General features: G+C 50.9%; 2 protein-coding genes and 1 pseudogene across 2 annotated transcripts; 2 read left to right on the forward strand and 1 right to left on the reverse strand.

The window, feature by feature from the left end:
• Positions 1-3,014: 3,014 nt before the first annotated feature.
• Positions 3,015-4,250, reverse strand: LOC139018435 (ATP synthase F(0) complex subunit B1, mitochondrial-like; annotated as a pseudogene).
• Positions 4,251-10,185: 5,935 nt separating this feature from the next.
• Positions 10,186-67,049, forward strand: SLCO2B1 (solute carrier organic anion transporter family member 2B1). Its single transcript, XM_070425628.1, has 14 exons — positions 10,186-10,621; positions 23,544-23,674; positions 24,829-24,966; positions 27,528-27,690; positions 30,779-31,015; positions 31,256-31,354; positions 34,297-34,475; positions 49,993-50,092; positions 54,012-54,369; positions 57,188-57,353; positions 61,998-62,161; positions 63,534-63,598; positions 63,929-64,049; positions 65,571-67,049. The coding sequence occupies exons 1-14, from the start codon at positions 10,606-10,608 to the stop codon at positions 65,746-65,748; spliced, it is 2,115 nt and encodes a 704-aa protein (XP_070281729.1). The 5' UTR covers positions 10,186-10,605; the 3' UTR covers positions 65,749-67,049.
• Positions 67,050-97,523: 30,474 nt separating this feature from the next.
• TPBGL (trophoblast glycoprotein like) lies at positions 97,524-100,460 on the forward strand. The gene has a single exon (XM_070426861.1). It carries the CDS (start codon positions 97,779-97,781, stop codon positions 98,934-98,936), a length of 1,158 nt encoding a protein of 385 aa, XP_070282962.1. The 5' UTR covers positions 97,524-97,778; the 3' UTR covers positions 98,937-100,460.
• The last annotated feature ends 7,049 nt before the right edge of the window (positions 100,461-107,509 follow it).

Raw genomic sequence — 107,509 nt, forward strand, 5'->3', positions numbered from 1 at the left:
GTCGTCGGTGACGCTCTGTCTCTCTCCACCTCACCAGCATCGCTCCTCACCCTCAGCAGCATGAGGCTCCCACAGTTGCGAGAAGCTGGAAAGGAAAGTGCCAAGGAGGAAAGGGAAGTTATAGAAACGTCCAGGGAGGGCCACACTGCCTTCCTGGCTGTGGGCAGGAGGCCCACGGAGCTCTGCGGAGAGGAGTCTAGAATCAGGGACCACTGTTGGGGCCTCCCACATGCTCATCACTGGCATCATCCTTCCTGCCACTAGGAGGCAGAGTGGCATCAGCTTTGGGGACCAAACACAGGGGTTCAAATCACAGCTCCTCCATTTACCACTGGTAACTTCACTTCGACGGGTAACTTCACTTGTCTCGGCTGCTGTCTCCCTTTGTGAATAGGGTGACAGTACCAGCAATATGGGCTGGAGTGAAGGTTACGATACTCTGGGTGAGAGTACTTTGCAAACTGTGAAGTGCTGGGAAGATTTCCGTTGCCATCACCACCATAGCCACCCCCTGGATGTCTTGCTTCCCCTCTGTGGTTTTTTACCCTCAAGGCTGCCTTTTGGCTGGAGGCAGAGGAACTGGCTGATGAAAAGTTCCCTGAGAGTCTGGCCAACCTGTATAATGCTCGCTGACCAGGGCCATGTAGAAATCTAGGATATGATCCTGACCTTGTCTGTTTTCTTTCTGGAGGAGTCAGGATACACTCGAGGGGAGGGGGAACTGGTAGAGACTTGGAGGTGGTCCTTGAAGGGTAATGCTAATTCTCTGACAAAGGGAGGAAGGGCATCTGACCAGGGGAACTGCACATACAGCACCAAGACAGGAGTGGACATCAGCAGAGTGTCAGCTAGAGCAGAATCTAGGAGTCAGCAGCTGGGGTTCAGGCTCTTCCTGATTTGCAAACTGGGGATTATAAGGGTAGTTGGGAATTGTTAACTGAGATAATGCAAGTAAAATACATAGAACAGTGCTTGACATATATGAATGTTGGTCCTAATTATTGTATCCATTTTATAGTTGAGGGAACTGAGGCTTAGAAAAGTGAACTAACTGCCCAGTGCTACACAGCTAGTTGTTAGCACAGCATAGGCCTGCGTGACTCCAAAGACTGCATTGCTTTGCTTATGCTGAAGTGCATTCTCTTGTGGTCATTTCTGGAAGATGGTTGGTGCTTTTAACTCAAGAGACAGGAGTACCCAACTTAAAGACTCTTAGAGGAGATTCCCTGGCCCTCTAGGCTCCCTGTCTGGGCCCAGCTCTGATTCTGACAGTGAGGCAGGATAGTAAGAAGCTAGGAAAATTCTTTCGAAAGTGGAGTAAGGGAAATTGAGACAAAAAAAATCCAATAAAGCCCATCAATTTAAGTAATTTACAGTCAGCTAGTGAATCACAAGGGCTGCCTTTCCTAGCCAAGGACACTTAGTAGCAATGATTTTCACATTCCAGACCACACAGGGGCAGGCCCATCTCCTCCCATCCCTCTTCAATGACATTCTTTAAAGATAAAACTAACCAGAAAAACAATAAAATAAAAGATAAAACTAACCAGAGAATGACCCTGATTCCTTTCTACAAACATTTTGATGAATCAACATATTGAAGGACACACCTGAAAAACGAATATATATTCTGTTATCACCCTCCCTGGAGACCTTCCCTAGGATGCCCTTCAGAAGAGAGATAAAGCCTCAAGACAAAGGACTCAGCGCAGGCTCTCTCTGGAGCACACCCAAGCCTTTTCTTGGGCATGAATTTTTTACTTTCTTTTCCTAAACACTAAAGATCCCAAGACTTTCAACCAGGGGAGCAATGGGCAGCAGCAGCTCATCCTGGGCGTACCCTCTGAACCTGTCTCCAAAGCCCCTTTTTCTCTGACTTTCCAGTGAGCTAAAAGCAGCCCCACCTTGGCTCACTCCTGCACTGTGACTTTTACTTTTCAATGAATCCACGCAGCCCAGTGTGGCTCACTTTTTCCCTCTAACATCTCTAGAGCCAAAGCAGCCCACCTGGACTCTCTCCTGTTGCTTCTATCCTGAGCCCTTTTTGTTGCACTGCCCCCAGCTTTACTAAACATACTCTCAAAATCACCTGGACTCGTGTTGTGAAATTTTTCCTGCACAAAGTGAAGAACCCACACACTACAGGCCAGCCAAGGCAGACCCACTCCAGGCCCAGTCCCCGTCTGGTAACACCACCACCATGAAGTCTATGTGCTAGAGAGATCCACTCCTGCTCTTGCCAGAGACCAGGCCTGCTCCGTGTGGGACATCTCAGGCCTGGGCTCTCCCCTCCCCTAGATAGACAGATCTATGCTCCATCCAGAAGACAAAAAAAAAAGAAAGCAGGCATTTAAACAAAGACAGAACCACTCGGATGGTGAGAGGGTTCTAGACATGAGTGCCAGGAACAGTTGGAGTGAACAAATCTAGGAATAGTGTGTGTGGAGTGGAGGGCGTAGTGTTTGGGGTGGAACACGAGAAGGAGAGACTTAAGCAAAATGCAAGCTGACAATGTTCCAAATAACAACACTGATGAAAACAAGTTTAGCTTGTTCCAGCCGCTCCAGAAAGAGAACAGAGGCAAGCTGGGGGGTCTTGCAGCAGCCCAGCCTAGGCCCGGTGCCAGGTAGAATGCTCCTGCCCGTGCACTTCTCCCTGGAGCATCGGTGGAGGGCCAGCCTGGCTGAGAAGCAGCTGCCTACACGCACTCCGCTTCCTACCTTCCCGTCTCAGGCTCCTAGCCCCACCAGGAGAGGAAGTGACTCATCTTGCTGGGACGAAGCATGCGTCAGGCTGCCCCAGCAGCTGTCCCAAACCCTCCAGTCACAGAAATGAATCGGCCTATGGATTTCTTTCTGTTGCTGTTGTTCACTGGTCAATAGATTAGATTGTTTTAATTCTCTCACTAGATGAAACTACAGCTTTTCATTTTCAGGTGGGGTAAACTAACTCCAGGAGGACGGCGATACAGAGAGATTTTGTCACACGGCCCAGTTTCCATTCAGTCACTGTTCCTAGCTGTCCCCATCGGGATAGATGTGTTTACAGAACTGGCTGGCCTGAGCCTCCTTTGCAAGCAGCTGCAGAACTGCAGTGCTCTTGGCAACTGCCCCCTTTCCTGCTGTGCGGAGGCGCTCTGCACCGCGTGCTTCTCCACCCATCGTGCCATGTGCTCTTGTTCCTTTCGACGCATCGTGTTCTGCACGGAGATATGATAATCCAGGCGATTCTTTACCTCCGTGTGAACTCTATGCAGCCGTTTCCAGTAAGTAACCCTTCCAGGCCATAGCAATGTTAGGCCTCTGGACATGAAAAAGGTCATGGTGCTTTTGAACACTGCCTGCTGTGACTTCTCCAGCTCAATTGCGTCCTGGATGCTTTTGACGGAAGCCTGTTTCGCCTCTTCTATAGCAGTTGGGCATTTCTTGCTCATTGAGTTTATCAGTAAATTCCCCAATCGAGGTGCCATCTTTTTAAATTACATAGACAATCAACCCTATTGTTGATACGGCAGAGATGGTGTCTAGAGTAATCACATCTATTTCTTTGAACAGAAAATATAGGCTCAGCCCAGTTCTGAGCACATAGGGTCCTGTTACACTGGTTTTAGGAGGAAGGAACTGGAAGAATTCCTCAGGATCAGCCCCTGACAAACCTTTCCTCCATATTTAGGAAGAGGTGGCACAGGGGCAAGCCTTGGTGTCCAGTTGGAAGATCCCTGTTGCCTGCAATACCCTGGGCTGAGGACGGCCGTGTTCTTCAGAGAGGGGCTGCTGTGGGGGCCGCAGGATGTACCAGCCAAGACAGCAAGTTCAACGAGGGTCTGCTTGGTGGTCTTGGTGGCCCAGTGATGGGCGGGACTGGCCTTTGGATTTTGTTAGATAACCCACGCGTGCTGCTTCACTTCCTTTCCAGGGCAGTTTCCTGGGTGAAAAGGGTGAAGGGATTAAGCAAAAAACAAACAAAAACGCATAGACACAGACCACAGTATGGTGATGACCAGAGGGAAAGGGAGGTAAAAGACAGTATAAAGGGATAAATGGTGATGGAAGGAGACTTGACTTGGGGTGGTAAACATACAATACAATATACAGATAATGCATGATAGAATTGTACACCTGAGACCTATATAATTCTATATAAATTCAATAAAAAAGTCTATTTTGTCTGTCAAAGATAAAGAAATAGAAAAAATTAGAGTACTAATTGTTGAGCACCTACCTATCAGGCACTGTGCCAAGCATGTCCATTTTTTAGCCCCATCCTACAGGTGAGAAAACAGAGGCACAAAGAATGAAGTAACACATGGATATGGAGTTTCAGTCTGGGGAGATGAAGAACTTCTGGAGAGGGATGGTGGTGATGGTTGCACAACAATGTGGATGTACTTAATGCCACTGAACTGTATACTTAAAATGATTAAAATGGTAAATTTGGTGTTATGGGCATTTACCACAACAAAAATACCTACAGAGAATGAAGTAGCATAGCTCCCACGTGGAGAAGCCAGGAGTTGCACCCTCAGGGTCCAGTCCCAAAGCCTGGTTCTTGACCACCCACTATTTCATTTCACTTGCATGTGATGACACTGAACTTGCAGAAGACAGTGACAGAGGAACAAGGGCTCTCTAGATCAGGCTTAGAAAGATGGGGGTATCCTGAGGGCCGGGGTCGGTGGCAGGGACAGGGTTTTAAGCAGGGAGGAGGGGTATGACTAGATTTAATGCTTGGAAAGTTTCTTCTGGTTCCCAAGAAGATGGATGGGCTGGAAGGTAAGACCAGAGGCGGAGAGGAGGCTGGGGCATGGGCCCGCCAGAGCTGCTGGTGGTGGGAGGAAGTGGGCCAGTTTGAGAGACATGTGAAGAGGAACAGACTGTGTGGAGGGGAGGGAGAGTGAGGAACAGGCAGTGATTGCTCTTCCGGGGCTGCTTCTGGCCTATCCATTTCAGCCTCTTCGGACAGGAGTCCTTCCAGTCCCCTTTCCGTGGTTGTCATCTTGCAGAAAAAGCCCGAGCACAAATCTCTTCTCTGGCCCCCAGGGGGCAGTGTTGCAAAGTCTTCAGGAAGTTGGGGCTCTTGCTCCAAACTACCCGCAGCCAGGGGCATATGCTTGCTCCCTGTCTTCTCTCCTAGCCTTCCCAGCATCCCCGTCCCCATGCCCTCTCTCCCAGGAGCTTAATTACTAATTACTGTAATCCCTCACGCCCCGAACGTGACACTTTACAAACGCCAACCTCCCACAGTCCCTCCCAAAGGCAGGATGGAACACATGAGACCTTTCCTCTTACTCCCCGACACATTTCATAATAAGGAAACTGAGGACCAGGCAGGAAGTGGAACCTGACCAATGCCAATGTGTTGGTGGCAGAGCCGGGGCTGTGTCTGGACCTTGTGAGAGGGGCCGCCCTGTGGCACCCACAGAACAATAGCTGCTAACAATGGCCTGCTACTACCCAACCTGCCTGCTGGACCCAAACTTGCCCTTCAGCTCCCTCCCACCTCAGGGCGCCTTTTCCTATGACTTATTTTCATGGGATTGTCAGTTAGGTCAGACCCACCTGGCACGCACCCGATTTACTTCTCTCTTTCCTCTGCTTCCGGAATTACAAGTCATTGCCATTGCCATCATCCCCATATGAACAATGGCGCGTGTTTGCTCAGCTCTCCAGAACTTAGCCAGGACTAACCCATCCATCAGCTCATCTGAGCCTCATGGCAGCCATGGGAAGGTATTTCACAGACACGGGCACTGAGGATCAGAAAGGGTAAATAACCAGCCTCGGGGTACCCAGCGAGGCCTCGGGGGAGTTTACACTCTCCTGGGAGAGAGAAGCTATGCACATACCAAGTAGAACAGCGGTAACCTGCGGGGGTCGAACGACCCTTTCATAGGAGTCGCCTAAGACCATCGGAAAACACACATATAATTACATATTGTTTTTGTGATTAATCACTATGCTTTAACTATGTTCAATTTGTAACAATGAAATTGGGGGTCACCACAACATGCGGAACTGTATTAAAGGGTCACGGCATTAGGAAGGTTGAGAACCACTGAAGTAGAAGCTAGGGCGAGATGACGGAATTTAGTGCAGTTCTGCCAGGAGGTTTCCTGTCACCTCCATTTTACAGATGGGGAAACTGAGTCTCAGATCTTCTTACAGGGTTAGGATTGAACTATCTGACGGAAAAGCTCATGCTATTTCTGGGGCTTAGGGCTGCCACTTTCAGGGAGGGGTGCAGAGCTTCTAGCATGGTATGCATTCTCCCTAGGCTGGAGGGAGAGGCTGGTGGGAAGTGGAGGCAGTTGGGCAAAAGGGCTTCCTGAGGAGGAACCTCCCAGAGGGGTTTAAGATGTGCAGGGCTGGCTGTGCTGAGCCAAGGTGGTGGGGCTGCGGAGCCAGGCCAGATACCCATCTGTCTGCCAACCTGAGCTTCTCCTCACAGGGTTGGGAACTTTCCTGGGTTCTGACCCAAGAGGTGTGCCAACGAAGAGGGGGAAGTCCTGAACTTTTGGCAGGATGTGGTCTGCTTCTCATCCACCACAGAGAGAAATTGAAACCTAAGGACAGACAGTCACGACACGTACAGCAGAGCCTGCCTCTCCTCAGCCCTCAGTCTCCCAATCTCAAAAAGGGAAGGGTTGAATTAAATGAACTTGAAGTTCCTTCCAGCTCTGACCTCCTGAGTGTCATGCATCCATCTTTGCTGTCCTTGCCTCAGATCCCAACCTCTGCTGAACGTATACCTGACATGTAGCCCTGGGCAAGTCACATGGCGTCTCTGAGTGTCAGAGTCCTCATGAGTGAAATAACTATGACGTTGCCTTCCTTGGACGGATTTAAAGAGCCATGCGTGGGGGCGCGTCTACACAGTTTGGGTTCTGACCCCACAGGCAGCACCTGGGGGTGGGGGAGGCTGAGGCTCTGGCTGAGGCTCTCACTTGTCTGCTCAGACAAGGGCTCATTTATAGATATCCGCTCCCTGGCTGCCAGGCCAGGGGGAAGTGGGAGCGAAGGTGCTGAGCAGGCAGTTTGGAACCTTTTTGGGAAGGAGCCTCTGGCCACTCTTCCTCCTGCCCCCACCCCCATCTTTTGGGCATCCTCGCACTGATTCTCATAACAGTTCAGAAGGTCGGCATCTTGACTTCACAATCTCCATTAAACAGAGGCGAATACCGAGACTTAGAGAGGAGAAAGGACTTGCTCAAAGTGCTACTGCAAGGCAGTGACAGAGCTGGGACCAGACTTGAGGTCTTGAGCCTGGAGCTCAGGATTCTTCCCTTGTACCCAAGCATAGCGAGTTCTAGAAAATGAAGTCTCCTATTATGCCTGGTTTGCAAAAAAAAAAAAACACCAAAAAAAACAACACATTTTCCTTCATGGGTTGATGCAAAGAGGGGAAGGGCTTGGGTTCTGCAAACACACTGAGGTTTTATAAACAGCGGCAGGCTCGGCACGAGGACACGGGACTGTGCGAATGTCATGGGGCCCTGGAGGCTGCAAACTGGGCCAGGCTTTGCCAACAGCACAGGACTCAAAAAGGCAGCAAGTTTGCAAACCGGGGAATTCGCAGGTGGTGTTGCAATCCGCACATGTCGTGGGGCTCTGTGAAGTTGCACAGGGCTCAGCAAACACCACATTGGCAAATGGCAAAACTGGAGTGCAAACACTTTGGTCAGACCTCAGCCTGGGCCTCCCACAGTGGGGCCTCAATGCAGGATTAGCCCAAAGCTATTTGAGGGCTTGTCAGCATAACTCCCAGAGGCCCCGGGTACCTGACCCTTGCTCCAAGTCCACAAGTGAGTTCAGGATTACTCTTGGACCAGGCTGTGTCAGCATGGGGAGGCTGAGGTGATAAATGAAGACTGTTCCTGTGTCTTCCACGCCCCATGGGATGCAGTGCATTGAGGTGAACTCTATCAGGCAAGTTAGTCCCGTTGTAGGAGGGAATGGCACCATGTATCTGACTGGTGGGGCTCAGACCAAACCTGGGTTCAGCAACCTCATTACTTGGGTTCGGGCTAGGAAAGAATTCAAAGTCCGGACACAAACTGTAAGAGAACATTTACTGGGTAAATCACAGAGATAGAGAAAGTCATTCCTAGAAGAAATGAGCTTAGCAAACAAGTTCTGAAGGTAAAAGAAGGGCCCTTGGAGCTTGGGATTGAGGACGCTAATGGTAACTTGCCTGGGGAGGGGGCGGGGAAAGGGAAAGGTAAAGGGAAGGAAAAGGCTCAAGCGTGCTCCCTGGAGGGAGAGCGCACTGGGTCCTCCTTCCTAAGGAGGGGGGTCTAAACCTCATGACCAGAGATATGCTGGGGGAGGAAAAGTCACCCTAGGGTGTAGGGGGGTGAGGTCTCCCCCTACAATTGATCGTCCATTGTTAGGCATCTGGGGCTTCCCGTCCTGGTGACCTTCTTTCTGTACCTGGCCCAATGTCCTTGCTCTGCTCATGTCTGTCTAACTGCCTACAGCATCCCCAGCACATACCCAGACCAATCCATGTGCATAATTTCTTCATCCCCCAGAGCCAAGCAACTGGGCTTCCAGAAAGTCTAAAGCAGTGGTTCTCAACCTTGTCTGCACATTAGAATCACCTGTTTCTTTGTTACTAATGTTGTGGCCCCACCCCATAACAAAGAAACAGAATTTCTGGAGGATGAGGCCCAGAAATCAGGATTTTAAAAAGATTCCCAGGTGATTCAAATGTGCAGCCAAGGTTGAGAACCACTGGAAAGGAACCTTCCTTCTCTCAACCATGCACCTCCCATTTGGAATCAGGAAAGTTGCACCTCCACCAATCTCAGTGAGGACTCACAGTTCCAACTATGGGCTAGGCCAATCTGTGATTATTTCCAACTAGAGGCCTGGTGCACAAAATTCGTGCACTTTGGGGGGGGGGGGGAATGTCCCTCAACCTGGCCTGCGCCCTCTCACAGTCTGGGAGCCCTCAGGGGATGTCTGACTGATGGTTTAGGCCAGCTCCCCCCCCCACCCCCCCGGGGAGCGGGTCTAAGCCAGCAGTCGGACATCCTTAGCACTGAGCCTGGCTCCTGCTTTGAGCATCTGCCCCCTGGTGGTCAGTGTGCGCCATAGCAACCGGTCATTCTGCCGTTTGATTGATTTGCATATTAGCCTTTTATTATATAGGATACTCCTCACTTCCTCCTAACATCCTCATACAGCCACTAGCCAAGTGGCACTGATGATATTTCTCAATCATTACACCCCGAAAGTTAGACTCTCCAAAGCCACATTCCTGTTTCATGCAAAGACTTTATTCCTGGAACTGAGTCAGGTTCACTTATTAGTTCAGTGACCTCTGGGCAGATCCAGAGACTCAATGCCTCATCTGTATCCTGAGGGAATAAATTCCTGGCCTACAAGTCAATAGGAGGGCCGGAGGGGGCTGCATGTGTGAAAATGCTGAGGTGGATTAGCTTTCTCTCATGCTGCCTGGTTCTGAGCCACCTCTGCTGCTCCCTTCTCTGAGCTCCAGGACTTCAGACTTGGAAGTCCTGAACTTTCTTGCTCACTAAACTTTCACAGCAGCCCTGCAAGTGAGGAATATTGTCCCTTCTTTATAGATGAAAGAACATGCTCAGAGAGGTGCAGAGTTGCCTGAGGCCACTTGACCAATGATTGACAGGGCTGAGATGAGACTCAGGTCCGTCTAGCTCCAAGTCCTCCATCCTCAGCCTCAGTTCAGGAAACTCTGGAAATTTCATAGTTGTCCTGCTCTTCCTCTCCGCCTCCCCCCCCCCCCCCCCGCCCCCCGCCCATTGAGAGGGCCATGCTTTATGGAGCTGCTACTGTGAGTCCCTACCAGGTGGGCTGGCCATTGCAATTCCCAATGGACAGAGTCCCTCCTTGCTCTAAATCCATGGAACTCGGAGAGGAGACAGGGGTTCAGTGAGAGGGAACCAGAGCTTGAGGAGGACAGGGGTTCGGTGAAGGAGGACAGTGGGGAAACAGGCTCTCTATGGGGCTCATGAACAGTAACAGAAGTTTAGTGAGGGGGACAAGAGCTTAGTGGATCAGGAAGCACAGTGAGAAGAATCAGGACTGAATGACCACAGGGCCTGGGGACACTCCCATTGGCCCCACCTCTCCACTGCTAACAGAGGAAGAAAAAATATCCAAGGGAAATGCTGAGGCAAGAGGCTAGGAAGAAGCAGGCTGACAGCAGCCTCCTCCCATCAGTGGGGCTGGATCTAAACAAACCCAGCCTCCTACACCACTGGCCCTGGGCTGCCCCAGGCAGAGATCAGAGGAATTCAGAGAGAGAGACAGAGAGATTGTGAGTTTGTAAGCCAGGGGCTGGAGCAGAGAGAGACAGAAGAAACAAGTGATCAAGGCAGACAGGCACTTGGAGAGTGGGGTCAAGTTTGAGCAGGACTTCCTTAGCCCTACCTGGAAAAGGTAGCTGCCTTGTGATCGAAGAAGCATCGGCCGGTACCTGGAGACCCCACGTTAGCACGCGCCTGCTGTGGCTTGAGACTTTTCTCTGGGAGTCCCTGATAAGAGCTCACTCCCTCCTTCCTGCTAAACTCCAGTCGTGGGGTTGAAATAGGGGCTGGAACTGACTGCACCCCACACAGTCATGGGACCCAGGATAGGTAAGTCCGGACAAAGTAAGAAAGGGGTATCGGGAGGGCATATGGGGGCCACATTCTCAATGTGGAGGGTGCAGCTGTTGAGCCAAAGGGGTGTATTGGGGGCTCGGGTTCCTTACTCAGAGCCCAGCACATGTGAGAGTGTGTGGCATGAATGAGGGAATTGCGGGAGGGACAGGAAGGGACGCTGTTTACTCAGCTGGAGGCAGGGGGCCTTATGCGATATAGCGACTGTTAACGTAAAAACATTCAAAGCTGTAAAGAATTTTTGTGAGTTTATTTGAGCCAAACTGTCAACAATTGCCGGGAAGAGTATCTCAACAGATTGGGATAGTGCTCCAGAGAGCACCATCTATTTTTATAAATTACAATCAAAGGAGGGGACATAGGTAGGTTACATGAAATCCATTGGTGATAGAGAGAGGTGGGAGAAAGCAAAGTGGGGAAACCTCTGGGATTGGATAAAAAGTAAAATGATGGACACATACTTAGGTGGGTACAGGGTAGTTAACAGTCAACAATTAACATGATAACAATAACAATGAAGAAATTTGTGGTATCTGTCCTGGTGCCCAGGCACATTAGGTTGTGCCCCAAGGGGTCCAGAAAAAGGGAAGTTACAAGTTACCCAAACATTTCAAGGATTTGTTATTATAGATGCAAAAAGACAGATAGGCTCAGTGAAGGTAAAGGTTGACCTTGTCAGGGAAGATACCGGCCTAGGACGTAACTACCCACCATAACTGCTTTTAGTTAAAGTTTAATTTCAGACCATCCTTTGTGGTGACTTTAGGTCTCTGAGTTTGCAAGACCGCCATGAAGGCCTCCCCTGAGCCTGTCAGGTCAGCATGTGGCCCCTTTCGTCCACACAACCAACAGGGCAATAGAAAGGTCCCCCCGCGCCCCCGATTCCTTCACCAAGCCCTGTTTCCCCTCTCTGAAGCAGCCAAAGAGAGAGAGAAACACAACAGAAAAAAAGAGAGGTAGAGAGAAGTGTAGTCAGAGATAGAGCAAGTCCAGAGATATGCAGAGTCAGACAAAGGCCAGGACAGGACAGACACAGAGGGAGAAGACAAAGATTAGCAGGTGTCTGGAGAGCGGGCAGAGGGACCCAGAAGCATGCAGAGACCAGCCCCAGAGAGAGGGCTGCAGAAGGGATTAGGAGAAGAGATAGTGAGAGAGAGAGAACCAGAAGGACACAGATACAGGACAGACCTACAGACAGAACAACAGAAAGATCAGCACAGAAGAGACTGCAGAGACCTGTGTGCCTTGGCTGCCAGGTGGGGAGGAGGCCAGAGGGGAAATGCCTGGAAGCCTTGAGAAGCCAAGCCTGGGGAGTGACTGAAGCACCATGTGGAGAGGGCGGTGGTTCTGAACCCCGCGTTGAACTTTTCTTAGGCCTGGGGAAGAAAGTGAAAGAAACAATCTTTGATCTTCGGACAGGGTGGCTCTTGGTGCTAGACCTTGCAGCAATCACCTCTGGCATCCCTCCAGCTATCTGTCCTCTCCTAACCGTGTTAGCCTCACACCCATTCAGGCAAGGCCGGGCTTGCTCCCTGCAGTGCGGCCGTGAGGACTTTGTGGGCTGGTGAGGGCTTAGTGGCCCAGCGGGCAGACTGGGCTATGTCACAGCCATGGCTTGGGGACTGTGGCAGGCAGGAAGGGTGGGGATGGATACTTCCTCTGGGGGCCTCACAGGAGAGATGGCAATGAGGTTTGGAGATGGGCCACTGACAAACCAGTTTCCCAATCGGCCTTGGTGAGCTATGGGATGGGAGAGTTGGCAATCCTATGGGTATGGGAAGAAACTAAACTAGAGACTTCGGCCATTACCGCACCAGCCCCCAGCCCTGCCCTACCTCGACTGTTATTCTGACCCCTGCTTGACTCCATTCTGGAATATTTTCTAGCTGCCCCCTAATTCACACATGCACCACCACCACCTACGCCCATAAAGCAGGAAGCTGGCCCCAGCATCTGCCCACTCTGCCACCAGAAGGCACACCTGGCCTATCTTCCTAAGTCCCAACCTGAGCCATGGCCGGCTTCCCCCAGGATCTCTTTCTGGTCTGAGAGCGCTCTGAGAGATGTGGGGATGCAGGCAGGGCTGGGACAGAGCCTGCAGCCTGAAAAGAGACCCCGTCCCAGCTCGCTGGAGGGGGAGGGACCAGCTATCCCAGCCAGAGGCAGAGAGCAGTGGTGGTCAGATGAGGCTGTCAGCAGAGACCCATCACCAGCTCACCACGTGCCCTTAGGCAACAGGTAGAGCTTCCTTGTCTGTGGGGAAGGGCTGGAGGACATGAGCTAAGGCAGGCGTGGGGAACCTTTTTTCTACAAGGACCATTTGGATAATTATAACATCAGTCGTGGGCCATACAAAATGATCAAGTTAAAAATTAGCCTGCTATGTATTTGGTCAAATATTTAATTGACTCACCCCTAATACCTTGGCAGGGCCAGACCAAACGATTTTGCGGGCCTTCTAGGGCCCCAAGGGCAGGACGTTCCTCACCCCTGATCTAGAGCCAGGCCCATTCTGTGATTCAGAAAAGCCACTGTGCCACCTCTACACCTCTGCTCAGCTTTACCTTCACCTGGAAGCCCCGCCCTCCACCCACATCCCATTCTGGTGGAATTTGCCACTTTCCAATTCCTCCAAACACCAACTCCCCCAGGAAGCCTTTCAGACCGATTCTCCGCTAGGCCGTAGCCTCTCTCCCATACGCTGTTTGACCCTCTCTTTGTGGTTCATCCTTCTTTGTTCCTGGTGTTGTTTCTGTTGCTTTCGCCAGATGGTGGGGCAAGAAAACACACCCGCAGCCCTAGGTTCACATGTCAGCTCTGCAGCACTGGCGTCATGAGAATGCAGTGACATGCGCTCGCCCCTTTTAACAGGCGAGGAAACAGATGCTCAGGGAGGGCACGTGACTCGCCCAAGGTCGCCCTGCAAGCAAGCAGCAGAGTCGGGGCCAGAATCCAGCCTCCACCTGCGTTGGGCACTTCCCCGCTGACTCCAGACAAAGCTAGCTGTTCCCTGGGTGCTAGTGCAGTATGTATGTGGGGAGGAGCTATTTCCTCCCAGGCTGGGCCTTGCCTGCTGAGCCAGATGTCAGGCAGCTGTCCACCAAATGGAGAGCTTGCTTGTACCCCACAATCGGGTCCCAAGCACCCAATGTCCAGTCTGCTTCTGTCCCTTTCTGGGACTCACTTTCTCCCTCTGTACAGTGTTGGCCAAGGTTCTCACATGCTCCCTTCCTATTCTGAGAAGCTCAGTCTTCTGTCTTCGGAGGGAGCAGTGGAGCAGAGGCCTCTGCTGAGGGCAGGGTCCAGTCTTCCCTCAGTGTTAGGGGCCTTGGCTACCTGTAGGAGGCCTGCCTGGGCCTCAGCCACACCCTAGTGGTAGAGAGGAAGTAAACCTGGCCCCTCCGCCCCCTACCACCCCTCATGGCCTGCAGGCCAGAGCCCGAAGCATCAGTGCTTGAAATTACAAAGAACAACACCCAACTCACCAGACTGGGAGCTCCCGGGGGCTGGGGCCTGATTTGATTCACTCATAAGGCCCCAGAACTCAGCACAGGCTGGGCAGAGGCAGTACTGGGGAAGGCTCAGTACTAAGCTGTCCTCCATCCTCTTCATGCTTCCCCTCCCCTCGTGGCATTCCTCTCCTCCCTCCAACCTGTTTTGAAAGCCTCCTGAAGACTGGAGATTCGTGATATGGAGTGAGGTGGAGTACAACGGGGATCACTGGGAGGAAAGCACAGAGAGTGAGGAGCTGGAAGTAGTGGTTGGAAGCCACAGGGCCTGGGCCAATGGCACTTATCTCTGAGCCTCAGGCTCTGAGTTTTAGGCCTAAGGAGACTGGGCTCAGGGCCCACCCTCCCCGTAAGCCCTCATCACTATGTTTAGGGTCATCTTGGGTCTAGATGGGTAGCTGGGGCCAGAACCGGGAACAGAAAGTCCCAGCACAGGGTCCCTGACCTGGCTTGGAAACCACCAGAAAGTGCTTAGCCCCTTCCCCCACCCTGCATGGATCTCCTTCAAGAAGCAACAGCTGGGAGGTCTGCAACAGCTGGACCTCAAGTAGGCTATTGTCCTCCCAGCAGATCACCCAAGGGTCCTGTTAGGAGGAGGAATTTCCCAAAGATGACAGCCAAGACCTAAGCCTTTAAGTCTTCCCCCTCCCTGCTGAGCCCTGCCACTGGGGGGGGGGGGGGGGGGGGACCTGGAGCACTCAGGGCCCCCACAGAGCCCCCACCCTACCCTGGGAACTCCCCAAAGCCCCCCACCCCCACTCTGTTTTCTCCCTCATTCAGTTTACCTCAATTCAACAATCATGATTTTAAGGTGGGCCAGGTCTTAAAAGATGAGAAGCGGTTTGCCCAGGAGGAAGAGCATGTGCAAATGCTGAGGGGTGGAAAAAACCACAAGGGATTTGGGGATTGGCAAGCACCTAGTGGGGCCAGAGAATAATGTTTACTGGGGGTGAGGAGATGAGACAGAGTGGCGCCCATTGGCCTTGACCTCCTTGAGGCCGAGGCTTCTGTACTCAGGCTTCCGCAGATGGCGTGGGAGGGAGGAGGGGCTGACCATGGTTGAAGACTACAGTGTAACCCGCAGGTCGCTTTCATGTGAGACGCTTCTCTCACTTCCAGAGAAGGAAACTGAGGCTTAGAGAGGCTGAAGGGCACACAGCCACAGTGTGGCAGCACAAATATTTTAATCCAAAGTCTTTGACCGAGAGGGTTTCAGCAGGGACCTCACGTGGTCCTCCGGGACACAGGGCAGGGCAGCCTCTGCTCTGTTGGGTTGATCATTGCCTAACCAGATAAGAGGGGCCAGAAATAATGCAAGGGGGTGATCAGCTCTGCAGCCCAGAGGAAGGGCTGAGGGACCTGTCCCACAAAGCGGGGCTTATGAAGGGAGAGAGAGCTGGCCTGGGCCGCAGGAGCGAGGCAGGAAGGCCAGCAGGCCGAGGGAACCCAGGCAATCTAGGCGGTAGGGAGGGCTCAAGGCAGGCCCTGGCTATGGTGAGGCTCCCTCCTTCCACCCCAGCACCTCCAGAGAGGTATGTGCCATCGTTATGAGGAATGGATTGACCAATATCTGCTGCTGGGAACATTTCCCTTTGCAGGCTTGGGCTGTGGGTGTGTTCGTGCTGGAAGCTGGTGGATTTTACAAAAACATCCTGGCTCCTTAGTGACAATACACCCCCGCCCCCCTCCACCATTGGCACCTGAACAGCATTCCAATATGGTTCCTCCTTTTGCTGTGTTCTCCTCAGTTGAGGCACATGATGGGACTCCTCAGGCTCCCTGGGCAGGTTTACTCACCTGTGGCTTCTGCTACCTTTTTTTCCACACATGCCTCCCAGACTTCCAGAGGTCTGGTTCAAGGTACATCCTCTCATGGGCCCGCCTGAAGCCCATGCTCTTGGATCTCCCCCTGGGTGCCCTGGTGCCACCCCAAACTCACCTTGTCTATGGCTGGACTCACCACCACCCTACAAGTCTGGCCCTCAGTGGTGGCACACCCAGACAGAAAGCTGTGCCTCTTCCCTGCCGCCGGGACAACTCGGCCTCTTGCACTCCCCATCGCTGCTTTCCCACCAAGCCCTGTCCATCCCACCTCCCCGCGGTGCATCCACGGATAACTCTCCATGTGCCGCTACCTGGCCCAGATCCATTACCACTCCCTGCCCTGGACCCCACTCCTGCCTTCTCCTTGGTTCTTGTTTGCAGCCTGATTTCTCCACTCTCCCCCCTCAGACATGGAGGTCTTCCTAGGAAGCCCAATCGGACCTCATCACTGGGCTCAGAACAAATCCCAGCCCTCCCGCCTGGCCCCTCCAACTGCTCCAGCCTCCCCTCCCCACCTTGACCCCAGCATTCCAGCCTTGCCGGACTCCTTGTTCCCTAAGCAGTCTTTGCACTTTCATACTTCTGCCCTTCTCTCTGATGTTTCTTCCTGTAGGAAGCCTTCCAGAACCTTCCAATCTAGGCTAGGGCCTCTACACTGTGTTTCCATAGTCCCAAAACTCCTAGTGTCACATCAGTGAGCACATGTCATTGTGATTCTGTGTTAGGTGTCTGCCCACTCCCATATCCCTCCTCTGAACCCCCCACCACCCGCCCCATCACACACACACACACACACACACACACACACACACACACACACACTGGAAGCTCCCCAGGGCCAGGGACTGGGTCTGCTTGTCTCTGGGTCCCCTGTGGCCTGATTCGGGAAGCTGTCAGTGTGTGTGGAATGAATTTTCTTTCTCACTCTTAAACCAACAGAGACCAGCTCTGTCCCTGCCATGGTGACTCTGGGCAAGTCATGGCCCTAGCTGGCTCTGTTTCCTCACTCTGCAAAGGGTTAAGCAGGCCCTGGCTTCCTCTCTAGTGGACTCCCCAGGCCCAGTGCTATTGTGGGGTCACAGACAGGGAATCCTCCAGGCAGGTGAAGAGGGTCCAGGAAGCAGACCAGGCAGGCACCCCCAAGAGGCTCCAACAGGACAAATCGCCACGTGCGGGCCCAGCAGCTTGGACTAGCGGAGTGCTGCCATATGGGAATGTGGGCCCATTGTTGCCAGATCTGCTAATCCTCCAAGAAAAGAAAACAAAAATCTGGAGTTTTATGTGAAATTTTCTGATTTTTAAATGCTGGAAACTGACTTGTTTAAAAACACTCAACAAGCCAAGCATTGTGCAAGCCCTCCAAAAATGTCCAGGCGTCAGATGCACCCCGGGCAGGGCTACGCATGGCACAACTCCGTGGGGCGTCATTAACCTCAGGATCCACAGCTCACACAAAGGCCGGGCCCTCCCAGTTGTAACCTCTGCCTTATATTTTGTCTCTGCCAGGTCCTTTGATGGTTCTGGCAAAGTATGAGTGGTGGGTGGCGAGTGTGGGGGAGGGACCTTTCCTTCTCTTGCACAGGGAAATGATTAGAAAAAAAAAGAAAAGCTCTTAGAATGCAGCTGGTGGGGATGGGGTGGGGAGGGAGGAAAAGAGACAGCAGAGGGAGGAACCCAGAGGGATTGGTGTCGCTCAGGGATCAGAAGGAGGTGAGAGAGTAATGCCGGGGCTGAGTCCCCCACAGGAAGGAAACTAAGTTATTCTGAGGCCTGGAGGCCAGACCTGGAAATAGACTCCCTGGTGAGTTGGAGGCAAAGGCTGACAACACTGGTGTTTATGAGGCATCTTGGAGTGGATCAAGGACGTTATCCTGTGTGACGGTCACACAGGCTTGAGAAGCAAGGCTATGACTCTAGTTTAGAGGCTCAGAGAGGTTGAATTGCTGGCCCAAGGCCATACCAGGTCTAAGTGACTCTAGGTCTTGCTCTCTCTGCTGAGGGGCAGGCTGGAACATTCTAGAGAGAAAGTATCATCCCCTTGTTCCTGCTTCATCCAAGACCTCTCCTTCATCCTCAGGCATTTCTCAGCAGATCCCTCCTGAAAGCTCGAATCTGGGCTTTGATTATGAGTCTTAAGCTCCAACCATCCTCAAGCCCCTGGACTGGGGGCCACGTGTCCCTCCTACCACGTCTCCCTCCAGCCCTGCCCTGAGGCCATCAGACAAGGGTATTGGCTGACCAGTGAACTGACTGACTGACTCGCTGATTAGGTGAAGAATCAGCTGGTAAATTCTAGCCAGTTTGGATCAGTAGATAGAGCGTCAGCCTGTGGACTAAAGAGTCCCAGGTTTTATTTCGGTCAAGGGCACATGCCCAGGTGGTGAGCTCAATCCCCAGTAGGGGATGTGCAGGAGGCAGCCCATCAGTGATACTCTCTCATCATTGATGTTTCTATCTCTCTCTCCCTGTCCCTTCCTCTCTGAAATCAATATATATATATATATATATGTATATATATATATATATTTAAAAAGAAGAAGAAGAATCAGCTGGTAGAATGACAGACTGTCCCTGTACAACCACCTTTGACAATTTGGGAAGCCAGGCCAGAAGAAGAAATGGCTCCATGGGGATTATTTTTGCGTTTGTTCTAAGGCCATTGTTATAGCCACCATCTTGTGGTTGCTGGCGTCAGACAGATCTGGGTTCCAGTCCAGGCTTTTCCATGACCAGCCCAGGAACCCTGGATAAGTCACCTCCCCTCTCTGTGCCTCAGTTTCCTCATCTGTATTATGGAGCCACAGCAGCCACCTGAGAGGATTGCTAGGAGGACGGGTGAGTGTGCCCAGCTCAGTCTGCCGCACAGCGTTGCTCGACTATGGTAGCTCTTAGGACGAGCTCCCCCATCCAAGCCACTTGCTGTAGAGGGTGAGGGATCCTGACTGGGACTGGGTAAGAATCATGACCCCACAGTGCAGGGTTTGTGGGTGGAAACAGCAAGGCAAGAATCTTGGGGATAGAGATTCAAAGAATTTGTGGGTACACACTCTGTTGATGGTTTCCCTTGAAAAGCGGATCGGTTTTTCAGGAAGTTCCTATAATAAGCAATCAAGCCATTTGCTTGGTCTGGTCGGTCAGGGAAGAATAAGAAGGAAAAATGTTAATAAAAACAGTGGAATATCAAAATCCAGTTAACGTGGACGTTGAGGTATGGTGTCGGGCTCTTAGTCCCAGCTGAATGTGGGGTGGAAGTGTCCTGGTGGACACTGTCCGCACTGGGAAGTGGGGGGAATCATCCCTGCGTTGGGGGTGAAGAGGCCAATGGGCGCCTTGTCCAAGGCCATACGGCAGGATTGCAGCTGGAGGAGTCAAACCTGGGCAGTTGCCTCCCAAGACGGTGAGTGTGCATGGAGGGAAGGGGTCAGGCCCTCGGGTCTTACGGTTGACTGGGGCGAGGATGAGAAGGAGAGACAATCCAGAGGTGGAGTTAACTTGGAGGAGTCAGGTGTGCATGGAAGGGAATGGGATCAGTTGGGCCTTGTGGTCTCGTAGGGCTTGAAGTTGACCGGGAGAGGGGAGGACAGTGGTGCTCAGTGGGGCCTGTGATGTGCCAGGCCCGGGCCAGGCGCCCTAGATGCCTTATCCCCTTAGAGTAGATGTTGTGTCTTCACTCTACAGATGAAGAAATAGGCTCAGAAAAATGGAGGGTCTCACTCAGGCTCACGCAGCAGGTCAGTGGTGGTGGGGAGGGCTGGGGTTCAGACCCGGGTCTTAGGACTTGGAAACCGGCCATCTGCCTGGGAGTTGCTCTTGGCAGCTGGAAGGTGATGGAGAAAGCAGGCCCCTGAGTCTTTCCAGCAAAGAGCAGGTGGGGAAGGCGGCCCTCCCTCTCAGACAGCTCTCTGAAACCTTGGCCCTCACTACCCCGGAACAGCCGGTGAGAGGAAAGATAATTCCTGCACCTGGATGGGGTAGCTAGAGGCAGACCCTCTGCCTTGTGGATCTACCTCCGGAATCTGACTGAACTGGTAAACAAGGTCTCAGGGCGACTGTCTGACCAGCTTGCTGAGCAGCTGCAGGCAGGTGGCCAAGCGACACCCCAAGTGGACAAGTCTCCTGAAAGGCTAGCCAGACCAGTGACTTGCCAGCAGATGGACACGAGTGGGCCTGTGTGAATGACCAGCCACACAACCCACTGACAGGCTCGCAGACCCCTTGCCTGCTAGCTCTGGAGCTGAGGGCTCCGGCTCTTGGAACCACCGGACCTTCCTGGGGCCCCAAAACTTGTTTGCCTACCTGGAGAGAAAGGGGCTGGGAGTTTTTACTGGGGTCTAGCTCCCTGCTTTTCCCTTCATTCCTACAGGGCACCCTGCCCAGCCCAGGTTCACTCCCCCAACTACCCCTCTCCTATCAAGCCTGGCCCCTGACAGTCTTCAGGGGATGGGAAGGGCCCCAAGGATGTCACAGGAGAAGGACACACAGCCCTGGACTCAGGACCCTCCTCCTGAGGGGAGCTCTGATCTCCATCAGGGAGTTGGACTGTTTGCTGCCGGTCCCTCCGGAGAGGCCTCAGCCCACAGGAAGGGCTCAGAGGACACTGACAACCTGCCGGACCAGCCCCATTTAGTGGCCAACTGACCACTCAATACACTGACTCATGGTCTCAGAATCCAGGGGGTCGGGCCAGTGGTTTCCTCTTCTGCTCAGAGGCTCAGGCTGTGGAACGGACCACAGGGAGGTAGATGGTTCTGAGCTGGTCCACTGACCTTCTGTCTCTCTCCCTCATCTATCCCTTGGGTTTCTTTCAGAGCTGGGCCCCCAGGTCAGTGACTTCTGCCTGCCCAGCCTCAGCTCCGGCCCATCACCTGGCTGGCCTGGCCCCTTGGCACTTGCTGTCTTCCAGGTGCCTGGCTAGGTTTGCTTGGGCTGGTGCACTGTGCTTCTTCCCCTCATCAAACCTGTACAAGGATCTTCGAGCGGTGGTGAGATTAACACCTGAGCTTGAGTCCCTGCACCAGTGTCACCCAGCAGAGCTAGTTACCGCTGAGCGTCGGTGCCCTCCTCAGAAGCAGAGACAATGAAAGCACCAAAGGCACTGGTTGTGGAGAGCCTGCACCAGCAGGGAGAGCATGTGGCGCAGCCCCTGCACTAGTGGCTCACCGGTCTCGCTGGTGAGAGCCCTGGGGCTTGGAAATGGCCCCGCGATATCCTCTGGGAGAGTTTGTTAGGAGCCCTTCAGGGAGCTTTGCAGTTTCCCTCGCTGCCCTTCACTAAGCCAACCCCTCATCTCCTCCCTGTCAGGTGTCACTTTTGTTTCAGTATCTCCTGTTTCCTCTGAGTGTTGATGCCCCAAGAAGGCACTCCTCCCCAGCCACACACACTTGCATTTCCTCCGTCAAGCGCCTCTAGCTATTTGAATGGACAATTCTCCAGAGAAGATGTACAGACAGACAGCAAGCACATGAAAAGTTGCTCAACATCAGTAGCCCTTGGGGAAATGCAAATCAAAACCACATGAGATATCACTTCACACCCACAAGGATGGCTATCATCAAAAAGACAGCTAATAATAAGTACTGACAAGAATGGGAGAAATTGAAGTCGTCATACACTGTTGGCAGGATAAAATGGTGCAGCCACTCGGGAAAACAGTTCCTCAGAAAGTTAAACATAGAGCTACCATATGACCCAGGAATTCCACTCCTGGCTATATAACCCAGGAGAACTGAAAACATATGTCTAAGTAAAAATCTGTACATGAATGTTCAGAGTACCTGAAACAGCTCAGATGTCCATCAACAGACGACCGGATAAACAAAATGTGATCTGGGCATACAATGGAATATTACTCAGCCATCAAAAGGAATGAAGTACTGATGTATGCTATAACATGCAAGAACCTCGAAAGCTGTGCTAAGTGAAAAAAGCCAGTCACAAAAGACCACGTAGTGTATGAATGTATATGAAACACCTGGAATAGGCAAACCCAGAGAGCCAGAAATTAGATTAGTGGTTGCCAGGAGCTGGAGGATGGAGAAATGGGGAGTGACTGCTAGTGGGTATGGGATTTCTTAGTGGGGTGATGGAAACCCCACTGGAATTAGTGGTGATGGTATCTAACTTTCTGACTATACTAAAGACCACTGAATTGCGTACTTTAAAGGGCTGTATTTTATGGCATGTGAATTATATCTCAATTTTAAAAAATTTCCTCAGGCTCCCAGGTTCCTAGCTGGGGCAGTTCCCAGCCCCTGGAGCCCCCTCCCCGAGTTTGCCTTCTGGCCTGGCGGAGGTGTCCTCAGATCAGTTTCCAGGCTCCAGAAGGAGCCTATTGAATGAGAGGAAACTCCTGCAGGTTGAGAAGCGTATAAAACAATGGAGGAGGCTCCGGCAGGAAGTGGAGCCCCAGGGGGGAGGAAGGCCAAGGAGGCCTGGGCTGCCAGAAGGTACAGGGGGTTTCCATCTAAGTCAGGGGTGGAGTGTCCCAAGGCTGGACTTCTGGCTCCTCGTTGCGATTAAACCTCAGGAGACCCTAGGACAGTGGTTCTCAACCTTGGCTGCACATTAGAATCACCTGGGAATCCTTTTAAAATCCTGATTTCTGGGCCTCATCCTCCGGAAATTCTGTTTCTTTGTTATGGGGTGGGGCCACAACATTAGTAACAAAGAAACAGAATTTCTGGAGGATGAGGCCCAGAAATCAGGATTTTAAAAAGATTCCCAGGTGATTCTAATGCGCAGCCAAGGTTGAGAACCACTGGGCTAGGAGATGCCTCTGAAGGGGCTCCGCTTCCTCTCAAGACAGTGAGTGGGATACTGACGTGATTGCCGTGGCTGCTGTGGGCGAAAACGGACATGTGTGATGGGGCCTGTGTCCCGTTCTACCGCCTCTCTGCCTCCTGGGCCATCACACCACTTGGGGCCTCAGTTTGGGGGCAGGTGGGGGGAGTATGTTAATTAGGATGACCTCTGAGGGCCCTCTCTGCATCAATCACAACATGGGTTGATATATGATTTGGGGATTGGGCTGGTTAGCTCTGTGATGCCATGCAGGGTGCTCTCCTATGGAGGTGTTGGTATTTATTCCAAACTGCCCCCCAGGAGAAGTCTTTATGCCCTGACTATGCATCAAGCCAGGCCCCTGCACCTGGCCCCAGACGTCTGATCCTAGGGCCTAGGCTAAGCCAGACAGACCCAGACACAGACTCTGTCTCCCCGAGCACCAGTACGTCACTGCTTAGGCCCAAGGCGGGCTGAGACTGTGCGTCCCCACCACTGGGGCCACTGCTCGAAGGTTGTGTTGTGGTGAGCAGCGTCTCCCTAGAAGGCAAGTTTATGCTAGGAATGGAACGAAGGTGTGAAATAGGTGGGCCCAGTCAGAATCTGGCCAAAGTGGGCACAGGGAGTACACATCCTCTAGTACCTGGGACTCAGGAGTCTGAAGGCGCTAAGGTGCTTTAACTCTCAGATCCTAACCAACCCCTGAAATACCGCGGACTACCTGGGGCAGGGCCATTCTCTGGGATCCCATCTTCACTCTGACCCTCTGGCTGCCTGTCCCACAGGGCCAGTGGGTATGGAGCCCCAGATGCCAGACAAGGACACCAAGGCCATGATGGGCACAGAAGACACACCTGGAGACAAAGCCAGCCCAGACTCTCAGGACTTGCGGCCAAGTGTGTTCCACAGCATCAAGGTACTTCTCGGGGCCTGGCGGCGGCAGGGCCAGCCAAACCTGGCAGAGAAAGCTCTGCCACTCACCGGCTGTGAACCCCAAGCAAGTTGCTGCCTTCCTGAGCCTTGGTTTCCTCATCCGTAGAATGGGTGGCCGTGACAATCAAAGGGATGATCTATGAAAGCGCTTAGCTTGGTTTGGGGCACAGGGAAGATGCCCAGCACAAGTTCTCCCCTTCCAGAAACGAAAAGGGGGCTGCTCTGTGATGATAGGAGACCAGTGTCTCTACCCTTCATTTCCCTAGAGGGGAAGAGAAGGGCCCCAGGGATCCGGAACCTGTGTGGCACAGGCAGCCTCAATATTCAAGCACCCACTGGTACCTACAGGGTGCCAGGCCCTGTGCCAAGTGCTGTCTCCACATGATCTCATTTAGTTCTCACAGTAACACTGGGGGCTGGGGGGAGGCGGGGAGAAACATTGCCCTTGTTGTACACAGGGACACCAGACTCAAAAGAACAGAGTGAATGTTATTAAGCTTTGGCATAAAAACTCTATTTTTTAATTCTCTGAGGCTAGGGTTTTTTTCCTCTTAGGAATCCTGCCATTTTTTTAGGAAGCAGGAGGGGATGTTTGAGGTGGGGCTGGGTAGAGCGGGATGAGCAGCTTGGGGATTTGGTGAGTACAGGCTGTCTCCCAGGGGAGCTCTGGGGGAAGGTGGGGGGTAGGGGGGTTGGAGAAGGACCTGGGATAGCTTCCAGGAGGAAGGGGAGGGGGGTGGTCCGGTCCAGCTTGAGGAGCTCTGAGGATCAGAGGGGCCTCTCACGAGTCTAGGCCCATGAAGACCCTACTCTGCTAGGAATGGAACGGGTTACTTGAGACCCCAGGCCCCTGAGGTACCCTGACAGCTTTTCATTTGTGTGAGAAGCTATGGCTACTCCAATAACTCTCTCTCTCTCTCTCTCCCTCTCCCCATCTCTCCTGTTCTTGACTCTCCCTTACTCTCTCCTCCTGTGTGTATGTCTCCCTGACTGTTTCCCCATCTCCATTCCTTGGTCCTCTCATGGCCTTACTCTCCCTCTTTCCCCAACTCCATCTCTGTATACCCATGCCTCTATCTCCCCACTGTCTCCCTAACCCTCTGCCCACTGCATCGCTGCGGCCCCTCCCTCCGGCAGTTCTTCGTCCTGTGCCACAGTCTGCTGCAGCTGGCACAACTCATGATCTCCGGCTACCTCAAGAGCTCCATCTCAACAGTGGAGAAACGCTTTGGCCTCTCCAGCCAGACCTCGGGGCTGCTGGCTGCCTTCAATGAGGTACTGGCCCTGCCCCAGGCACAGGGGTGGATGGGAGGTAGACTCACACTCCCACCAACCCCCATCCTCCTCTCTCACTGGTCCAACATACATCCTTTCCCTCCCAGTACCTGCAGGCTACCCCATCACAGCTGCCTCCCAAATCCTCCTTAGAGATTCCTGTGTTGTCTTGGCCAACAAAGGGACAAGCCACGTGTTAGGACAAGGCCTAATGAGAAGACCTCCACCGCCCTGTACAGTCACAGTATTGGCAATCCTGCCCTTGGGGGCCCTTTCGGGGGGGTATTTTAGAGCTAAGCCACTGTCCCCATATCCACCCCCTCTCCCTTTCACTCTCTTTCCCTTTCAGGCACCTGGCTATTGCCTGTCCCACGAAGGGATCAGAGGAAGTCATTTCAACCATAGTGAGAGAGGGTTACGTTAGGTCAGAGGCAGAACTTTGGAACCTCGGGTGGTTGGGGTGAGGTTGATACCAGAGCAGGATGTATTGTCCTCAGAGTTATCCAGGGATCCAGGGCCTCTGCCTCTGGGGCCAACAGTCAGGGAGGAAGAGATAAACTGCTTTGTGTGGATTTGGAGATCAGAGTCCAGCTGTGCCAGCTGCTCCCCCACCAGATGTCTGGAGAAGGCCACTGTCCAGAAGTCACTCTCTTTCCTCCCCAGCCCGGCAGATTACTGCGAAATCCTCTCCCCGCTGGGTGATGTGTCACATTCCTCCCAAACCAAATTTTGCCAGCTCCACAGCATTCCCAGATGTCCCTTACACCCCACCTCCAGACCTCAGGGGAGGGGAAGAGAAAGTCATTGTCTAGCTCTGGGACCTTGGTCAAGCCACTGTCTCTGGGCCTCCAGTGTCCCATCTAAACAATGGAGAGTGGCTGTCCTTCTGCTGAAGGTGGTGGGGACGGCACCTGGTGCTAGACGGTTGGGGACAGACCAGACCTGGGTTCAGCTCGGTGCTTGGGTTCTGGCTAGGAAAGAATTCAGAGCCAAGACTCCAACTACAAGAGAACATTTATTGGGTAAATCACAGAGGTAGAAAAGGTAATTCCTAGAAGAAATGGGCTTAGGAAACAAGTTATAAAGGAAGGGGCCTTGGAGCTTGGGAGTGAGGAAGCTAATGGTAACTCGCCTGTGGGGGAGAGGGAGAGGGGGAGGGGGAGGGAGAGGGGGAGGGGGAGGGGGAGGGGGAGGGAGAGGGGGAGGGAGAGGGGGAGGGAGAGGGAGAGGGAGAGGGGGAGGGAGAGGGGGAGGGGGAGGGAGAGGGAGAGGGGGAGGGGGAGGGGGAGGGAGAGGGGGAGGGGGAGGGAGAGGGAGAGGGGGAGGGGGAGGGGGAGGGAGAGGGAGAGGGAGAGGGAGAGGGAGAGGGAGAGGGAGAGGGAAACGGAAGGGAAAGAGTAAGGGAGTGCTCCTGGGAGGGAGACTGGGCTGGGTCCTCCAGCCTAAGTTTTTAAGGGTGGAGATTTTAGGGGAGGTCTGGGGGGAAATCTCAATAGAATACTCAGCAGCTTTCCAGGTGTCCTTCCAGGATCTAGTCTCCACTAATTGGTTGGCACCGTGCCGGGGAATAGGGAGAAGCGGGGGGTGGTGGTGGTGGTCATTATCCAATGCAGCTGGTCCTGAGGGCAGCCATGGGGTCGATGGCCGGGTTTTGCTACTTTTCTGGTCCTGGAGCTGAAATACAACTGAGGCCTTGATGTTATCTCTAGTGAGGAAAGGTGAGGGGGTCCAAACCATATGACCTTCTCCAAACAACTGGTGGGGGAGCAGCTGGCACAGCTGGACTCTCTGATCTCCAAATCCACACAAAGCAGTTTATCCAAATCCACCCTGCAATTGTCCTTTGCTAGGCTTTCCACCTGGTGACCTTCTGTACCTGGCCCATTGTCCTTGCTCTGCTCATGTCCGTCTGACTTCCTCCCGCACCTCTCAGGGTCAGTCCTCCTCCCAGGGCTCTACTGATACTGCCCCACGCCACCAGCAAGGAGCCTGGGGCTCGGGGTAAGGCCCTCACCCACGGTCAGCAGCCAGGAAGCAGTGGAGTGGGATACACACCTCAGAGGCTGACAGAGGAGCCCGCTTTTCACTCTCAAGCTCTCATCCCCTCCAGTGCCCATATCCCAGGATTTTGATTCCAAGCCTTGGTCATCTGGGTTCAGACTTTCGTTATTTGTTTCTCTCATTCATGACATCTCAGAAATCAAAACCCCTTTCCTTGACTGCCCCCTTCATACTCTAATACGGCAGTGATTTCCAACCTTTTCATTTCATGGCACTCAGAGTAAAATTCTGGGGCACACCTGTTGGACATCGCTGTAATATGGGATCCAACCCATGTTCCAGAATGGAATTGAACTTCTAACCTTGTCCACTCTGCCCTCATTTCTCTCCCCTAATGGGGTAGTGGGGCATTTCCTAGGAGGATCCAGAATCTGATTCTTATGTAGTCTACTAGTCCATTATACAGATGGGAACACTGAGATTGGCAATAGAGGCATGGATGGTGTAGACCTCAGCTCTGGGTTCTACTCCACACTAATGGGTCCCTTCATCTTCTGCAGGTGGGGAACACAACCCTGATTGTGTTTGTGAGCTATTTTGGCAGCAGGGTACACCGACCCCGACTGATCGGCTGTGGGGCTATCCTTGTGGCCCTGGCGGGCCTGCTCATGACCCTCCCACACTTCATCTCGGAGCCATACCACTACGACCGCACCAGCCCAGGTAAGAGCGGGAGGGGCTGGGCAGGAGGTGGACATGAGGAGCAGCGTCACAATGCACCAGGGCCCATCCCCAGGCCTTCATTCGGGCCTTGCTCCCCAGGACACTTCCCCACCCCCACCCCCACTGCCTCCCTCATCCCAGCTTGGTCCTGGGGAGTGGGGTAGGGTGCAGTCCTGGGGCAAGGCTCTCTGGGCCAGTCTTGGTGAGGGCCTGTTTGTATGTCACTGCTTCTTTTGAGGCAAATTTACACCACAGTCTACTTTGGGGCCTGGCAGTAGTAGGTCCTCAGCAATGTCTGTGGAATAATAACAGTATCACACACCACTCACTATGCACTAGACACTGTTCTCAGCACTTCTCATGTATTCATGCATTTAATCTTCACAAGAAGCCAAGATGCTGATGACAGAAAGAATGAATGAGTGAAGAAACAAACTGAAAGATGAAAGAATTTCAGACAGGAAGAGGGAAGCCCCTGTTCAGCCCACTGGGATTTTTGTCAAAGGCCTACTGGGCAGATTGATGCCTGTCCCTTAGAGAACAACCCAAGCAGCCTTAGCATTTGCTCATTCCTTCTTTCTCCCATCCACCCGTTTACCCATCCACCCGTTTACCCATCCACCCACCACCCACCACTCACCACTCACCGCTCCGCACTTTACAATGCTCCGAGCAGGTGCTATCATCCTATTTTACAAGCAAGGGAACAGAAGCTCAGGGAGGGAGGGACTTCCCCAAGGTGCACAGCTACCAGAGCTATGACACACCCAGGTAACCTGGCCCTAGAACCCTTGCTCTGAATTACTGAATTATTCTGGTTCTAAATTCTGCATTTCTGTAGAACTTCCATAGTAGGAGACCTTTGAAAAATGAGGAAATGGAGGCTCAGAGGGCTGAAAGGGTCACAGTCTTCAGCCTGGGCAATATATATATATATATATATATATACACACACACTAGAGGCCCAGTGCACAGATTCGTGCACTGGTGGGGTCTCTTGGCCTGGCCTGTGAGATTTGGGTGAAATTGGCTCTCCGACATCCCCTGAGGGGTCCCAGATTGCGAGAGGGTGCAGGCCAGGCCGAGGGAGCCCACCGGCACATGCATCCGGGCCTCTAGTATGCCTATAAGATCTTTGATTACTCTCTTCCCGCCCTCCCCCCACCCCCCTTCCCTCTGAGATTAATCAGTCTGTTCCATGCCTCCATGTCTGTGCATTGAGCATCTGCCCCCTGGTGGTCAGTGCGTGTCATAGTTACCGATCAAAAGGTCAAATGGTCGGACAGTCGCTTAGGCTTTTATATATATAGATATTTCATTGATTTCAGAGAGGAAGGGAGAGATAGAAATATCAATGATGAGAGAATCATGGATTGGCTGCCTCCTGCATGGCCTCACACTGGGGATCGAGCCTGCAACCCGGGCATTTGCCTGACTGGGAATCAAACCAGGACCTCCTGGTTGATAGGTTGATGCTCAGCCACTGCCATACCAGCTGGACTACAGTCTTTTCTATCAGGCCCTTTCCAAAAAAGTGTTTGATGACTTAAAATTGAGGCTTGCCCTTGCTCTTGAAGGGGCCACAGTCAGGTCAGGAAAATGGGAAGCAGTAGGTGGTTGGTCAGCAGTAGGTTGGTCAAGACAGGCTAGAGCCAGCAAAGCCCCACTGGAGAGCAGAGTATTAGTTTCAGGAGTTTGGGGAGTGGATTACCTCGCTGAGGCTGCCCTGACAAACTACCCTAGCTGGGTGGCTCAAACAGAGGTTCTCTCCCATATACGAAGTCTGAGTCTGGAAGTCAAAGAGAAAGGTGTCAGCAGGGCTGGTTTCTCCTGAGGCCTCTCCTTGGCTCCTCCCTGTGTCCTCCGGTGGCTGACCCTGCCTGGGTGTCTGTGTCCTAATCTTCTCTTATCAGGACACTAATTCCCAGGGTAAGATCTTAATAGAACATCAGCAGCTTTCCAGGTGTGTCCTTTCAGGGTCCCATCTCCACTGACTGATTGGTCAGCACCAAGGCTGCTAGGGGTCATTATCCAATGCAGCTGGTCCTGAGGGCAGCCATGGAGTCGCTGGTCTGGTTTTGTTTCTTTTCTGGGTCCGGAGCTGAAATACAACTGAGGCCGAGATGTTAACTCTAGGGAGGAAAGGTGAGGGGGTCCAAACCTCATGACCAGTGATATGCTAGGGGAGGAAAGGTCACCCTGGGAGCGAGGTCCCACCCTGCAGTTGTCCTTTGCTAGGCCCTGGGCTTTCTGTCTGGTGACCTTCGGTAGCTGGCTCACTGTCCTCGCTCTGCTCATGTCTGTCTGTCTGCCCACCACAAATGGAAGGTCTGGATTGTTAACCTTGGTTCATGCAGCTTTTCCTCAGCCCCAGTTCCTGGAAAGGGCTGGACAGGCCGCAGAGGGAAGGCCACTTCTGCACCCATATTTGGGATAATAATAGCATGAGGGTCTTACGTTTGCTCACCAAATATTGGTTAGTTCCAGGGAACAAATGTCTGGTACTAAATTAAGAAATGCCCTTTAACTGCACTTTACATCTGTGTCCTGAGCTGACACTGAGCCCTCCTCAGAATGAAGGCTAAGGGTCCTAGACCCCTCCACAATCCAGCCCCAGCATCCCTCCCCTGCCAGCCCTCCCTTCAGCCCCGGCCTTGCCCCTCACACTCTGGGGCCAGCAGTGCTGAACTTCCGAAGCCCCGGGGTTTGCAATGTACACTGACCTGGAATAGCCCTCCCCAAGTTCTATTTCTGGAAACTCTTGTTTGTTCATCTCAACCCAGTTCAAACTCGACCTCCTTTGACAGCCCCACCCCACCTGAGAGCACATACCTCTGCTCAGAAAGGTAGCACAGGGTGGTTTAAGAGCAAGGACTCAGAGCTGGGCTGCCTGGGTTCGGATCCTGACCCCACCCTTGCTAGTTGCTGCCTGAGCATCAGTCTCCTCACCTGTGAACTAAAGGTAATGAGAGCAATCATCCCTGGGGTTTGTTGTGATTGAAATACACAAGCGCTGAGATCAGTACCTTGCACCCAGGAAGTGCTGTATACAAGTCTTAGCTATTCTCATATTTTTCTCACCTCTCAGGGGACACGCCACAGGATTTCGAGGCTTCCCTGTGCCTGACCACAACCTCGGCCCCTGCCTCGACCCCCTCCAATGGCAGTAGCTGTTCCGGCTACACGGAGGCCCAGCACCTGGCCGCAGTGGGAATAATGTTCATGGCACAGACCCTGCTCGGTGTAGGCAGCGTGCCCATCCAGCCCTTCGGCATCTCCTATATCGATGACTTTGCCCATGGCAACAACTCTCCCCTTTACCTCGGTGAGGAGCGGTACCACCCTTCGGGCTCTGAGGGCGGGCCAGGCTCAGGTAGGAGGACCAGAGGCCTGGGGTGAGTGGGGTCAGGAGGGGCAGCCTCTGTCCCATGTGGCCAGTGGAAGTTCAGAGTAGCCCTGGACATTTCCCAGGCTCAACCCGGGGAGACAGGCTGCTTTGCCCAGTGGGCACTGCCCTGCAGGGAAGCCAGGGTCAGGATGGCCTAACCGAGGTTTTGTGTTGCAGGGATCCTGTTTGCAGTGACGATGATGGGGCCAGGCATGGCCTATGGGCTGGGTGGCCTCATGCTGCGCCTTTATGTGGACATTGACCGAATGCCAGAAGGTGAGCCCCAAGGGCACACAGCTGTCCCCAGGGACACAGGGATGCTAGCTAACTGACCGTTGGTCTCCCAGGAGACACTGAGCCAGGCAGTCCAGGTGCAGATCCCAGCAATTCCACTGACCTTGGACATGCTTCTTAACCTCTCTCTTTTCTCATCTTTGAGATAGACTCTGTCCTGTCTACCTCCCAAAGGTGCAATCAGAATCCAGTGAGATGATGGAGATAAGCTGTAAAGTGCCATCAGATAAGGGACTATGATTGTTGTCACTGTTATTATCAAGTCTTCACCTTGTTCCATCCCTGAGTCCCCCAGGTCCCCAGCCCTGTGGGCAGACAGGGGTGCATACTCTCTTAGCCTGTGGGGAGCGCCCATCTTTAGGGGAAGAAGACCCAGGTGAAGCAGAGAGGACACTGGCACATCAGAGAAAATGTCTGGAGCAGGACTCCGTCCCCTTGGGCCTCTCTCCGATGAATTTACTGGGTGGTCTCTAAGGACCCTTCTAGTGTTGTGGAGTGCGAGAGACAGAATGACCAGAACTCCAGACTGATTAAGATTTAGAGAGCCTTTATTGACTGGCCAGTGTCCGCTCCTCCACTCGGGAAGCCCAAGAGAGAAGCGGCCCCGACCATCTGCAGAGTCCAATATTTAAAGGGGACAACTGCATCCGTGCTCAGGTTCCCATAGCAAGCAAAGCCAAGTTACAAAAGCTAATTGCGTAGTTTTAGCCAAGCTATTCATCATCCTCCTGTTATTCATTTCTGGGTAACTTAAAGGTCAGGACTATTCTTAATTTTGATCTGTCTGTTCTTTGAGGGCCTGTTGCTCAGGAGTGTAGATCTGTTTGTTCTTTGTAGGCCGTTGCTCAGGTGTGTGAGCTCAGTTCCTAGAAACGTTGCACAGGCTGTCAAGCGGCTGAGGTGGCTAGGTAATTAAGTAGACCTAAAAGTTTTCCTACTCTGCAACACTAGTTCTGACCCCCTCAGAGTTTGGGAACCTGTGTTGAGGGCACCAGGTAGTAGTCAGAGGGGGCCAAGGGGTGGAACCGGAACTCGGTATGAAGGCAACCGGGAGGGAGGAGTTTTGGGGGTCCTGACACTCTGGTGCCCTGTGGGGAGTGGGAAAACATTCCTTTTAGAACAGGCCACTGTGGCATCTCAGCTGCCTGCTTGTCACACCAAGGAGTTCTGAGCCCCAGCTATGCCTTTTGCCTTCTGCTGCTCAGAAGGCCTGTCCCTTACCTGGAGAGTTTCCAGGAAGCCTTAGAAGCCTCAGGTGATAGAGGTAGGATTAGGTGGACATGCAGATTCTGCTCTTGCTCTCTGGTTCTGCTCAATGATGCCTCCAGCCAGGACAGGTCTGGGCAGCTCTGAACAAGAGTCACTAGGACAGCCTCACCCTACCCCACCACGCTTCCCTTTCTGCTAGAAAACTGGGCCTGGGAGCCAAGTGGGACCTCTGGTTGCACTCAGCTCTCTCTCTCTCTCTTGAAGTATAACTCGTGGGAGTCAGGCCTCCCTAGGTTCCTAAGACACACTCCAGCTCTTTTGGCATCATCCTGCAGATGTGGCACCTCCACAGACAGATGTGAATTCCTAGTCCTTCTTTCTCTCCGGGGAATTTCATGGGGTGGGTGGATCATGTCCACTGCAGGCACAGACTGGTATGTGAGAAGAGGAGGAGTTGGGGAGATACATGTGTGAACTCTTACCAGCCTGGCACAGGAACAGGGGGAATAATAAGTGGAGGAGGGCATCAGTGCTAAAGCCAACTCCATTCCCAGCTTTACAGATACATTTGCTGAGTGCCAACTGTGTACCCTGGCCTCTGCCCAGGATCAGCTACCTGGGAACCAGTCTGACTCATGGGGCTGCATCCATCTGTAATAATAAAAGGGTAATATGCTAATTAGAATGGACGTCCTTCTGGATGACCTTCCGGACGAAGCCGGGGCTGCTAGGGAAGCCCAGGTCCTGGGTGCCAGAGGGAAGCTGGTGCCGGCAGCTGGGGGAAGGAAGGCCTACCCTTGCACGAATTTCGTGCATCGGGCCTCTACTGTTATTATAAAGTGTTTGAAGATACTGTGGCAATTGAAAGAGGAGGGACTTAACTCAGCCTTGAGGTCAAGAGGTTTGATGGGAGGATGTGGGCACTGCAGACAAGAGATATATTTGGGATAATCTAGTCCTAATTACATCTAGTGGAAGATCAAAATCACCTGGGGAACTTGTTAAAGGTACAGATTCCTTGGTCACCTTCTCACCCCACCCCATGATATTTCTAAGTTAGTTTTAGGTAAGACTAGGTATTTTTGATAAGCACCTCTGGTGATTTTAATCATCTTGCATGTCTGAGAACCACAAGAATAATCCTAACCATCAATCTCTCTCTATATATATAAAAACCTAATATGCAAAGTGTCCCCTGGGGAGTTTGATCACTCGCTATGACGAACACTGACCACCAGGGGGCGGCATGGAACGAAGGAAGGCCTGGGCCAGCAGCCAGCAGCTGCTAGGGACCCTACCCATGCACTGGGCCTCTAGTTTAATAATAATAATGATAGTAACAGTAAAATGGAGAAGTGCAAACACCTATATAGAACATACTGTGTGCCAGTACTATTCTAAGTGCTTTTTACATGTATTTATTTAAGTAACTTGCCCAAAGTTGTGTTAGTAATGGAATTCAGACCCAGCAGTCCATTTCCCAAGTCCATGACCTTGACCATTACACACGTTGCTTTAGTAGTTGAAAACCCCAAGGCCCACAAATGGTCAGGGACTTGCCCAACGTCATGCAGGACATAAATGGCAGTGCCAGGATCATAATCCAGGTCTCCTGACTCCTAGGCAACCTTATGTCTCAGAGGTCGGTCCAAGGGTGGTGGCCAAGAATCGAAGGTCCATCTTGAACCTAATATCACCACGGTCTTCTCTTCCAGGTGGTATCAACTTGACTTCGAAGGACCCCCGATGGGTGGGTGCCTGGTGGCTGGGCTTCCTCATCTCTGCTGTCGCCGTGGCCCTGGCTGCCATACCCTACTTCTTCTTCCCCAGGGAGATGGTCAAGGAGAAAGATGGGCTTCACTTCCGGCGAAGGGTCTTGGCAATTGTCAGCAAAGTAAGCTCCCTCTATGTCTCCACCTTGGTCCAGGCTCAAGCCCCCACTGATGTGTCCTACGTAACATTAAACTTCCTCCCTCCTGGGCACTACACAGCTTACAAAGCCACTCCTGTTGTGCTCCGCTGCCTCCCCGCAATAGCCCTGAGCAGTGAGCATTTCCTGCCCCTCCCACAGCTGAGGAGATCAAGGGCCAGAGATGGAAGTGACCTGCCCAAGATCACAAATTTTATTATACTCTGAAATTTTGTGCATTCATTGTTTTCTTTCCCCAAGTATGGGAGTGTAAAGGAATAGCACTCCTGTGTTTCTCCTTTACTCACACATGTACTTCTGTGACCAGATTCCCTGCGGCATCCGCCGGGTGTCCTAAAACTTAACTTCATTCTGACTCTATCTACCAGGAGATAGCATCAGATCCCATAGCTTAAGGCAGCGGTTCTCAACCTGTGGGCTGCAACTCCTTTGGGGGTCAAACAACCCTTTCACAGGGGTTGCCTAAGACCATCGGAAAACACATATATAATTACATATTGTTTTTGTGATTAATCACTATGCTTTAATTATGTTCAATTTGTAACAATGAAAATACATCCTGCATATCAGATATTTACATTATGATTCATAACAGTAGCAAAATTACAGTTATGAAGTAGCAATGAAAATAATTTTATGGTTGGGGGTCACCACAACATGAGGAACTGTATTAAAGGGTTGCGACATTAGGAAAGTTGAGAACCACTGTCCTAGGAGCTCTGTGTCCAGAACCAGGGCCAAAGACTGAACATTAGAACAAACAGTTCTCCTAGCACGCCTGTTTACAAGCGTTTTAGGAGCTCTGCATCAGGAACCGGGGACAGAGACCTGCACATGTATAACATATACAATATAATATACATTCATAATTATTTCACTGGGAAGTCATAGATGATAAATCACAAGCATAAATTAAGTCAGTTGTTGATAAGCAGTTGTAATTTTAAAGGGACATTTATAAAAAAAAACATGTTGACTATTTTGCAGCAAGAATAATTCTACTTAATGTGGCGGGTTGGCGCATTTAAATATGCTTTTGCTGTAATGTATGATATCTCCTCGTTCTCAGAGCAGGAAAGTTTGGGCCTAGGAGCAAGGACTGAAAACGCCTCTGCCTAGAAAAGCTGGGATTTGAGCCCAAGTCTCTCTGAGCCCAGACCAGGCTTCTTTAGGAACCTTCCCACCTCATCCTGCTGCTGGAGCACAGAGTGTATGTGTGGGGCCCCAAGAAAAAGGCTGCTGGAGGGGCCAGCAGTGTTGGCATCGGCCCAGGGAGCAACCAGTGCGCTGGCTGTGAGGTGGGGCATGGGAACGAGTCCGGGAGACACCCAGGGGTGCTGCTCTGTTGTGGGAGGTACCAGGACAGTGAAGGGCTGTGCTGATGCTGGATCAGAGTCAGGAGAGGCACGCACTGGAGAGGGAGCAGTTTCGGGGAAAAGGAAAGCTTGGAACCACAGATGGCCCTTCCCGGTTCTGCCTAGCTCAGGTCAAAATTTGAATGAGCTAGAATTCCTAGAATCTGGGGAAGAGTTCTTAGAAGTGAGGGTGATCATAAAGGAAAGGGAGAGCCTGGTCACTGGTGATGAATAATCTCCAAGTTGAGTCTTAATATAGAACAGAAAGAATGGCCACTGGGCCTTAGGGTGGATTCGGTAGGAGAGATTTGTCTATGCGGGGCTCAGTCACATGTCAGTCAGGTGACCTTGAGAAAGTCACTGGCTTATGGTATTCTGTTGTGGAAGATGCTGAGGCTGGATCCCTGGAGCCTAGTGTGTGCTCCTGGCTCCCGAGCATGCGTGATGCCTTGAGTTGAAGCTGCTGAGATGCAGAGATTTAGGTTTTAAGAGGTCTGTGTCTGTGATGCCTCGAAACCCTGGTCCCCAGGCTGTGAACTTGCCTGGCTGTCTGCATTCATTCTGTCAGTACCTTGGGGATGGAGAGCAGGGAGGGAAGGGGGTGAGAGGTTCTTAAAAAAGAACCAAAGGCTGAGAACATGATGATCTGCTTCCAGCAGCTCTCAGGCAATAAATATTGATGTGGGAGGAATTGTTCCCCTGCCTCCTGAGGCTGCCTTGACTGTGTCTGCGTAGTTACTGGGACTGGCCCAGCTCACGCAGGCCAATGATGGGGAGGTAGATGGGCCAGGAGGAAGGGCCCAATTAGGTGGAATCGGCCGCAAGAAAATCCAGGCCCCCAGACATGGGATGTGTTACCTTCTGCAGGGTGTGGGGACAGACAGGGGGAGAAAGTGGAGAAAAGATTACTTCGGAAATCCCTTCGAGCATCCCCTCCCAGGTTCAGGGGTCCCCTAAAAACCCTCCTACAAGTAAATGCAGCTTCTAATGATACCCAGGAGACGGTGGGATGTAATACAAGGACTGTATGACCCAGAGAAGGTCTCTGAACTCAGTCTCACTTCAGTTGGACAGTTCTACTTTTATGTCCGTCTTTTGAGTGAGATTTTAATTAGGAAAAGGGTTCAGTTGCTGAAAACCAGTTTTAAAAACACTTACCTAGTCCAGTGCCCCCATTTGACAGAGGAAAAGACTGAGGCTAAGGAAGAGAGGTGATTGGCAGCTGATGTGGCCCAAAAGGCACCAACAGGGGCAGAAGTTAGACACATGGCTTGTGCACCATAGTGACCCGGGTATGAATCCTGGCTCTGACACTTACTGATTCTGAAATCTAGAAAATGGGTATAACCAGCTCTAGCCGGTTCGGCTCAGTGGGTAGAGCGTCAGCCTGTGGACTGAAGGGTCCCGGGTTCGATTCCGGTCAAGGGCACTTACCTCGGTTGCAGGATCCTCCCTGGTCCAGGCTCTGGTCCAGGCCCAGGACTCATGTAGGAGGCAACCAATCGATGTGATTCTCTCACATCGATATTTCTGTCTTTCCCTCTCTCTTCCACTCTCTCTAAAAAAAATCAATGGAAAAAATATCCTTGGGTGAGGATTAAATAAATAAATTAATTAAATAAAATGGGCATACTAATAAAATCTACATCTTGAGTTTTTTGTAAGAATGAAATAAGGCAAAGTGGTGAGGTAGGCAGTTTAATGCCTGACACGCGGATTCAATAACCAGGAGCACTTGTTCTTAGTATCTCTCTCTGATCAGGCCAACTCTTCAGAGGGAAAATAGTGGAAAATTACCTTTTTTTCTAATTTTCTTTTTATAGGCTTTTCTATATTCTACTTTCACTATATTCCATAGAAGGTTTAAGACAGCTTACACCAAACACATGTGCAGTACTAGTAAAAAAGTAGAAAGTAGGCTAAGGTGTATTGCTTACTTTGTACCATGGGCTGCTCTAAGCCCTTGATGTAGTCTCCCATTTAATCTTCATTACCCACCTATGAAAAAGGGTTAGTTACTACCCCCATTTTACGCCAGAGGGACTGAGTCACAGAGGGATTAAATAGCTTGATCAGATAACTAGTGAATGTTGAAGCTACGGCCCAGACCCAGGAAGAGCATTGCCAGAGCTCAATCAAGGCCAAGAACAGGAAAAGAGAAATAACAGAAAAAGGTTATCAGACTTAGAGAAAGAAACATCGAAGTGTGACCAGCCAGCATGGCTCAGTGGTTGAGCACCGGCCTGTGAACTAGGAGGTCATGGTTTGATTCCTGGTCAGGGCACATGCCCGGGTTGCAGGCTTGATCCCCAGTGTGGGGCATGCAGGAGGCAGCTGATCAATGATTCTCTCTCACTAGTGATGTTTTTATCTCTCTCTCTTCCTCTCCTTTCCTCTCTGAAATAAATAAAAATATATTTTAAAAAAAGAAACATCGAAGTGTGGAATATAAAGTCAGTTCATATCATTGAGCCTCTAATTTGTTTCTGAGCTTTCTGGCAGCCAAAGGGAAAGAGACATGTGGCTAATTGTAGGAATCTCATGATAAGAAAGCCAGAAGCATGTTGGGCTCCTCGCAGAAGTTCAGATCCCGGCGCTCTGCTACAAACCACGGCCTCCCTCCTGTCGAGGAAAGCAAGTTTAGTGGATCCTCCATCCCTGTGGCTACTTTCTGTGGCCACATGTGATGGAAGCTGAGGGCTGACAGAGGTTCCGTATCACTTGCCAGGGGGCTGGGGACACAGCTCCAGGCCAGAACCTCCTAGGATTCCAGCTTCCCCTGAGGGCAGCTCCTGGATCTCTGATGGCCTGGCAGACTGCGGGGCCTTCCACACAGCAGACCACACAGTGTCCCGTGCCCTGCAGGCTTGCAGCCGTCAGCACCACGCAGCCCCAAGAGGGGAAATTCTAACCAGCCCTCGGGCCAGCCTGCTGACCTGGGCAAACCACAGCCAGATGGGTCGGACTCCAAGCCCTGCTCTGAGCAGAGGCGTGTTTCCTGTTTCTGGAGACGACTATTAGTCAGGAGTCCTCAGCGCAGATCTGGGAAGAGGGGGTGGACATTTGTGGAGCGCACAGCGACGGGAACCAGGGACCGAGGGTGTTCCTGGTACCCGAGGGCTGTAAACTGCGTGGCCATTTATTTGTCTCGGTTTCCCTATTCCACGTGTCCTGGCCTCCTCGCCTGTGTCACTGTGCCCTTGCTTCAAATGACTCCTCCCTTCCTGTCTACCCAAACGCAAACCTCACTTCTCCCTGGATGCCTTCCCTGAACCCCCAGCCCCTGAAAGTCTGTCCCTCCCCTCCTATCTCCAGCCCCCGTGTTCTCTTTCACAGCGAGAGACAGGCGTGAGGTGGGGCTACCAGAGAAACTGAGTTCAAGTGCCTGTTCTGCCAAATTCTCCCCAGGAGACACTTCCCCTTTGGGGGGCCCGAGTTTCTTCTGGGGAATAGGTGCAGTAATAACCCTTGCACCAGCCTGTAGTGGGAATTAATGACATGGTGGAAGTGAAAGTGCAGTATAGACCATACAGGGTTGTACACGTGGCCACAGATGACATTGTGGTTGTTTTTAACTGTTCACTTGAGGACGAGGAGTCCCAGGCAAGGAACTCGCAAGATTCTGCCTGTCAAAAGGAAAAGCCTGCTCCTGCGTGATAAGAAAAGCTGTGGAGTCGTCAGTCTATCCCTGCTCTTCCTACTCCATTCTCGGGGCAGTACCGCACTCCTAGCACCCCTCCCCCTCAGGTACCAGGACCCTCCCACACTGCTCCCCCAGAGCCTGGCTAGGACTGAGGCAGGACAAGGAGATTCCCGTTCTCTTTAGGCAGCAGGTCCAAAATAAATATTATATGAGCCACATGTTAATTTTAAATGCTCTAGTAGCTACATTCAAAAATAAAAGACATTAATTTTAATAATATATATTTTTTATTTATTGGGGTGACATTGGTTAATAGGATCATATAGGTTTCAAGTGTACATTTCTATGACATGTGATTTGTATATTGGATTGTACACCCACCACCTACAGTCATCATATATTTGGCCGCCTTTACCATTTATTACTACCCCCATCCTTCCCTCTGGTAACCACCATACTGTGGTTTCTGTTTTATATCCCACATATGAGTTAAATTATATGGTTCTTAGCTTTTCCTGACTGACTTGTTTCTCTTAGTATAATTTTCTCAATGTCCATCCATGTTGTCGTAAATGGAAATGTTTCATCTTTTCTTATGGCTGAGTAGTACTTCATAGTAGTATGTACCTCCTCTTCTTTATCCAATCTTCTATTGAAGGACGCTTTGGTTGGCCACCATAGATAATGCTGCAGTGAACGTTGGGATGCATATATCTTTGTGAATAAATGTTTTCAAATTTTGGGGTAGATACCCAGAAGAGGGGTTGCTGGGTCATAGAGTAACTCTATTCTTAATTTTTTTGAGGAACCACCATACTGTTTTCCATAGTGGCTGTACCAGTTGACATTCCCACCAGCAGTGAGGGAGGGTTCCTTTTTCTCCACACCCTCTCCAACACTTGTTACTACGTGTCTTGTTGATAATAGCTATTCTAATCATTGTAGTTTTGAATTGCATTTCCCCAGTAGGGAGTGAAGTTAAGCCTCTTTTCATATATCTGTTGGCCATTTGTATGTCTTCTTGGGAGGGGTGCTATTCATGTCCTCTGCCCCCTTTTTAAGTGGATTGTTTGTTTGGTGTTGAGTTGAATGAGTTCTTTATATATTTTGGATATTAACTCCTTGTTGGAGCTCTTGTTTGCAAATATCATCTCTCATTCAGGTGGTTGCCTTTCTGTTTTGTTGGCAGTTTCTTTTGCTGTGCAGAAGCTTTTGAGTTTGATATAATCTTATTCATTTATTTTTGCCTTTACTTCCCTTGCTTTTGGGATCAAATTCATAAAATGTTCTCTAAGGCCAAGATCCATAAGTTTAATACCTATGTATAATTTATTGTTTCAGATTTTTGTATTTAGGTCTTTGATCCATTTTGAATTAATTTTTGTACATGGAGACAAACTGTAATCTAATTTCATTCTTTTGCATGTGGCTTTCCAATTTCCCAGCACTATTTATTGACAAGGCCTTCTTTTCTCCATTGTGTGTTTTTGGCTTCTCTGTCAAAAATTATTTGCTCATATATGTGTGGTTTTGTTTCTAGGCTCTCAGTTCTGTTCCATTGGTCTGTGTATCTGTTTTTCTGCCAATACTATGCTGTTTTGGCTATCAGAGCTTGGTAGTACAATTTGAAGTCAGGTAGTGTGATACCTCCAGCTTTGTTCTTTTTTCTCAGCATGGTTTTGGCTCTTCGGGTCTTCTGTGGCTCCATACACATCTGATGATTGCTTTTTTGTTCTATTTCTTTAAAAAATGACATTGGGATTTTGATGGGGATTGCATTAAATCCATATATTGCTTTCGGTAAAATGGCCATTTTAACTATGTTGATTCTTCCAGTCCATGAACACAGAATATCTTTCCATTTCATTATGCCTTTTTCAATTTCTCTCTCTCTCTCTCTCTCTCTCTTTATTTCTTACCCAAGGATATGTTATTATTGATTTTTAGATAGAGAGAAAGGGAGTGGGAGACAGAGAGAGAGAAACATCAATCAGTTGCCTCCGGTTGCCTCCTGTACAACCCTGACCAGGAATCTAACCACAACCTGGGTATGTGCCCTGACTGGGAATTGAACCCTCCACCTTTCAGTGTACAGACGAGGTTCCAACCAATTGAGCCACATCAGCCAAGGCTTTTTCAATCTCTTTTAATAATGCTTTGTAGTTTTCAGTATATAGGTCCTTCCCACCCTTTGTTAAGTTTATTCCTAGGTACTTTATTCTTTTGGTTGAATTGCAAGAAGAATTGTTTTTTTATTTCTGTTTCTGAAGTTTCATTGTTTGTATATAAGAACTAAGTATAAAAATCAATTTTTGTACATTGGTTTTGTATCCTGCAACTTTTCTGTATTTGTTTATTGTTTCTAATAGTATTTTGGTAGAGTCTTTAGGGTTTTCTATATAGAGAATCTTGTCATCTGCAAAAAGTGACATTTTTACTTCTTCTTTCCCAATTTGGATGCCTTTTATTTCCTTCTCTTCCCTGCTTGCTCTGGCTAGGACTTCCAGAACTATGTTGAGAGTGGATATCCCTGTCTTGTTCCTGATTTTAGAGGAAATGATTTCAGTTTTTCACCATTGAGTATGATATTGGCTGAGGGTTTGTCGTATATGGCCTGTATTATATTGAGGTACTTTCCTTCTATGCTCATTTTACTGAGTGTTTTAATCATAAATGGATGTTGTATCTTATCAAATGTTTTTTCTGTATCTATTGATAAGATCATATGATATTCATCCTTTCTTTTGTTAATGTGGTGTATTACACTGATCGATTTGCATATGTTGAATCATCCTTGTGCCCCTGGAATGAGCCCCACTTGATCATGATGTATAATTTTTTTAATGTGTTGTTGTACTTGATTTGCTAGTATTTTAAGATTTTTGCATCTGTATTCATCAGAGTTATTGGTCTGTAATTTTCTTTTTTGTGTGTTATCCTTGTCAGGTTTTGGTATTGGGGTTATGTGAACCTCATAAAATGTGTTATGGATTATTGCCTCTTCTTTAATTTTGAGAGTTTGAGGGGGAGAGGTATGTTTGAATGTTTGGTAGAATTCACTAGTGAACCCATCTTGTCCTGGACTTTTTGGGAGGTTTTTGATGGTTGTTTCAATTTACTCACTGTTGGTCTACTTGGATTTTCCAGTTCTTCATGATTCAGTCTAGGAAGGTTATATATTTCTAGGAACTTACCCATTTCTTCTAGGTTATTGAATTTGGTGGCATATAGTCTTTCATAGTATTCTAGTATGATCCTTGTATATCTATAATGTCTGTGGTAACTTCTCTTTCATTTCTGATTTTATTTATATGAGTCTTTTTTCTTTAGTGAGTCTAGGCAGGGTTTATTAGTTTTATTAATATTTTCAAAGAAGCAGCTCTTTGTTGTATTAGTTTTTTATAGTCTTTTGTTCTCTCTTTCATTCAATTCTGTTCTAATTTTTATTATTTCCTTTCTCCTGCTGACTTTGGGTTGTTTTTGTTCTTCTTTTTCTCGTTCTTTCAGGTATAATGTTAGGTTGTTTACTTGGGATTTCTCTTGTTTCTTGAGATAGGCCTGTGATGATATAAACTCCCACTTATTACTGCTTTTGTTGCATTTCAGGAATGTCGTATTGTCTCTATATACCTTTTGATCCCACCTTTTATTTCTTCTTTGACCCAATCATTTTTTATTAGTATGTTATTTAATCTCTATGTATTCGTGGGTTTCTTTTCTTCCTTTTTGCAGTTGATTACTAATCTCAAAGCATTGTGGTCAGGCAATATGCTTGATATAATTTCAATCTTTTTAAATTTGTTGAGGCTAGTTTTGTAACCCAACATATGGTCTACCCTTGTGAATGTTCCATGTGCACTGGGGAAAAATGTATAATCTGATGTTCTGGAACAAAAGGCTCTGTAAAAGTCAATTATGTCCATTTGGTCTAATGTGTCATTTAAGGCTGATATTTCTTTATTGATTTTTCTGTTTGGATAGTCTATCTAGAGCTGTCAATGGAGTATTAAGGTCCCCAACTATGACTGTTTTGGTCTGTTTCTCCCTTTAGTTCTGTTTTATATATTTTGGTGTTCCCTGATTGGGTGTGTATTAAGAAGTGTTATGTCTTCTTGATGTAGTGTTCTTTTTATCATTATAAAATGTCCATCTTTGTCTCTTGTTAGCTTTGTTATCTTAAAATCTCTTTTGTCAGATATAAGTATGGCTACACCTGCTGTTTTGTAGATGTTATTTTCTTGGATAATCAATGATTCTCTAATAATAAATTTTATTTAGCCCATTACATCTAAAATATTATCATTGTAGTATATCATAAATATAAAAAAATTAATGTTAACATAAGAAACTTCAAACCTGTACGGAATTTTTATGTATTTATTTGAGCCAAATTGATGACAGTGCTGAGAAGCAAGATCTCAAATTCTCTGGAGAATGACAGTTTTGCAATTTTTTACATATTTGGAATTAAGGAGGGAATGTAAGGAAGATTACATGGAGGTGGGAGAAAGCAAGGTGGGATAGGATTACAGGACAGTTAACAAGATTATGTGCTCCCTCGCCCTTGCCGGTGTGGCTCGGTTGGTTGAGTGTCATCTCCTACATAGAAAGGTGATTCCTGGTCAGGGCATATGCCCAGGTTGTGGGTTCGATTCCCGGTCAGAGCGTGTGCAGGAGGCAACCGATTAATGTTTCTCTCTCTCAAATCAATGAAAACATTTTTTAAAAAATATCTCTTACCTTTAGTTCTTTTTTTTTTTTAAATATATTTTATTGATTTTTTTACAGAGAGGAAGGGAGAGAGATAGAGAGTTAGAAACATCGATGAGAGAGAAACATTGATCAGCTGCCTCCTGCACATCTCCTACTGGGGATGTGCCCGCAACCCAGGCACATGCCCTTGACCGGAATCGAACCTGGGACCTTTCAGTCCGCAGGCCGACACTCTATCCACTGAGCCAAACCGGTTTCGGCAAAAACGTTTTTTTTTAAAGAGAAGATTATGTGCTCCCTTAAGGGTGGTTAGGCTTCCCAGGAGTCTGAAAAAAAGGCTTTTCAAAAGTGTGTTAACCTAGATCCGTGGTTGGCAAACTGCGGCTCGAGAGCCACATGCGGCTCTTTGGCCCCTTGAGTGTGGCTCTTCCACAAAATACCACAAAATACTACGTGCGGGCGCGCACGTACAGTGCAATTGAAACTTCGTGGCCCATGCGCAGAAGTCAGTATTTTGTGGAAGAGCCACACTCAAGGGGCCAAAGAGCCACACGTGGCTCGAGAGCCGCAGTTTGCGAGCAGCAGTTTGCCGACCACTGACCTAGATGAACAGAAACCATGGGCAGAACTTGCTTAAGGCAACATAAGCTTTTACTGAAGAAGTTATATGCCTGGTGAGTGACTACCCACCATGACCTGCCCAGTTAGCAATTTATGACCAGATCACCTGGCGAGGTTACTTGGACTGTCAGTTTTATTATAGAGCCCCTTTGTGTCCACATTAATAATGAGATATTGTCCATTCTTTCATTTTCATGCTACGGCTGTGACATTCAATGTGTCTTTTATATTTATGTCACATCCCAATGGGACTAGCCATATTTCCAGTCCTCAGTGCCACGTGGGCCGGTGGCTCAGACAGCACAGCTCTAAGGTATAAATGAATAACAGCCCCACCAGACCTCACCAGGAGAAACAGGACAGAATGGTGGGATTTCAGGCTCCTTCACATCGCACCACAGAGGGGCCTCCTAATTCGGCCAGTTCTGCACCAGGGACTCTGACTTACAGGGCTCAGTGGATGAAGCGTGAGTTTCCTACTCAGCAGGCTTGAGCTCAGATCTTAGTTCTGCCACGCTCTAGCTGTGTGATGTTGAGCAAGTTACCTAACCTCACAGCGTGTTTGCTTGCGTGTGGAGTGCTTAAGTCTCTTCCATTGCGGGTCCCCGTGAGGATGCAGCGGGAGCGTGCGTACAGAGCCAGTGGCCTGGGGTGCCTGCCATCTCCATTCTGCTAGGCCCCTGGGGTGCTTGGTGTGGACCCTCTGCCCCGCTCTGAGCCAGCCGCAGTCTAAGAGTTTACTTGCAGCATGATAGTATCTCCCGTTGATGTTCTCATTTTTCTTCCAAGAGCCTGGCATTGGCTGCACCCACTACCTGTTGGAACCACTTCTTGCATTCCTTCTTTCCTACATTTATCAGATATCTGCTATTTTGCCCCACGCCCTTGGCTAGGCACCAAAGGGTTTTTTGTTGTTGTTGTAGTTGTTTTTATTTTATTGATTTCAGAAAGGAAGGGAAAGGGAGAGGGAGAGAGAGAGATAGAAACATCAATGATGAGAGAGATTGATTGGCTGCCTCCTGCATGCCCTCCCAGTGGGGATCGAGCCCAAAACCTGGGCATGTGCCCTGACCAGGAATCAAACCAGGACCTCTAGTTCATAGTTCGGTGCTCAACCACTGAGCCACACTGGCTGGGCAAGCACCAGAGTTTTGACAGAGAACAGGGTCCCTGAGGGCCAGTCTTAAGCCAACCAGCACCAGGGAGCCAGGTGGAAGAAGGCTGGGACAGTGTGCCCCTGAGGTGGGGATGGGCTCATGCAGATCTCAGAGACTAGCAAGGGAGAGATCATGAACAAGCTTCGACTCATACCAAGTATAAACACTTCTTTATTTTCTCTGAAAATTAACTTAACTTTCACACGGAACGCCCATCCTGCCAGATCAGCAAGAAATGCAATCTCAGCCCTAGCCGGTGTGGCTGAGTGGATAGAGCGTTGGCCTGTAGACTGAAAGGTCTCAGGTTCAATTCTGGCCAAGGGCACATGCCCAGGTTGCAGGCTTGATCCCCAGTAGGGGGTGTGCAGGAGGCAGCCAATCAATGATTCTCTCTCATCATTGATGTTATTCTCTCTCTCTCTCTCTCTCTCTCTCTCTCTCCCTCCCTTCCTCTCTGAAATCAATAAAAATATATGGAAAAAAGAAAAAGAAATGCAGCATAAGTCCATCCTGTCCCACATGGTCCCCCTCAACAAGCTTGGAGGTAGGAGTTCGGTGTAGCTGAGGACAAGGGAGCCCAGCCTCCTCAGGTTAGCCTGAGCCTGCCCCCTCGAGGTAAACTGTTCTCTGTTGCTCATGGAACCCACAGACGGCTTGACCTCACCCCTTCACCCCTCATTCCCAAAGGCCTCTCCTTCTCCTCGCACCCTCCCCCCACCGCCCCCCCCGCCACACACACACACACACACACACACCGCCCCCCCTACACACACACACACACACACACACACACACCGCCCCCCCCTCCGCACACACACACACACACACACACCGCCCCCCCTCCACACACACACACACACACATACACACACATACACACACACATACATACACACACACACACACACCGCCCCCCCCTCCACACACACACACACACACACACACACACACACAACACCCAGCATACTTTTTCAATGGCCTCAGGCTTTGGGAACAAAGGCAGGGAAGGAAAATCTGAAAGCAATGGAGGACTGCTTTCTGTCCTGCCGCAAACCTCCCCTGGAGCCAGGAAACCCAGAGCCTTTGCTAACTGCTGAAATAAAAGAGAGGAGAAAGGAAAAGCCCAAGAGGGGAAAACGCATAGGAATTGATGTTTGAATGGATTCCCTGCTGGGTGAGGCCAGTCTTGAGCCAACCAGCACTGGGGAGCCAGGTGGGAGAAGACTGGAACAGCCTGCCCCTGGGGTGGGGGCGGGCATGAGGTTCTGAAATGTGGGAAAATCCAGTATTTGCCTCCAGTGGCTCCCTTAAAAATAAAAAAAAGGTGAGAAAGGAAAGAGAAAGTGTTAGACACAGACCGAAGGGTGAGGCCTGTAGGGACAAAGGCTCCGTGGGAAGAGAAGAGCTTTATATGATTTATTTGGACCAACCTGATGACAGTGGCTGGGAAGCAAGATTTCAAATGCTCCGGAGAATAACAGTTCTGCAGTTTTCTTTATACGTTTGGAGTCAGGGAGCAGGGAAGGTAGGAGAAAGCAAGGGATAGCATAGGTTCTCCTGAGGATGTCTCTGAGGGGTCTGGGAAAGAGGATTCCTCTGGCATTTCAAAGGTGTGTTGGCCTAGATGCACAAGAACAACTGACAGGACTTGCTTAAGGCAGAGATAAATCTTTTACTATAAATGTCATAGGCCTGGGGTGTGACTACTCACATGACCTGCCCAGTTAGAAATTTATGATCAGATCCTCCTCTGAGGTTCTTTTCCATCACTGCACTTGTCAGTTTTATTACACAACCTCTTTTTTGTCCATAAGAGGCAGAACCAGAGGACCCCCAGGTAAGTTTTCCAGCCCAACCTGCCCTCCCGCATGGACCAAGGGGAAGTCAGCCTCTGCTTGCATGCTTCTAGTTATGGGGAACTCACTTCCTCCCAGGGCAGCCTCCTCCAAGGTGCTCTTGACACTGGGCTTCAGTCTTCCTCCATAGAACATGTTGCTGCTCATTCTGGCCTTAGGCTGCAGAGAAAAATGGAGTGAAATCAGACCCACTTGATCACTTACATTCGAATGAGCCTGTGCCAGTAGCAACTTCTCCAAGATTTCATTTCTTCATCTAAAAACTGTGCACAATAATAATACCTGCAAGAAAATATCATATTAGAGCAAGGCAGGTAGAATACTCAGCACTCAGTGACCTTGGTTCCCCCTTCGCTCAGGGTGAACCAGCCAAGTGCATAGGCAGGGGTCCTCAAACTACGGCCCGTGGGCCACATGCAAATACAAATATTGTATTTGTTCCCGTTTTGGTTTTTTTACTTTAAAATAAGATATGTGCAGTGTGCATAGGAATTTGTTCATAGTTTTTTTTTTTTAAACTATAGTCCGGCCCTCCAACGGTCTGAGGGACAGTGAACTGGCCCCCTGTTTAAAAAGTTTGAGGACCCCTGGCATAGAGGCTCTGGAGTCGAGCTGTCTGAGCTCAAATCATAGCCAGACCACTTACTAGTTGTGTGACCAAGCAAGTTACTTTATGTCTCTGTGTCTCCATTTTATCCCCTAAAAATAAGGATTATAATGGTACCTATTTCAGAAGGTTGCTGTGAGGTTTCAATGAGTTAATGCATTAGTTGCTAGAATAGCACTGGGCTTATAACAGGTGCTTAGTAACCATTAATCATTCTCATAATTTCCTCCTTCCCTTCTGACAATCAGAAGATGTGATTGTGGCCTGGTGTCTCTTCCTTCCCAGGATAAAAGTCCTCTTTTGTAGGCCACCCTCGCGCAGCTGGGAGGTCACACTCCAGGGTGTCCATGAGTCCCCTCATAGTGTGAGGGTAGAGCTGAGCAATCCTCTCCGAGTGTGGCCTGACTCATCTGAGAGGAGAGGAGCTGTTGCCTCTTCCCTCCCCCAACCCTCTTCTCTTCTTCTCATGGCAGACAGTATAGGACAGATAAGCCTGTCGGCCCAACCAACCCCAACCTCTAGGAAGGCATAGGTCACTGGAGGCTCTTGCTATGGTGACTTTCCAAGTGATGATAGCCATGAGTGATATAATAACTGAAGGTAGCGGTGTGGTGTTAAGTTCAGAATAGAGGTTGGTGATGCTGATGGCGATAAAGACAGTGGCAGGGATAATGATGATATTAGAGACAGTGATAATGGTATTGGTGATTCTTAGAGTCATGATTTCATTAGTGATTCTGAAGTGTCAGGTGACAGTGATGATGATAATTGATTGTGCTGGTGGTGGGTGACTATGACAGAAACAATGATAATAATTAGGACAATATTGGTCATTTATTCATGATGATATTGGTGATGTGAATGGGGTGATATTTAAGATGATGGAAATACTAATGATGACTGGAGTTATGGTGGTAATTTTCATGGTAACGTTGGTGATTATGATGATGTTAATGATGGTGAAGACAAAGTTTGACCACTGAAATTTCATCCATTCTTTCAAAACTACTTGTATGATGAATGTTTTCCAAAAACTTATCATAAAAAATGACTAAACCACTAGAAGTACAATTGCATGTAACAAGCATATAGGTAATTGCAGATGAATGAATATTCATGTTCTTAGCTGTGGTGTTTAAAAATTCTTCATTGCCTCAGAGGTGTGGCATTGACATTTTGGAAGGAAAAACAAAGAATTAGTCAAGAAGTCATGAGTTGAAGCAAATGATGAAAATTAATATTTTATTTAACATTGGTCACCTCACAATAAATTATTTAGAAAATACATGTTTGAATACTTTTAATTGCCGGGCGATAAAATCTGTTTTCTTAAAAACACATACAGAGAGAAAAAACACTTGTTATGTACCTATAGGGCCAAGAACAAATAGATCACTGCTGGCCCCTGTTGCTCCTGAGGAGGTGACAGACCCCCACCCTCTCCTCTCCCAGAGTTCCCTTCCCCAGCCCACAAGCATCTCTGAGCAGGATGTCTTGTCCAGCTGACCCCCTTGGTTGTGTCTTCCCAGGGTAAAGACTCCTCTGAGCAGACCCCTGAGGAATCCCCAAAGAAGCAGGATGGCTTAGCCCAGATTGCACCAGACCTGACCGTGGTCCAGTTCATCAAAGGTAGGTGAGCTCAGGCAGGACTATGTGGAGGTAGAGCTGGAGGGGCATTTGAGACTGTATAAGCTCTAGCCCCTTCCTGTCTTTCTTGATTCATCTTCCATACCTATAGGCCTCTCATGAGCACCCTACACTTCTTGTGAGTCTCTGCTCATATGACCCCCTCTGCCTGGAACATCATTTTTTATTGCTATCAACATCTTCCTTGTTCCTCTAGGTCAAAATCAAGTGCCACTGCTCTCCTTGGCTCACCTAGCCTGGCTCCCCTCCTCTCGGCTCTCTGAACCCTTAGGGCTTCCAGATCAGCTCAGATCTGTGCTGCACACTGGTCCAGTCCTTCCCCCAGCAGTGAGCTCCTGAAGGCCAGGGCCTGTGTCATCTGTGACCCCCTCTCCCAGCTACCACTGAGCCCCACTAGCAGAGGATTCTCAGTAAATATTAAATTCCCAGGCAGTGGTATGGGTAGAGGGAGCTCTGGGCTAAAGTGCAGAAACCTGGACATTTGTCCTGGGCGATTGCTCCTCTCTGGGCCTTGGTTTTCCCATCTGTGCATTGGGCGGGGGGGAGGGGGAGATAGATTCAATGATCTAAGATTCATGCCACTCTGATCCTGAGACTATGAGCTCAGTTGATCAGTAACCAGGGTCCTTGTTGTAACCAGGCCATCCTCTCTGGAGATTCTGATCCCATGACCACTGATTGCCTGCTGTGAGCCAGGCTCTTGTACAACCGTGGACGTCAGATCAGAGTCTTGGATTAGAGGCCCCAACACTGACCAGTGCACAGTCTTAAGGAAGTTCCTTTCCTCCCCTAACCTGTGTTTCCTCACCTGAAAGATCGGGTCTGTAATCCTTTCTCAAGGACTATTAGAAAAATCAAATGGGATGATGAATGGAAAGCCCTTCGTATATTATTTTTTTAAACTCTACTTATATAAGGTACAGTTATTATTTCAAGTATCACTCCTTGCATTACTGTTATTATTCTGACTGTATCCTGGGACAATAAATCAAGCTGCTTGTGGTTTAAGGGGGTGATAACCACAGGATTTACATCATGTTCCCACTAAGGACTTTTGCAATAGGAATTTAATTAAGCCCAATCCTTGGGAAATGTTTTCTAAGACATGATGTTGGGATATCAGTCATCTAGCCCCCAGTTCTCCAGCGTCCCAGAGAAAGGGGGCGTGAACCCCTTTGAGCTGGGCCTAGAGGGAGGGGCCTGGGCTCCTTAGCCTCAGCTCACCCTCAGCTGCTGAGGGTGCTGGCACGCTGCTCCATGGGGGAGCTTATTCATCATTGCTTTGGCTCCTGCCCAGGGAGAAGTTGGAGCCAGTCACTGAAACTAGGTCCTGGAGTGGGTGTCTGGGGCCAGATTGTCTCTGGTTGTTTTAACTTCTATACAAGCCTGTGGGAAACTGGCCAGCCAACTGGCTGCTGGGCCTTCTGCAAGACTCCAGAGGGACCAGTCTGACCCTGAGGCTTGGCCTTGACCCCCTGGAACCATGGAGGAGCTGAGGGAGGAAGAACCATGGTCCTCCAGCTGGAGGATCCCTAAACTCTTGGGGGAAGACAGTCCCTGAGCTAAGGAAGTCCCCTGTCTGATAGGGGAGACAGAGTCCCTGAGGGGGAGGTCCCTGTCCAATGGCGATACATAATCCCTGAATGGAGGGAGAACCCACCTGCCTTGTCTAATGGAGGAGGCCTGGCCTCTGTGCTGGAGGAGCCCCTGTCTGATGGGGGAGACATTGTCCTTGAGTTAAGGGAAGTCTCTGGCGAGTGGAAGAAACACAGTCCCTAAACTGGGGGGTGGGGGGGGACTGTTCTATTTGAGGGGGGTACCTGGCCTCTGAGCTGTGGGAGGCCCTTTCTGATAAGGCACACACAGCCTCTGAGTGGAGAGAGGCCTGGCTTGTCTGATGGGGAGACATTGTGCTAAGCCAAGGGAAGCCTCTGCCTAATGGATCAGGCACCCTTCTGAGCTGGAGATGGACCCTGGGGTTGCCCTTCAGGTACCCTGTCTAAGTGCCCTTCAAGAATTTTCCATCTGTTCTAGGACCAGGCTGCCGATGCTGGAGATAGCGAATGGGCACTGCAAGTTATTGGCACAGGAGAATGGGATGGAAACAGTTAGTAGATGGAGTCAGGCGGCCAGAGGCCCAGGAATATGGCGGGGGGGGGGGGGGGGGGGGGCGCGGGAGAGAAGTGGGAATGGCCCTTATACTGAGTCAGGAAACCCCCAGCAACTTCTAGACTTGCCCCAGCCTCTACAGCCAAACTGGGGTGAGTCCCTGCCACCTGTACAATGAGGGCACCTGTATAGCTTGGGCCAAGCCCAGGCCAATCCTGGACGGGCAGCTCAGGAGGGAGGGAGAGAGGGAGGGAGGGAGACTGGAGCCGAAGGCCTGGCATCACATGTCCCTGCTTCGAATCCTGGCTGGCTGTTCTCTGTATGTGACAAGGGACTGGGGACAGGAGGCAGGCCTGGGACATGGATGAAGGGGAATTCCACAGCCCCTGCTCCCACCTCCCCTGCCCGGACTGTTTGGCTCCCATGAAGACAGCTCCAGGCCTGCCCGGGGGGCTAGGGAACCAGCTGTCTTGGCTCTGGCCCTGCTCTGAGGCGGCAGAAATTTCCCGTGACAGAGGCCCTGGCCCTGCTGCTGCAGGAACTGAAGGGACACTCCCCGCCCGCTGGGCCCAGAGAAGCCCCCTGGTCATGTTTCCCGACCAGCCCAGTCTGGCAAGTGGTTTGTTCCTCTGATATCTCTTCTTAGAAAGGCCTTTCCTCCTCTCTCCATCTCACCTGCAGGCGGAAACACATCTCTTCCTCTTTTGTTGTTAGTGGAGAGAGTCACTCCTGTCAGAACAGAAGCCTTCTTGGCCGTACCTTGGCGGCCCCTGCTGATAAAGGCCTGAAGCCAGAGCTGGGGCTCCCCAGTGTCAGGTGCCCTCTGTTTAGCAGGCTTGCAGTGAGGAAACCTGTACCCAGGCGCCAGTAGGAGCCAGCAGGAGACTGGGAGCTCCTCGCTTCTCTTCCTGCCTCCAGGCCTTGGCCCCTGCGGTGCCCCTATTAGGAATTCCTTTTCTTTCTCACCCAACCTCTCCAGACCCTCCTATTCCCCAGGCCCCCTGCCCCAGGAAGCCGCTCAGCACCCAGCCTGCTCAGGTTTCACCCTACCTGGAGGTCTCAGGTCAGCCCCAACATGTTGACATTTGACCACATGTTAGTCTGTATGTCCATTCATTCATGCCCTCACTCATGCCAACATGCTTACTGTGCCCTAGGCTCTGGAAATTTGGCAATTAGCCCAACAGACAAAAATCCCTGCTCTAATGAAACTTGCATTCTTGTGGGTGACAACAAAATAGTCCAATAAGTAAAACGTGTAGTATGTTAGGTAACGTGTTCTGGAGAAACATGAACTGAGGATGGAGAGATCAGGAGAGGAGATGCCCCGTGTTGAGGACAAAGAAGGGAAGGCAAAGGCCTGGGCTGCTTTGAAAGAGCTATAGCAGGACAGATTGGAAGGGCCAAGTGGGGGGAAAAGAAGAAAAGATGAGTAAGTAGAGCAGAATGAATGAAATGAGATGGGGTGGCATGAATGAAATAGAATCAGATAGGATGGTATGGAGTAGAAGTATATGGCATAGAATTTTGAATTGAATGGAATGGAAAGAAGCACAGTTGAATAAAATGCAATGTAATTCAATGGAATAGAATGAAACAGAATTTCAAAAAATGAACTGGAATTAAATGGAAAGGAGTCAGATGTACTAGGATAGAATTGAATGTAACAATCAAATGGACTGAGTTGGGATGGAAGGAATGGGACAGTGTAAACTGGACAGGGCAGGATGGAACAGAAGTGAATGACATGAGTGGCTGCCCACCCTGACCTTCTCCCCATTCACCCCAACAGTCTTCCCCAGGGTTCTGCTTCGAACCCTGCGACACCCCATCTTCCTGCTGGTGGTCCTGTCCCAGGTGTGCGTGTCGTCCATGGTGGCAGGCATGGCCACCTTCCTGCCCAAGTTCCTGGAACGCCAGTTTTCCATCACAGCGTCCTATGCCAACATGCTCATTGGCTGTCTCTCCATCCCCTCGGCCATCGTGGGCATCGTCGTGGGGGGCATCCTGGTCAAGCGCCTCCGCCTGGGTCCCATGCGCTGCAGTGTCCTCTGCCTGCTGGGGGCGCTGTTCTGCCTACTTTTCACCCTGCCCCTCTTCTTCATGGGCTGCCCTACCCACCAGATCGCAGGCGTCTTCCACCGGCCTGGGTGAGTATGTGTGAGAGCCTGGGAATCAAAGCATGGAAGAGGGTGGGACCAGGAAGGGGGTGGCCCAAGCAAGGCCAGGCTAGTGGGGTACCTCAAATCTCACTTCCCCCATATCCCTGTCTCCTCCTCTCCCCACTGGACGCAGTCGTGAGCAGTGGGACCTGCCTCTCCAGTGAACCGTGTCAGGCAACACTAGAAGGGGCAGGGAGGGAAGAATTGAACTGGCCTGAGAGCTCAGGCCTGGGAAGGGATGGAGGCTGGATCAGGGCAAATCCTCTTGTGGGCATGGCATCTGCAGGGTGGACAAGCGCTGTGTGCCAGTCGAGGTGGGCGCCCCAGAGGAGCAGGACACAGCTCAGCCTAAGGAAGGCTTTGCTCCCCGGCAGAGGAAAGGCCTACCTAGGAGGGAGCAGGCTCTCCATCCTGGGGGGAGGGGAAGAAGGGGGTGACCAGGGGCTGAGAGACCCCTACCAGGAACCCTGCAGAGGAGACTTATGCTTTGGGAAGGGGTTGCCCTGGAGACCTTGGAGATTCTTGGTTTTTGAGCCTGGGAGCTAAATTCTGTTGTTCTATGGCCCTGAAATTCCAGAATTCTTTTTGCACGTTTGTGGGGCAGCATCTGCCTGAAACCCCCAGCAGGAAATCCTCTGATGACTCTCTCCTTCCCTCTCTGGCACTCCTCCTGCCGCCCCCCCCCCCCCCCAGCCCCCGCCCGCCCCCATACACATACCTTCTCCCCTCGGGAGCAACTTGGAGAGGATGTTGGAAGTTACACGGCTGCCTCTTCTCCAGGATGATTTCATTTTTCCTAGGAACTATTCCAGGCTTAGGCTGGCCTGACACTCAGCTAGAATTCCCCAACTTTCTCTGTTCCTGCCTCTTCCAGGCATCTGCTCCCTCCACCGGGTGCCAGCTTTCTGCACCTGGGGCTCCTGTGTGACAGGAGTGGGTGGGAACTAGGCTCAGGCTCCAGAAATGCTCAGTCCTAGCCTTCCTGTCCCAGGTCCCACTTTACAGACCTCTCCCCATCTCCTTTCCCTCCTCCCTTTCCTTCTCCTTCCCCAGTGAGACATCTCTGGTATCCAGGGTGGGGCCTTCTGTGTGCAGAGCCCAGCAAGAGGGTTTCAGCCAGGCCCTGGGTGAATTGATTTTTGGAATACAAAGTAAATGAATATGTTAATATATATTTTTTTTAAACTGGCCTATCCCCACTGCAATGGCTCAGTTGGTTGAGCATAATCCTGTGCACTGAAAAGTTGCCCATTCAATTCCCCGTTAGGGCACATACCTCGGTCATGGATTTGATCCCCAGTTGGGGAGCATGCGATAGCCAACTGATCAATGTTTCTCTCTCACATGGATGTTTCTTTCTCTCTCCCTCACCCTCTCTCCCTCCCTCCTTCCCTCCTTCCCTCCCTCCCTCCCTCCCTCCCTCCCTTCCTCCCTCCCTCCCTCCCTCCTTCCCTGTCTCTCGCTGCATGTCCTCGAGTGAGGATTTTTTAAAAGCCTATACCACATAACTTATTTCTCTTTTCTTCTCCCTCTCACCTTAACTCTGACATCTCAACTCACCTGTGCTCTCATCTATATTCTTTTTTTAAAAAATATTTTTTATTGATTTCAGAGAGGAAGAGAGAGAGAGATAGAGACAGAAACATCAATGATGAGAGAGAATCATTGATTGGCTGCCTCCTGCACGCCCCCTACTGGGAGGATCAAGCCCACAACCGGGGCATGTACCCTTGACCAGAATCGAACCTGGGACCCTTTAGTCTGCAAGCCGTCGCTGTATCCACTGAGCCAAACAGGCTAGGGCTATATTCTTGCAATTTACTCACTGAACTTTGGGTTCTAATTCACTGAAGAAGCCTTTCTGGACCAAGTGAGCAAATTGAACAGAATTTCTCATACTCCAGCCCAACTAATGATACCAATCGCTGCCTGGGCCTCTGCCTGCACCACCCCAGGCCCACAGCACCTCCAGCTGCCCCGCTGGCCTCCTGCTCTCAGCGGGCCATTGGCTCTTTGGCAGGTTTCCTCCCTCCAAGCTCTGATGCCAGCTCACATTTGAGTCCCAGGGCACCCCTGCCCCTGGGACAGCCTCTCTCCTGGTCTCCTGCCCCATCGTGCCCTGGCTGACTAGAGTGGGGGCTCTCCTGGGACTTGGGGACTAATCCCTGAGGGAAGGCAGGTGGGACATAACATGTGCCCTCGACAGGGTAGTGAGAGTTTTGTGAGGTCTGAGACTGGGGAACGGTGATGGGGTGGGGGGTCCTCAGTCAAGGTGACAGAAAGAGAAACTGAGGCCCAGAGAGGGGCAGGAGCAGGTTGGAGACTCCACAGACAGTCAGGTGTCCTGAGTTCCACACACACAGCTCAAATTTTCCAAGAAAAAGAAGTAATCCAGTTACATCGAGAAAAAGGCACTTTTCACCTGAAACTAGATTCTAGGAGGAATTTATCTCATGTTCCCTAAACAAGGACCCCCGAGGAGCAGAGATGTTCACAGAAGCAGTTCAAACAGCACAGGCGGCTCTCGGGGCGGGAGGAGTCCAGAGGCCTCTGGTCCCCTCTGCTCCCCACCTCCCCATCAGGAGGCCCTGGAGCTCCTTGTCGTCTTCCTGCCTGCACGCCTCCACTGCAAGGCGCTCACCTCCACACGTCATGGGGCAGCCGGGGCAGCGTAGGACCCGCATGGGGTGGACATCTCTGGCCACGGCTCTCTCAGTGGGGAGCCAGGCTGAGGGCTAAGGTAGCTCTGGTTTGTGGCCTGAGGGAGGGAGAGCCAGGCCAACCCTCTGGCCTTCTCTTGCACCAGGTCCCAGCCTGGACTGGAGTCCTTCCCAGGGTGCATGGAGCCCTGTGCCTGCCCTCCGGATGACTTCAACCCGGTCTGCGACTCCAGCACCCGTGTGGAGTACCTCACCCCCTGCCACGCAGGCTGCACAGCCCGGGTGGTCCAGGAGGCTCTGGACAAAAGCCAGGTGGGTCAGGCCTCTGGCTGCTCCCTCTACCTCTCCTGGGCTCTCTGCCCTTCCCTGTCTCGGTGTGCCTGTCACACTCCCCAGCTCGGAATGTTCTCACTCTCTGGTGCATCTGTCTGTCTGTCTGTCTCCTGTTGGCAGAGGTAGAACGTTATTCTCTCAATAAGCTTTCATTGCCAGTCTGGGCCCAGTCATGTGCCAGTGCCCAAGGGGAAGCAGATCTGGCCCCAGCTGCCCATGCAGGAGAGATGCAAAAGGAAATAACTCAGGAATTCCCGGGGTGCTTCTAGGCAGGAGAAGTGGTCCCCACACACACCGAGAAGGATGGAAGGAGATACAGAGCCTTCACAGGACCTGGCATTTGTGCTGGATCTTCAAGGGTGAGCAGGCAAACTAGGGAAGGGCTTCCCAGGCAGGGGGGAGAGCAGGAGCCCAGAGTCTAGAAGCAAGCCCATGCACAGGGTGTACACACACACACACACACACACACACGTATACATACATACACACGTATACACATGTGTACACACATTCACACGTATACATACACACATACACATGTATACATGCACATATACACGCGTACACACATGCATACACACACGTATCCACACACACACAATGTTTCATGAAAATGCAAAGAGCTTGTTGGAGCAGAAGCTCGGGTTCATGGAGGGAAAGCAAGGCCCAGACCCGGAAGGGCCTTGAATGCCAGACCATGAGTGAGCACTTTATCCGGAGAGCAGCAGGGAGCCTTGGATGACGGTTAAGCAGGGGAGTGACAGAGTCAGACCTGTGTGTGATCACACTGAGGCCATGGTGGGAGGAAGGAGAGCAGAGTGCCGGCTGGGAGACGGGAGACCAGAGGGGAGGCTGGGCAGTGAGCCCATCCGTCAGCCCAGGGGCCCTGCCTTCCAGGAACTCTCCGGGTGGGAAAGGGGCAGCAGCAGTAGCAGCAGCGCATTCTGTGTGAGCCCTAGAAAGGCCATCGAGACCAACTGGCTCCTCCTCCCCTTTCTCCTCAGTCCCAGCAAATGACAAACGGGCACAAAACCCAGCCCCGGGTTGTAAGGCATGTGTGTGTAGGGTGGTAGGTCCGGCTTATTGTTATGACAACTCTGCCCTCTCTCCCGAGTCTCCCACCTGCCGCTGTGTTCTACTTGGCACCAGCCTCTAAGCCTGCAGCTCTCCCAGGAAGAGGCCTTTCCGCACTGGCTGGTGCGGACGGAGCAAAGCACCTGGCTGATTGTGCTTCAGAAGCCGGCCAGGCGGCACCTGGGCTGTGTAAACTGTTTGCATTTGGAATAAATGTAATCCAAGCCTTTGGAGCCTCCTGTCACTCCCTGTCCTGACCTGGGGTGACCTCCCTGAGATCACTACAGAAGTCTCCAGGCCCTAGTGGCTGGGGCAGTATCCCCAAGGGGACAGTGCACTGTGAATATGGGCCCCTGAACACGGAGGCCAGGCCATGTGGTTCAAACCCCTGTTCTGCCTCTGACTGTTGCCTTAGGCGAATTAATCTGTGCCTCGGTTTTCTGGTCTGTAAAGTGGAGATGCTAGTAGTGAGTGCCTACTATATGCCAGTCACTGTGCTAAATGCTTTCCCCAGATGAATTCATTAATTCGGAAGTGAAGAGCCACGTGACATAATCCATGAAAAGCACTTAGCACAGTGCCTGGGGAATGTCAAGCACTCAGTAATACCCATTCCTGTTTATACCCATTAAACAGATGGGAAATCGAGGCCCAGGAAAGGACCAGGCATTGCACAAATGCCCAAAGTCTTCATGCCAGAGCTGGGACTAGAACCAGGGCTCTGACCTCCCAGCCCAGCCCCCTTTCCAGAGAACCTCAGAGGCTGGGTTTTGAAATAGTGTTAGGAGGTGCCCAGCCCTAGTCAGCACTCAGGAACTGTCATTCTGTCCTGGAATTGTCTCTTGGTGAGCCTACCTCCTCGGCCGACTGCGAGCTCCTGGGCCCAGGCGTGGGTTGGTCCATGTCCAGCACAGCTGTGCTCAGTAACGAGCTATGAAGAAGTGAGTGGGAAAGATGGGGTGAGGTGGCTGGATGGCGGGATCTAGGGCTCAGGCTGCATCAGAGGTAGATGGAGAGATAGAAGAACTTTTTAAAAATATATATCTTTATAGATTTCAGAGAGGAAGAGAAAGATAGAAATATCAATGATGAGAGAGAATCATTGATTGATTGCCTCCTGCATGCCCCCTACTGAGGATCAAGCCTGCAACATGAGCTTGTGCCTTTGACCAGAATCGAACCTGGGACCCTTCAGTCCACAGGCTGACACTCTATCCACTGCGCCAAACCGGCTAGGGCAGAACTTTCTCCCATAGAATTGGATGAATGTGAATGAAGGGCTGGGAAAATCCCCAAGAGAAAGGCCCCTTGCTTCTGTGTCCACCCTAGCCTCCCAGAAAAGGAGCAGGGCAGGCTATTTCTCTCCAGCAACCTTGCCCTGGCTCATTTCTCCACTTTCCTGTCCCTCCAGTGTACCTACAGCCCAGTGAGTTGTTCAGCCTGTAGGTGAAGGTCCAATGGCGTGTGCTCAGGAGGTCACACACACAGGGCCCAGCCTGGCCATGCACAGGAGCTCTGCAGAGCAGTAGGAAGTGTACCCACTTCCCCATGCCTGAATCCTAGGTGTCCCCTCTCTCAGATCAATACCCAGCTCTCCATGGCCTTCCCCGTGCAGTTGCCAGAGCAGCTTTTGAGCCGTCGGGTCTTTTCTCTCCCGTGCTTAAAGTCTTCCCAAGGCTCCCGGCATCCAGCTCAGGGCTTCCCAAGCCTTTTCACACTGGGAAGTGTCTGAGCTTCCCGGGCTGATGGTGAGAGGCCCATGGGGTTCCAGCTGCCCTCGGCCAGCCAGGCCACACTGGGCCAGTCCCTGCACAGCTGTGTCCCAGCTGCAGCCCGAGGCTCTCTGGGGCACACTGGTCAGGAAACTCTGATACTGTACGTGGGGAACAAAAGAAAAGCCTGGCTTCCTGGCTTGGTTTTGCGTTTGTCGGGCACCTGAGGGCACTGCCAGTCTAGACCACTTCTGAAAGAATCCTTGGCTGGAGGTTTTCCAGGCCACTAGAGGGTAGGAGTGTGGGCTGCAATCAAACACCCTTTGCTAGCCTGGGACGGCTCCATGGAGTTTGGAAAGGCGTCAGCGTTTACTCCTACTTCAGCATTTAGAGGAGTCCCAGTTTCTTGGGGGGTCTCCTATCAGACTTTTCACCCTGGCAGGAGGGAGGGCTGGGACTCCTGCTCTGGCCCTGTAGCCCCCAAACCTCAGAAAGCTGCACTCCATTGCATAGAAGCCTGTTTCAGGACTCTGCGCATCTTTCAGCATCTGGCCTCCCTCGGTACTGTTCACATTCTGCCAGCTTGTGGGTGCATTCGGGACCATACGTTCAATACCGTATCCAGTATTTTAAGTTGTTGTCAGCAGGATGATTGGCAGGGCCCTGGTCCACCGTGTCTCTGGAAACAGCAGTCCGGGTTCCTCTCTCACGAAGCCACCACAGCCGCCCTTTGAGCACCACCCCTCTGCCCTCTGCGCTCTCTGCTCCGGGCAGAAGGGAAGATTGGCTGGGGTCTTTCATGCCCCTGTGAGTTCACATTTGACCCTCCCCTACTCATCCCAGTTTTCCTCTTGGCAAACTTTTATTCATTCCTCAAGACCCAAGTCCAGCCCCTCTCTTTGGTCAAGCCTTCCTCCTGCAGAGCTGGCTGCATCTCTCCACCCTGCTTCAGTCTCTCTGAGAGTCCCCTGTAGGGCCCGAGTTCTGGAAGACCTGGGTAACATGGGGGGGGGGAGGAGGGCACTGAGCTGAAAATTGGAGTTCCTTCCCTAAAACTCTTCGCTGCTTTGATTCCTTGCACATATGGTCAGGAGTTTGGAATATTGTGACATCACCAGGTAAAGGAATGAGTTTGTGTGTGGGGTGTGTGTGGGTATATGTGAGGGTGTGTGTGTGTGTGTGTGTGTGTGTGTGTGTGTGTGTACAGGGTAAGGCATAAGTAGGTTTACAGTTGTGAGTACATGAAACAGTTTATTCTTATATTATTATTTACTAATTATTGTGTTATTTTCCATATGAACAACTGTAAACCAACTTTTGCCCTATATGGTATGTGTATGTGTGTATGGTATGTGTAAATGGGTATGTGTGTGTCTGTGTGCATATGGTGTGTGTGAATGTGAATGTGTATGTGTGTTGTGTGTGTGTGTGTATGTGTGTGTGAATGTGAATATGTGAATGTGTGTGTGTATGGTGTGTGTGTGTGTGAATGTGAATGTGTGTGTGTTGTGTGTGTGTGTGTGTGTGTGTGAATGTGAATATGTGAATGTGTGTGTGTATGGTGTATGTGTGTGTGTGTGTGTGTGTGTGGTGTGTTGAGGGTGATGTTCTTCTTGGCTCCCCTCCCTTTCCTCCTTTCCACTCCCCTTTGTCCCCACAGCCTCATGCAGGCTCAGCCCATCTGTGTGCAGACAGCCAGCCTGAGCCCAGGGACCTGCCGTCTGACTCAGCCTCTCATCCGCTCTGTCCCAGCTGGTTTGGGTCTGTCAAGCCTTCTGAGCCACAGGCCCTTGGCCAGCTGCTGGCCCCTGAAGGCCCTTCCTCTTCTTCCCCACAGGTTTTCTACACCAACTGCAGCTGCGTGGCGGGGGGCGGCCCTGTGTCTGCGGGCTCCTGTGACTCAGCCTGCAGCCACCTGGTGCTGCCCTTCATGCTCCTGATCAGCCTGGGTGCAGCCATGGCTAGTGTCACCCACACTCCCTCCTTCATGCTCATCCTAAGGTGAGAGCAGGGATGGGTCAGAGCCGGTGGACACCAAGAGGTCCTTACCCACAGGCAGGACAGGAATCCCAAGGGAGGAGTCTGAAGAAGGAGGGGTGGGCTGCCACAACACAGCAGGCTCCCACTATCCTGTCTTCATCCTCATAGCAACCTGCTGAGATGAAGTTTTCTCCCATCTTACAGATAAGAAAACTGAGGCTCAGAGCAATTCAGAAGCTAACCCACAGGTCATGTGACAAGTGTTGGGTAGCAAGCCCAAGCCCCTACCTGCCCCAGGGGAGGGAGGCCACATCCAAGGCCCTGCTTTTGCCTCCCAGTCACAGGGGGAGGAAGTGGAGGAGTGTTATCTGACTCCTCACCCCGACCCTATCTGTCAGGGGCAGGCCACAGGAGTGCATGCAGAAAACCAGACGCTATCAGTGCGGTCCATGATTCTGAACAACAAGCACCTAAGGCCCCACTGTGGAACCAGCCCAAGATCAAAGATCTTCCTGGCTATTGTCCTGAGGGTGCCTGGGGGACCGACAAATTGTCTCCTGAGGCCAAAGTCAGCAGCTCCCAGGGTGGGGCTGCAATAGGGGACCTCATAGAAGGATAATTCCAATTTCCATTATGCTGGGATTATTTTATTCCCTGTTTGTTTTCTAGAAAATTAGAATGGGGATGGACCCCCTTACAAATATTAGAAGGCGTGTAGATCCATAAAAGTCTGGCCACAAGAGAGAAAGCAGAGGAATCGGATGCCCCAGCAGGCAGCCTGCCTATGAGGAGTTAAGGCAGGCAACGTGCTGCACAAATTCTAACTCCTGAAACCATCAGCCGTGGGATCTCTACCAAGTCACTTAGCCTGTCCAAGAAGCTGTCAGTCTCCTTATCTGTAAAATGGGGCTAAGGATACACCTACCTCATGGGGGTGAGGAGGGGGTTGCAATAGAGAATGAATCCTTCATAATTGCCAGTTGCTGGTACCACTTAGGAGAGGAGCTTCTCAGGGCGTCTGGGCCATAGCCTTACCGTGGTTGAGGGAGTTAGAAGGCATGTCTGGCTGCCCAGCTCCAGGTTTTGTCCAGTGTATGAGGAAGGGGAGAATTTGGTGGAGCCAGGGGATAGGGATGGGAGGTATCTGTGACCAGGAACATAGGGAGGTCAGCATAGGACCCTGACGGTCAGTGGCTATGCCTGGTACACGGGGATCAGGCTCTGCAGGTCGGTCACAAATGGAGTGTAGAGCCTGAGGTCCCCGCCCCATCCCACCTAAGGGCCTTGAGACGGGGGAAGGCTGGCATTGGGTGGCGGAAGAGAAGGAATGTGAGAGCCCCTGGAGGGCTGGACCCCTCTCGATCCTCATGTCACCCATTTCCCTTCTTGTCAGGGGAGTGAAGAAAGAAGACAAGACTCTGGCTGTGGGAATCCAGTTCATGCTCCTGAGAGTTTTAGGTAAAGAACCTCTGGTCCAGACACTCACTGTGTATGGGGGCTGGGGGCACAGGGATGAGTGAGACCCAGTTCCTGGCCTTGGGGTTCACTGGCCCATGGGGAAGCAGATCCAACCCAGGGACCTGCAGGTGAGTGTATCAGCAGCTAGACAGCCCAGCAGGGAGGTAGCATCTGATATCAGGGTGAGGGGTGGGCTTGAGGGCCAAGGACAGATGGGCCCAGAGGCCTCCAGTGGCTCAGAGCCCCTGAGGGGTTGTGTATACCAGGGAATAGGGGGTGGGGGGTACAGGAATGCCAGGTCCGTTGTCCCCTGAGCACCTCCTCCTGCAGCCTGGATGCCCAGTCCTGTGATCCACGGCAGTGCCATCGACACCACCTGTGTGCACTGGGACTGGAGCTGTGGGCGTCGGGCCGTCTGCCGCTACTATGACCATGACCTGCTCCGAACTCGGTGAGATCTGGGGTGGGGGCTGCCAGGGGATTGTGGGAAGGGTGCTGAAAGTACTGGAGGGGGTGGGGTGCCAGGCGGGACACCAGCAGGGAGGAAAAGTTCTGCTGGTGACAGTTGCTATATCCAGTCCTGTGATCTAGATACTGTCTCCCCCTTTATGGAAAAGTGAGTGTTAAAGTGGCCCGAAGACACAGCTGATAACTGGCAAAGCTGGGCCTTGAACCAAGCCATCTGATGGCAGTCCGTGCAGGAACATGCATCGTCATGGCTGAGTGTGGGGGAACCAGGGAGCAGCCCAGTTGTGAGAGAGACAGGAAATTGGGGTGGGGTAGGAAGAAGGCCTTCTCATATAACACTGGAGGCCCGCAATCTGGGCCCAGCTCTTTCTTCCTCATTGTGAGACCTGCCTTTTGGAGGCTCAGTCTTTCTACCTGTACAATGGGAAGCCCAGAGGAAGCTGAAGGCAGAGAGGCTGCTGGCCCTGAGATGTGTTGGGAGATGGAAGGAGGAGGAGGGGACTAGCTAGCAGGGTTGGGAGCACGGAGCTGGTCACTTCCAGGTCTGAGGAGGGCATGGTTCCTGTGGGCTGGGACTGTGCAGGGACTTCCTAGGGGAGAAAAAGTCAAATGGGAGCCCTAACCAGTTTGGCTCAGTGGATAGAGCGTCGGCCTGTGGACTGAAGAGTCCCAGGTTCGATTCAGGTCAAGGGCATGTACCTTGGTTGTCGGCACATCCCCAATGGGAGGTGTGCAGGAGGCAGCTGATCGATGTTTCTCTCTCATCGATGTTTCTAGCTCTCTATCCCTCTCCCTTCCTCTCTGTAGAAAATCAATAAGATATATTTTTTTAAAAATGTCAAATGAGAGACTTGGTGAGTTCTACCAGGGATTTTCACCCTTTTTCATCTCATGGCACACATTAACTAATTACTAAAATATATTATATTTTTGATGATCTGATTTTTTTTAAAAGGTATAATTTGGATTCGTTAACACCAGACAGTTATTATTGTGTTGGTTGTTGTCATTTTTTCATTTGACAATCTAAGGGAAAAGAAGTCAGTGCCCCTCACTAAATAGTCAGGTATTGCATGTTTTAAAAATTCTTGCAGCACACCAGTTGGAAATCGCCCAGTTAGACAAACGGGGAGAAGGAACCCTCTTTTTCTTTTGGTGGGGTAGGCGGGGGTTGGGGGGCAATCCAGAGTTGCAATTGTCAGGCAGGGCCTCTGAGCCCTTAGACCCAGGCAGAGGCACACTGGCCAAGGCCACAAGGCAGTCAGGGTGGGTGCCTAGGCTTCTGCTCCCCACCCAGGGCTCCTCCTGCATAGTGTATCCCCCTCTCCCAGGCTATGGTGACACCTAGTCCACTGGGGCTGGAGGCCTCTCCTCCCCGCAGGGCCTCAATGTCTTCAACTGCACAATGGGTGGTGACTGCTGACCCCATTCTGCCCCCAGCCCAAGGACACCGAAGCCCTGGACGGGGAGGTCCTGAGTCCAAGGGTCTCTTGCTCTTTCCCAGGTTCATTGGCCTCCAGTTCTTCTTCAAGACGGGCTCCCTGGCCTGCTTCGCCTTGATCATGGCTATCCTAAGGCAGCAGGGCAAAGAGGAGGGGACCAAGGTGGTGACATGCCCCGGCCTACAGCAGCAGCCGTTAATGTCAGGACCAGAGAAGAAGCCTGAAGAATCCAGAGTGTGAGCTGTCCCAGGCCCTCCCCTGGCCAAGAGTGGCAGCCACGGCAAGGCCTCCTCCAGGCTCTTGGCCTGAGATTGGTTGTCAGGAGCCTGTGGCCATCTGTGCTGTCAGGATGGACTCAGGTCTCCTCCTCAGCCTGGGGTGGGCCAGGATCGCCTCTGTCAAGAAGTGTCCATTTGGTGCCCCCTGGAGGCAGAGCCCTGAGCTCTGAGGAGAGATCCACTGGGGCAGGAGGTGAGCATCCAGGCTGGGCAGGGCCTTTAGGAAATCTTGAGTCAGGGCCCTAAAGGGTCTGAATTTCTTAGGTAGGCTCACTCTCTGGACTCAGGAAGTCTCAGACCTTGCCCTCAGGGAGCCCCAGTCTGGGTGAGGGGCTCCGGTGGAGAGGGAGACCTGGGCCCCTCACTTGGGTATTTTCCAATTTCAAAGACAAAACACACCCACCACACACTCACTGGTACCCTATGCATTGCCAAGATTTTACACATTTGACCAGGGCCCCCCACCAAAGTCACTGTGGCTTTTGTAACTAGAATCCTAATTTCACCATTTCCTCCTACGCGCTTGAATCTGTGTCACCTGGGGCTCTGTAGATAATGTCTGTTTCTATGGCACCTAAGTTTGGGGGGTAAACTGGTTCTCTGTGATGCGCGGTTGGTATAAGGACCTGCTCTTTGTACTGCCCAGGCCTGTAATGCCTGGGAGCAGTAATGTTCAGCTCTGTGTAATGAGTAATGTAATGGTGGGAGCAGTAATGCCCAGCTCTGTGTAATGAGTCGGTCTGTGGAATGCTCGGGTCTAAACGAACCGGGCCTGTGTACGTCAGGCCTTGACTGATGCTACAGCCAGGCCTGCTTATCTCCCTGGGAGGAGAGTTTCCTGATCTGTTCCCAGCCTGTTCTGTTGCCTCACCTATCTGACCGGGCTGGGACCTGCTGCTCCAGAGGCAGGAGACGGGGAGCCATCAGCAGCAGCTTCCCACACGCTGTATCCAGCCATGTGGGGTGGGCCGGGGAGAGCTGAGGGACAGGGGACACCTGGCTGTGGTCCTCTGAGCAGCTCCAGGCTTTGAGGCTATCTCATGTGAAAGAAGAGGGAAGTACAGAAGTTTCCCATTTTATCCTACTATTTGTTGATACCTTTAAATGTTTAACAAATATCTGAGCCTGTGTTTATCAGTGACAAGAATTTCAAAGTTCCCAACAGGAAGAGACTGTTCATGTGTTTATATTCCTTCTCCTTCCCCCATTTCCCAGGTTTTGCTGGAATTGTAGATGCAGCTTGTTATTAAATTTTTTTTTGCATATCGTCTCTCTTATTACAAAAATCCTTTCTTACAAACTGCATTAGAATTTGCAACAACTGCGTTATTTCCAATTACTTAGATGTGAGTTTGACTGGATTCACTGCTCACCATTATTTCTTGTGTATTACACCTCCCCCTATCTGTATATTCTGGTCTAATTTTCATCCGGCTGGGTTACTTCCTCTAGTAATGGTTACAGAAATGGAATAAGGGCGTGAGGCTTTCGGAGTCCTCACCTGTCCAAATCATCATTTACGTTCACCCAAGAGGAAATGGTTCAGAAAGGTTACGTAACTTGCCCAAGGTCACCCAGAAAATAAATGGTGGCACTGGGGTTAGATCCAGACTTTGTGGGAACTGAAGCTTATACAATTTGGGGAGCCCTCTAAGAAAAAGAATACAAAAATGAGAAAAAGAGTAATAAAATGAGTATTTACTTAGAAAAGAAGTCAAAACAACTATGTCACACAATTCAGAAAAACAGCACGGTATTTTTTACTAACTGCCGTGCAAACCTCTAAAATACATTCCCCTCCCCCCCCCCCCCCCCCCCCCCCAACTAACAAGTGGAAGGATTTCCCACAGATTAGCTTCTGTTTCTGTACATTTCCAACCTGTTTCTTCTCCATTGCCCATATGCTTCCAGGGCCAGGTGGCCTGGAATACATTCCTGTCATGAGATGCCCTCTGGATATGACATCTTGATGTCACAATTCTGAGTGAGTTGGACAGTGTGTAGGAAGATTCCTAGAAGCCATTCTGTACAGAGCGGTGGCTGGCAATGATTTACCTGAATGCAGCGATGACTGAGAACCACATAAATATATCTCAATGGACCCAAATTAAATTGATTCCCAACTCAACTCCCCCTTAGCCAGACCCAGAAATGCCCATGGCCTCTCCAACCACCTCATATAAAGGGAAGTTGGAACACAAGGGAAGTTGGCGTGAGAAGACTTAGCCATCTTAACCGATTGTGGTTAAAGTATCTTACCTTTGCAAATTTCCCAAGAACATGACAATGTGAACACATGCAGAGGCCCCATCAAGCTGGGTCTTGATGCCGAATCTACATTCAGCAGAGATTTGAAGAAGATGAGGTCCTTGTGCTTAAAACCTCTCAGGCTGGTCAGGGCCAGGAGACTTCAGGAGTCATCGCAAGAGAGATGTGGGCTGAGAGCCAGGAGTGGAGCAGGTAAGGGCTGAAGGGGTTCCCAGAGATGGAGGGGCCCAGGGTGCAGCCCTCTTCCCTAATATTAGCCGCTGGTCCATGAGGAACCACCAGCAATTGACCTGTGTGCTCAGGAGAAGGTGTGAAATCTTGCAAGATTCTACAGGTGATAAAGTCCAACAGAGGACAGGACTGAAGCAGAGTGGATATCCTGATGCCTGGCCTGGAGTTCCTTTGGCCTGTGGACCCATGCTGGGAAGCTGTAAGGTGGTCAGATGCTCTTTAGAAGTTGGGAGCCAGGAGCCATGATTGGAGCACAAATAAATGAGGAGTAAGAACCCTCAGCACCCTCAGCATTCTTTAGACCTATTGAATTCTTTCTTCCGAATCTACCCCTACATGTGTTCTTCTCTACCCAGCTGGCCTTCTTCACCCCACTCCACTGTATCCCATTCTTCTGTACTCAGCTCAAAGGCCTCCTCCAGGGAGGGAACATGGTATAGGCAAGGGAATGAGTGACAATCACCTTGGACGATACAAGATATAAACTCTCCATAAAAAAAATGCACATAAACACAATTGTGCATCTGATTTCAGAGGCTGGGGACCCTTTGAAGCCTGGATCAAGACCTCAGTGCAATGGAGGGAAAAGAATAGCGTTTTAGAGTCAGATTTAAACTCGAATCTTGACTCTGCCACTTATTCATGGTGTGGCCCTGAACAAGCGATTTAACTTCTCTACACCTGTTTCTTCACCTGGAAAGTGAGGTTGATCATTCCTATCTCCTGTTTCCCAAAAGTTGTGAAGACCAAATAATGAGTGCATTTGCTGATCAACATTTCTAAGTTTCCTTCTCCGTCCAGGATCCCTGAGAGAACTGATGGAGTGCAAAGAGCATGGGGGCAGGGAAAGTGGCAAAGACAGAGGGAGGAGGTACCACTGAAGGGAGACACTCCCGTTGCCCTGGCCTGGCTGCAGCTCTGCTTGTCCCCTAATTTCTTTTACTGTCAACCAGGGCTCACCATCCCAGTCTTATCTCTCTCCACAGCCAACCTGGGACAGCTTTCTTCAACCAGATTTACATTTTTATTGATTTGCTTTCTCCATTCCAGAGCAGTCCTTTCTGCTTCCTCTTTTGCTATAAAATGGGCTTGCCCTGGAAAATAACAGTTCTGAGGCTGGCCAAGAAGTGAGGGTTCAAGGATGGATCCATTCTTCATTCATTCATTCATTCAACCAACCAACCAACAAATCCTACATGGCTGCTCCAAGCACCTGTGCTGACCCTGCTGGGGACACAACTATGTGTCAGATACAAGAAACTTCCAGTGTGTTACGGCCAAAGGTGATCCTGAGGGGGGCGGGGCGGGGGTGTGAAAGGATTGAGAAAAGACAGACAAGAGAATGAAGACAGACAAGAGAATGAAAGCTGGGTCTCGGTGGGACGCTGCTCCCTGATGAGGAGACAGTGCCAGCGCCCACAAGCCGTGTCTTTATTTTATAGCAGATGGCACGAGGCAAAGTAGGGGCTTGATCAAGTTGTTTACAGCATTCTCATGAGTTTCAACCTCACTCAACTACATGCACCTGAACTCTAGCACAAGGCACGTGGGGCCACGTGTTCGGACCATAGGTTCAAGCTTACAACCACAGCCGTTGGCTATAATTGTGCTGGAAGGGCCCTGCCCTCCAGCTGGGACTTGCACGTGGCAATGAGAGGACCCTGTCCTTTCATTAGTCCGAGGCTTGAACCTGGCCAAAACACCGTAACCGCGCCCCACACCAGTGTAAGCAGGCAAGCTGACAAACAGTAACAAACGCTTGAGAAGTCATATAGGAGAGGGAAGAAGAAGTCATGGACTCTTCCTGGGACCACCCAGGCAGGCTTCCCAGGAGAGGTTAAAGCAGAGCTGGCCTTCAACGTTAGGCAGGAAGTGACTAGGTGGCTAAGATGGGAATGGGCATGGAAAACAATGGGGCCAGCAGATCGGAAGACACGAGAGAGCGAGGTGTGTCCGAGTTATGAAACGAGATCAGTGTGGCTAGGATGTACCACCTGTGCAGGGCGACCAGGAGAGAGAGCTGAGGCTGGAGACACCAGTGGGGAGCAAGCCTTGAGTTCCAGCTGGAGGCTTTGGATGTTTTCCTGAGAGCAAGGAGGAGCTCTTGAAACATTGATTGATGGGTTATTCCATTGGGTGGTTATTTTAAGCAGGGAGTGACGTGACAAGATGTGTTTTAGAAAGACCGCTGACTGTGCCACGGGGGCTTTGAGTAGAAAAGAGAAGCTGGAGTCCAAGTGCTCAGGCAGGAGGCTGGTGCACTAATGCAGAGAAGAAGTAGGCTTTGAACCAGGTCAAGAGGTATCCTGAAAGTGGGGACATCTGAGTCATGAAAGATGAGTAGTGACGCACCAGGTGGAGAAGTTGGGAATGATGTCCAGGGAGAAGAAACTGCACAGATAGAGGCTCAGCATACAGAAAGGCTCCTGTCAGGCTTGGGAAATTTCCACTACTTCAGTGGCTGCAATGTTGCTTAAGAGGGAGGTGATAGTGAGGGAGGAGGTTGAAGGAGTGGGTTGGGGCTCTCAAGTTCTCTCAGTATTCTCTGTTTCCTGAACCTAGACTCAGGTGGGAGAGAAGAGGGAGCACTGGCCACTGTTGCAGATTGTGCGGGGCTACCTCCATGTGGACTGTGAGTGCCCTGGGTGAGGGTGCTCCTTACTCAAAGCAAACCTTTCTGGGATCACAATACTTGACATTTTACTAAGTCCCTTTGTACTGGATGCTCATGGTTCCCTGGTGAGGAATGTGGAACAGGGTTATTATCTCCATACAGGAGATAAAGAAACTGAGGCCTACAAGAGTGTAAGAACTTATCCAAGGTCACTCAAGAGCCCAAATATCCCCCTCTTAAAACTCTGATGTTTTTTCGAATAAACCTACTTGTCACTGACTCACATATACACAAAAGATGCCACAGCTGCAAACCAACATGATTGAAATGAAAAGAGGGAGAGAAACACCTCAGACAAAGTGACCACGTCCTCCTGTCCTCGGTTCCTCAAACTTCGCCCTGGAGCTGGAGCCATTCCAGCTGAGGAAACAGAACCAGGTTCCCTGTGATCTGGAACCCAATAGACATGGGAAAATCCCAGCTCAGCCACTTCCCAGGTGTGGGAAGTCACTACACTCATCTCAGCTTTGGTATTCTCATCTGAAAAGTGGGGAAAAAATTCCACCTTTCACATTTGTTCTGAGGATTTAATGTGATAATGTAGCACTACAGTAAGTAGTTAACCATTGCTGAGTAACAAATTACCCCAAAACTTAGCATCTTAAAACAAGTTTTTCCCAACTGGTGTGGCTCAGTGGTTGAACATCAACCCATAAACCAGGAGGTCGAAGTTTGATTCCCAGTCAGGGCACATGCCCGGTTATGGGCTTGGTCCCCAGTAGGGAAGGGGAGTGTGCAGGAGGCAGGTGATCAATGATTCTCGCTCATCATTGATGTTTCTATCTCTCCCTCTCTGAAATCAATAAAAAAAATATTTTTTAAAACAACAACAAATTTCTATTATCTCACCCAGTTTCTGAGGATAAAGAACCCAGACAAGGATCAATTAGGAGATTCTGGCTCAGGATCTCTCATGACGTTGCAAGTGAATGTCAGCCAGGGCTGCAGTCATCAGAAGGCTCAATTGGGGCAGGAGGATCCTTTTCCAGGCTTATTCTGTAACCATGGTCAATGGTTTCAGTTTCTTTCCACACAAGCCTCTCCACAAGGCTGCTCATGACACGGTGGTTAACTTCTCCTAGAATGAATGATCCAAGAAAGAGAATGTGTGCTACCCAGATGGAAGCCACTCATCTTTTACAACTAATCTTGGAAGTGACATATCATCACTTTTGCCATATTCTATTGGTCACACAGATTAACCTTGGTAAAATGTGGGAGGGGAATACAAAAGGGTAGGAATACCAGGAGGTGTGGATCATTGGGAGCCATTTGGGAGCTGGCTCACAAGTGCCTAGAACAGTGCCTGGCACACAATAGGTACTTATTCTTTAGTAGCTGCTATTAGCCTCCCAAAGCTGACAGGTTGAGAAGACAAGATTTGGACTTGAAAAGATGAGAGACCTTGTCAAAGTAGACTGTGAATTGAACTGGGTAACGTTTGATTACATAGTAGAAGAGGGTGTGCTGGTCAAATGGGTGTAAATAGGGAAGGCTCCCTGGCAGAGGCTGGAAAGGAGATGAGGCCAATCTAGAGAGAAGACAGAGTGTGAGTATGGCAGGCACAATTAGTTACCTTCCCACAGCCAATCCCCTCGTCCTTATTTCAGGAGCAAGATGCCCAGGAACAGGGGTGATCCAAGCGATTCATGGAAACACCGTTCCCTTTGCCAGTAAGTGGTCTAAGAGTGGATGTGTGACCTCACTGTGGTCAATGGCATATAAGGAGATGGTCCACTTGGAAAGCTCCCTTCCTGGTTAAATAAGAGTCATGAGAGGAGGAGGCCCTTTTTGCTCCCAGGCCCTTTCTTCTTGCTTGGGAGGGCACGGTGCTCAATGTCACATCAGCCACTTTGTGATCACAAGTAGAGTCTCCCTCTACTTAGAATGGGAAAAGTCTGGGTCATCAGAAACATGGTGAATCACCAGACCAACCCTGGATCCACCTTCCTCCGGCCTCCTTGTTAAAGAAATAAAAGGTTCAAGCCATTCTAAACCAGGTTTTCTCTTACTTGCATTCCAACTGATTCAGTGACAAAGTATTCCAGTTCCCTGTGGGGTCATTTCCTTTTCCCGAGGAAGGCAGAGTGGAAATGTGGAATAGGAAAGGGCCCTGGGCTGGGAGACAGGAGTCCTTGGTCTAACTCCAGCTCTGCCTCTGAGTTACTCTGTGGTCTTGAGCAAGTCCCTGCCCCTCTGGGCCTCTAATAATAATAGCTAATATTTACTGACTGCTTACTGTGTGCCAAGCACTCTGCTAAGAGCTTCCCTTGCTTTATCCCATTCAATCCTCACATCAACTCTGCTATGTCAATATTATTATTCTCTTTGTTTTATGGATAAGGAGAGTGAGGCCCAGAGACATTAGGGAATTTGCCAACGGTTCCATAGCAAGTTAGTGCTGTATCTCTGGATTCTGAATTCAGGCTTCTCTCTCTCTCTACAGCCCAGGCTTTCTGACCATAATGCTGTATTGCTTGGCAATAAATGGAAGTCTCTGGACAACATGACTGTAAGGGCCTTTCCAGATCAAATATTCTTTGATTTGCCATCCCATGTCTAGCTACATGAGAACAACCAGCCTATCTGAGAGAAGAAAGCAGGACTTCTACCTGTCTGAAAGGCTGTTGTGTGAATAGAGATCAGACTTACTCCAGGTAGCTCTACGGGCATGAACTGGACTAGTGTGGGGACACTGCAAGGAGACAGAGTATAGTTTATATAAGTTAGATCTTTCCAGCTGCTATTCAGCAGGGGGTAGAGGTATGCACAGAGGCAAGGACTCCTCTGTCAAGAAACTTACGGAAGCCTGTGTTTGATAGACCTTTGTCAGAAGTACTACATTGCGTAGAGATGGGACGGGATGGCTTAAAACGTGTGAAAGGAATTGGATGGGATAATGTACTAGAATACTCGTAGCACCATCACAGATAAAACTAGAGGGAGCCCATAGAATAGTGTTTCTTTTCCCTTTGACACTCAGATAGCTTGAATTTTAGATTCTCTAATGTGAATTTTTAGCTCTTTGGCTCTAAGAGACTACAGTTCTATAATTTCAACACACTGTGATTCTGCCCTGTTAAGATGCTATGGTTATTTATTTATTTATTTATTTATTTATTTATATTTTTGTTAATCCTCACCCGAGGATATTTTTCCATTGATTTTTAGAGAGAGTGGAAGGGAGGGGGAAAGACAGAGAGAAACATCAATGTGAGAGAGAGACAGCGATTGTTTGCCTCCCGTTCCCTCCCTGCCCAGGGCAGGAGACCGACCCTGCCACCGAGGTATGTACCCTTGACTGGAACGGAATCCAGGACCCTTCAGCCCGTGGGTTGACACTCTATCCACTGAGCAAAACTGGCTAGGGCAATGCTATGGTTTTAATTCTCTAACTTTCCATGATTGTGTAGCTCTAGAAGCTGAGCAATCTATGATTTTATAATTTAATAGTCTCCAGCTTTAACTATCCAAGATTCAGTAAAGTGTCTCTCACCAACTCCATAAATATGAGGGAGTTGCTCTAAATGCTGTGCTTCAGTGGCCTCCACACACATAGGGCAACTCCCTCTGTCCCTGTTATCACTCTACTGCCATTCCCCCACACCAGCCTCAGGCTCTCCATTCCAACCAGCCCTCCTCCCTGATCCCTACTCCATTCCCACCCTGCTGTCTCCACCTCACCAGATAGATACATTCACTCTCTATCTGTTGGTGATAGTTAATTAAACAAGGGCCTTCTCTATGCTCAGGCTTGTGCATATTACAAAGGGGATGTAGGGAAATGAGAAAGTATGGTCATGATTCTCAGGGGGCCTAAGATCTATGGACCCAAGTCCCTTGCTGTCCTTTAAACTCAAATTCACCTCTACCAGGAAGACTTCCTTGATTGACACTAAATATCTAGCACCAGTAACCACAATTACATGTGTGAAGATCTGAGCTCTTTAGTTAATTATTTTGCACATTTTAAGTTATCTGTCCATCCTGTCTCCCTGAGTATAACTGAGGTTTCCCCCTAAATCAATAGCATGTCTTCTTCAACCAGCCTGAGAGTTTTCTAGAGAAAGACCATGTCTTCTCCATCAGACTGGAGGCACCGTGTAGACATGAGCCATGACTCCCTTATTTTATACTTGAGCTAAAGGTAGGATGATGTTCCTCCACCAGATTAATAAATTCTCAAAGGCAACTTCATGTCTCTGTTATTGCACTGAAGATTTTGTAAAAGCAGAAGCCACATCTCTCCTTAAAATGATGAAGTCCCTAATGCCAATGACTGGGCTTCCACCCTCATCCTGGGGGCTGTAGCCTCAAGAGCAAAGGGTCTAGGGCTCTCCCCTCTTTTTCTATTCCTACAATCCCAGCCCAGGACTCTGACCATAAGAAAGGATATTTTTCCTAAAGCAGAGACAAATGAATGGAAAAGGGAAGATTCAGGATGCAAAGGGAAAATATGTCCAGACCCTTGTTCTATCCTGGGGCATCTCCTACAAGCTATCCCTCTGTGGAAGTGGGCTCCTCCCAGCTCCACCCAGCAACTTGGAACAGCAAGCAAAGATGTCAGCACCTTGGACAGCGCCCAACCCATTACAGGACTCTGGAGCCAGCGGAAGAAGCCAAGCTCTCCAACTCCCTCAGCCTCTGGGTGATGGATTTCCTCTTTTCTCAATTTGATTAAAGACCAGTGGATAACCAGAGTGCCTTGTTCCGTTCTCTTTTCTCTTCCTGATGAACATAATTAACTCTGCCAGGCTGGGAATACTTGCTCTTAAATACTGCCTGCCCAGCCCCAACCCAGGCATGAATCAGTAACACACAGCCAGAAACTCTTGGGGGATTCATACATTTCTTCCTTGGGAATGGAGGTGGAGAGGAAACTTTCCCGGAGAAAAATAGGGGCTGTGAATGGAGTCTGAAATGATGTGGTTAGGTAAAGAAAACCCTGAACCAAACATCAGGAAATTTTAAGTTTAGTTCTGGCTTTACCACTAATCTAGATATGATCTAGAGCAAGTCACATGGCTTTTATGAGTCAGTTTTTCCATTTGTAGGATGAGGACGTCGGACCAGACAATTTCAAATTCTGTGTTCAGTGCTAAAATTCTATGGAGAAGAGGGACCTTTAAAACAGAAAGGGAAAGAGACTGTCCTGAGGTCCTACAGCAAGCTCATGGCAAAGCTGGGTTTAAATCCATGGCTCCTGGTTTCTATTTCAATCCTATTTCACTTGCACAGAACTTCCCCCACTATCCACTCACACATTTTGTTGCCTGGGTATGGGGCTGAGGCAGTTGAAGACAGGTGGGACTGAGTTCACTGGTGCTGACAAAAGATAATAAAATGTAAGATATATATGAAAATGCAGGTCCCTCAGCAGAAGGCAGAGAGAATAGTAGAAATAATTAAAATTGGGGGGGGACCACCAGATAGAGACAGAAATACAACCCCAAACTTAAAGAAGAAATACAAACTCAAAGAAGCCCAGAAAAGTTCCATGACTTGTCCAAGGCCATCTAGTGGAACCCTTTTAAAGATAAAGAGTGAAATCTTATTCAGATCAAGTGTTGGGGGAGGGGGGTGCCTCTGTGAGAGAAGGGAAAATATCAATCAATAAGTATATATTAGGTTATTATAGCGTGCCCTGCTCTGTACTATGCACTTAGGCAGAGATATAAAGAATGATACTCGAATTCTGCTCTCGATATCTTTGATGTGCTGCTTCTTCTACTTAGTATTATTTCCAATGCATCTGTGTATGTCCAAATACTGCTGTTCCATTAAGGCCCAAATAAAAAGTCTCCCCTGGTGGGAAGGCATCCATAACCTTATCCAGATGCCACTTCTCCCTCCTCTGAATCCCAAGGCACTTTCTTTGTTTCTGTTTTACAGTACTCAGCGTCATCTGCCTTATTGGCTCCCACCCTCTCCCCAAAGAGTGAAAACACAGAGAGACAGAGAGGGAGGGAGGGAGGAAGGGAGGGAGGGAGGGAGAGAGAGAGAGCGAGAGAGAGAGAGAGAGAGCTTGTATTTCATTCAGCTTTGAATCATTCAGAATATTCAAGATTTGAAATGTAATAGAATCTCAGTAATTATTAGATGGATGATGAATGTAGATGTATGGGTGACTAGGAGAGAGGGTAGATGAAGAGATAGATGTATAGATTGGTGAATGGGTATATGGGTGTATGGTGGGTGAATGGCTAGATGGAGAGATAAACCCATAATAGGATAGATGCATAGAAAATGGATAAGTGGATAAGTGGGTTGGTAGGTAGGTGGGTAAATGAACAGATGAATGAGTGAATTTATGGACAGCTGAGTAGAAGGGAATGTAGGTGGATATTGGGGTTGGTGAATGGATGGATTAGTACATAGATAGTTGTGAGGGTGAAGGAATGGATGGATAATTGCATGACTGTATGGAAAAAATAAATGTTAGGGTAGATGAAAAGAATTATGGGAAAGAAACATGGAGATATTCCTAATATCACAAAGACCATTTTCATGGAAACTTTTCGTTCTAATGTCAGAAAAATTGCTATGGGGTTGACTGACTCCATGTTTAAGCTAAGTAAAAAATGTGCTAATACCCCAAATGCTCTCAGGCAATTTCAGGCTGTATCAATGGAAGTCTAATATCAAAATCAAGAACCTGAGCTGTTCACGCTGCCCTGGAGTCTGTGTTCACTCTTCCCATCTGGGATGATGACATCCATGGCTTAGCCATAGAGGAAATACAGAGAGGAGTAATCTCTAAAGTCACAAGTGAGAAACTGGTGAAAGGACCAGGGTGTTCAGCCCAGAGAAGAGCAAAGTCATGGAACACAATCACTATGTCTCGCTTTCCTGGGGCTCGTCCTGTGGCCTCAGTGGCAAGGCTGGGTGGGTCCCAGAGGAAGTCACAAGGCCGATTCTCAGCCCCTTGTGAGAAAGGCCATCACACAAGGAAAGGACTATCTTCGGGGAGTGAGCCTCCCGACCTGGGCATGTATAAGTAGAATCTGAACATTACTAGAAAAGTTGGCAAGTGGGGACTTGTTTGGTGTGGAAAGCAACTCTAAGGTCTCTTCCCACCTCAGAATGAAATCTTCTGTTCATCTCTTCATTCCTTAAAAAGCTGGGTTTAGCTGTGCCCTGTGCTCAGATAAGGATGCTGGGAATTTCTATCCAAAGCTCAGGGTTTAGGGAGATTTGAGAGATAGGTCTTATGAGACCCTCAACTTTCTCTCCATCTAGGGCTGGGGCTTGAGGACTGAGGAGGAGCTGAAAATGTCCTTTCAGAGACCCAAATGACTGGGAGGGGGAAATCAGAGCCAATCCATGACCTAGATTCCCTGTCATTAATGAGCCTACGTCACTGATGTGTTGGCTTCTGTCTCCCCAATCCCGCCCAGCTCTCTGGTATGAGGAGATTAAACCAATTAGGAGGAGGAGGAGGAGGAGATCTGGCTGGCGCTGGTTGGGAACGGCAGATAATTCACTTACATAACAGGGGATTGAGGTTTGGACTTGGCCCTTGAGTAGTGGGGGTGGATCCCAGAACCCAGGCCTTTGGAAAGAGAGAGAGACATCAGGACTTGGGAGTGAATGCAGAAGCAGTGTCCAGGGGAGGGGACGGCAGAGCCCCAGGCAGAGGCCCTTCTTCCATCTTCCTGCTGAGAACTAACCCCCTCATCCCTGGGGTGGGAGAGAGCCAAATTAAAAAATCACTCTTCTTTCCCCAAATGAGGGGGTCCAGCCACCACTATCATTCAACAATTAAAATTTGATTAAGTCTCTCCTTAGCCTGGCATTCAAGTCCCTGAAAGCTTTCCAGCTGCATCTCCTGCTTCCAAGGAGTGCAGGAGGGTAGGGAAGAAACATCCTTGTTTTCTCTTTGTGCCAGGCCCTGGCTAGGCACTGGAGGTACAGAGAGAAACAGATCCAGTTCCCTCAGAAGTGTTGCCTCGTGGAGGAATACATACCCACAACACTCTGTGCCAAGTGGTATAACAGAGGCCTGCATGGGCAGGGCCCAAAGGGGCACAATGAGGGAGCCTCCTGGGCAAGTTCCAGAAGGCTTCCCAGGGGAGACAGTACTTGCACTCATTGAGCCTTAAAGGAAGGATGGATTAGTGGGCGTTCATTGGGCTGACCTGGTAGAGGGAGGGCTTTGGGTGGAAGGGACAGCATGTCCAAAGGCGTGGACAAACTGTACAAAAACCTGGCACACATTCAGGGAACAGGTTGGTGTGGATGGAGCCGAGAGCTCATGGGAGGAATTGGGGATATGAGGCAGGAGAGGTAGCTGGGTGTCCAGGTGTCTCTCTCTCTCTCTCTCTCTCTCTCTCTCTCTCTCTCTATATATATATATATATATCCATATATGGGGATCAAGCCTGCAACTGGGGCATGTGCCCTGACTGTGAATGGAACCAGGACCTCCTGGTTCATAGGTCAATACTCACACACTGAGCCACACCGGCCCTGCCAGGTCTCACTTTTGGTGCATGCCAAGAAAGGCCTGAGGCAATGATCCCAGAGTTCCTAATCAATCCACACTTCCTGCGCACTGACAGCGGGCCAGGCTCTGTGCTTGGACTGGGGACAGGGGGGAGTGAGGGAAAGAGAAATGAACCCAGACGCAGGCCCTGCCCATAGGGGATTCTAGAAGGGCACACAAATATTTCCCTCTGCCAAGATGGACAGTCCCAGCTTGGCTCCAGGAGGGATTCAGGTCTGGCCTGAGTCCTTGGAGCTCTGCTTATTGATTGGGCCTGCCATGGGCTCTTGCCTAAACACTGAGAATCCCAGGCAAGCAGTGTGGCTTGTCAAAAGTGAGCTGGCCTCTGGGGGCCTGCTCCTGCCACCCTAGTGGCCTCCTGAAGACAAGTTCTGTGTCGAGCAAGGTCGCCATTTGCAAATTTGGATAGATGAGAGATAGTGGCAGGTGGAGACCGTGTACTGGGGAGGCGAGGCAGGGATTGAGAAACATTTAGAAGGTCGACCAGAAGGGTCTTGGGAGACACCAGGGTTTTTAACTTGGGTCATGCCATCTTCTGGGAAACACAGGATCCCATAAGGGCGAGAAGGGAGGATGAGTTGCAATGGTTTTGGGTACTCAAGTCAGAGGATTCAGCAGATGGAGGCCCAAAGAGCCTTAGGAACTCAAGTGGAGCACACATAAGCTGCCTGCAGGAAGTGGACATGTGTAAATTCCTCCCTTGCTTGCTCTCTCCCTTCCTTCATTCTTCCCTTCAGCAGCTCTCAGTACCTCCTCTCTCTAAACAGGCTCTGGACTGAGCAGTGAGACACAGATCTAGGGTTGCCTGTTCTTTGTCCAAAAGGCCAGCATTAAGCACAACACTTCTAACACATCCAGGACTTATCTGCATGAAAACTTTGGCTGGGAATTGAAGCTAGTGCCTGAAATTTATTCTACTGTTGAAAAGATTTAAGAACTAACTTTTGTGGTTGCAAGCAACAGAAACTGTCACAGACTAAGCAAAACAGAAAAAATTTTTTGGCAGTTCCACTGGGAAGCTCAGAATGGATGAGGAAGCTGGACAACCAAATGAGTGGGCAGCTGAATTCATAGTCAAGGTCAAACCATAGAAACAGCTGGTCCCAACGTCTCCCCCAGTACAGCCTTTAAACATCACCACCACACTGCCCACCCAGATGTGGCCTGGCTACATGACATAAGCACAAATGAGTTCTAACAACTCTTCCTCCCAGCCTCACTAACTGTCACATCAAAGTCCAGAGCCAGGTACAGCTGGCCAAATTGCTGGGGTGGGAGACAGTGAGAGGGAATCAGGCCTCCTTTGGCTACCCTCTTACACCATACGTAAGAATAAACTCAAAATGGGTTAAATCTTAAATGTAAGACACGGACCCATAAAACTCCTAGAAAAAAACATAGGCAGTAAAATCTCTGACATTCTCTTAGCAATAATTTTTCTGATATATTGCTATCAGAAACAAAAGAAAAAATAAACAAATGGGACTACATCAATCTAAAAAGTGTTTACACAGCAAAGGAAACCATCAACAAAATGAAAATACAACATATGGGAAAATGTATTCATCAATAATATTTCTGATAAGGGGTTAATATCCATAAAAAAGAATGAAATCTTATGATTTGTGACCATATTGATGAACCTACAGGGTATTAAGCTAAGTGAAATAAATCAGTCAGAGAGGACAAATAGCACATTATTTCACTTACATGTGGAATCTAAAGAACAAAATAAACTAACAAACAAAACTGGAACAGACTCATAGACACAGAGGACAAATTGATGGTTGTGGTGGGGGACGGGGGTGGGGCACTGGGTGGAAAAGGTGAAGGAATTAAGTACAAATTGGCAGTTACAAAATAGAGTATAGCATAGAAAATATAATCAATAATATTGTCATAACTATGCATGCTGCTAGGTGGGTACTGAAAATATTGGAGGGAACACTTTGTAATGTATATGGTTGTCTAATCACTAAGCTGCATACCTGCAACTAACACAAAATAGTATTGAATATAAACTGTAACTGAAAAATAAAAATGTTTTTAAGTCTCTGGATTGTGGGATTATGGATGTGTTTTTCTTTCAACTTATATTTTTCCAATTTTCCATGGTGAGCAGACTCAAAGAAGTAAAATCAATTGTATTTTAAAACCAAGCATAAAAATGACATTAACAAAGAAGTGATGTTAACTGCTGTGTTTTGGTCCTTTTAAATTTCTGAAGTCATGTCCTCGAGTAGTTTGGAAGCCAAAGTAGTTCTGGGTTTTCTGGGGCAGCCTGGCAGTGCCTTGCCGTGTTTGTGCTGCCACCAGAGCTGAACACTCTGAGCCAGGCTGGGAACAACCCAGCGTGCCCGCCTCTGGTAACAATGTGTATGCTACCAGGCCCAGCTACCCTGAGAACACTGCTGGCATCCTCCTCTCTGCTGGTTTTATCTCTTTCCCAGGCTTCAAGTTCTACCTTCCCCTCTGTGAATGGGCAGGACTGCTCAGTCATGTGACGTGTAGGCCCTCTGAGGTGCCTTCTGCATCTCCTTGTCCCGGTCCCCTCTCCTCTCTGCACTGCTCCAACACCAGGTGCCGTGGATAAACAGAGGGTGGAGGTTTGGTCCTGGCCTGGCCCCAGTCCGGTGGAGGAGCCAGGCTTCCAACCTCAGGGAGAGTCCTGACTATTCCCTGCCTTAGGAACGTCCCAATCAGATGGAGGAGGCAGTCTCTCTTTTTTCAGGAGCTCTTCGTGTGATGGGGAGACAAGTGGGGGTGAGAGTGGGGGCTGGTTCGTACAAGAAGATATCATTCTCAGCCAACCTTGACTCCTGAACCTTCTATGGTGAGCACCCCCCCCCAGGACCCCACACCTCTCCACCCATCCCTCCAGGTGGGACAGTCACCAGCATGGCCTGCCCTGGCCTGCAGAGCTCTCTGCTCCCTCCCCTCCCTCCCCTCTCCAAGCACAAGGTTTCTGGTGCCCTGTGCATCCTCTGGCAAGTCACCACTGCACCCACCCCGCCACACCCACCCCACTGCTCAGTTTCTTTCTGGACAAAGTGAGGCAGCCAGATAATCTGGAAGGTCCAGATTTTGTGTTTTTGTGTTTTTGGGGGGCTCCTTCCTGGCCCCTCTTCTTCTCTCTCCCCTCCCAGAATCTTCACTGATGTGCTCCCTCTCCTCCTCCTTCCAGGTACACCCTCTTCTTGCCAAGCTCTCAGAATCTCCAGGCAGAGGTCCACTTTGGCTCCTGCAGTGGCCAAGCTGCTGCAGTAAAGGATGCAGTGGGGTGGAGTAGAGGTGGCTGGGGAGGGAGGAGGGCCCACGCCAAGGCCGAGGTCGAGAAGGCTGGGCAGGGCGTGCAGCCAGCCCTGGCAGCCCAAGCCAAAGCCACCTCAGCAGCTTCTGCTAAACTCTAGCAAGGCATCCACGCTTGGGTGGCAGCTCCAGAGTTGAGAGGCCTGTGGGGGAGGGGGGCTTCTGCTAAGGTCAGCACAGCCTCCAGAAATCTCTCCAGAGGCCACAGAGTCCCAGCCCGATCCTGGCCTCAGGAATCAGAGGACACATGCTGGATACAGGAATCCCCTCTACTCCCCCCTGAGCTGCAGATCCCCTGCTCACCAGCCTCTGGGCAGGAAGCTCATTCCTACGCCCACCCCACTGAGAGTCGCTCCGTGCACCAATTACCAAACTGCCACCAATGCCTCCTCTGTGCCAGGACCTGTGCTGGGTTCTGGGGGTGCAGAGATGCAAGTGGTCCCTGCTCTCCAGGAGCTGGCCTTCTAAGGGGTGAGGCGGACACTGCCCACACACTGCGATAGGGAAGCTGTGGGAGCCCAGAGGCAGCGAGCCAGCCTTCGGGCAAGGTGGGAGATCAGGACCTGCTTCCCACAGCAGACAATGGACCCAAGGGGCCCTGAATGAGCAGGCGGCTTCAATTACCACTTCAACGCTGACAACTCCCAGCTCTGCATCTCTAGCCGTGACACAGCTCCTGAACTCCAGGCTTAAATATCCAACTGCCCATTCAGTGTCTCCACTTGGATATCTCGACATCGCTAACTCACCAGGACCACGGCCAAGTTCACACTCCCTGCCCACCCTGCACCTGGTCTTCCCTCTCTCAGTGAATGATCGCATCATCCATAAGCCGACACCCCAGCGCCATCCCCCCTCACCCAGTCTCCAGCCTGTCACCAGGCCCCAAGTGACAAACCCGAATTCTCCCCACCACCACCTCTTCCACCTGTGCCCCTCCCTCCAAGCGCCTCCTCATTTGTCTTCTTGCACGCAGCCTCCTTCAATCATGCAGTGACAATGAGCTCTCCAAAATGCAAATTAAACTGTCGCCTCTCTGCTTAAAAGCCTTCAGTGGCTACTTCTTGCCTTGGGATAAAGGTTAAAATCTTGAACAAAGCCTGTAAGGCCCAGCACGACCTGCCCAATTGTACTTGGTAGCATTCTTCCTTCATCTCTTGACCTCTTGTCTCCAACCTACCTGGCTTTGACCTGGCTTTGACCCCACCTCCGATACCTTCGTCCACGTTAACCACACTGTCCCCCCATAGGCACAGGGACTTGGGCAGCCCCCCTTGCCTCTTCCAAATGACTCCCGGGACATCTGTTCTTTGCATGTTCACTGCCCCTGAACAAGTCTCTGGCCCTTCTCTCTAACAGGAACAGCTGCTGGATTCAGCCAGTGGTTAGAAAGGAATTGGCATGCTTAGAGCCTGTGGTCCCGGAACCTCCCAGCATTCCCAGAGCATGTCCCCGATTCTGACTCCCAGATGCCTTCCAGAACTCCCACACCCCTCCCACTCTCTTCTCCCATTTCTGGCTTGGGGGGCTGGGGCAGAGAGTTGGCCAGCCTCCCCATCTCTTCAGCCAAGACCCTTCCTGGGCCTTACAGTGGAGCCCCGAAATGAAGTGCTCAGGCTGGTACAGTACACCTGGACCCTCATCCCACGTGTTCCCTGGGCTCCCAGACAAGCCAGCCATCCTCAGTGCAATTCTCTGGGACTTCCTGGAGGAGGTCTCGTTTTCCGTGGGCTCCCACAGCGCTCAGTATGCCCAGCACTGTCAGACTCCGCTGTTGTGTCATTTTCTCTCCCAGACCAGGGCTCAGCTTGCTCATAGGCTCAGTTTTCGTCTTTGCACCCTTGAGGGTGGTCCCAAAGGAGAGGATTAGAAAAGCCTCGGCATCAGAATTTGGGACTGACATCACATGCAAATGTATGTTTGTCTTCTTTTTACATAAACTACTGTCCAGCTCTGTCTCATTCCTCCTGAGCTTTTGGTGAGAAGGTGCGCCTATGTGTCTGCCCAATCTCAGTTTGGATCTCAGTACACTTCTTACTAGCTGTGACCTAGAGCAAATGCTGAGCTTCTTAGGGCCTCAGTATCTCCTATAAAATGAGACCAACGTCCTATTCTAAGCGTTTTCATAACTAAATGAGCTATCTTATGCAAAGGGTATGGCATACAGTCTGTGCTCAATAATTCCTTCTCCTCTCCTTCAGCCCAACCTTTGATCTCCAAGGACTTGACATTCACCTCCGTGAACTTGAACCTAGAGGTCAAGTCAATCCACATCATTTTGAAACCCAGTTCCGCCATCTGACACAGTCACTCTCCTGCCTACAGATTTTAATACATGTGTTTTATCTGGCCAAGTACTTCAAAAATACATCAGACTGAGCAAGTCAGCACAGAGGACCAAGCCCCAAGCAGGGCTCTGGTCTGCCCTCCAGGATACTATTGATCCACTAATCAATTCTCTTCCTCTGGTCATCCAGGCAGCCAGGGACTCCCCTAGAGTATCACTATTTGATCCCACCCCAATCTCACCATAAAAATACTTTGGGAGATGTTCCAAATGTCTCTTCAAAGTCAAGATTCTCAGGACTCTGATAGATACCTGATCTATTACTCAGTTCTCCCAAAGGAGGAGAGAGGGGAGGCTAGTCTGGCTTCCTTCAAGTAAACCTATGCTGGGTCCTGGGCCCACTACGCTTTCTTCTTCATTTTGTTTAAGTGACATAAATCAATCTTTTTTTCTGCTGTCTTTGTTAGTGCTGTTAAATCGGCAAATTTTTTTTTCAGTCCTCCGTGAAATAATCTTACTTAGAAATTATCCAAGTAACCCAGGCTACTTGCCTACACCAGTTGGCTGTTGGTTGAAAACAGTTTAAAACACGTAAGCGAGAACCTCCCTCTCCCACAGGAAATTTGCTTTCTGAAGGAAGGAAGGTTCTCTATAGGAAGGTAAATTTCCGTCCTGCTTTCCTGGTTCACCACAAATGGGGAAGGGTGCGGCTCAAATAACTGCTGTCTTCCTGTAATCTTGGGTCAAACATTCACTTGTTAAAAATATAACAACATGTGTCTTAATAAAAGCTTAACTGCATATTTTAAGACTGAGAAAGTAAGCTTGGCTGACTATGATTTTCAACATTTTGTAAGATTACCGAGAACACAAAAAGCCAGTGCAGGAGGGAGCACAATGAAATCCGGCAGGAATAATTTGTAATTAGAAAACCCCACGCAATTCTTCAGCCCAGGATAATGGTGATCCATCTTAAAGACTCATGTGTCCCATGCTGGGCACTGATGAGCCTAATCAGACACACTCCGCTGGCGGTTTTCACAACGCCGAGGGGCCCCTAATTGCTGGTGGGTGCAGACAGGCAAGCTTCTTGCTGTTCCTCTCAGGAGATCATGATGATTAAGAGCAGGCCTGGAGCCAGCCAGCCAGGCTTGGCATCCCAGCCGTCCTCCTACTCACTCTAGGACCTTATGCAAGTTACTTAGCCTCTCCGTGCCTCAGTTTCCTTATCTTTACAGTCAGGACTGAGAATCGCTACCTCTCAGGGTGAAGACGGAACTGGCTGCTATGGGAAGTCTGCCGGACTCAACATGTGTCTCTACTACTCCCCGGTTGCTACTGGGGTGCTCATGGGCAAGGCTAAAGAGGGGTCCCCTTTCCCCTTCCCCATCCTGCTCTCTCTTTTGTTAGGGACACTTGGCCCTTGCCAGAAGATCCAGGAGGGGCACCGTGCCCTGCCCTGAGGCTGGTGTACTTAATTCTCTCCTCCTCAGGACCCCCGACCCCACCCGGACCACACCTGGCCCTGGCCCAGCTGGACTGCTGGTGACCTGCCCAGCCTAAGCGAGGTGGCTTGGCTCCAGCAAGGGCTAAAAGTTCTTCATTCTGTTTTCTCTACAGCTTAACCATCTGGGCAGGGGTGGGGGGAGGAGTGGCAACGAGGGAAGAAGAAATGCACTGTTCCCACACTCCTTCCTCCCCCGCCTCCCCTGAGGCCGGGCACAGGATGCACTCATTCCAGATTGTCCTCGGCCCCAGGAAAGCTCCCCCCAGGCCCCTTGCAGAGTGTCTCATCATGTCCTTCCCTGGTTCAGCCTGTCCTGCCGGTTGAGTTCAACAGCTTCTCGCCACGTGCCTGTCCCTTCCCCGGGGCGGAGCACTGGGGGCACAGAGATGACTCAGGCCAGGGCTCTGCCCTCCAAGCACTTGTTTTATAGCAACAAGAGCACAGGCTGCAGAGACACAGCCTGAGCTGGACTCTCCACTCGGCCCCTTTTAAGCTGTGTGATCTTGGGTCAACCACTTAACCTGAGTGTCCACTTCTTTATTTTAAATGGGGGCCAAAGCACCTCCATCCCATGGCTCTGAGAATTAAATAAAGTTCTCAACTCGGTGCACTGCATACAGTGGATGCTCCGTCCAGTCTGCCTGCCTTTGCTCCCTCCTTCGTCTTTTCCTCCCTCCCTCTTTCCCTGGAGCCAGCTGCCTCTTCCAGAGGAGGCGGGTCACAGTGGGGTCTGTGGGTGGAGGCAGAGCCCCCTCCCAGCAGGGAGACCTGGGAGTCAGGGTCAGTTGGGCCTGTGTGGGGCCAAGCCCCTTGCTGGGTGGTGTAGGGGTGCAGACCAGCACGGCCTGCCTGCCAGGTGCTTCCTCTCAGAAGTAGACTCAGTCCTCTGACCTCCTTTCCTTCCTCCCAATGGCTAATTAGTGCTGATTGTGGGCTCCTTTTTAGCCTTTCCTTTTCTGAACTCCCAAATGGCTTCTTTTTTCCTTCCCCAGGGCAGGGCTGAAGACACACTGGCAGGGCCAAATCAAAGCCCCCGCCTTAGCCAGGCCCGACATTAAGGAGGGGGTGAGAACTGTTTATCTTGGGTGTGCCCTGGGGGCTGCTGATGCACAGAGATTGGGGTGGCCCCAACAGAAAACTGCTTCTTGACTGACCAGGCTGCTGTCCATCCGTCTGTCCTGAGGTTCCTGTCCTAAGTCCAGGAATATGTGGAACAGCCAATATTCTGGTCAGCCTTCAAGGTCTTCCTGCCCACCCAAGCCTTCCAGAGTGTGTGGGCTTAGAGATCGGCAGGGACATCATGCCTTCATTGGGGTGGCACCCAAACATCTCCAATCTCTAAGAGACTGAAGCCACAGCCAAATAAAGCTGCGCCAGCCGGGCAGAGAGAAGGAGGGCCACACTGGCTGCAGCCAGGCATGGCTGCCACGCACAAAGAAGCACAGATCAATGGGAAGGGCAGGCAGGTCAGGGCGATGTCGTTCAGGAGCTCTGAGCAGAAGCTGAGACAGAGACAAGGGCATGAGGACAGAGGAGGCGTCGGGAAGTCTTCTCGGAAAAGGAGTGTCACTAGAAAAGTCAGGCCTGGCCGCCGTGGCTCAGTGGTTGATTGTTGACCTGTGAACTAGGAGGTCGCAGTTCAATTCCAGGCCAGGCCCCATACCTGGGTTGTAGGCTCGATCCCCAGTATGGGCTGTGCAGGAAGCAGCCCATCAATGATTCTCTCTCATCATTGATGTTTCTAACTCTCCCTTCCTCTCTGAAATCAATAAAAATATATTTTGAAAAAAATAAAAAGGAAAGTCAGGAAATCTGGTGTCAAAAATTCGGGCAGTGAACTGGAGGTGGACTCACCAACCATGTTGAGCGCCAGTGCCTGCGCTGTGGTTACTTCTGCATTCTAGTGGGTGCTGGGGGAGTGGTGCTGGAACTGCTCAGGCCAAGGTGTCCTCCAGGCCCCACTCCAGCAGGCAGGAGGCTGCCACATGTTCTCATCACGCCTTCTCGCCTGGAGCCAGAGCCTGCTGGCTCCTCTGCTAATGGCTTCCAGGTGTGTCCTTGGGCCCATGGGGGGAGACATCCTGAAGGACACACCCCTTCCTACCCAAGTCCCACCTCTGGTCACCTTCAGCCACAGAACCTGGGTTGGCCTGATGCCTCCTTGTGAGATTGAGCGTGTCGGTGCCTGAGGGTCTCCATAACTGTGGGCCTAATTTCTTTCTGGGTAACTCTTTCTGCACGTGTGTCCTTGTAACCATGTGTCTCTATTTCTGAGGCAATGGCTCCATGTGTTTCTCTGTATATTGCACAGCAAAGCTTTCCTTGACTGTAACAACAAATTCCATCAGTGTTTATTGTCCAATAAAAGGAAGTTCAATATCGCCCTTCCTCCTCCACCTCCCTAAGGCCCTAAGTTTTTATTCCATAGTTATTTCCAGCCTAAATAGAAAGAACCTGATTTATGCTCTGCTGGGGGTGACTTGTATTCAAGATGATGAGAGGCTCATGGCTGGTGAACTGCAAAAGAGCAGCGGTGCCACAAATCACACCCCTGCAGCTTGGAGCAGGCCTCTGGCTCCAGACACCTGTCGTCACTGGTCCATCTGCTGGAATTCTCCTGATCCAGGCTGATGCCTGAATAAGTCTGTGCTCCTGGATCAGAGTTTATTCTGACGACCAGTTTTATCATCATCCCCCTCACCATAACCCATCACCATTACCATTATCACCCCTTCTCCCAACATCACCACCACTGCCATTCCCATCACTGTCACTATCAACACCACAACTAATATAGCACAGTAACTGTCACCATCAACACCACTGTTCCAATACTAATGTCAGAGATTCCTAGTTACTTCTCAATAGCTATTTCTCCTTCTTCTTCCGTAATAATGACCACAACTTTTTGCATTGACTCCCAGTTAACAGACTATATTCCCAGGCCCTTCGAAACTAGTTACATGTGGCCATGTAAGTGAAAGTGTTGGATAAAATTATGGGAAGGACCCATAAAGGGAAGGGGCACCCTTATTTATCCTTTGCCTCCATCTGCTACCTGATGTGATGGCTGCTTCTCTGGCTGCCATTTTTCACCACAAGAATGAGGACTGGACACTGGGAAAGGTAGAATGGTTTCTCATGACTGTGGAGAAACCATTCAGACTCTGGACTGCTACATCTGGACTTCTTCATGAGAAAAAAATGAACTACTATCTATATCATCTAAGAGATTGTTGTTTGGGGCATTCTGATGCAGACAGCTGAACCTAAATTTGGTTAGTATACAACACCACATATTAGTTTGCTTTTAAATAGTCCAGGCCAATGATCTGGAGATGGGGGAGGGGAAGATGGCTTATATAGGAGGACGAGATAGAGAGAAAGGGAGGAAGAAATAGGAAGAGAGGGAGAGAGGGAGAGATGAAGGGAGGAAGGGAGGGAGGGAGAAAAATAGATTGGATTCTAGGACATTGGAATGCAGCTATTCTGAGGGAGATGGTGGCCAGGAGGATAAAGACTTTCAGCACCATGGATAGATCATAGAACTCAGCAGCGAGGGGACAGGGCAGGAAAAAGTGAGACGAGTTTTTTTGCGGTGGTGGTTGTTGTTTTCCTCAAGATATTTTCATTAACCCCCACTCGGTAGCAGGCGCTGTGCCAGGGACTGGGATAAATACCAAGACAAATTTCCCCCAGGTCTACATTTACGTCCCAAGAGCAGAGCAAGCAGATCAACACAGGAAAGCTTCCTAAAGCAGACGGGATCGAGAAACCAGCTGGCAGGTGGAACAAGAAGCCTGCGTGATAAACAGAACTCTGAACAATAAGGGACCCTGTGGGTGGCGGGAAGGCTCCAGGTTAGAAGGGGATGAGTGAGCCAATGGTCTGTGAATTCAAGGAGAGTAGCACCAGGTGGGAGTTAAAGAAATGAGTTCTCAGGCCCCTTCTATTCCTCAGACACTATATCAAAATTGTCAGTTTCTGGCCCTGGCTGGTGTGGCTCAATTGGTTGGGTGTCATCCCATGCACGAAAGGGTTGTCAGTTCCATTCCCAGGGGGAGCACATGCTTGGGTTGGAGGCTCAACCCCCAGTAGCGGGGCTGGGGCATGCAGAAAGCAGCCGATGTTACTCTCTCACATCAATGTTTCTCTCTCTCCCTCTCCTTTCTTCTCTAAAAAAACCCACAAAAATATTTTCTTTTAAATTTCAGTTTCTGATGCCAGGAATCCATGATACTGTGATTGTACAGAATCTATGACTAAGATCCTACAATTCTAATGCTATGGCTCTGACTCCATTATCTACTACTGCTGTGTAACAACTTCCTCCCTCTTCCCAGAACTTAATGGCTTCAAACAGCAACCATTTTATTTGTTCACAATTCTGAGTCAGCACTTTGGGCTTGTGTTAGCTGGGTAGTTCTTGTCTTATCTGGGGTCACTCAGACAGCTGGAGTCAGCTGGAAGATCATCTGGGAGCTGGTGGGTCTGCAGGGCTGTAGCTGGGATGGCTCATTTCTGGTCTCTTCCTCTGAGAGGCCTGCTTGGGTTTCTACACATGGAGATCTCAGGGAAGCAAGAAGAGGGGAGTCCCATTTCACAAGCAGTTTTTAGCCCTTTGCTTGCATCACACTGGCTGATGTCTCAATAGCCACAGGAATTCATATGGTTAAACCAAAGTCAGTGTGGAAAGGGACAGAATGAGAATATGGACACAGGCAGGACTCACTGGGGAACATTCGTATAACAACCTACTGCAGGCTCTAAGTATGTCATTCACCACCATTCATACGACCAGCACCATAAGAGTCTTATGTTTTGATTCAAACAGACCATGGTTCTACGGCTCTCCCAGTCTGTGGTTCTTAGAATTCAATGTTGGGATTCCAAGATTCTGTAATCCTAGAAGTCGAAGGCTTGGTACAGCTGAGGAAGATCAGGAGGACCCAAGAGGATGCAAGGGAAGTCAAGCACACTGAGGTCACTCCCAGAGCTAAGCAAGAACCCAGCTGCCTCTCCAATTTCTGTCCCTTGGCCCCCAACTTCCTGCCTGGAGAAGAGCAGTGGCATGAGCACCAAGTTGGAAATCAGAAAATGTACATCTTCAATCTGGCGTGACCCCAAGAGTTGCTCTTAACCTCCCAGTGTTCTCATATAACAATCTAACCAACAGAGATATCAATCTACGCAATAGAAATATCAATCCTGTCTTCCGAGTAACACAGAACAGTGGTGAAGTCAGGGGAACTGGGCCTGCTAACTTCCATTATCAGGAGCCTGACCCTGGTGCAGTTTAAGAAGAGGGTTTTGCTCCCACCTTCTCAAACTGCATCTGCAGCTTCTGAGACCCTGAGTTTTAAGAAAATTAAGATTTAAATAGGTTATTGCCCTTGGTCTATCCTGACCTCTACCTGCAAAAGAAAGGAAGGAGAGGAGAGGAAGGCAGGAACAGAAAGAGTCCAATTTTGCTCCTTCCCCTTCCCCCACCCACTCCTGCTCCAGTTGAATCTATACTGGAATCCTGGAGCCAGCCCCTGCCTGGCCTTGAGCCTCAGTCTTCTCTGCCCTTTAGTTTCCCCAAGAAGAGGAGTGTGGAGGCAGAGTAGCTCTATGAGAAATCTAGACAAGAGCAGCGATTCATGAAAGTTTACAGCCAGAGGGACACAGTGGCCACCCGGAAACACCAGTGAGGAGACAGAAGTCCAGAAAGAGACAGGAACCTGCTCACAGTCGCACAGCCAGCCAGCCTGCAGCAGACCAAGAACAAAAGCCAGATGGAGTCACCTCCCTCTTCTAAACTTGTTTCCAATTCTAAACCAGGGACAACCAATCCAGCCTGGGGCGCCACTTAGAAACTGGGGGTTTCTATCTATGCAGTAAAACACTGTGAAAAGGTAGTAAGGAATATGGTTTTTTTTCCCCATGGCCTAGAGTCCGGGGGTGGTGGTAGGGGTGGGTTGACGTGGAGGCGGGAGCACTTATGACTTTCAGAGGACTCACCAGCTCATTTACTCTAGCCTTTCCCCAGAGGCCCAGGCCACAAAGCGGAGGAGGGTATAAAATATCAGAGAGTTATTTAATAGCCAGTTGTCTGCCCCTCACGAGCAGTGTGGCCTCTGCTGACTCAGTGGAGAAAATGAACCTTGGGCCTATGGATTTTCCCGTGTCTCACAGCTGTGCGGGAAGGAGGAGTGAGAAATGGGAACGGCAGAGCCTATGGTGGAGTTTTCCCCTCCTGCCAGTGCAGAAGCTACACAAGAGGAGAGAACCGGGGGCCTCCCCAGCTGTGACCTAATGACTGAGCTCCATCATGTCAGCCCTGCCGGCTGCTCCTCCACTTGCCTCAATGGAAGGGGGCGAAGAGGGAAAGGGAGGCCACCAGGATAAAGGGGCCCGACAAGCTGCTACAGCGTCAGACTTAAGAGAACCCCCGGGCCATCCTACCACCATTCTAGTTGGGGTGGAAACTTCAAGGCCACACATTGAGAAGGTGGGGGCACTCGGGAAAATCATGGTGTTACTTCCTCCTCCATGATCCTCATCCCCAAAAAGGCCAAAGGGCACAGGACTCAAAAGCCTTCCAGGCCTATCACACACACACACACACACACACACACACACACACACACACACACACTCACCCCTTCTCTGCAGATAAGGAAACTTAGATCCCAAGAGGTAGACTTGCCACAGACCCTCTAATGGACAAAACAGAGCGGGAGGTGATGGGGAAGGGCTACCTGCCGGGTAACCTCAGGGAAGTTGCCAAACCTCTCCAGGCTTCCTACCAAGCAAGTGGAGTTTACAGAGGGCAGGGCCTTTGTGGGGTGAATCGGACCCCAGTGGAGGAGCTAGAATAGGGGAGGGCGATTCAGAGAAGGGTTCTGGGGCCTGGTGGGATAATAAATTCAAAAACTGGGATCTAGACTGGCTGACATGGGGGATTCTCAACCCAGCACAGGGCAGACTATAACTCTGCTTGGGTGGGGCCAGAGCTCTTTGTCCACTGGCTCCCCTGGGATTCTCCACACTCCCCAGAGAATGAGGTGGAAGGAGTGAAACATCAGCCCAGTCACACTCCCCAGAGAAAGCCTAGGATGGGGAGAGCTGCAGCAAAGGAGGAGCAGGAAACCTGAGCTCCTGTCAGACTCCCGTCCAGTCAGCTGTGCAACCCTGGGGAAAAGCACTTAACCTTTCTGGGCTGGTGTCTCCTGGTGCGAAGGGTAGATGGGGGATTCTTACCTCGCCTGCCTCACAGAATGATCAAGCCAGAGATTTTTAAATCTTTATTTCATTCAATAATGTTCCCTAGTGCCTTCTCCATGCTGAACTCCAACATGTGCTGACAATACAGGGAATCAGACCAGTCTTGAGCCCCAGTTGCTGACAATTAGGGGGTTCAGGGGAGCTCTAGCCCTCTATTAAGTGAAATTCAAAGGAGAGAAGAAATTCCTGGAGGGAGCAGAACTCAAGCTGATGAGCCCCGCGGTGCAGTGGACTGGACTGGAGAAACAGAGTGAAGTGGAGAGAGCACTCCAGGTGGGGCAAACAGTCTGGGCAAAGATACTTCCCAGACTGGAATAAACACACGGCCCCCAATGCAACTGGACACATTTATTCAATACCTACTAGATGCTGAACAATACTGTGAGCCCGCAGATGGACAGGGCTCTTCCTCCAGAGAACAGACTTGGCTCTAAGTGGCTCACGGACTTGGCAGAGGAGGGGACACATGCACAGAGGGGCGGCGGGGGGGAGGGGGGGCAGATAGAGGCAACTCACTCCTTTTATCATCTACCATGAATTTGCTGTGTTGGGAAGGGAGAAAAATGGAACAAGGCCAATGACATGGGAGCTAATTAGACTCAGAAAGGGGCAATGCCGCGTCTAGAGCCATATGGTGAGAGCCTGGCAGAGTGGGTGCTAGGCCCCCACACCCTAGACCAGTGGTTCTCAACCTTCCTGATGCCATGACCCTTTAATACAGTTCCTCATGTTGTGCTGACCCCCAACCATAAAATTATTTTCGTTGCTACTTCATAACTGTAATTTTGCTACTGTTATGAATCATAATGTAAATATCTGATATGCAGGATGTATTTTCATTGTTACAAATTGAACATAATTAAAGCATAGTGATTAATCACCAAAACAATATGTAATTATATATGTGTTTTCCGATGATCTTAGGCGACCCCTGTGAAAGGGTTGTTAGGCCCCCAAAGGGGTCTCGACCCACAGGTTAAGAACCGCTGCCCTAGATGATATGGCTTTTGTTCCAAAGCACTTTCCATTCACTTTATCACAATAGCTTTGAGAGGACTAGAAAGGCTAGGAATTCAGAAGCCCACCTACTTTCCAGAAGTAGAAGCTGACAGCCGAGAGGTAGAGAGAGCTCCGAGGTCACCCCAGACCCAGCCCAGCATCTGTTCCCGGCCTCAGCTCCCTGGGGTCAGGATGAGATTTCCCGGTGGCACTGGACCCTCTCAGATGCAGCCAGTACCTTGGACAAAGCCCTGGGCAAGCACCTGGGGCCAGGTTTCCAGGCAAAGCCCTGACAACCACTGGCCTTGGGGCAAGTCCCTGGCCCTCTGACCTCAGTTTCCCCATTTATAAAACACAACCATTGCCTTGTGCTCTGGTACCTAATGGTTCTTGGTTCTCTTTGGGTCTCCTTTCCCCAGTTGAGGTGTTTAGCACCCCCCAATCAAGGCTGCCTACTGCCCTGCAGCCCTTTCATGGGGGTGGGGGGTAGGGGGAAACATCAACCAACCAGGAACCAACCAGGGATCTGGGGAAGGGGCTCTTACCTTGGCAGTTGCTTTGAGGCTGGAAGCAAAAGTGGCTGTAAGCAGCAGGGCGGGCAGAAGACTTTTTCATTCATTCATTCATTCATTCATTCATTTATTCAGTCATCTACGAACACTTACTGTACACTACAGTCTTGTGCTAGTCCTTGTAGTAGAAACACAATAGTGAAGAAAAGCCAGTGCCTCCCTCTGAGGGAGATGACGGAGTTGGAGCTTGGAGCTGACATGAGCCAGGACTGGGGAGAGTCCAAGAGCTCAGGGTCCCGCCCCAATGGCAGCTATCTGAGCACTTGTGCTTATATGAGAAACGACACCACAGCTGGTTACCTCCACAGACCAAGGGCATGGTGGAGGGCGGGATTCGGCTGAGAGTGTGTTGGCCAATGTCTGGATGCACATGCTTGCAAGCATGGGTCTGTAAGCTTGCCCCTCCCAAAACACACCCAGGAACCTGCAAGGGCCCAGAAGTATGAATGTTCAAGTATGAATGTGCTTTTGTATACATGGACATATACCAGGATGCACTCAAGTCTATGTTCATATGTGCACATGTATGAATGAGCCCTCATGTACTTGCAGGAGGCACATCTGAGCCAGCCTGGAACCCTGCACAAGTTTATACAAACCTTCTTATGCATGTGTATGCACACTCAAGAGAGCATGAGTCTGTGTGTACTCACATGAGGACAACCTCACATGTACATATGTACAGACATGTCCAATCATGCATGTGCAAGTTACTGTTCTCATGTGCCAGTACCTGGGAGAGGGAAGGGGGAACGAAGAGCCAGCTCCCCCACTCCCCCCAGCATCAACAGCCCTGGACCTTAACAGCGGTCCTTGCCGGAGACTCAAGCCACCGCAGGGTCTGCCTCTTTTCCTTGAGTGGTATTGATCTGTTAAATATAACCTCAGGGAAGGAGTCAACCCAACAACCGTCCCTAATTCAGGAGAAAGAGACGGCCTGATTCTTAGGTGGGGGAAGCCTCTATCCCAACCAGCTCTGCTGATACCAGAATGGCCTGCAGGATCAAGTGTCAGCCTCTCCAGCCTGAATAATTCATGCCAAGACCAGGAGTGCTCCCTTCTCAGAAGCCTGTTTCTTTAAATCAGGTCTGGAGCGTCCCAGCTCTACCAACAAAATAAAATTTAAAAATTCCCAGAGCAAAACAAACCCATCAACAGCTCAACCCTGGCCCCGCTCTGAACCCCTCCCCCTCCCCCATTCCATGCTGCAAAATCTGCTCCTGTTCTCCCAACCGCTGGAGCCTCAAACCTCCCACACATTCATCATTCACAGAAGGTGTATCCTGGAGGCAGTTCACAGTGTCCAACAACCCCAGGGTCCTGACGCCCAGTGGAACAGTTTAGTGGGTGCCTGTCTGGATGCTCAAGTGGGGAGGAGGGGGCAGCAAAGAGCTGAATCACCACACCCACGGACCCCAAGGCCCGGGACAGTGCTTTGCTGAGGAGTCCAGCCTGGCGGGGGAAACCAGATGAAAAAACTCCAGGCACAGCAGCCAGTGAGTTGGGGGCCCGGGAGGAGCTAAGGGGGTGTCGCTGACTTTCAGAGGTGGGGTGTGATGGGGTCCAGAAAACGCTAGTCCCAGGGATTCTCAGTGGTGGTGACCCAGCCAGGCCTAATGTAACCGGGGGTCGCGGCAGAGGAAGCCCCGAGGCTGGGGATTTTTCCAGTCTTTGGGGGCACAGCCTTCTCCTAGATTAGGAAGAGCAACTTTCTCAACCCATCCTCATCCCTTCCCGCGCTGGGAGGGAGGATGCTGACGTCCTGCCACCAAATGCTCGCTCCCTGGTCTGACCCACCTGCCTGCGCTCCTAGGTCCAGCCCCGCCCCGCACGTGCTGGAGAGGTAAGAGGAAGGATCCAGCTTAAACATGGGAAGTGAGGTCGACGAGGAGGCTGCCAGTGAGAACCTGGGAGAGCCAAACTTCTCAGCAGATCCGGAACCCGAGAGCGGGGACGAGAAAGCACAGCAGTCAAAAGCCCAGATTCTCGGGAGGGAGCCTCCCACCCCGCCTCTCTGCGAGCAGGGCGCGGAGACTCCGCTGGGGGCGGAGGAGGAGGACGGGAGGCGGGGAGGGGGGAGGCAAACCCTGCCCACTCGGCTCCGAGCCGGAACGGCCGCGGAAGCCGGAGGCCAGTGCGCAGGGCGAGTAGGGCACCGGGGGCGGGGGGCTCCGCTCCCCGCCTGACCCCTCTCGCCCCAGCCCGGAAAGTGAAGGTTCCTGGGATTTTAGAGCCAACGGACGGAACCACCGCGACTGCCAGCCTCTCCAGGTCAAGGACTTGCCCCGCCCGCCCCCTACCCGCCCCCAAAGCGCTCAGAACTCACTGGTGAGCGCGGTGGCCCAGGCGCTGGATGCGGGGGCCGCCGCGATGGCCCCGCGCTCGGGACAGCCGGAGCCAAGGGGGCCGCTGCTACCCGGGCTGCTGCTCGTGGCGGCGGCGCTAAGCCAGCCCGCCGCGCCCTGTCCCTTCCGGTGCTACTGCTTCGGCAGCCCCCAGCTGCTGTTGCACTGCGCGTCGGGCGCAGAGCTCCGGCAGCCACCCCGGGACGTGCCGCCCGACGCGCGCAACCTCACCATCGTGGGCGCCAACCTGACGGTGCTGCGCGCGGCCGCCTTCGCCGGCGAGGACGCGGATGGGGAGGAGGGGGCGGCGGGCGGCGTGCGCCTACCGTTCCTGACCGCGCTGCGCCTCACGCACAACAACATCGAGGTGGTAGAGGACGGCGCCTTCGACGGGCTGCCCAGTCTGGCGGCGCTCGACCTGAGCCACAACCCGCTGCGCGCCCTGGGCGCCGGCGCTTTCCGCGGGCTGCGGGCGCTGAGCTCGCTGCAGCTCAACCACGCGCTGGTGCGGGGCGGCCCCGCGCTGCTGGCCGCGCTCAACGCCGCGCTCGCCCCGCTGGACGAGCTGCGCCTCCTGGGCCTGGCGGGCAACGCGCTGAGCCGCCTGCCGCCCGCCGCGCTGCTCCGGCCGCGCCTCGAGCAGCTGGACGCGCGCCTCAATGCGCTGGCCGGCCTGGGCCCCGACGACCTGCGCGCTCTGGAGCGCGATGGCGGCCTGCCCGCGCCGCGCTTGCTGCTGGCCGACAACCCCCTGCGCTGCGGCTGCGCCGCGCGCCCCCTGCTGGCCTGGCTGCGTAACGCCACGGAGCGCGTCCCCGACGCGCGGCGCCTGCGATGCGCCTCCCCGAGGCAGCTGCAAGACCGGCCTTTCCTGGACCTGGACGAGGCGCGGCTGCGCTGCGCTGACCGCGACGCCGAAGATGTAGAGCTCGCCGGCCCGGAGCTGGAAGCCTCCTATGTCTTCTTCGGGCTGGTGCTGGCGCTCATCGGCCTCATCTTCTTAATGGTGCTCTACCTGAACCGCCGGGGCATCCAGCGCTGGATGCGCAACTTGCGCGAGGCCTGCCGGGACCAGATGGAGGGCTACCACTACCGCTACGAACAGGACGCTGACCCACGCCGCGTACCCGTCCCAGCCGCCCCCGCCGGCTCCCGAGCCACTTCCCCGAGCTCGGGACTCTGAGCTTCACTTGTTGGGGGTGCCCCTGCCAACTGATGACTTTACTGGGGCCACCTGGCCCGAAGGAGTGGGTATGAGACACTTGCGAGCTTGAGGCTTTTGAGACCTGTCCCTGACCTGCCTGAAACCTTTGGATTCTGGCATCACCACCCCCTTCCCTCCCACACCCATGGAAACCCCAAGCTGTATCCCTCTTCCCAGCCTCTGAGAGCTCTTACCATCAAAGACCCAGAGATGCCCTTCTGATTCCAGAAGCCCTACCCACTCATCCCAGGCTCCAGACCCATCAACCTCCCTCCCCCTTTTAAAACTCACCAAGACACCTCCTAAAATCCCAAAGCCCTGAGATTGCTTCCACCACCCTCGCCTTTGAGCCCTGACCTTTCAGTGGGAAACATCACCCTAGACTTCAAGGACCCCCATCTCCAGCTTGGAGCCCTCAGTTCCCTTCCCAGAGCTGGGGCCCTCGCACCCCATTCTGGTCTCAGAAGCAGAGCACTCCCATGGAAAGGTTTTGGTGAACTTGGAGCCTTTCTTCTCATACCAGAGCTCTGAGCCCTCCGTCCTGCATAGAGACCCACACCTCCGGGCTCTAAGGGTGGGGCACCCTCTCCCAATCAGAGGCTGTATTTCATACCACCCACCACCTCACTCTGGCTCAGACCCCCATTCCTTGGGGCTTGGGGCTCAGCTCCGTTGGTCTCTCCCACCCCAGGGAGGGGCACACCCTATTACAGCCTTAGTGTGGAGCTGATCTCTAGCCTTTCCCCCCAGAGCTCTGATCCCCCCGTATTCAGTGCTTGGCCCAATCTCAAACTCTCAGCTCTTTACCCTGATCTGAGTTTCATCCCCCTGCCCAAGTCTTAGGCTCTCAATTCCCCCACACACCCATAGCTTGCACTCGGTACCAACTCCTGCCACCCACTAGGCCAGCGTCCAGTGAGGAATCCATCCCTGGCATGTGCCCACTGGACACACTATAAAATGAGCTCTCCAGCACTGCAAGACAGGAGCAGGTGCCCCAACCATGCTAGCAGCTCCCCACGGGGAAAGGAGGGTCCTGGGGCTGTGAAGTCAGGCCTCAGAACCAGGGTCACCCACCCGCCGTGGCCTCAGAGAGGGGTCAGGACAGGGGCTCTGAAGGCCTGGGAGCCCATATGCTCTTTCCTATCCATCTGGCTCTTCTCCACTAAGGATTCCTTGCTGCCATGCAACATCCCCCACCCCTTCTGGAAGAGGAGGGGAGGTCTCACCTCCCATCTCAGGCACAAGCCCTTCTGTTCAGGGTCAGAGCCTTGGCGCCCTGCCTTCTGCATGATCCCAAAGCACAATCGGTGAGTGGGGAGGGGGCTGCCTCTCCCTGACTCCCACCCCCTTGGTCAGGCAGAACGGCTGGCCTGTGCTGCTGCCGCACACAGGAAGTCGAGCTCCTTCGGCATACCGGCTTGAGGCCTGCCTTCCCACCCCTACCCAAGAAATCTAGAAATCCCTTGGGCCGTTTTCTATAAAGTCTGCAATAACCTCTGATACTCTGCTCTTGTAAGTGGTGCCATATCATTCGGGCTGACCTTGGGGCACTTGGAGGGGGGCGGGGGGGACACTTGGAGGGCATTTTGGACCTCCCTAAGGTGCGGTGACCTTTGGTTTCTTCTCCTGGGCTGTGGGGAAGAAATGGGATCCGACTGCACATAGCAGGGTCGAAGCCAGGCACATAGACTTCCCATGGGATGGCACTGCTCTCCAAACCAGTCTGTTTTTCATCCTCTGAGATGGGGGTCATACACAGCCAGGTTGGGATCCTAAGCTTCCTCTACATCCTGTTATCCTTTCACTCCTCATCACAGCAGTGGTGGTGGGGGGCGGGGGGAGGGGGTGTGGGGGAGATAGAGTTGGACTGACAAATGCTGGCATCAGATGAGGCTGCCAGGCAGGAAATGCAGCCACAGAGAACTGAGGCCGTTAATTCAGACAGGAAAGAGGATGGATCATTGTTTGCTGCTTTGGCGTCATCCCCTCTTGACAAATCACCTGATTCTCCCTCATATCCCTGTCACGCCACAATCTCCTGGCTGGAGGGGTGAGAACTCCTTCGTATGCAAAAGGCCGAGAGGAGAAGCAGCCTAGACGTGGGAGTGGATGAAATGACCCCTGAGGTATGTGGAGCAAGGAGGCAGGTGGGTTCTGGGCCAGTAGGGTCAGGCCAGGAGGCTTAACTCCTGCCTCATGGTGCCCGTGCTGGGTTATCTCACATTTAGGAGCTCAGAGCCCTAGAACCACATGGTAGAATCCAGGATGCTGGCGTTTCAGAACTTTAGGGCCACGTCATCCTAGAAATGGAGCCTTCTAAACATTGAAAAGGACCTCGGAGGTAAGGTAGGAGCCACTCCTAAGCCAGTGGTTCTCAACCTTCCTAACGCCGCAACCCTTTAATACAGTTCCTCATGTTGTGGTGACCCCCAATTTCATTGTTACAAATTGAACATAGTTAAAGCATAGTGATGAATCACAAAAACAATATGTAATTATATATGTGTTTTCCGATGGTCTTAGGCGACCCCTGTGAAAGGGTCGTTCGACCCCCAAAGGGGTCTCGACCCACAGGTTGAGAACCGCTGTCCTAAGCCATCTCACCAAGGAACACCCTCTCTTCATAAAGTGTTCACTCTCTCTCTTCCTGGGAGTGTCCCTTTCATTGCCAGAGGAGTCTGCCTGGGACTTCCCCACAGTCCAGTCGCAGCTTAGCCTTGGGGCAGGAGCGCGCTCACCCTTGATTAGCTCTTTACAGAGTCAGAGACAGTGCACGAGACCTTATCTCCTCCCAGCAAATCCACTACCCCGGTCATTCTGCGTGAGAAGGGATTACATTCCCTGGAAGCATTCCCATCTGTCAATGACCTTCAGAGGGTTCTCTGTCAATCCTCCAGGACAAAGAAGTAGGGGTGACTCTAACATGGTTCAAGAACTGCCTTTAACAGGTCACCTCCCCAATTCCAAAGATGTGCCCTCTGGTAATGGAGCCAAAATCTGCAGTAAGTCCTGGCAAATAAAACATGCTATTAGCTGTGGGTTCATTGTCAGCAAGAATCTTGGAGAGTTTCACATGAGAGCTGTTTCTAAGCGAAGTATCAAATCGATAGTTGTCAAAAATTAACTGATTGAGTGCCAGTTGATATTTAACCTTCGTGCCCATTAAATGCTATCTCTAGGCTGCCACCCTCTTGCGGTCTGTCAGTGGCCTTTGGTCTTAGGAGACTACCAACAGGTCCCCAGGGGCCCCAGCCCTTCCTCCTCTGCAAATCCAGCCATGCATTCAGCCTCTACCAGTGCAGACAAGCTAACGACCCTGGGGAGAAGTCGTAGTTAATCAAGGTTGAGAGCAGGGGTCCTCAAACTACGGCCCGCGGGCCACATGCAAATACAAATATTGTATTTGTTCCCGTTTTGTTTTTTTACTTCAAAATAAGATATGTGCAGTGTGCATAGGAATTTGTTCATAGTTTTATTTATTTATTTATTTATTTATTTATTTTTATTAAATCTTTATTGTTCAGATTATTACATTTGTTCCTCTTTTTTTATGTTTTTTTTTTTTTTTAAACTATAGTTCGGCCCTCCAACGGTCTGAGGGACAGTGAACTGGCCCCCTGTTTAAAAAGTTTGAGGACCCCTGGTTTAGAGAAAAGAAGTCCCAGGACACTGAAAGCTCAGAGTAAGAACCCCTGACTCAACCCAGGGAGACTTCTTCCAGGAAATCACATTTGAATGGGGCGCAAAAGGATGGGTAGGAGTTTGCAGAACAGAGAACGCTCAGAAGTTGTCAGCGTGTGCAAAGGCCTGCAGGCAGGAAGATTTTGTGAGTTTGAGAATTGGGAGACCATTCATGGCTGGGAGGATGCCTTTGGGCAAGCGGGATCTGCGTCCCCCACATTCTCCACTGGGCGGTAGTAGAGCGACTCCCACCTTCCAAAAAGGCAAGGAAGTGGAGTCGGGTGACATGTGGGACAGGAGACCTCCACGGTGCCTCTTACTGGTTCCTTCTGCCCTTCCTTTTTGTGGCAGACCTCATGCTGGGCACTGGAAGCATCGAGAGGAATCAGAACTAAGCAGTGCCTACAGGAGGCAGATGGGCCAGGGGATAAGGAGTCCAGAAGATACCTTATAGGGAAAGGTGAGATGGAGGGATCTGTCCTGCCCTGACACCCTGATGCTACCCTCCTGCTTCAGACCCCCTCTCATCCGTGCCAGGGCCCCCACGGAATGGCTACATGCTGGGAATGCTGCTGGATATGAGGTGGGCAGGAGACTGCAGGGGACGGACTGCAGGGGAAGATTCCGTCCAGGGTGTCCCCTGAGAGAGCAGGCACGGTAGAGAGCAGGAGAGGGAGAGAAAAGGTGTGTCGCTGTCGGCAAAGTGACAGACATAAATCAGCTCTGCACTGTGAGGAACGTGTCAGACTCCCCAGCGTTCTGTGACCCTGTAAACAATGTGAAACCTCCTTTCAGAAACACAGGGAGCCTTCTCCTTGAGGGGTTCATTTCCGTGACCCCATTCCTCTCCATGCCCCTCAGGTCTGGGTGGGAACCAGCAAGGGCCCAGCTGGAGTCCAGAGGGTGGGCTTTCAGTCTGAAACCTGTCCCTTGGTACTTAATCAGAAATATCTCCTGAGATCTTACTGTGCACTGGGTGCTGGGGATTCAGCAGGGAACACAGCAGAGCCGGCTCCTGCCATCCTGGGCCAGTCCAACTCTGACCTTGGACATCCCCGCCCGTCTCTGGCTCCATGTTCCTTCTGTCCCGGCTGGGGCGGGGCTTGTGACCTCCGGAGGCACCGCCTGCTCTCACTGGAGTCCATCTCCTTCTTCAGTAAGTCTCTGCCTGGCAGACTCATGGCCCTAATTTATGGGCATGGCCTTTTCCGGACTGGGAGAAGTGACGGGGGCAGTTAATATTCCTGGGTAATGCGCTCGGCTCCTTCAGAATGCCCTCCTCCACCCCTCCCCGCTCCCTCACTGCCCCACCTTCTTCTCTTGAGGGATGCCTCAAGGCCATTTACTCAGGGCTGGCCAGTCCCACGCAGACCCCCTCAACTAACCTGTCCTGGTGCTGGTGGGGAAACAGGCCCAGAAAGCCCAGCAGCCCTCCTCCAGGTCACACAGGACGTCAGGAGCAAAGCAGAGCCAGAGCCCAGGATGCTCCCTGGGGGCCATTCCTGCCCTGCGCTGGGTCTGACTATCTGGCTCCGGGCTGCCCCACCTCCTAACTCTGTGCCCACACCCCGGTGGGCATTGCCTCCTGCAGCCAGACTGAGGCGGTGGTGGCCTGGAGATGGGAAAAGGAAGCAAACAAGGAAGGGGTGGGAGGACTCCGCAGCCTCCATCGGCAGCCACCAGCAGGCCTCACAAACCCACCCCAGCCTCCTGCAGGCAGAAACCCTGCTGGGGGACCCTTCTTCATGGAAAGGCATCTCCACCTCTGCCTGAGAGGGGAAAGGGGTTTGTTCTGGACCCCCAATCTCTGAGGTCCCAGGCATAAGACTCCTTCTTCCTCAGCCTCTTGTCTCACTGAGTAGCAGCTGAGGTGGGGCAGAGCCTGCTCCTGCCCTCAGTAAAGATGGGGTCACTGTGATCATGGAAGCACACCAGCGGTCCCTAACTAAGGTGACCATCCACGCTAGGAAGCCTTGGAGGGTGGAAGGGGTCACTGTTAATAATTACACGGGGACAGGGATAAGCTAGGACTGTGCCAGGCTGGTGGGCCCTGGACTCCAGTATCTTTTTAAAAGACTTGGAGGAGAAAAGAAAAAGTGCTAGACCAGCTAGTCTGCCAGCACTATATAACTAATACACTCCCCGCCCTTCACCCTGTCCTCCAGTCTCACTGAACAGCATCTTTTTAAAAATATATTTTTATTGATTTCAGAGGGGAAGGGAGAGGGAGAGAGATGCGGAAACAGCACTGATGAGAGAGTCAGTCATCGGCTGCCTCCCGCCCACCCCACACTGGGGATCAAGCCTGCAACCTGGGCATGTGCCCTGACCGGGAATTGAACCATGACTTCCTGGTTCACGGGTCGACACTCAACCACCGAGCCACACGGCCAGGCCAACAGCATGTTTTTTAAAAATATAGTTTTATTGATTTTTAGAGAGAGAGGGAGAAAGGGAATGGGAAAGAGAAACAATGTGAGAGGGAAACATCAATCAGCTGCCTCCTGCGTACCCCCCTCCCGCCCCTACTGGGGATCGAGTCTGCAATCCGGGCATGTGTCCTGACTAGGAATCAAACCGACAATCTTTTGGGATCCGAGATGACGCCCAACCAACTGAGCCACACCGACCAGGGCCACTACACAGCATCTTACACACAATCCTCCAGCTACACCAAACTGCTCCCGTTTCAGTAACTGAGCCGGGTATTCCCAGCCCCATGCTTTTGCTTACATAGGACACTCTGCCTGGGATGCCTTCCTCCCACCCAGAGCATCAGGGCAGCTCAAGAGTCCCTCTGCTTCCCTTACCTCACCCTCTTGTTCCTGCCCCTGTACTCCCAACCCACCCTTTATTCGTCCTCATTGGTTTTCTGGCCCATTGTCCACACCAGACCAGACACTCCCCCCAGGGGCCCAGCTCCCCCCTCTCTTTCCTGTCCCCAGTCCTGGCTCACAGACAAGATTTGTGAGCACTGTCCCTGCCCCACAGAAATCCACAGCACAGGGGAGACGCATCATGCAGGGCTTGTGGCCTCCTGCTGCTGCATATCAGATGCTCGTTCCCTTTGACTCCCACAATCTCCCCCCTCACTGAACTGAGGTTCCAGTTACATAAGATGCCTGCATGGCCAGCTCCTTGTTGCTGCTGCTCAATCGAGTGAGAAAACAGAAAAAAAAAATGCAGCTTTAGAATATGTAATCATGCAAAACATAATTTATCCTTAGCTTTCTTGACTTTGACTTTTTAATACAATTATAGCTTTCTGGCTCCTCCATTTGGAATACTCGTCCAGAGTCCTGTCTGATCCACTTGCACCACTGGCTCAGCCTGGGTTCCTTGCCGCCAGGGAACTGCAGCGACATCTGTTGGCCGAGTGGTGTAGAAGCCGAACCAGTTTTAACTTTTCTTTGAGTCCACGCGCCACCTGCTGGTTAAGGTGGGGAAGTGCCTTCTTTCCTTCAGTCACCATCCATTCAGCAAGTATTTTAAATGCCTATGTGCCAAGCGCGGTGCTAGGAAGAAGCTGAGGACACAGTACTGAAGAAAAATGACAATAAAATAATAATAGTAATAAATAACACGGACATGCTTAGTAGGTGCCAGGAATTGTTCTAGGCACTTAAGACGTATTAACCCATTTTAGCCTGATGACAGTTCTATGAAGTAGGTATTATTTCCACTTTACAAATGAAGAAACTAAGACACATAAAGATGAGTGATTTAGCCCTAACCGGTTTGTCTCAGTGGATAGAGCGTCGGCCTGCAGACTCAAGGGTCCCAGGTTTGATTCCGGTCAAGGGCATGTACCTTGGCTGCAGGCAGATCCCCAGTAGGGGGTGTGCAGGAGGCAGCTGATCGATGTTTCTTGCTTATCGATGTTTCTAACACTCTATCCCTCTCCCTTCTTCTCTGTAAAAAATCAATAAAATATTTTTAAAAAAATATAAATAAATAAAGATGAGTAATTTGTCAAGACCCTCTAATAAGAGGCCATGTTAGGCTTAGAACCCAGAGCCATGTGCTTAGACTGTAAACAAGTAAATAAACAAACAATACACTTCTTAGGAGGGAAATAAACAGAGTGTTGGGAGAGTGGAGGGTGTCTTTTGAATGTCCTGAGAAGGTGGTTCACCCTAAAGAATGGGAAGGAACCTGCTTTGTAAAGAGCCAAGAAAAGAAGGAACAGCAAGTGCAGTTTCTCCTTTGAGACTGGATGTTCAAATATCGAAAGGGAAGCAAGACCTGGCCATTCTACCCCCAAATACCTCTCCAATTGGCCCTTCTGCTTCCCCACCTGGTCCCAGGCTCTACATCTCTCAGCTGGATTCCTGCCCCAGTTCCTCTCTGGTCCCTCTGCCTCTAGCCGCCTGCTCTAATCCATCCTCCACAATGCAGCAGAGTAATCCTAAAAATGCATGAATCTGATCCCTTTGACTGCCTTGCTTAAAACCTGGTCCACTGGCTTCTGGATAAAAACCAAGCTGTTTGGACTGATTATCTATAACCACCCTCACCACGGCCATGGTCTGGTCCTATCTCCTGCCCGCGCTTCTGGTTCCCTTCATCTCAGTTACACAAAAGCCCTAACAATTCCCCGGGGGCCCCAGGTTGTCTCCCAGGTGCCTTCCCTTCTACCTGGAATGTCCAGAGCTTCTCCTCACCTGCCCAACTCCTTCTCATCCTTCAGAACTCAGTTGCAGCAATCCCTCCTCTAGGAAGCCTGCCTTCTTCCCCATCTCACCCATCCCAGCTGAACGTGAGGACCCCTCCTCAGTGCTCTCATGGCAAGCCATGATTGATATCAGCCCCATCTCCAGCATCCCTCAACAGCAATTCCAAACCTTTGTTGTCGCGCCTTATCCTCC

Source organism: Myotis yumanensis, unplaced genomic scaffold (assembly GCF_028538775.1).
Source record: "Myotis yumanensis isolate MYYU_CA2020_CCGP unplaced genomic scaffold, mMyoYum1.0.hap1 SCAF_10, whole genome shotgun sequence".
Taxonomy (NCBI): domain Eukaryota; kingdom Metazoa; phylum Chordata; class Mammalia; order Chiroptera; family Vespertilionidae; genus Myotis; species Myotis yumanensis.

Coding starts and splice junctions, on each gene's coding strand:
- SLCO2B1 (XM_070425628.1), top strand. Junction 31,016..31,255: donor CAACTCTCCCCTTTACCTCG/GTGAGGAGCGGT, acceptor TTTGTGTTGCAG/GGATCCTGTTTGCAGTGACG. Junction 54,370..57,187: donor GGCGTCTTCCACCGGCCTGG/GTGAGTATGTGT, acceptor CTCTTGCACCAG/GTCCCAGCCTGGACTGGAGT.
- TPBGL (XM_070426861.1), top strand. CDS start 97,779: ATGGCCCCGCGCTCGGGACAGCCGGAGCCAAGGGGGCCGCTGCTACCC.